Genomic DNA, 131,292 nt, shown 5'->3' on the forward strand with positions numbered 1-131,292 from the left:
CTAATATACTTTTCTAATGTACAGACATACTAAACATTTGATTAATTATTCTCTTCTAAGGGAGTAAATGTACGTTTCATTCTCATTTCATTCTCATTCTCATTTCAACAGTTTTCACTGTGGTTTCTTGAGTTTTCATAAGCTCAGCTATAATTAATGTTCTATGTCAAATAGATACACTTCTGGCATAACACATCGAGAGTCCCGGAGAAATCAGCGGTACAGTCATATCTTGCTCTGCCCGTGTCCCTGTTTGAGGCGAATTCCCAAACCTCCCCACACCCCTTCAACTGTAGCTTCTCTCCATCCCACTGCACACAGGCTACTTACTCCGTTCTTTTATTCCATTTTGTTTCTTTTTTTACTGCCTCTTCTTTACCCTCCGTGTTCAAAATGACGATTAGCTTGAAATACTTAAAAGTTCATCTTTTGGATTTTATTCCCACTTCCTCAAGGAGGAGCCAGTCGCGAATTGCCGTAACAGATTTTTTTACCGAAGGTGACCCCTCTCTTGAAATAAGGGTTCGAATCCAGCTCTGGCTGTTATTTTAACTTAAAAAGGTGAGGTTTATAATGTTTATGTGATCCACTCACGTGATGTTGTGCAATAACCTTTTATACCAAGGAAAATATATAAATATAAAGTGACAATGCTGATGGGTGTAATACTCAATTCCTGTCTTTGGAATTTGTTTCCCCCCCCTCAGATTTAAATACCCTTTAAAGCCTTAAAAGGGTATTCAAAGCCATTCCTTATAGCGGGATTACGATAAAGTCCACTGAATCCAGAGTGCATTGCCTGTATCTGTGACAAATGCTGTTCCAGCAGATAAACATAATTTTTCAGTTAAAAAGACTTTTCATAATTTTCATTTAATATTTGTTTTGTATAATTCCATAATTTGCTAATAAACAAAGGAATTTTAATTACTTTGAGGTCCTGACACTCGTTAGATATTTGATATTCGAATGCTTTGCGATCGTGAGCATAATCATTTATGATTCAGTGATTTTATACAGGGGCCTAAGAGATAAATAGGCCTAACAATTATTTCATTGATAAAACCACCTTCAACTGCACAAAGAGCATGACTCTCTTAAAGGTAATTTTATTTTGATCTTTTGATAATTTGAATCAAAATGTTCTTAGTTGATTGGTTATATTACACAAAGTGGTTCAAGATAAAAAGTTTAGTTTCTTGACATTTCAGTAAAATAATAATAAAAAGTAAAAATGAATATCATCAAGAAGAATACATTTCCTGCTTCAGTGTTCTTTGATGGTCACCTAACACCTCAACCCTACTCGATGATCAAAGGGGGTTAGGAACAACCATTTGGTTTCCTTCCACATCACATGCGTACAAAATAATGCATATTCGTCTGCCTGTCACCTCATCAGGGACGGGACCTGCCTTTTATTTCAGCATTTTACTTCAGGAGGTTTGGGGCATAAAAGCTAATTCTCATGCAACATGATTTTGTGATTGAAATGATACGCTTCATACTGTAATGAAGACTATTTTTGCTGTATTAATAAATTGTTATTGATCTGAATTTTGGACTTACTTCACAAAGGACCAAATTCCTACACATAGCAACACTGTAGTCATTGCTTTAATACAGACATAATTTATGAATTTCACTGATATTAACAGACACACATACACATCATGATACAGTACCCAATACACACACACATGAAGACACCCGTATACAATACAAACTCTTTAATTACTAGGTATGCAACATCTATGTAAAAAAAACTGTGCGGCAACAGCACAAACATACACTTAAACAAAGGGACTGAAACGAATACTGTATATAAACCTGTCCCAAAAAAAAGCATTTTACAATGTTCCAATGTTCAATGTTGGGGGGGTGGGGGCTTGGAAGAACTGTGTGTATCTGTGTGTGTGCGTGTGTGTACATGTGCATGTCTGTGTGTACGTGTGCGTGTGTGCTTGCGTGCGTGCGTGCGAGTGCGTGCGTACATGCATGCATGCGTGCATGGGTGTATGCGTGTGTGTGTGTACATGCGCGTGTCTGTGTGTGCATACGCGTGTGCTTCATTTTCCTCTCTCAGCTGATCAAGATAATTGATCTTTGTTTTGCCTTTTCATAAAAGGCAGTGGTCTGAAACTCACTCAAGGTCATCTCCCTTTCCATGCCTTGTGTTTGGTTTTGGGAAAATACCTTAGCTGGGCAGTATATGTACTTGCCATGCACAACCAGGGAGTGGAGGCGGAGGGGGAGAAGTTGTTGCTGGCTGTATTACTGCTACAAAACAAAAAGTATGGGGTTACTGACTTAAAACACTAAATTAACAAAGTATCTAAGAGCTGACACAATAACACTCAACAATCACTTCAGTTGTGTTTACGGAGTGAGGCTCGCCTTCATCCAGTCGTGTCTCTGGCTCATGTGTGGCAGGGGCTGGAGGATGTAAAAGAGGACATATTGTCAGAGACAGAGAGATGTGGCGCTGTTGTAGCAACTCCACTGTGAACATTGAGACAAAGGGTCATCAGTCAAACTATTGTATTGTAATTTCCACAATTGTAGTATATTATCACAACGGAAGTAAGAAATAAAAAGTAAATATAATGAATGATGGCTCTTCACAGAGTATTTACTATTGGGTAAGATTCAATGCCATACTTTGCACTACTGCTTCAGTGAGCTCCACGAACACACGCAGAAGTTCCACTGGGACTGGAATGGGGGCCTTCACAGGCGCTGAAGGTACATCAGTACCCTCTGTTCTTGACACAGTGGCTGTGGGCTGATTTTTGGAGGCTGTACATGGTGCAGGAGAAGCTATTCAGGCAAAAGAAATCAATGTTAGGATCTAATTTCAGCATAAACAAGTAAAATGATGTAATGGTTATGAATATATTTACCACGCAAGGAGGAGGCAATCACATATACAGGACTGCCTCTGGACACTGCTGTTGTGGGACCACTCAGCTCTGAAGGAAAAAGTCACATTGGAAAGAGTCAAGCTCACATTCTGATAACATTTTTATCCCTTTTTATAAATGCTATATTTCAGAGATTACAATTGTAAACTCGCCAATCCATTAAAAGATGTTTGACACTGCAAGGTTCTCTCTTAATAGAAGACAAGAGAAAGTAAAGAACACAGCCAGAACACGGCCAAAAAAACAAACCAAGGTAATAAAATATTTGTTATGAGAGGATCACCATACCTGTCTGTAGACTTAGTTGGTGCTCTGGTGACTGCAGCAGGTGCTGAAGCTGAAGAAATAGACAAGACTTTGCTCAGAGGACATGCAAATCATAATTGTTCATGAGAAATAACCATATTTGACAGGTAAAAACATCTTTTGTACAAAAGGATTATTAAAATTTTAACAAAAGTCAGAGCAGCTTAGACCACACAAGCTGAACTTGTAAATGTGTGATATTTGTATGTATGTACTATTACACCTGTAGGATGAAACAGGTGTACAAAAAGTGCCAATAATAATAACAACAACAATAATAATAATAATAATAATCGCTACCCCGTCGTAGTAATCTAACTTCGTAGTAACGTTACACCCACAGCTGCTGTGAACAGCGTCCCTAGATACCGTAAAAGTTAACTTTACAAATGACTCCCACTACTAGCTACCCAGCTAGCTACCAAATACCCATCGACATTATTCAAAAGTAGCTTTTCTTAAACGTCGTGACACTTTCCATTTGCGCGACGAAAGTTTCACAATAAATTACGTTCACAATAAATTAACGTCGTGTTGCTATCGGAGGAGGTAACTTACCTTAGTAAGTAGACTGACTGACGACAGGATAAAAAGCGGGGATCCAGACGATTTAAGTGGCGATCCTTTCGTCCTGACGATCGAAATGGTCAAAAGAAATCGGTTCGGTCGGTTTAAAAATATAAACGCGAATAAAATATCAATAAAATCCGATCAAGCTCGTCTCTCTCTCTCTCTCTCTCTCTCTCTCTCTCTCTCTCTCTCTCTCTCTCTCTCTCTCTCTCTCTCTCTCTCTCCCTCTCTCTCTCTCGTAGCGGTTCAGAGGGACTTCCCGTCTTCTCAATCCGATCAAGCTCGTCTCTCTCTCTCTCTCTCTCTCTCTCTCTCTCTCTCTCTCTCTCTCTCTCTCTCTCTCTCTCGTTCTCCTAGCGGTTCAGAGGGACTTCCCGTCTTCTCATTGGCCGCCGCGAAAAACGGGTCCAACGGGTGGCGTTGGTTGTCACACGGGTTGGTTGTCACACTGCTTATATCTCGCTCCATTTTGGTATCAAAATGTTCAGTTTTGGGTTTAACCCAAATGGTCATTGAATGAAAAAGCCACACATCATTGAAATGAGACATATTTCTCAGGTAAAAAAGTTCAATTACAACTCGTTGATGTTTTTCTTTATATAGGTTTTTCTTTAGTTATGCTACAACATGTGGTCGCTATTCTACAATTCTAGCAAAAGTGCACTGTTGGGTTGTCACATTTACTTCCTAATTTTTCATGTCAGATCTATAGCCTAAAATAAATGTCTATCCCAACACATTTTAAATGTTATCTGGTTATGTCCATCATGGACTTTGGATGGGACCGTTGTGGGCCCAGGGCTGATGACGTCCCCTGGATGATGTCCCCTGGTTCTGTTCTTGAGGGCGCATAGAGAGGCAGTCGAGAGGCTACAACACCATCGGTCCTTGAACAGAACTGTGTTGGAGAAACTTCAGGCCTTCTATTGTGTTCGGATCAAATCTTTTCAACTTAAGATATGTAATGAATACTGTCAATTTTTTTAGATTGGAAAAGGCTTCATGATATCCTCAAAAACAGCTAGATGAACACAACAAAAAGTGCTGTGATGTTATGGGTCAGATATGAGCCAGCAGATAATATTGGTTGTTGATAATATAAGTTGTGTAAGTAGTTCTGTGGATCAAATTTGACTCAAACAAAGATTAATCTTTGAGTCTAGACACCCACCCCTCTGGATTTGTACTCCCAATCCCTCTGGCATCCCTCCCCCCACGGGAACTAAAATGAGAAGAAGAGGGCCATTGAGGTGGAATGTTTCTCTCTGAACCCATACTGATCGTATAGAATATTATTTTCATTAAAATAGCAAGCGGTAATGAACTAGTTTTTCTAATACTTTGAACTGTAGCAACGTGAGCAAATATGTGTCGTAGGGCATGAACACCAGTAAGATAAGAGAATCAGAAACATTTGTTTCAAATATCATCACAAGCTTGCAGAAAAACAGGAGCCCACCTAACCACGAAGGAGGGGGCCGCACTGGATTGACCCCAGAGCGTAGAATTGTTTCTCTTGGTGTAGGGGCGACGTGGGGGCGAAGTGGCTCCGGCAGTAAGAACAGTCGTCTGGCAGTCGGAGGGTTGCTGGTTCGATCCCCGCCTGGGCTGTGTCGAGGTGTCCCTTGAGCAAGACACCTAACCCCCAAATGCTCCTGACGAGCTGGTCGGGGCCTTGCATGGCAGCCAATCGCCGTCGGTGTGTGTATGAATGGGTGAATGAGAAGCATCAATTGTACAGCACTTTGGATAAAGGCGCTATATAAATGCCTGCCATTTACCATTTACCATTTGGTGTATGTGTTGGCTGCTGACTGGAGGGAGACAGGGACTGTCCCACTCTCCCCAGCAACAGAATGTGTATATAAGCTGTAATTAAGTATAAGGTGTTATGCCGGGGGGAACAGAGGAACCAGTAGCAGACAGGGGTGCAGAGAAATGGCAGGTTTTAATATCAAAAGGGGCAGACAGAGCAGAGTCGAAAAACATGCCAGGGTCCAGAGCACCAAAACCAGGGGGTCCATCCAAAAAGGCAGAGGTACAAAAATCCAAAAAGCAAAGAAGAGTCCAGGGAAGCAGGCAGGGGTCAAAACCAGAAAACCAAATAAACTAGGGCAAGGACTCAGGAACAAGGGCAAGGGCAAGGGCAAGGGCAAGGGCAAGGGCAACAAGGAGGCTAGAACTGGGGGACAGAATCAAGGGCTCGGGAACAGAAACAGGACAAGACGAACTGGCAGCGTGCAACTGAGAAGGACAGGTATAAATACACAGGGGAATGAGACAAACTAGGCGGGGCATGGGAGTGAGGGCGGTCTAACAAATAAACGTCAGGTGAGACACATGAAATGGCAATGGGACAATAACGAGGGGGGAAACAAAAACGCGGACTGGAATCACAAAGACACACATGTAATACAAACGGCTCCGGACTAGGGAGTAGACAATTTGCAGAGAATCAGGAGATGCAGAGATACAGAGAGACAGGTCCGAATACTTCGCTGAAACTAAGCAAGTAATCAGTGATAGAATAGGGAGGTGGAGTTACAGAACAGAATTGAAACTGGAGATGCATTAGTAAGTTAGTTAAGTGATTAAAATGACAAATACCCAAAACTAGTGAATGTTAGTTTGTTAGTTTGACAAACATATTAGTGTGTTAGTATAATTAGTACTGTACAAATTCTATGTTAGTTGGGAATAGTATATTAGTGCTATGTACAAACATGAAATGGAGAGAAAGCAGGAAGTAAGGAATGTAAGATTGGAAGGAAGACTGAACCCTGGAACTACCATAAACACCCGAATAGTGGGGCACGCAGACAAGGGAGTGACTGGGCTAGTAAACATTCAGACTCAGACATCACAGGGGAAGACGAGTGCAAAGACTAATGAATATAAACAGAACACCAGACATGAATATGAAAAATAATAAATTACAAGAATGATGATAATAAACAATGATACACTAACACACAGAACACAGGAACATAACAATAAGGCATTGTTCTCCGCTTTGGAAGTGCCGGACCTGATATGCATATTGTATAAAGCTGTTAAACTCTCACTTGTGCAGAGCTGTTATTGTGTTGCAGATTTGTATCCAACACTACCTCTTGCAGAGAGAGACTCTCTCTCTCACTTGGGAAATTGTTCTTCTAGCTGTTTGTCTTGGTCTGTACAATCCTCTGTGGGATGGTTTTCCTCCCCTGCCTTTGACTCTGACTCCAACTCCTGTGTTTCCCTGTTTGTTTTCTCCTGAGGAGTCTCAGGAGCTCAACTGAAGAATGTCTTCTCTCTGTCTCTTTCACTCTCTCATGACACATGCACACATGTCACTCTCTCTCTGCCCTGTGACACACACACACTCTCTGTCTGTGACACACACACACATACACACACACTGCCTGTACACAAGCACACTCTCTCTCTCTCTCTCTCTCTCTCTCTCTCTACCCTGTGATACACACACACACACACACACACACACACACACACACACTGCCTGAGGCACAATCATTCACACACACAATTAAAAAAAATAAATAATTTTTTACAATGTAGTTATGACAAAAGTTACAACTTGTACGCTACAAAAATATACATGCTGGACTACACAACAAAGAATATATCCCTCCGTATATTCTAAATATTTAAGCAAGCCATTGACCAGATAAAATATTGTAATTAATAACAAACGTACAGATGTAAGTATATACAGAAATGAATAAAATATTGAATAAATACTTCAATAAATAATACAGATGTATTAAAAAGGGGAACATTTAAAAACGTTTTCCCCCTTGGAAAATTAACGTTAATTAACAAATTAATTTACTTACAAACTTTTAAGATTTTTATTTATTAACCTTTATTTATACAGGGTAAGTTCACTGAGCACGCATGCTCTTTTGCAGCAATGCCCTGTTAATGCCACCTCGAGTAGCCTAATTGCATGCCTTAATTTACCTTATTTCTGTGTACATACATTTATTTTAATGTATTGGCGCATAATTGTATTTATCAATGCATTTATTTCTATGAACCTTCAGCAAACTTAGGTTTTTGATTGGATTAAAATATTGTAAACTTTGCGTTTGGATGGCACTAAGTTTTGATCTTCACCTGATCTTCAGACAGCGTCTCCTTGCCTGGTCACAATTACAAAGCAGCTACTAATCTGGACCTTTAGAAGTATCCCCAAAAACAATACCTGTAACTTTAATCTTCACTCACAAATTCATCATCGTACCACTGTGTTTCCAGACAGGGACAGGAAATGACATTCTCCAGCTCGCCCAGCAGATCAGGTTTCAGAGACAAACCCCCTTCACACTGCTCCCTTTGTGCTTCAGCTGGGTCTGCGGGCAGATGGGACAACTGGGGGGAGGTGGGGCAACTGGGGCGAGGTGGGGCAACAGTTGCCTACAGACATGCCTCTGAATTAAGTCACAACTTCTTGGTCCTCCATATAAAAGTTTTTCTTCTGTTTTTAAGTGAAAGTGTGGCCAATAGTGGCCTGTTATGTAGTGGTTAAGGTACATGACTGGGACCCGCAAGGTCGGTGGTTCGATCCCTGGTGTAGCCACAATAAGATCCGCACAGCCATTGGGCCCTTGAGCAAGGCCCTTAACCCTGCATTGCTCCAGGGGAGGACTGTCTCCTGCTTAGTCTAATCTGTATGTCGCTCTGGATAAGAGCGTCTGCCAAAATCGCATTCATGCAATGAAATGAAATGAAAGCATCTCCCGGCTCCAGTCATTAAAGCATAACATTACCCTATAGTGACCTATACAGCAGATATGGCTGTCAATCATGTCTCTCATGAATGTTCCGTATATGATCACAGTATGTAAAACCTGATAAATGACTGTACTGCTGTTGTTGTCGTTGTCGTTGTCGTTGTTGTTGTTGTTGTTGTTATTGTTGAAGCAGCAATGTAAGTAGTGGTTGTGTTGCATTCACAGTAGAGTGGATTGTGGACACGGCTTCAGGGGAAGGGAGTATTTAGCCACAGGCCTCCTCCTGTGCCTGGCTAACAGCAGCAGCTGCATGACCACATGCTGCCCCGCTGGCTCTTCTATTTCTGATGGCCATTTAAGTTTTAAAGAGCTTTGTGCAACAGCTGTCAAAACCATACTCCGTTCTCCAGCTTTAGCTTGCAGCTTTCCTCGCGTTTCCACTTTCCCTGTTCGTATGAAGAAGACGATCTTGTCGTGGGACCAATCTTTTCTATCCAGGTTTCCTTCACAGCTCCTCCAGGATGGGTGCCTTTATTGCTAAATTATTACTCCCAACCGTCAGCAGTCTGGCGCTCCTGCTGGATGTCAGTGTGGCCACCAAACGAGGCTTTCACATGGAGGCGATGGTCTACTTCTTTACCATGTTTTTCACTGTGGTAAGAGCCCCATTAGCTTGTATGTGTTTATGGATAGGCTCTGGACTCTTGAAGAGAAAGACATAAATTTGCATGAGCTGACATCTGAATTAAAATGTGTGATTAGACTGCAGAAAATTGTACTGAAATGTTCTGTATGTATTATGTACAGTTTTTCTTTATAAACACCCGAGACAACAGAAAGAATGACAATTTCAATGTTTTTTGACATTTCTTGGATGACAAAAATATATTTTTATGGTAGAAATATTTGGAAAAACATTTTTATTGAATTTATTGTAGTGTACATTTCAGTAGATATAATATATGGTTCTTGATGTTAAGACCAGAGGCTGTTCCCTACAGGCAAAAAAATTGAAAAAAAAAAGAATTGCCTTTTGAAGTCTCTGGAGGATGTACCATTATTGCACAGCACATGTTTATTGGCTTTCTGTGGTTAATTGTAAGCACTTTTTAAATAATTACTGTAACTGAGAATGTAAATTAAGTGTATTATGATACTGAACTATGTAAATATAGGGATCTTTGAACAAACAGAATCTGTTTCATTCCAGATATACCATGCATGTGATGGACCTGGACTGTCTATCCTATGTTTCATGAAGTATGATATTCTTGAATACTTCACCGTCTTTGGAACAGCAATCTCCATATGGGTCACCCTACTAGGTTTGTTAAATGACTATAAAAACAGGAATATTGTCATTTTGCCACTTTTTAAAATTCTGTAAATTATGTCCTTGCTGTTTTCCAGAACATCGTTCAGAGTGTGTTTTGTGTTTGCTTATTCCCAGCCCTAGGAGACTTTGACGAACCCAAGCGTTCTAGCCTCACTATGTTTGGGGTTCTGACTACTGCTGTGAGAATCTACCAGGACCGATGGGGATATGGCGTTTATTCTGGGCCGATTGGAACGGCTGTGCTGATGATTACTGTAAAATGGGTTAGTTTATCCAGGCACTTTAACATTTGATTACATTGTAATAAAAGGGAATCGCTGCATTTGTCCATCTGCATTTGTCCATCAGCATTTGAACACCATTTTGTGTATGTGCACGTTGCTGGTTTATCAACAGCTGAAGAAGATGAAGGAAAAGAAAGGACTATATCCAGAGAAAAGTGTTTACACACAGCAGGTGGGACCAGGCTGCTGCTTTGGTGCACTGGCGTTGATGTTGCGATTCTTCTTTGAGGTATTAACTCCCTTTGTCATAACTTGCTCTTATTTATTTTCAAGTGTTTTTTTAAGGATTATATTGCCAATGAATTAGGGAACTGCTGCACCCTAGTGTAGATTGATAAATGGCATTTTTATACATTTTATACCCAGCACTCACCAAATAGTAATTACAGCTGTGTTTATACATAGTCCCCCCATTTCAGGGCACCATAATGTTTGGGATACAGCAATGTTATGTAAATGAAAGTAGTCATGTTCCTAATAAAGTGCTCGGTGAGTGTATGTGAAAAAGTGTTTGCCCCCTTCCTGATTTCTTATTTTTTTGCATGTTTGTCACACTTAAATGTTTCAGATCATCAAACAAATTTAAATATATTGAAAAAGTGATTGCCCCCCCCTGTTAAAACATAACTTAACTGTGGTTTATCAAACCTGAGTTCAATTTCTCTAGCCACACCCAGGCCTGATTACTGCCACACCTGTTCTCAATCAAGAAATTACTTAAATAGGACCTGCCTGACAAAGTGAAGTAGACCAAATGATCCTCAAAAGCTAGACATCATGCCGAGATCTAAAGAAATTCAGGAACAAATGAGAAAGAAAGTAATTGAGATCTATCAGTCTGGAAAAGGTTATAAAGCCATTACTAAAGCTTTGGGACTCCAGCGAACCACAGTGAGAGCCATTATCCACAAATGGCGAAAACATGGAACAGTGGTGAACCTTCCCAGGAGTGGCCGGCCGACCGAAATTACCCCAAGAGCGCAGCGACGACTCATCCAAGAGGTCACAAAAGACCCCACAACAACATCCAAAGAACTGCAGGCCTCACTTGCCTCAGTTAAGGTCAGTGTTCATGACTCCACCATAAGAAAGAGACTGGGCAAAAATGGCCTGCATGGCAGAGTTCCAAGACGAAAACCACTGCTGAGCAAAAACAACATTAAGGCTCGTCTCAATTTTGCCAGAAAACATCTTGATGTTCCCCAAGACTTTTGGGAAAATACTCTGTGGTCTGACGAGACAAAAGTTGAACTTTTTGGAAGGTGTGTGTCCCATTACATCTGGCGTAAAAGTAACACCGCATTTCAGAAAAAGAACATCATACCAACAGTAAAATATGGTGGTGGTAGTGTGATGGTCTGGGGCTGTTTTGCTGCTTCAGGACCTGGAAGACTTGCTGTGATAAATGGAACCATGAATTCTGCTGTCTACCAAAAAATCCTGAAGGAGAATGTCCGGCCATCTGTTCGTGACCTCAAGCTGAAACAAACTTGGGTTCTGCAGCAGGACAATGATCCAAAACACACCAAGACTTTGGAGTGGCCTAGTCAAAGTCCTGACCTGAATCCTATTGAGATGCTGTGGCATGACCTTAAAAAGGCGGTTCATGCTCAAAAACCCTCCAATGTGGCTGAATTACAACAATTCTGCAAAGATGAGTGGGCCAAAATTCCTCCACAGCGCTGTAAGAGACTCATTGCAAGTTGTCGCAAACGCTTGATTGCAGTTGCTGCTGCTAAGGGTGGCCCAACCAGTTATTAGGTTTAGGGGGCAATCACTTTTTCACACAGGGCCATGTAGGTTTGGATTTTTTTTCTCCCTTAATAATAAAAACCTTCATTTAAAAACTGCATTTTGTGTTTACTTGTGCTGTCTTTGACTAATATTTAAATTTGTTTGATGATCTGAAACATTTAAGTATGACAAACATGCAAAAAAATAAGAAATCAGGACACACCACACCACTGTAGATGTTAAAACATGATATAGATGATGAATGATGACACTGTCCCTCTGTCCCTTTGTCCCAATAGGAATGGGACTATGCCTATGTTCACAGCTTCTACCACCTATCCATGGCTGTGTCCATCATACTGCTGCTTCCCAAGAGAAACCGACACTGTGGGACCGGGGGCAACGCTGCAAAGCTCAACTGCTACACCCTTTGCTGCTGTGTATGATGCCCTTTTGCTCATGGAATTGTTGGGGTGATCCTCTTTTTTTGGGATGTGGAAACCTGTGAAAGGAGGTAGCCTCCAGGAATGAAAACTGTCTTTTTTGATGCTAGGTGCCCAGTGCTGCAGGGAAGGGAAAGCCTTGGACCACCTGGGCACGCCACTTCAAAAGGCCCATGCTGCGAGCCTGCAGCCCTGGCCTCCCATTACACCGAAACCCTGCACCTGCTACGTAACCCGAATAACCGGACGAAGGGGAATACAAGCCTGGATAATGGGAATATATTAAAATGCCAACCTTAGGAGACTACCTGCAGATAACTTCAGATACAGTCGCTGAAATGCAAGAAATGGGGACACCAGGACACCATATGTGGGTGGAAAAGTTGCGAAGACATAGCACGAGTAATACAACCTTGTGAAATGGTTCAATGGTGAGGTAGCAAGGTACCTAAGGTAGCTTAGATAACTCTAAGTCGATAGGCAACAGCAGTAGACGTCTTAAAACGTAATACCTAATAAAGTGCTCACTGAGTATATATTATTTTGTACCATACTTATGAACTGTAAAAAAATTTCAGACTGAACTAATTACTCTCCAGTGGCCGATGTCTTTTCTGAGCTATACAGAAGAGGATATAGGATTGATTTCATTCCAATTTGGTCGGCATGGTTTTACGTCACACTGCACGCACCTGTTCACGGGCACACCCGCGCATTAACGAGTATGAGGCCGTGATGGACTCATTTACTGATACGCTGAAAGGGGTTGAGAGAGAGAGTTCCCTGCACAGATCGCCTCTCAGCCAAGAGACCGGTGATTACATGAATCCACATTCAGTGTCAGCCTATTGTTAAGTTTGATGGTGGTTTTATTATCACTGTACTGCATATGTTGCTTTTAAGATGCTATTATGCTGATAAGATTCCACCATATTATTATTTTGACCGCATTGTTATTTTAATATTGGTATTAATAGCCTAATGTTATTAAAAATGTTCTTAGTTGTAATATTTCTGTCTTTGCATGATGATGGTACTGTTGATGATGAAGACTAATCACGTGAAAAAATAAATAGGCCAACATAAATAAATAATGAGAAGAGCTTAATATATTTTATTTGCTCTTTATTTTTTAGACAATATGATGATGAAGATGATAAACTTGTCAATTACACACATTAAAACTTTATTAAAATATAATAGTAGCCTACATTAGACTAATCAACAGATTTTATGGTTTTCTTTTTGCGTTTTATCCATGGATTATTTATCGACTACCTTCGTAGCACAATGCGCTCAGTAAGCGTGAAGATTATTATACATAATTTTATATACTAGTTATTTCGATGTATTTCCTTTTATTTGCAGGCTACTCATGGAATGTTATGTTTGATTATAATGAAGCTAGCTAGCGTCCAATGTTTCTGTTCACTTTTCATGGCTTTGGGGCTGCTACTTGGTGGTAGAGTATTAGTAATTTATCCGATCTTTGTATTTGTTCCAGTGAACTTTTGTATGTACTATTGTACACCGGTTTGGATAAAAGCGTCGGGCAACTGTATGTAATGTATTCCCAATGAGCCAGTTATGAACCAGGTATTAAACATCAGCTTGTTGTGAATTACAAGACATCATTGAGTTTTTATTATCGCAAGTCCACACGGCCGAGCCGTGAGAACTGCTTACCGCGAAAAATCTCAGCCTTCAGTGTGTACGATTTCTGGTTCGATCCCACCTTAATAATTTTCATGAAAGTTTCACATGTAGCATACATTTTTTAAATTTTTGTTAGGAATTCATCATCCAATATGATATTCAATTCTGTGACAGGATATAGCCTTGCATGTACAGCCGACATTTTAAGCCTACCAGACACCATCAGAAAACATACTTTATTTAATATGGGCTCCTATATTCATTTTAACATGTTGGGCAGAGATAGCCTAATTACATTATAAGCAAATCTTTGAAGTAGTCCTACATATATCTCAATGGCCTACGACATGCTGTAGATCATAAATTCTCAGATAGAGTGTACTCATAGAATGTAACTCATTCATTGTCCAGGACATAAGACACTTTGCAATTTGTTCACATTATTTATTTTAACCTTCAATTAACCAAGGACGACCAAGCGAGTATGTCTAATGCTCTTTTCCAGCAGTGCTATGGGATACTTAACAATGCGCAAATCATGTCAATACAAAATACAGAGAAAGAAGGACCACAATGACACAATGACAAGATAAAGGGAAGAAGTTGACAATAACGGAAAGGAAAACACATTGAATTTAGCAGATTTTTTTTTTATTAACTGTGAGATTAATATGTTTTTTGGGGGGGTTTTGTATTCACATCTGAAAAATGTAGCTTCCCATAACTGATTTTTTTTATTTTAGATCAATCTATCCATCTATGTATCCATGTGTCTTGCACTTTCGTAGCTAGCCAGGTGAGTTTTACTGTCTATCAGTCAACTGCAAGAACGATATATACTGCATGTGTAAATTATAAGTAAGCCAGCAAATAGCCTACCATTCTAAAACCAAGTTAGCTATCTAACTAGCTAACCTGAGCCACGTTGAATAGATTAAAGGCTAGCTAGCTTGTTTTGCTTCACTAGTTTTAAGCATTCTAGCTAGATAGATAGCTAATTAACTTAATGTGTAGTCAAGTAAATAGTAGCTAGCAAGCTAATGTGCACATTCCTCAAATTCTTCCGGGTACCCCCGTTTTTGTCACTGGAGAATGAGAGCCTCTAATTTGGACCTGCAACTTCCGAGAACAGCGCAGTGGCGAGGAGCCCTTTATGCGTGGTTATTTGCATTACTGTCATCTTTCTATTTGCTGTCTAGCTCTTCCCCTCTGACCTCTCTCATTAACAACGCGCTTCTGCCCAAATGCTTCTGGTCTGCATGCTCTTATGCATTTTGTTCTTGCCACATGATTGGCTGATTAAATGTTTGCATGTTTGCTGGTGTGCAGGTCTACCTAATAAAGTGATCTCTGAGTGCAGCTGACAGGTGGCATTTTTTTTTAGCCCCCATTAAATTAATGTTATTTGGCTAGTTTTTGGCTAACGGAGAGCGTGCTACGCAAACTTGATGTAGGAGTGCCTTGAGCCTGACTGAATTTATTGCATAATTCATGATGAGAAACTTGGGCGGCATGGATGATTCAGTGGGTAGCACTGCCGCCTCACAGCAAGAAGGTCCTTGGTTCGAATCCCTGTCGGCCGGGGCCTCTCTGTGTGGAGTTTGCATGTTCTCCCCGTGTTTGCGTGGGTTTCCTCCGGGTACTCCGGTTTCCTCCCACAGTCCTAAGACATGCAGGTTAGGCTGATTGGAGAGTCTAAATTGGCCATAGGTATGAGTGTGTGAGTGAACGGTGTGTGTGCCCTGCGATGGACTGGCAACCTGTCCTGAGTGTATTCCTTCTTTTTCGCCCAATGTATGCTGGGATAGGCTCCAGCCCCCCTGCGACCCTGTTCATTAAGGATAATGAATGAATCAATGAATTATGAGAAACTCATCGGCTATGGGTCTGAAAAAAGTGAACTCTCCCTTTAAAGCTCCATATTGCCCTCCCACTGAGGAGTGAGTCTCCTAGAACCCTCACATTCCTATTGGCTACGTTCACTTGGGGTGTGTTCAACAGAAACAACTGTGTAACATGGAAAGCTTTCAAACTGAATAGTTTTAAACTCCTCAGAATTGCATTATGTGGAAAATACATGTTAAGCATTGCAGTATGTAGCAATGAAACTTGTTCTTGTTCACCAGCAAGCTAGAGATAGGGGAAGTTTCCTGCCAAACCATTAGAATCGAGCTTTACATCATTGTATCTTGCCAGCTTGATTCTGGGAAGCGATGTAACATAATCGGTAGACAATTTAGTTTTTTATATTACAAAAGAAAAACATGTTTTTTTGGTTTTTAAAAAAAACTTTTTACAGGGTTTTTTTGTCGTCTGTGCGTTCCCATTGCATTCAATAGAAATATTTTCCTTTGTAGTCCCCGGGAAAGTACCCATTGGTATTTGCTGGTTTACTCATAATTTTCACATGTCATTATAGCAATTATACCAATATGTAAGAAAGGGGACTGTACCGATCCGCAGGTCTGTCAGTCTAACTTGTATCACAAGTAAAATACTGGAATCTTCTAATTAACCTGAAAATAATAACATTCTAAGGGATAGCCAGCATGGTTTTTGAAATGGTAGATCATGCCTGACAAACCTTTTGGCATTCTTTGAGGCTACCAAGTCTTTTGATGATAGCAGGGCTTATCTATGAGAGGCCGTTTAGGCCATAAATCATACTTCCTCTTATATACACCATCATACTCTCACACACACTATCATACTTTTTCACACACACCATCATACTCTCTCACACACACTATCATACTCTCTCACACACACCATCATACTCTCACACACACTATCATACTCTCTCACACACTCTATCATACTCATACTCTCTCACACACACTATCATACTCATACTCTCTCACACACACTATCATAGTCTCTCACACACTATCATACTCTCTCACACACTATCATAGTCTCTCACACACACTATCATAGTCTCTCACACACTATCATACTCTCTCACACACACTATCATAGTCTCTCACACACACTGTCATACTCATACTCTCTCACACACACTATTATAGTCTCTCACACACACTATTATAGTCTCTCACACACACTATCATAGACTCTCACACACTATCATACTCTCACACACACTATCATAGACTCTCACACACTATCATACTCTCTCACACACACTATCATACTCTCTCACACACACTATCATAGTCTCTCACACACTATCTTAGTCTCTTGAATACACTATCAAACTCTCTCACACATACTAGTATAGTAAACTGTGTGGAGTAGATATCAGATATCTACAGTCCAATTGTTACTAGTCATACATTTATGTGGCCGTTTTAACATTTAATAGCTAAAATTTCAGATACTGTAAGCACAATACATTTGTACAAATCTGAAATAGCATTTTTACTAGTCATAATATGAATTGTGGATAAAATTATATTATGAATATCAGCAGAGAGGACATTTCCTCCTGTAAGATCATGGCTTTTCCTTTTTGTGCTCTGGAGTACCTTATTTGGTTGAACCTGGGCAGGGCTTGTGCAAACTGGAGTTGGTAACCCCTGGTTACCGTCCTATCGACCCACCGTGGAAATCCAGACATGCGCCACTGCTATGCTCTGTCCTGCAGTGAGGCATGTGCAGAGCGTGTGCAGTGAAGGTAGGTTTGGCTGCCATGGTGCTCACCCCCACTGTGGCGGCTGGAATGAGCATCAGGGTGCCCCCTTGTGGTGCTGGGCGAGGCTGGGTCACTGCGGCTGTGTGAGAGACTATGATAGTGTGTGTGAGAGAGTATGATGGTGTGTGTGAGAGACTATAATAGTGTGTGAGAGACTATGATAGTGTGTGTGAGACACTATGATAGTGTGTTTGAAAGAGTATGATGGTGTATGTGAGAGAGTATGAGTGTGATAGTGTGTGAGAAACTGATTTGTGTATGTGAGAGACTATGATAGTGTGTGAGAAACTATGATTTGTGTGTGTGAGAGACTATGATAGTGTGTGTGAGAGAGTATGATGGTGTATGTGAGAAAGTATGAGTATGATGGTGTATGTGAGAAAGTATGATAGTGTGTGTGCGAGAGTATGATGGTGTGTGTGAGAGACTATGATGGTGTGTGAGAGACTATGATAGTGTGTGTGAGAGATTATGATAGTGTGTGTGAGACTATGATAGTGTGTGTGAGAGACTATGATGGTGTGAGAGGAAGTTTGAACGGCCTCTCATACTTATCATATTGTATATCTAGAAAAGCATTTGGTACCACATGACAAACCCATTATCAAAATGAGGACGGTAGGAATTATAGGAGCCATTTAGAAGTGGGTTTGTAAATTGGCTACGGAAAAGGACACAAAAAGTAGCTGGTTGGTGCTTTGCATGGTGTGCTGGTTGGTGCTGCCAATCACCATTGGTGTGTGTATGAATGGATGAATGAGAAGCATCAATTGTGCAGCTAGACCCGCTTTCAGCAACTGAATGGAAAGGTCGGTAACTAGACTAATAGCCTAAGGATAACGACTGCTCACAACAGCTGAATACGTGCTCAGGGTCACCAGAACAACGGGACAACTAGCATTTCACCCTACCTCACCTCAGTAGGCTACTTTAGCAAATATAAATCAATATTTGCATCAGTTTGCAATAGACTGTTCTCCCTTGACAGCACAAAAGCAATGGCAGCAAGAGCCAGTCACATCTTCTCAAGGAACTGACTTGTCATATTTGCATTTACACTTGAATAAGGTCCACAAAACGTGATGTGAGGGTGATCACTCTATAAACGCTCTATTAAGGGCGCCCAGCCACTGTGCTGTTCTGGAAACTGCCAGTTCCAAATTAGCAGCACATATACTCCCTTAGGGACATAACCAGGGTACCTGGAGGTATTCAAGGAATGTGCATATTAGCTAGTGAGGAACTATTTACTTTGACTACACGTTAAGTTAATTAGTTATCTATTTAGCTGGAAGGCTTACCCTGCTGAAAAAAACAGATATGGCTGGTGGCTGGTTGGCCAGTTCCATTGCAACACTTGCTAAAACCATGAGCCATATGTGAATCTCAGGACTACAAAGTTGTTTATTTTTTATTTTTTAATAGCATAGTTGTATTCACATTAATCAACAATTTCAGTTTCCACATCAATGTAAATGCACCATAGTTAGCTAGTGAGTTCATTTTCATCTTTAGTCCCTAATCTGCATGTCTTTTGACTGTGGGAGGAAGCCAGAGTACCCGGAGGAAACTCATGGGGAAACGGAAAGGCCTGGGCAGGGCTTGAACCCACGTTTTTGTGAGTGTGGGAGCTACTGATCCCCACCAAACAGTCTTTCCCTTTCTCTGTAAGACAGAATGTTGGACTATTAGTGATGATCTGAAGCATTTAACAGCTTTTTTACTAAAACTGTCCCAGACCCTGTTTTATCAGCATCAATTCTTTAACAAAATATCCCAGCTTTATTTTATAACATGAATTCAATTTAATTGAGCAATGAAGTCTTTCTTTTCTTCTGGGTGCCTTCTGATGCAAAGGGACATCTGAGGTTTGAAGGTACAGTAGTGTGCAGTGATGATTATACACTTATCAAGATAAATCAAAGATAAATCAAAAACCAAGTACTATTCAAATATTTATTTAATGTAAAATCGGTTCATGCAGATGGAAATAAGTAAGCAGAGAACTCCTTCTGCCATGCCATCGTGCTTAACGTTCAAACCCTACTCAAAGTTCATGTTACCTTAAATACTGGAACAACTGACCATCAGAAGTAATTTTGCAGAATAATGTTGCTTTTTTTGTTCTCATTGCCTACAACAGTATTGTTCAATACATTTTCACCAAAAATATATTAGGACCCCTTTTAGACAAACGTGGTTGTGTATAATCATCCCTGCACACTACTGTATGTTGTGTTGATGGCCATCTCCAGTATACTTTTCTACCACTTCACTGGCCAACTGGAAAACCAGAATTCATTATTCATGGTTCCTCAACAGCACAACCAATATTGACTCAAAAACAGTCAGATTCCATAGCAACAGCTGGTGGGCTCAGAGCAGGACATTCTCAGGGTTAGGACATTCACCCAGCAGCCAGTTAATCAACAGAATCAGTCTAGCCTAGTTATTGTTCTTTTCTGAAATATCTTCAGCATGCAGGGTGAGTATATTGTATCAGTATATAATTAGATCATATTGGCAGATTATATGTGTATGTGTCTGTTCATCTGCATAATTGAGTTTGATATAAAGCCTGCATCATCATTTGATTACTGCTAATGCTTTGTGCTCATTAACTCAATTGAAAAGACCATGTAACTTAAACATGTTATGTAATGAAACATAATAATAAAAAACGTTATAATTTATGGGACAAAAGCTTGTAATTTCGGTGTCAAAATGTAATAAAGTAATTACTGTAAACATATAAACATTCTGTTACTTAACTATAACTCCTCTTTTTTTAAACAAAGAAGTGTTTATGGTGGTACTAAATGGTCTGTGGTGTAAACGATAAATGTGATTAATATGTAATTACAATGTTTCATTATTATAATAATTAAATATTAAGATATTTCTGAAATAAATATGTATAAAATATTCTGAAATAATGACTTATTTCAGGGTATATGACAATAAACTGCAATGTAGGTAAAGGAGTAGGTATGTACAGATTTATTCTTAAAGGGGTATGTCAGTATCTTACATGTCATAAGACCCATAATATCATTCAGTTTCCACATGTTTGTTTGCAGTCTCCAAATGTACTTCTTGGAAAACTGCCTAGACATAGCTTAGGGATGCAGAATGCTAATCGTCGATTTGTGTTTTTGTCTGTGGCTCCATTTTGTTTCTTTCACCACCACAATAATCTGTATCCAATCAAAAACAGAAAATCTTTTCAGTGAGAAAAGAATCTTCCACTTCCACTGTGTTTGAGCTTCTGTAACTTTGATTAAGTAATACTTCAAGTAATTCTGACTCTTTGAACACAATCCCCAAAGGATTGTTTCAGAAGACACCAGGATTATGCCTGTAGTAAAAAGGGTTCGAGAATAGTAGGCATTTTATTTTGTTTATTTCATTTTCAAGCTTGTGTTTTGAGGGGTGATACTTAAGGGGTTATAGCTTGCATATACAGAACTTCCACAAATTGTAAACAGTTTAGTTCTCCTAACAGCGAGACTGCTGAATGATCTTGGAAATAACCAGTAAGCTGCATAATGGTAGGTTTAATGATCATTGCTTGTTTAAACAAACAGTAATTATGTCTTCACATGTACATTGATATTATATTTATTATGCCAATAAATTAATTCTATACATAATTTGCGTCAGTAGGCCCAACTGTAGCCCCTTTTTTAACTACTTAATTAACATGAAAAGATTGTTGAAATTGCTTTATGCCATTCTTTTAGACTCTCCAATCAGCCTAACCTGCATGTCCCCGCATGAGAATTTAACCACATATACATTTAGACAATTTTCTGGTCAAAATAAAATACACATTTTCCGGTAAAAAAAGAAAAAAATCTATCTAGATTAGAAAAATAGAAAAAAATATTTTATTAAAAATTGTCAAAGATTTCTTGTTTATGGTGTTACCTGACAGACAATATCTCTTTAATAATAAGCAGGAAGAACTTCTAAACTACTCTCTGTCGTAAGTGATTGTACAAAGAAGCGGGAATTCTGACAGGTTTGACCTACCAGGCACTCATACCTTTTGTCTAATTCAACAAAACTTTTTGTTTATGGTGTTACTTGTTTATAACATTGAGTATAGCTTTTGGATGTAAAATAATAATGAATGGTGGATATTGTATGTTCCCACATGTCTTCTTGCTAATTACCTCAAATGGCTGCTTGTTGGTTTTGAATAAATTATCATATTTGTGTGCAGTTGTCTTTAGTGTTACTGTCTTTGGTGTTATCACGTTTCACGGTAACACCACAGAACTGTCTGTGGTGTTACGTCTCACACCACTTCACAATAGAGATTGTAAGGGTTTATACAGCATACTAGTATACTAGTACTAGTATACTAGTATACATTGTGCATTAGTGATCTGCAGTGGGTTGGTAGCATTTTCTCCTGGATTAGTTAAGTATCATTTGTTTGTTTGCTGTTTCTAATTCAGTTTAGTTGTCATTATAGTGTTCTGCTGTGTATTTGTTTGTTTGTTGGCTAATACAAGTGGTGTTTATTTAGATTACAGTGAAACTGGGTTGGGTGTTTGTTTCTCTCAGGTGAGCTAGGCTATTAAGTTAGGCTATTGTTTTCACTGGCTGGCAGGCCACAGCTTTTGTTGTAGGAGGAGCCAATAGTTTGCACCCTGCTTAGGGTATAATTACTGGCACACCTGAACTCACTTCAGTGTGCATTAGTGTTCTGCAGTTGGTTGGTAGCATTTTCTGTATTCAGCGTCAGTATTATTTAAGCAGTTGTGTAGCGCACCAGCGGCAGCTGTGTGCGGCAGCCTCGGCTACTTGCCTCGGCATACAAAGTCGCAGGCGTACAAAGTCGGGGGTGTCTATCTACGGGTGTCCATCCAGGCTGTCTGAGAGCCTGATGAGTGTTTTTGTTTTCGCTGCCTGCCCTCATTTCACTATGTAGTATTCCTCTTGTCCTCCCTAGTTCCCTCCATGTGTTTCCTTCCCATCCCTGTCCTCTCTCCTCTCCCCAGGTCCCAGTCAGGTAGGAGGTTCGCCTCCCGCCAACATGGGCAGAATATCTCAAACCTCATCTTCCCTCCCAGATCCGCTGGTATTGATCTCTGTGTGGCTGGTGGCCTCTGGAACAGCCAGTACGCCGTCCAGAAAGCAGACTTCATATCTGCCTATGCCTCCCACCTCAACCTTGACTTTCTTGCTTTAACTGAAACGTGGCTCTCACCAGAGAACACAGTCACCCCGGCTGCCCTTTCCTCTGCCTTCTCTTTTTCCCCACACACCCAGAACCTCTGGCAGAGGAGGTGGCACAGGTCTCCTAATCTCATCCTCATGGAGATCTAGTGTCTTTTCTTCATCCTTCACCATCTCCTCTTTTGAATTTCATGCGGTTTCTGTTACTTTGCCGTGCAAACTGTTTATTATTGTGGTTTATCGCCCCCCGGGTCCTCTGGGGAGCTTCTTGGATGAGATGGACATCCTTCTTAGCTCCTCACCAGTCAATGATACCCCCCTGATCCTTCTGGGTGACTTCAACTTCAACTCAGAGTCCACCCAGTCTACTTTTCTCTCCCTCCTTTCTTCTTTTGACCTTACCCTCATTCTTTCCCCTCTCACCCACAAAGCAGGCAACCTTCTTGACCTCATCTTCACAAGGAGCTGCACAACAACCAACCTCTCTGTAACACCACTCCATATATCTGACCACTCCTTTATCTCTTTTTCTCTTCCACTCTCATCTAACACCCATCCATCTCTCCCACCATCCACTGTCACCTGTCGGCGGAACCTACGCCACCTGTCTTCCTCCACCCTCTCATCTACAATCCTCTCCTCCCTACCATTCTCTCGACTGTCTCCCGATGATGCTGCTACAACTCTCATGTCCTCCCTCTCATCTTCCTTTGACTCTCTGTGTCCCCTCACCACCAAACTAGCTCGGGCCTCCGCCCCCAGTCCTTGGCTTTCTGATGCTCTACGAGCTGTCCGAACAGAACTGCGGGCAGCGGAGAGAAAATGGAAAAGGTCCTGTCTCCCCAGTGATATGGCTTCCTTCCATGCCCTCTTATCATCTTTCCATTCCTCTGTCTCTCGAGCTAAATCTTCCTTATTTCACTCTAAAATTAACGCGGCCGCCTCTAATCCCCACAAAATGTTTTCAACCTTCTCCTCTCTTCTGGCCCCCCCTCCCCCCCCACCCCCCTCATCACTCACACCTGATGACTTTGTCTCCTTCTTTGAAAAGAAGGTTGATGCCATTCGCAATTCCTTCTCACAACCCTCTCCCCCTGCAGACCCTCCTACCTTCCCCAACTCCCTAGCCTCCATTTCTCCCCTCTCTGACACCGACACATTGAAACTCCTTACATCCCACCGCCCGACCACCTATCCTCTTGACCCCATCCCCTCTCCCCTCCTCCAATCTATGTCCGATGACATTCTCCCTTTTCTCTCCTCTCTAATCAATGCCTCCCTCTCTTCCAGCACCATGCCCTCTTCCCTGAAGAGGGCCAGAGTCACTCCCCTGCTCAAAAAACCTACTCTTAACCCCTCTGCCCTGAACAACTACCGGCCTGTCTCTCTTCTTCCCTTTCTCGCTAAAACTCTGGAACGGGCGGTCTGCTCCCAACTGTCCACTTATCTTCTCCAGAACAATCTCCATGACCCCAACCAGTCTGGCTTCAAGAGTGGCCACTCCACTGAGACAGCCCTGCTCGCGGTCACTGAGGCACTCCACTCTGCTCAAGCCAAATCCCTCTCCTCTGTCCTCATCTTCCTCGACCTGTCGGCCGCCTTCGATACAGTCAACCATGAGATTCTGCTCTCATTGCTGTCTGGGATGGGTGTCACAGGGTCTGCACTCGCGTGGTTTTCCTCCTACCTCTCTGGTCGCTCCTACCAGGTGACTTGGAGGGGTTCAGTCTCCGACCCTCACCCCCTACAAACTGGAGTCCCGCAGGGCTCAGTTCTTAGGCCTCTCCTCTTCTCGCTATACACCATGTCTCTTGGTTCTGTTATCTTTTCCCACGGCTTTTCTTATCATTCTTACGCTGATGACACCCAACTCTTTATTTCCTTCCCCCCCGACACCCAAGTCACCACTCAGATCTCTGCCTGCTTGGCTGATATCTCTGCGTGTATGACTTCCCACCACCTGAAGCTCAACCTTGCCAAAACTGAGCTTCTCTACATCCCTGCTAAGTCCTCTCCGTCAATTGACCTCTCACTGACTGTTGAGGACTTTGTAGTTTCCTCCTCCCGTACGGCAAAGAATCTTGGGGTGATGCTTGATAACTGCCTCACCCTGGCTCCACAAGTATCCTCCACTGCCAGAACCTGCAGGTTCTTTCTGTATAATATACGTCGTATCCGTCATCTCCTGACGGAGAAAGCCACCCAGCTCCTAGTCCAGGCACTCGTCATTTCCCACCTGGATTACTGCAACTCCCTCCTAGCCGGTCTCCCAGCTGGCCATCCAGCTGGTCCAGAATGCTGCAAAAAAGTTTTTTGCACTTCTGATGACGACTATGTTTAGAACAGCATTCCATTTGTATTTTCCTAGTTCTGGATGTGATGCTTTGATTTATGGTAGAACCTATGCACTTGTAAGTCACTTTGGATTAAAAGCATCTGCCAAATGACAAAAATGTAAATGTAAATTGTAAATTGCACTTCAGGGAACAAAATGATCATATCAAATGATATTGTACCATAAGTGAAGGTAAGACCACAGACATTAATGATTTTTAATGTGTTTTAAAAAGCAGATTTATTTATTTATCAGATTTGTTAAAGAATAGTGGTAAAACGTTGCCAAATGAAAGACAATTCATTTTTAAGACAAATCGCTCATATTTTTATACATTATGGTTTCACCTTGTAGTAATCATAGCACTTTTTATATGCAGTCCCTCCATTTCAATGTTTGAGACAAATTAACATAATGTCAAATAAAAGAGCCATGTTTTGTATTTGGTTGCATATCCTTTGCATGCCATGACTTCCAAATATCTGTGTCCTATCAACATCACCTTGATGTTGTCTTGATATTTTACTTTCCGGTTGTCCTAAAAGCGATACTAACACTTTTCATTTGAATGGATCTGTATGGGAATTGGGGAGTGGGACTAGATTCAACTGTAGATTATGCTGATATGGTATGGAACACATTTGTTGGCTAAATGGCTTTAAATCATCAAGAGTCCAAGGTATGAAATAAGCCTAAACCATCCTGCTGCTGCCAGATATCCATCCATCCATCCATCCATCCATTATCTTAACCCGCTTATCCTGAACAGGGTCGCAGGGGGGCTGGAGCCTATCCCAGCATACATTGGGCGATATGCAGTAGATATTACAAGATATTACAAATATTCAGGAGAAACAATTATTGTAGTATCTACTGCATACCTAACAGCAGCACAATCTGTTAGAGACATGATCATTGAAAAAATAATAGGAATTGAAATCATTAGTATATGTATACATTTCTGTGGCAACCAATCTAGGGTATGTGCATTCATGACCATTATCATACAGTACTGTCTTGATGCCATTTCTCCATTCTACTGAATTATCTTTTTACCATCCTCCATCCATTTCAACTGAGATCTTACATATGTACCATTGGCTTTCTTAACATAAATATCATCCAATTTGCACTGTAAAATGACAATCTTGTGTCTGTCATCTTCTGTCAAATCTAGCTTACTGCAATACATATTCATTCCCTTACTCAATTAAAGCTCAACTTGTCCTTTGCCTTAACATAAATCTTTACTAAAGATTATGGACAATTCCTATATCTCTTTTACTCAGTTTTACAAAATTTTTTGTTTAAGTTTGAAAAACGTTATCTGTCACTGACCTGTGAGTATGTGTGTAATGTGTAGTTTTTTTTCCCTTCACTTCTGCAGCTTTCCTTGGGATAATGTTGGTGTGTGGATACTTTGAAATGGTGGGCGGTGAAGGTTGTGTGCCGGCATCTGACTACATCTGTAAGGTCCTGCCACAGAGTAAGTATCTATAAAATGTGTTTTCTGGATGTTATTCTTTATATATTGTATAAATATTGTACAGTACCCCTGCATACTTTTTTTTGAAAGACCTGAGGCAGATTAATCAAAGCCTTGCTGAGCCTCAGAGGCCTTATAAAGCAGTGGTCCCCGACCCCAGTGTGGAGACTCGGTGCCGGACCGCGGAAGCGTTGCTACCTGGTTGCAAGACCATTCCTGGAAAAAAGAAACAGGATTTTCCCACTGCACCATTCTCATACCTACTGTAGGTGTGTGTGCCCTGGGATGTACTGGTGACCGGTCCAGGGTATATTCCCGCTTATTCAGAGATGAGAGGGTTAAGATAATGGATGGATGGATGGATGGCTATCCATAACAGTCGAATCTTAACTCCCATCAATCGACTTTGTTCTGATTTTATTTGTGTTTTTGTGTTTTAGGCTTCCCCCCTGGCTTGTCCTCAATTGTGCTGTTAGTTCATTTGAGGGAAATAAATTCCAGTACGTTCCGTAGTGAGACATTGGAGTCTGTGAGCAGTCTAACAATACCCAATGCTGGAATTACTACAGTCTCCCCAGGTGCATTCCAGTCATTCTGCCAGCTAAAGAAGCTCAGTTTGTATCAAAATAGTATCTCCCAAATCAGTGCATCGTGGTTCTGCCAGGCTGCCAACCTGGAAAACCTCACCCTATTCCAGAACAACATAGAAATTTTGGAGGAGCAGAGTCTAAATGGCCTTTCAGGTCTCATTGGCCTGAACTTGGCCGACAACAAGATTCGCACCATTGCCCTCAGAAGCTTTTCCACACAGAAAAGGCTTGCTCATTTGGACCTGTCTGGAAACAAGCTGATCCGTTTGAGCCCGGAGACATTCCTCCGACTGCACTCGACCCGCATGCGACTGGAGGGGAATCCATGGGACTGTTCCTGTGAAGTGAGAGACTTTGGACTTTTCCTTGCAGGTAATTGCTTTCTTTTCAGGTTTGCTTTCCAGTTATCAATGTCTGGTATTTAAAATACACTGTAACTTTTCACACTGGAAATGATTACTTTTATTTACACAATTATGTAAAAGCCAGGGCAGCGTATGTACACAATTTACAATTCATAAATGCAACCGAATATGGTAATTTCATTGAAATTGCTGACATTTTTTCTTCTTCATTTCTTGTGAGACTATAAGAACAGAGCTACAAAATGAGGTATCAATTGTTGTCCACTTTGCGTGTTAAAGTACGTGTGTCTGAGAGATGTGGTTTCGAGAAATCAGCCTTCAGGTTTTGTGAGAGATTTTTCACCTGGAGGACACCTCGATGTGAAAACGCTCAGCCACTTGTGGGGAGGGGTCTGGGTGACTGGGGACAGGATAGTCTTGGTGCAAAATGGAGGTGAGAGCTTCAGGTTGGAGGCATAATTCAGCAAGTCAAAGGGCTGTGACAATAGTGACAATTAATCACACATATTTGGGAAATTGTAAAAAGGTGCATTTTTTTTCTATTGAAATCTTTATAAATTTTCCACAATTTGTTGCACAACTATGTACATCCAGGGAATGACATACCAGAGACAGAGTACAAGCATATACAGTATCTCATACAATACTGATGCATTCTACCTTACATACATGTGTTATCTTGTTAATAATCAGTGAAAATAAAAACAGAAGGTTACATACAGTTTCCATCAATTCATATTGGTACAAAATCTTCTCTTTTGTCAATTTGTAAATTTACTGAGAAAGTGATCTTTTCCATCACATACATTTCTATTACAATATCTAGCCAGTTATCACTATTAGGCCTTTCAGGAAGCAACCATTTCCATGTCACTGCCTTTTTACTTGCTAAAAGTATGCCCATTAGATATTTATTTTTACTCATGAAACCAAAGGATATATTCCCCAAGTATAGAGTTTTGCTTTCAAAGGGATAATCACCATTTCCATGTTAAATACAGCATACAGTATACGCAGTTAGTGGTATAAATATAACAGTTGTACAGAGTTAAAAATATTTGTACTCCACCAAAGAGTGATAACTCTATGAGTTATACAATAAAGTTGGCTACACTAACATTGTTGTTAAGAACATTTGGATTTGATTAGATTGAACTGAAGAATGACATCAGACATCTTACAAGGTACATACACATTCCCACGAGAAAATGAACAGATTAATACTAATATAAACACTGCAGTTAAACACATTTAGGATAAGTCTGTCTGTCAAGCTGTCTATACTACAGGAGCATCTCAATTTTCCATAACTTTATTCAAACTTTCATATATTCTAGATTAATTACACATAAAGTGAAATATTTCACTCCTTTTTTGTTTTAATTTTGCATAAATGAACATACTTTTCAGAAGGTCGACATTTCTGTAATGTTCTAATATTTTGAGATACTGGATTATTCATGAGCTGTAAGCCGTAATCATCGAGATTAAAACAAAAAAAGGCTTTAAATATTTCATTTTATGTGTAATGAATCAAGGAAATATGAATTAAAGGACGGAAAAAAAATGAACTTTTCCCACGATGTTCTCATTTTTTGAGATGCACCTGCATACTGTGCTATACTCTGTCCTCAGGTATGATTAATGCCTCGCTGCTTGAAAATGAGATGGAGGTGACTTGTGAGACCCCTGCCCAGCTGAGAGGTCACCCTGTATGGAATGTGTCTGATTGCACCCCCCCATCGACCTCAAATAAAGACATATTCTTACTAATTGCCCTCGCAGTCATAGGATTCCTGGGTAAGCATTATTTTATCACATAACACCTTTTAATAAAAACCAACTCCACATCATAATGCAAGAAAACAGCCATGGTTTTAAATATCATACTTCCAGGACAGGCCAGTTGGATTCCTACAGACAACTTGCACAATAGTGCAACGCTGCAAATCATTTTGATTTGCTATTCACCGAGCATCGTTCTTTCACCGCTGTATTGGAATACCTTTGTTTTTATCTTGTTGCTATGACAGACTACAGATTTTTGTGTTCACGCAAGTATGTTCCACAAGCTATCAGCAGCTATTTTTATTCTTCTTCTTCAACTGTGTAGTACATCCTTTACATCACGTACAAGATTATGTTGTTAAGAAGATAGCTATCACCACAAAATGTTTGTATATATCCTCCAGTTCATGCTCCCAGATAGTCGCAATTGTCCAATGTGTCACAACGCTAGTTGTAGATGAGACTGGGCTGGGGTGCTGGCCAAACTAGTCGATAATGGTGAAGCTCCATATTTGATTTAGATGTGTTGTTTTCCTCCTGTTACTATTCAAACAGGAACCAATACTTTTATTTGCGCCTTAGTTGAGCAGTCTCATGGTGTCATGGCCACTAGGGGGCTTGTGCAAAGGGGTTAAAATGACCACCCAACCATGTAATCAACCATGTAATCAGCTGCTCTGATTAGTTAATTCAGCAGAGCCTGTGGCTGTCCTGGACCAGGGTTACAGACCCCAGTTCTTGGCTTACAGTCATGGGGTTACAGTGCACATTCTCAACTTCTATTGAAAATTTTTATTGAACATTATTTGAAATTAAACATGTTTAAACATGGCCTGCCCCCATTTTATGGCATCATAATGTTTGGTACATAGTAATGTTATGCATGTAAATGAAAGTGGTACTTTGTTGCATATCCTTTGCATGCAATGACTACTTGACGTCTGTGACCGAAAGACATCACCACATGTTTATTGATGCCCTGCCAGGCCTGGACTCCAGCCAACTTCAGCTCTTGCTTGTTTTGCTTGTTCCCTTAAGTTTTCTCTTTAGCGTATGAAATTCATGTTCAATTGGATTCAAATTGGGTGAATCACTTGGCCAATCAAGAATTTGAACGGTTTTGGCCTTTGAAAAACTCTTTTGTTACTTTAGCAGCATGCTTGCGATCATGGCCTTGCTTTGGGATTAACTGTCATTCAATGAGTTTGGTTGAGCAGATAAGAGGCTTCAGTACACTTCAGAATTAATTCTGATGCTGCTACTAGTGGTTAAATTATCAATTAATGCATGCCCAAACCACAATACCCCCACCTGTGTTTCCCAGATGACAAATATACCTGTTCAGGGTATAATTACTGGCACAGCTGAACTCACTTCAGTGTGCATTAGTGTTCTCCAGTGGGTTTGTAGCATTTTCTGTGATTCAGTGTCAGCTAGTTATTTAAGCAGTTGTGTAGCGCACCAGCGGCAGCTGGGTGCGGCAGCCTCGGCTACTTGCCTCGTCGTACGAAGTCGCAGGCGTACAAAGTCGAGGGTGTCTATCTACGGGTGTCCATCCAGGCTGTCTGAGAGCCCGATGTTTGATTTTGTTTTTGCTGCTTGCCCTCATTTCACTGCATAGTTCCCTCTCCATGTGTTTCCTTCCCATTCCTGTCCTCTTTCCTCTCCCCAGGTCCTTCTCCCCCTGCTGACCCTCCTACCTTCCCCAACTCCCTATCCTCCTTTTCTTCCCTCAATATTTATTTACCTGTTATTTTGCTCCTTGATCCTTCTCTCTCCTTCACTATTGTATTTTCTCCACTTAAGCTACACTTTCGGCACTGCGTGCAGAGAGCTGACCGCAAGAGGTAAAGGGAGAGCAGTTAGGAAAAAAACCTACGTCGCTGCTCTTGGAGAACATTTTGTGGGGGCTGATGCTTGGGGGCCTTTGCAATGTGTAATCTATTTTACCGTAATGATGGACTCATGCATTATCATTTTTTCTTTCGTTTGAGCAACAATTGTGAATGGCATCACTGGCATTATTATGACCTTCCCTTGGTTTTTTGGATTAAAAAAAGCTACTGTTATTATTTATTCATTATAGCCTAGAATGTTTAAGGACATTATAATTTTTTTTAAACTATGCCTACATTTAAAAATCAAACTTTAAATGGAATAGAAAAGTGCTTACAAGTATAGTTAAAACAAGTATTGCTTAATAGGTTCAATTTATTCGGAAAGAACAAATTAATTGTAAATATTTGTACATCCTTTTTTAAAAATGTAAAATAATTGAAACATTTCTATTTAATTCCTATTCTTGCATGTGGAGTACTAAAGTAAACATATTTTTTTTCCCAGGGGCCCTCTGTATCCTACTGTGTGTTGCCTGTTCACTTTACAAGAAGAACCAAAAGACCAAGAAGGTGGAGCCGGACCCAGAAAGACCTGGTAAGAACATGATCATGGAGGAAAAAGGAACTCAAAAGAAATTTCAAATCTGGGCCTGTGGACAGGGTACAAGGCCACTGAGGGATAGCAGGATAAGGGGCAGAGCACAGTCTGCTGGTGCTCAGCTTTCCACATGCGAGTTCTCTCGCCAAAGCTTTAAAACAGAGAACGAAGGATGCCTAGATCAGACAGGACGCTATATCAGCATGCCGGAGGTGGACAACACTCAACAACAGGAAACAGGAAGACCGAGCATGCCTGTACACCGTGCTGAAAATCTACCTTATCTCAGCATTGGCGCCAACGCAGCCGACCGCAGTCCTGGGTGCACAGAGGATCACTGCGGCGATAACCCGGGTCACAACCTTAGAAAAGAGATCAGGAGGATATCAACATGGCCAATCACTTTAAATCAGTGGAAAAAACAACATACTAGTGAAGACAAATCCCTCAGCCTCTTCCTCTCTACTACTGAGGACAGGGGCAAGATGATATGTGACGTAGATGAATGTATGGACGGTTTTAAACAGGAAGATTCGTCCTTGGAGAGCCCCCCAAGAGATAATGTCGAAGGAGTACTTCCAATGACAGACAGAGAGTTCACTGCTGAGGAAGACAGCAGGTCTGCCACACAAGAAGGTGACACAGTCCTACTTTGTTTGAATGAAGAACCACAAAGTCATACTTGGCCATACGAGATCAGCACTAGAAAGTCTCATGTTCCAGGTCAGACATGGAATCAAACTGAACCACATGATGAACATGATGAACCTTATAGCCCGTCACTGAAGCTTGGTAGGGAATGGGAAATGGAAAGAGAGGCACGAGCGACTTGTGGAATGGCCCAGCAGGAGGGATGTGGCTTTAGCACTGGCGGTTCCTGGGCTAACAATCCTGGGAGCTCTCCACACGATGCACAGGATGAGAACCTTCTACAGGGCAATGAGTATGCCTTCATTGACTTGTTGCATGAGGTGGTCCAAAACCAAGGCCGTTGGACTCGGGATCGATGGAAACGGACCAATCTGAACAAGCACGGGATTAAAAACCCCAAACTGAACTAATCTGGAGTTAAGTACTAAACAATTAAGCTTGATTAACTTAATTTGTCAATTTGAGAAGGTAACATGTTTAGAATGCTTTCATAATGTAAGATTTCAATGTGTTGGAATATCTAAGGAAGTAGTTACTCATGAAACAATTCATTCATTTAAATCATGCACAATCATACACAAAATTCAGATATGAGACTGGTAACTGGAACTGCACAATATAAAATTGACTATATTACTAACTTGTTAATGGGTGCCTAGATCAATCTTAATAAATTTTAATCTGCAAACATTTAGTCGTCTATTCTTATTTCAATACAGGTTGTGTTGGAAGTTAGGCTACTAGTGGGTACATGGACTTAGCAAGTAGTCTTGGGTAATGTGATACTGAAAGGGGAACCATTTTTTACTTAATGAACAATAAAACACAGCCAAGCACTTCCGTTTAGAAAACGCAACTAATGAAACCTCAGTTGTTGATGGTAGTCGACGTGTAACCTATACGCTAGTTGTGGTGTTGAAGTAATCAAACGGAAAGAAGTAGACCTACAATTGTATTTGGGTGAGCAAGTATCATTCATCCTTCTTCATCAGCTGCGAGAGCTGGATTAATTTTTGTCAAAAAGAAAGATGGCACCCTCCACCCATCCATCGACTACCGGGGGTTAAACAGACAGAAAAACAGAACCTCTACCTCTCATCTCCTCTACCTTCACCACCCTAGAAAGTTGTAAAGTCTTTGCTAAATTGGATTTATGCTGTAGGGTCCTCACATGGGCCAGCAAATAATGAAGGGATTTTACACTCTAGTGAGGATTTGAAAGGTATATGTCCCAGTCCTCAGACGGGGTGAACAATTTGTGTGGGATACGTGCCTACATTTTATGTGCTGATTGCAAGGACTGATACATATTTCCGGCTAATAATCCTCATGTATGGCGCCAATTACGCAGTTAAGCACTTTAACTGCAATGTCTCATAAAATTACTATGATCTGAAATATCTAACAACAAATTTATAATTAAAATTACCACTATAAATAACTAATAGATAAATAGATAATCTGAAGGTTGGAAGACTGATTTGACTCGGCTCTCATGTTCATGTTTAATAAAATTAATGCATTAAGCAGACGTATAAACACAGAACATAATCGGGGTGAGGAACTTAGGTAGGATATGGTAGGTGTGTGTGCATGAGTAGCGGTTCACGTACACCAGTTTCCACTCACTAAAGGCCACTTTAAGTTACCGCGAGGTAAACTGGGTGTGTCCATGAGGCCTAGTGGTGCACTGTGGAGAACTCGGCCCCTGTCTCAGTGTTGGGAGCAGGGCAAGACAGTTGCAGAAACCGTGGGCAAAAAAGGGTGAAGAAAAGAGGCAAAGAGGGCTGAAGAGGTAAAATAGGCCGGACAATGCTTGTCCTAGCTCATATACTACCTCACATTTGGCAGACGCTCTTATCCAGAGCGACGTACAATGAAGTGCAAAGTGCATACCCATCACGGGTACAAGTGTGCTGAAAGACCCTCGAAGGAAGTACAGTTAAGTGGTACCTGCACAACAAAGATAAGGACTAGAAGGACTAGAGCCTATATGATAAATCTGACAATGGATTATATCTAAAACTATTTTTGTACAGCGCAATACAATAGAATGATAAACACTTATGTAGGAACAATAAACAGCCTACATAGCCAAACAAAACAAGTGAAAATATTATACTAGTGAACAAGTTATTACAGAAGTAATGACAAACTATTGAGAACTGAAAAACAACAACTACCAAACAGTTAAGAGATTACAGGGAGTTAGGGAGGGGGGGAGAGAGGTGCATCTTGAATAGGGCTGTGTATTGGCATGAAGCTGGCGATACGATACGTATCCCGATATAGGGGTGACGATACAATATATTGCGATATATTGCGATATATTGCGATACTGTAGGCAAGGCGATATTGCGATTTCGATTCTGCAATGCGAGATTCAAACCGTGTGCAAAGCATTGTATGTGGGTCATCTCTGCAACTCGTGCCGCGACAGTCATGTTAGAAGCATTGTCTGTAACAACTACGGGATCTTTTAAATCCAGTCCCCATTCGATCACCACCTCCCTCAGTACTGCTGCAATATTTCCCCCCGTGTGGTTTACAGGCATTGCTCGCGTTTGGAGGACGTGAGAGTCCAGCTTCCAGTCATCGGTAATGTGATGCGCTGTGATGGTTACATACGACTCCGTAGCCCTCGAGGTCCAGCCGTCGCATGTCAACGCGACCCTCTCTGCTGAGCTGAGAGAGCCCTGCACCCCAGCCTTCACTTCTGTGTACAACCTGGGCAATGCGATGTCAGTCATGTATTGTCGAGAGGGGATAGCGTACCGTGGCTCCGGGGTCGTAATCATGTTTCGGAAACCCTCGTTCTCCACAACACTAAGAGGGCGGAGGTCTTTGCAAATAAACTGAATTATAGACAGCGTTATTTTGGTCGCACGAGTTGAGGTCGGTGGTAACTTTGCTGCGTAAACTTGACCCAGAGTTGGCTGGGAAGAATCCACTCGTTTCGCGTTAGCTGGAAACGTTAGCTGGACATCAGCATGGTGTTTGGCTAAGTGTGCTCGTAGATTCGTTGTGTTGCCACAATATTTCGCTCTAGCATGGCACAGTTTGCAAATGGCATGGCTTTTGTCAACCTCTTTGCTGCCTTCTTTCTCCTCGTGGAACCCAAAATGAGTCCACACGTCAGCTTTGAATGCTGCGGGAGCCGGTTTGATTTGCTAGTTTCAAACAGTCACGACGAGGCCTGTGCGCTCGCGAGATCTTAAAAAAGCATAGTCTAATGGCTAACCAAAATGCCATCAGTAGCGGCCACACTAAATATTATGAAAAAAAAAAATATATATATATAGATATATTTTTTTATTTTTTATTAATAAAATATCGATATTGGACTTTAGAGGATCGATTTAAAATCACGGCACGAAGTATCGCGATATTGAGGTGAATCGATTTTTTCTAACAACCCTAATCTTGAAGAGGTGCGTCTTCAGTCTGTGCTTGAAAGTGGTCAGAGTCTCTGCTGTTCTGACCTCCACGGGGAGGTCATTCCACCACCGTGGGGCCAGAACAGACAGTAGTCGGGAGGTGGGAGTGCGGAGAGGGGGAGGCACCAGGCGTCCTGTGGTGGCTGAATGAAGAGGTCTGGCAGGCGTGTAGGGTCTGATGCTCTTTTGGAGGTAAGGTGGGGCTTAACTAACTTAACTAACAGATTTGCCAACTTCGACCTCACGTTCATCAGGAATTGTGGATTTGTTGCCGACTCTCTCATCACACTCCACCAAATTTACCTTCACCTGCGGTCCCACCACCAGTTCCTCATTCTGCAATCTTAATGATCGATTCACGTCTGCACCAGTGCTTATCCTATCAAAAAATATTTGTACTTTTTTCCCTTTTTTTAACGCACTGCTATTGCTATAACAATTTAACTTCACTTTAAATTACTGAACTAATATTTAGTTGCATAACCATCGTTTTTGATAACTGCTGCGCATCTACGTTGCATGAAGTCAACCAACTTCTGGCACCTAGAAACAGGTATTTCAGCCCAGGATGACAAACTACATTCCACAGTTCCTGTGAATTTTTGGGTTTTGCTTCAGAAACTGCATTTTTAATGCCACCCCACAAGTTTTCAATGGGGTTGAGGCCGGGGGATTGAGCTGGCCACACTCCATTACTGCAATCCGTTTCGTGTGGAACCAAGATGTTGCTCGCTTACTTGCTCGATGTTTGCGATCGTTGTCTTGTTGAAACACCCATTTCAGGGGCATTTCCTCTTCGGCATATGGCAACAATCTCTTCAAGTATTTTGATGTATTGAAACTGATCCATGATCCCTGGTATACAAACCCAACACCATACCATGATTTTTGCGCCACCATACTTCACAGCGTACTGTGGCTTGAATTCAGTACCCGCCCAGGGGTCATCTGATGTACTGTCAACGACCACTAGACCCAAAAAGAACAATTTTACTCTCATCAGTCCACAGAATGTTACAGCATTTCTCTTTGGACAATGTGTGAAACATTTGCTTCCCTTCTCCCTGAATAAAGGACAATTAATGACACCCATTTTTTTTTTTTTTTCCACAGAATGAATGAATTCGCTAATTAAACTCAATGCTGCTATTATTTTGAATATGCCCCTTTCAATGAATGAGTCAATAACTCAATCATTGAAAGGGTACTTTTCTATTACACTACTACATCTACAAGTAAATTACTTGCCATGCAGAAATATCACTACCAATAACAGTGGTTCATCAGGTTACTGATGTTGTACTGCTATTTTCTTGAACACTGCTGTATCTAGCTTCTAATAGAAATATGCCCAGTATTATTATCAAAGGCTAAAGCCCGATTCCTGCTTGAACTGGCAGCTTCTGTATGGAGGGGCCCTGCAGAATAGCACATACCTTCTAAATAGAGAGGTGCTATGCCATTAAATCATTTAAAAACCGTAGATAAGATAATTAAAAAATCTATTGTAAAAGATACAGGGAGCCGGTGCAGGGTTCCTCATTTCAGACGGGTCTAAGAACAAGAACGAGATACAAAATACACCAGGGATTACATTGTAGTGTGAGAATAGCCACAAACAATTAAAAACAGAAATAAATACAATAATTAAAAGTGAAAGAACAAATGCAATGTATTCATTTCATTTTTCCTGCTTGTGGGATTTACACCAAAGACAAACAGAACATGATCCACAGAAACTGTGGCTTTTGAGTAGGCTGATTGCATGTGAAAGTCTGGGCTGCTACTTAGACCAGGGCTGAGCAGGTGGGTGTTGAGAGGGACAGAGTCCCGAAATTACCAGAGGGGTCAGGATTGTCTCAAAAATACAAAATTGCCAGAAGGCCAGAAGAGAGCAGAGAGCAGAGAGCAGAGAGCAGAGAGTAGAGTAGAGAGTAGAGAGTAGAGAGTAGAGAGTAGAGAGTAGAGAGTAGAGAGTAGAGAGTAGAGAGTAGAGAGCAGAGAGCAGAGAGCAGAGAGCAGAGAGCAGAGAGCAGAGAGCAGGGAGCAGGGAGCAGGGAGCAGGGAACAGGGAACAGGGAACAGAAACGCCATATTCGGCATAATTGTTGTGTATTGCCTATTAATAAAGCTAGAACAAAAAAGCTAGTTTGTTGCTTCTAGCCATAGTTTGGGTGCAGGAGCGCTGAAGATCTCAGATGAGCAATCTCAGGACGCATAGGGGGGCTTGCACTAAGTGGTTCCTACTCTGCCAGGAATTGGGTATAAATGTTGTTTCGCACAAACTAAATACCTTTTCCATCTTTCTTGTAGTATGGTCCCCAACACATAAGCTAAATCAATGTGCTTAAAATGCAAATTACAGTGACATTGAACAGGTTAAGTTGGTAAAAATCCCCTTCACGGTAAATTATTAAAACCTTTACATAACCATTAACTTCAAGGGGGAATGAATGATGGAACTTAAAACAACAGCTATGCTTTATTCAAAAACATGACATAGTACTTAATTAAATCATTTGAAGTAAACAGAAATTATACAGGTGTAAACCTGTAAGTGGCAAAACTGCATAATACAATGAACCTAACAGAACACAAACGCATCTTCAACATTTTATCAAAAAAGAACATCACAATGACAACATCTTTCCTCACATGTCTCAAATTATTACACCAAAAAAACCAAGAATTTACAACTGCTCAGTTTCACTGCTTAATATAATCAAGACTCTGATAAAGGGGCTGCCATTACACAAGAGCACAAAAGACAGATTATTGCAGTGCAGTAAAAAGTGCTGAATCCTGATCACAAGTTTGTCTTGAAGAGATTATTAAGGGGGAATAAGTGACAAGATTTGAGGTGTTCATTCCTGCCATTCCTGAATATCGTTTACAGGAATAATTGATTTCCACCACTCAAATACGATATGAACATTAGTCATCCGCTGGAGCGTCTGTCCTGCAGGCACTTGTTCTTTGTTGAGTAGCAATTCCACTGAACTCACCAGCCTCTGCCCCCTTTCCATCCGTCCTGAGCAGCCCCTCCTGCTGACAACACAAACACAAGCAGGAAAGTCACTGAAGCACTAGACTAGATTTTATCGTGAAGCTAAAAAGCAGCGAAACTAATTGGCCACATTGTAATTGGTGAAATGACTGTAAGAAGTTACAAAAAATACCAATCTAACTGAATTAGATTGTTGTTTTTGTAATTGTAAAATAAAATTAATTGTAATCCATAGTTTTTTTTTATTGCAAACCACAGTATATAATTATCCATCCATAGTTTTATTATCATCATTATCAGATGGCTATCACCCCCATATAAATAAAGTGTACAGGGTGATAAAGTGAAATTTAATTGAAAAAAAGAAAATGTTCACCTTGGGCATTCCTTCACAAAGCGGAAAACCAACATCTTCTGAGTGGAATGCACTGTCCTCATCCTCCCTGTGCGGAGGAACAGTGGCCAGGAAGGCAGGTAAGGAGAAGCAGGAGAGGAAACGGGCTTTCAGGAGCAGGTAGGCCGGGTTACTGCTCAAACGCTCCGCAACCAGCCGGCGGATCCCTGTCTCTGCCGCTCCGTCTCCGGAACTTTCTCCACCGGAAGACAGTAGTGACGAAGCACACCTTTCCAGGTGGCTTTTGCATTTGAGGAGAGCCATGAGTGTGCTAAGACTGCTGACAAAGGGAGGCAGGTATGGCAGGGTAACATCTAACGGAGGGAGCTTGACCCCCCCTTTCCCTCTCATCCATTCTGCCACGTGAGATGCGTCCTCTGCAGATATAAGGCCTGGGTCAATACTCAAAGTTTGTTCAGGTCTAGGGCTGACAGACAAAGCAGGTTTAGTGGCAGGACTGAAAACCTGCTGGGACAGGGATGCAGGTTTTGTAGGAGCGGTCGCGGGGTTAACCGAAGCGTTAGCAGTGGTGTGCGGAGCTTGCGGCCGACACACTTGGAGGGTGGGTAGCGCTTGGGAATAAGTGAGGGCAGGGGCGTACCCGGGCGTGACCTGGGAAAGCACGCCAGCCGATTCAGCCACAGACGCGCCCGCACTCACTGCAGCGCGAACAGGCGTTACAGAGCCGCCGGGAGCCGTGAACGAAACGTCTATATTGTGGCAAGCGACATTGGCATGCGTGCCCGGAGACGCGGACAGGGCGGGGGCCAGACTGAAGACTGTCCGCTCCCCTACGGCGGAGGGGGAGGGAAGGCCAGCTGGGACGCACACACCGGGCCCGATCTGCAACACGCTTGAGGGAGACTGCGCGCCCAGCGGCCTGTTAATATAGAATGTAAGAGAATTATCCGGCTTTGGCTTCAGACGTCGAAAGCGAGACCCGGTCGATGATGAGTTGATTTCGACAGGCGGGGCTTGGGGGGCAATTGGGATCCCCAGGCCGGTCACTGGCAGCAAGCCGTGGGGGGTCAAAATCCAAGAAATGTGGGATTGGGGAGGGAGCGGCACCTGGGAGATATTCTGAGCTTGCTTGTTATTCTGTGACTTCCCAGGCAATTTAGCTTTTGGGGCAGCCTTGGGTTTCGGAGTACGTTTCTGCGAGCGGGCGGTCTTTGGCGTGCTAAGGGCGTCCTTTCCCTTCGCAGCGGTTGGAAGTTGGTCAGGAGCGGACACGATTGGAGCCGCGATCCCCTGCAGAAGCGGTTGTGTCGTTACCGCGGGCGGTGAAATCATCATGATGAGGCCACTCTTCTTCTGATCCTGCGCCTCATTCCCACGCTCCTGCTCACGCTTCTCAGCCAGCATCTCGGCCACTCTGCGTTTACGGGGGGGGGCGGACGGAAGGCTCTTTCTGACTGCTGGAAGAAGCCAGTCAAGAATAAGTGATCAGCGTAACACAAATAAAACAACGACTGATGCTGTTGAACTTACACAAGAGACACATTTACTGTAAATGTATAAAGGTCAATGAAAGGTTCAATTATTAGAATGACCAAAGATTTCATTACATTACATTACAGGTACTTAGCAGACGCTCTTATCCGGAGCGACATACAATGAAGTGCAAATCGAACCCAGGGACAAGTGCGATGAAGACCCTAGAGGAAAGTACGGTTCAAAGTCCAAGGGTTCAAACAGATACAATTAGAACCCTTGAAGAATACATCAACTTACCAACTAGCATACCACGGTTGGCAGCAAGAATTCCCCGAGTACAACAATACAACAATTTCACCCTTACCCATGCCTAAATCATTGTAATTTTGCTTGTTGACAAGAAGTATGTCAGTGATAAAACAAAGAAGTGATCGAGAAAAGCACTGCACAAGTATACATTTCAGTCTATTTTTCTCCATTCTTCCATCATTTCAAGTGTCTGAGGGAGTTACATAAACAGAAACGATACAATGGAACCTGCTTGTGTACAATGAAGCATGATTTTAACGTGTTTGACACATTGGCTGATGCATTCTCTCTCATTCCATTAGTGACCAAGTCAATCTGGTCCACCTTTTTGAGAACGCATAGCGCTGAGCAGCAGAACTTAAATAAATAAAATCATAATTTTCGTTTTTTTGTTCACTTTGCCTAATATTAGATTTTGTCAAAATATCTGAAACAACTCAGTATGACAAATATGCAATAATAGAGGAAATCAGGAAGGGGAAATAATTTTTGTAGGTTTTTAAGTTTAATAATTATATTGAGGATAATTATATTGAGTATATTTTAATAGCCAAAGTAAAATTGCAGTGCTTCGCCCATTTCTGTTTTGTCATTCTGGCAGATAATGGCATGCAAATACACAGTAAAACAAATACCATCGACTTTATGAATACGAAGACAAAAGTGAACAGTGAACTCACCTGGTCTCCGAGGAATGCGGATCTCCTGGAAAAGGGAAAAGCTGTTTCACAAACATTGCACATTGTTTTTGGTTTGCGACTTCATCCTTCATTTTAATTTTGTGTCAGCAGCTTAATTAGGCGCTCGTAATTGTGGGGAGACATTTGACCATTCAGCCGATGCCACAAATGGCTATAGGGCAGATTGGTGGGGCTAGGTTGATTAGTGCCTGGTGCAATATTCTGTACACTTAGTACACTTAGTACACTTAGTACACTTAGTACACTTAGTACACTTAGTACACTTAGTGAGCAATTTATTAGGTAGACCTGTACACCATTTTTTAATGCAAATAAAATTGATTTATTGATGCTTGATAAGATGCAAACACAGTATTCACAAAAACTCCCATAATTTCTCATGGAAAAAACAGAACTAGCACAGCTAGATGAAACATCATCACAAAAGACATTAATCTTCTCTCCCTTACTGTTTGGTTGGCTTGCTGCTGTCACTGTGAAGATTTCTAATTAGATTTGGGGTATTTACTGGCACATACCAGTGGCAAACCTGGTTATGTTATCAAAACTTCATTTAGCTAGCTCACATACTGTATGTTGCCAGCTAGACAGATACGGCCCAAAACTTTCAGTCAAAATGGCATTCTATTCAACACCAATATTGTGCATGCCCTGACTGGATCTAGAAACCACCATCGATCTATGCCTCTTACCTACCCAACCAATACGATTATAGGGAATCAGTAATGGATTTGATATGTAAAATGGCCAGTTAGATATAAATTTCCTGCAAATCCTTATTGGCTGGACTTATTGGCAGAATTATTGCAGCGCAAAAGGGCTACATAGAGTCACTATATTATACACACATTGGGCCTCATTTATCAAACGTGAGCCAAACAAAAAGTTTCCCGATGTCAGTTTTTCGTAGGAGCCAAACGAACTTTGCGTGTGGTCTCAGCTGTGCGGAAATGAAAGCACATGGTTGTAAAATGTGGTTTGAGCTTATTAGTCCATTAATTTAAAATCCATGTTGAGTGCCAAAATTATTTGAATATACCAATTGGATATTATAATTATTAATATCATCTAAAAACTCAACATTGAAATGGGATTAATTCATGCTTAAAGGTACAACAGGTAAGATTTTTGTGTAACAATATTGTTACATGACCATTGTAAATTCTTCCCTGCCATTGAAAAAGGCTCACTGTACTTAAATTTGGATTTCGAAATACAGTTGACGGGCCGGCACTCTGTGCCAAAACATCATATAGCTGTACAATAATTCAAGCTCATTGGTTGAAAATTGGTTCTAATTGCCACAGTGTTTCAATTGGTGTTTCAACTTCAGTGCGTTCATGGAGAAGGGGGTGGGATAAACAGTGTTGTGGTTTGAGCGTGTTTGCTGCTGCAATTCCTCTCTCGATCGTTAGAAATTATCTATTGCACCTTAAAGTGGAGTTGAATATAAATTCTAAATAAATAAATAAATAAAAAATAATTTTGCCATGAATAGGGCGTAGACTACAAGTCGTTGCTTAGTCCGTGGATAATATGGCTGGCCTCTCCTCTCCTTTCTCACCCGCTTTATTATAAGACCTGGGTAAGTGGTTTAGACTCACCGCACTCCTTCGTGCCTCAATGACCTTCTTGCAGCCCTCAGCATCAATGGATAGAATCTGTTTCAAGACAGAAGGTATAAGCGTCTTTCATCCCGCTGCATCGGAGCTAGGTACGAGTGAATAATTATGTCACTGAAGGAAAAGGCGCGTTTACACACGCAAAAGATGTAATTCCACTCACATTCAGAAAGAGGGAAAAAACGGGAGTACTTTTGAGTCCTGTCGCCTCGGATTTCTCTCTGACCATATCCGCTGCAAAAACAAAAATCAGTTACGAAGCGAATTTCATTAGGAACAACTTGATTCACGGCACTGTAAATACTAAATACTAAAATAGCATTAAATAAAAACTTGGGTGGGTGTGTGTGTGTGTGTGTGTGTGTGTGTGTTCGGACACAACCGGAAGAAGGGCATCTACTGGAAAGATAGCTGTGTTTGCATTAATGTATCGGTCAGACCATACCTTTGCAACGCTCGTTGTTTTTGCAGGCGACAGGCAGAATCAGGTTCCCCATCCAGGGAGTGATGGCGAGCAGAACCTCGTCGTTCTGCGTGGTGCAGGAGGTGCTGCACACGTGATGGGCGACGCTGGCTCTGGGACGCCATGAGGGATGAGTGACGCTGCCTGGCCCCTCACGGGCCACAGTGCCCTTCTTTCTGCTCTTCTCATTAGCCTTCCTCCGGGGCAACCGGGAGAGCTTACACCTCTTAAAAAAAGGAAGAACAATAAGCTGGGGTCAGAAGACAACAAATAAATAAATAAAAAATAAAATTCTGTAGATATCATTGCAGTCAAATTGTGCTGTGGTGAGCCGCTACATGTTTAGTAGCTCTGTGTCCACTTGCTGCTTATATTTTTTATGGGGAGTTATTTGCCTAGTATGCTATGATGGCCGGTGATTGTACCTCTTCCACCTGGAGTTCTAGAGAGGCCACTCCCGTGCTTAGATTTTGTCCTTTTTTTAGATACAATTTTACAATTACTTGCTTTCAGATGTTAGGGCCACTTTTTGCACCTTAAATGTCTGCTCGAGGAGTTGTTTGCGCTAGACAGAGCATGTTATTACTAGGCCTTCGACTGGCTAGATCATTTGGTGACGGAAGATGTACTAAATGTCGTGCAAAGAAAAGGAGACAAGCAGTATTTAACTTCTTCAAAGGGAAAGCGAGATTGCTGGCTAATAAGACCGAGATCCTGGAGAAAGCGGTAAGAGAAAAGGCGGAGGGCTTCTCATCTACGTTAACAACAGACAGTGCAGTCCTGGGCTTAATAATGTAAAAGAGAAGATTTATCAACTGGACACTGAGCTCCCAGCGTGGAAAAAAACCTTCCACTTTCAGTGCCTGAGCTTCTGTAACTTTGGTGTAGTAATACTTGGGAGTAATTCTGTCTCATGGACAACAAACCCAAAAGGGTTTCCTTTCAGAAGACACCAGGATCATGCCTGGTGTCAAAAGGGTTCAAGAATACCATTGTATTTTGGGGATGTCATTTTCAAGCTTGGGTTGAGAAAAGGGGTGATACTTATTGGGTTAAACTCTTTTCACAGTAAAAATGAAAATTTTATAAGCATTGCTTAAAAATGTAAATGTATCTTTTATTTATGTGTATTCAAGGCACGTACTGCAATAGGAATGCTATCAGACTGCTATGGTCAATATAAAGTAAAATGATGTTGTCACAGCTTAACCGTTTTCCAGGTCGCCCCAGCAGCACATACTTTACCTGTGCATTGTATGTGTATTTGTATGTATGCTGTAAGTATTTATGCAAATAAACACAAATAACAATGAAGAAGAACAATACAAGAGACTGACAAAACAATTTCCCCTCAGCTTCATGATTCACAGGGATGAACACAAAGAAGCTGAAATTGGTTTCATAGTTTAGGGACTTGTTTGTTCACCCAGCATAAATTGTTAAAACATGAACACGATATGAGATTACCTGTTTCATTTGAGAGCCTCCATTCCAACGCAGGAGATTCCTCACCTCGCTGAGTGACACTGTGATCATATCACTTTCAGAATGTTGATCCTGATGAAAAAAAAGCATAAAGTTTTGCTTAAAATGATTAAATTGGTCACTCCATACATAACATGGGGCACACGCATAACAATGGTCACATGCACAGTCACGGAAATCAGCACATCAATAATTAATATGCGTCGTCACTCCAAGATGAAAACAAGGGTGTTCAATGTTTTGTGTAATTCTCAAAATGCTCTATGATGAGCGCTGGGGATGGTACCTCTTTCATCTGCTGTTCTAGAGAGGCCGCTCCCGTGCGGGTGTGTAAGGGGCAGCCGAAGCGGTCGAGAGCGGTCCACCGCGCGCCAGGGGCAGAGGCCAGGGAGCGCCAGCGGCTCCCTGAACACGGACGTCCGAGAGCGGCTCGGCTCAGGGGCGGCTTGTTACCCGCCGGGGCGGCCGGGGCGGCCCGGACAGCCCGTAGGCCCAGGTGGGGGAACATGCCAGACTTTTTGGGGATCCACTTCTCCATGCTGGGTAGAATGTACTCTTCCCTCAGCTCCATTTCCAGGTTGGACTCCTGATCGTCATCCAGATCCTTTAACTCTTCATCGCTGGAAAGACAAAGTGCCGCCTCCTCTGAGCTCGTCATGGCGTCCTCTTCCTCGTCCTCCCTTTTCACCGTCTCAGGCTTTTTCCTCTTCTTTTCCCTCTTTTTTGGAGGTTCTTTTTTAATCCATCTTTTGGCCATACGCTGTCAATTGGAAAAAATAAAATAAAATAAAATAATAAAATAATAAAATAAAATTAAAACCTCAACTCATACGAGACAACGCTCTACGAACGAGTCGGTTGTGAGGAAATGGCGGCCTGACAGGGTGGTGCTATGGCTCGTCATGAAGTGGGACGTTCTTGTTAGGAAGTTAATATGAAAATAATCACCACCCACGTGGCATGTTTCGGCCAATCATTTGTCGAAATGCCACATTTGGTCAGTTGTTTTTCAGTGGCGTGGTATAAAGCCAAATAGTCACTCTCTATTCATTATAAATGCAATTGCAATTTTTAGCACATTAAACAAAATGGCTAAGAAGCACCCAGTACCTGCAAAAGTTAAATTACCGTTAACGCGAATCAATCAGAATAGATACATTTAAAAACATTAAGTATATACACTCAGTGCTTTATTAGGTACAAATATTTTAATCAGCCAATCATGAGGCAGCAACTTCATGCATAAAGCATGCATACATGGTAAAGAGGTTTGGTTCATGCTCATGTCAAAAATAAAAGTGATTTAAGTCAATCATTGACTTTGGAATGATTTTTGGTACCAGACTGTTTTTCAGACACAACAGACTCAAGAGTTTACAGCGAATCGTACGAAAAACAAATAAACAACTACCGAAAACATCCAGTATTCAAAAGTTAAAATTGGCAGCGGTGAATATAACTCGAACACTGGAGCATGAGCACTTACCGGATATCCTGTCATTATCTTCCATTTTTGCAAGCATTGACAGTCAATCCTGTTCGGCATCTCTGACGCAATTTTGGCCCATCGGCCTATCAATCAGGGCATGCACAAGAGTGAAATATATAAGATCATGGGCGTGCTGACATTATTACAGATAATACATTTCAATGAAATTTGACCTTCATGTGTTATATGTACAAAAGTTATACAACAAGCATTTGCACATTTTCCCATGACAATAACATAAGAACAATAGAACTTTGTTATGATAAAAATGGTCAGTTTCAGATCATTATGTCTTGATATTTCATCTAGAACTATGTCTTGGGACAAGATTTATAAACATAACAACATGCTTAATGTGGATTCAAAACCTTAGGGGTTCAAAAACTTTAAATACATTTTCAATTAATTGAATTAATTGTGTTCCAAAGGATTGGGTTCTCAAGAGTTTGGTACCAGGTGTCAATCACAAGTCAATCACAGCACAAGCTATGAGCAATAGCTTCTTTGGAACCCATCTCGTGTCCACAAGGAAGAACAGCAATGCCAAAACAAAGCATGACAAACCAATCCAAACCACAGAAGAACAAACCAAAGCGTGACCCGCCTCGCTAGCTGCTCATGCTGGAAGCAATAAGTCTTACGTCGGACCAGAAATGACAACAAATATATTCATGTTTATGCATTAAATTATTTAATTGAAAACCAAATACTTTCCCATCAATAAATACTGAACTGGGAATCCAATTACTTTTTCCAAATAGTATTTACGGCCTTTTAAAAATACATAAAAATTCCAATGCAATACAATCTGTTGTATACAATCTGCTGAAGGGGGGTATCCCAGATAGCATCTCTGTACCATCTGAGAACTGCTAGGGGCTACGGTTTGAATCAAGGGCAGCCTACACTGGCCATTTTAAGCAACCCATGCACAACCCATGAGTGTGGCGTGTGAGCTCTTGCACTTGTCACAAGTAAGGTCAATGTCAGGGAATACTCTGGCTAATTTTGTGTTTAAAACATGGGTACGGTGTAAACGGTCAATTCACCTGCTCCGTACTTCCCCACCAACATTATCAGCATGGCCTCCTCCTCCGGGCTCCATCGGCCCTTTTTCACGTCCTCGGTCAGGCAGTCCAGGTATCTGCAAAACCACCACACTCCTGGCCACTTACGCTTTGCCACAAGGCAAATGCTTTGCCCTCCTCAAATGTTCAGGTTTTAAAAAAATGTTTTACTAGGATTGTATTTAAATACAGTAAATCCCCAGAGCTACTCATCCCAGTGATAGAGCCCAGTATATGTTTGTGTTGGTCAACTCTCCCATGTAAAACAGCCATTTAGGAAGAAAGAATTAATTAATTAAAAACCCCAATCTCAATGCTATTTTGCAAGTCTAAGACAATGACAATGCGCTCATTGGTCGAGGAACGTTGCACCATTACTGTGTTATGGATAAATGATAAAATTGCAGCAAACTCGTTTTAATAAGTCAAATGGATCCCCATGCAAACCCCTCATTCAGTCAGTGCACTTTATAATTTCATGGCTGTAAATAAACTCAAAATTTAAATTTCGTCTGACCACAGCACCTTCGTTCAACCATACTTTAAAATACCACATGAGACCAAAATTGAATCGTTTTGTGAGATACAGCATCAGCATGTTTGGTGTCGAAACAGAAATACAGGTCTGGGGCACTGGTTAAAATCAATGGTATAATCGTATAATCCATTAAGTATCAGGCCATTTTGGCTGACAATCTGGTTGTCTCTAATACAGGCAGAGACTTGGCTGTAGGTGGATTTTCCAGCAAGACAATAAAGGGGTCTGAATACTTTCTGAAACCAAGTCTAATTACTCATTTAATTCTATTCTTAATGAAGAAAATACTTATTTCGTTTTTAGTTTGTTTGGACAGAAACAGTAAAAATTGTGAAAAGTCCATGCGATTTTATTTTTTAGGTTATATCACCCAGTCCTGCCAATATGGATAGAAGAAATGTTTCTTTGGTTATCTAGTTTGGGAGTGATTAGCCAAAATGTAAAATGGCTTATTACAGTGCCTCCCTGTGGTCAATTTAAATGTGACATTTGCGGTGTTGGGAGCTCTAGACACAGGAGCTGAAACCATCCTTTGTAAAAACATTTTTCCACCTCAAGAACACACCATGAAACCAGCCCAAATAATAATCTTTTTCAGCATATGCCATGACACTCCCACTATGCACTCCCAGCCAAGGCTGGTGACAATATATTGTTTTTCAAAAACAACATGGTGGCTCAGTGAAACCATCCTTTTCCGGGTGACACTACCCGCCATGGCTGGCAATGGCACAATGACAATTTGATTTGAAGCCGTGGGTTACAGAACTGCACAAAAGGAGAGGGATTTATGCAACAACAGTCTCATAATCAGTTCCATTAACAGAAGCGGGCAGGTTTCATCTCTCCCACCACTGCGCCTCGTCACTGCGTACCTCTCCCTGCACTGAGCATCGGTCCTGCCCGGCACCTCGGTCCGTATTTTCCACCAGTCACGGACACCATACTTTGCCACTGCCTTCAGCAACATCTGCACACCAAAATAAATTATACCGTTGGTTCATTTTTAACAATAATTAATTTGAAGTAAGACATTTGAATTTGAAGGGAACCCGAGAAACAGAAAACACATTCTTTGAACGACCATTTATTTAATGACATTTTTATTCTTAAATCTGAACTCTGAAATACCCCCCTTGAAAAAGTAATTGCCCTCTGGTTGCACTACCTTTAGAGGCAATAATGGTATCCAAAAATCAGTCTTCCACACCGTCATGGATGAATTTTAGTCCACTTGTTAAATCATTGAATTTATTTCAATAATTTAACTAAACCCTCAGATCATTGTCTTGCAGCATAACCCAAGTGCACTTCAGCTTCAGCTCACACACAGATGACCAGACAGTCTGCTGAAGACTTTTCTGGTACGAAGCAGAAATAAAGTTTCCTTCAATAATGGAATGTCATCCAGGTGTGTTGTGTTTAATCAGGTCCCCTTTGACTGATATTTCTGTCTAAAGACCTCAAACCATTCAGTTCAACAAAAAATTGGGTGGTCCGGTACAAAAGGTGATATGTCCCAGGAAATAAAAGCTGAAATTCGGATCGGTCGTCTCATGTACATCTTTTAACCTCAATTGCCTGTGTCGAGCATAAAAACAAATAAAACCTTGCCATTCCAATACTTTTGGAGGGGACTGTAGGTTAACACGTATTAATGAATTAAAATGAGTTCAAATCTAAAAGCGCGAGATCGGAGAGCGTGAGATCGATTGCAGATAGAACTCCCCCCCACCTCATCCTCAACCTTGGTCCAAGGGCCTTTCCGAAGGCTGGGCTCCAAAACCTGAGTCCAGCGATAGACCAACTGGGCAGCTTCCCGGCCCTCCATGAAGTAAGAAACTGCGGAGCAGAGAGGACACACGAGAACACCTTTTATTTCATTCAACTGGTAGGAGACTGCTGAAACAAAATGTGACAGAACTAAATAGTCATCTATAGCGCAGCAAGCCCATTAAGGGGCACGGGGTCAGACGCAATTTTGTTTCACGCCGCATTGCTCACGTACAAAGTAAAGCGCGAGGTTCAAAATGGCCGGACTTAATTAATAGGTGTGTCTTGAACGTAACATGACCTAAAACCAGAATTTCATCTTCCATTCCCTTTAAAGTCAATTGTGTTTGCCCCTAGGTCAGATATTATGACGACAGATTTAGCAAGACATAGAACAGACGGGTTTACCTCTGAGGAAAAAAAGCCTGCTAAAATGGTCTGAATTGTACATTTGTTTCCTATGTCTGATTTCTTAAACGTTTAGCTCTCTTTAGAATTGTTTTGTTCAATTATGGAATGGTGAGCACATGTTGTTTGACACACAGTAGACATTGTACATGGCTGTAGCATGTTGTCGGGAATCTGTGCTGATGCACCTTGATGGAGAGCAGGCTGATGTTAGCATTAGGGCTGATCAATTTCATTTCCTGTCTTTTGAGGTATTCAGCAAATGGAAACAAACATTGAACTTAAAAACAAAAGGGTTTTTTTTTGTGATTCATTTATACAGATAATGCACGCTCTTTTCAGCAACGCCCTCTTAATGCCCTTCTTGCTGTGAGGCGCCGCCCGATGTTATGGTATTAATATTACCAGTATTAATCGTTATGGTATTAATATTACCAGTATTAATCGTCAGGCAGTTTGCCAGGGCAGTAACGTGTCGCCATGTACACAAGTGTTCAAAAGCTTGGAATCACCTGTTTTTTCTGCTTTTTTGTCTGCTTAATGTCCAACACAACCATGACTTTTGAGAATGTTACAATGTACGCAACGCCACAAAGAATATACAGGTCTGCGGGCTTATTGTCATGTTCCATTTGATTATGCACACATCTTGAACACAGTTCCAGCAGCCAACTACAAACTACTCTCTATCAGGCTGCAGTGCATGTTTTGATAATTGACACAATATTACAACCATTATTATGCAATTTCATTTTAAAGCATAAAGAGCAAACGGACAAATTAATCTAAATACTATATAAACATCACAAAATAGTTATTTTTAGTGCAATACATTTTTGATAACAAAATTGCATATACAGAAATAACTTTTTTCATTCATGCATTCAGCAAGCCTCACTCTGGGTGTATGGGATGAAGTTCCCAATACGCATCTTCTCCACCAGCTCTCTCAGGACCTGGTCCTCTTCTTTGGACCAGAGCTTTTTCTTGAAGCCTTTGTGGATATAACGCTGGTGGGTCTGGAGGCACATGAAGGCGGTTCTGTTCGTCTGAGGGGACACAGGAGAGAGTGAGACTGTAAAGATAAACAACCTTACATTTCTTTGAAAACACCAGAGAACTGAACACATCGGGAATTAAGGTTGTTCTTAACACAACTTTTACTAAATAAAATACTTTTTCAGTTTATTTATATTGTAGCATTGTATTTGATCATATGGCCGTTTTTCAAGACACATGATCGTTGAAATGCATTGTGATTCCTAGGCCTTTCAATGGGATTTCTATAGGTCGCCTTAGTCCATAATGGGTTGAAAATGATTTGCATGCTTCTAGCTTCCATCCAGCAGCCGATCTTGTCCTGGTCCTTTTTATATCAAAAGCGGAACTTTCCATGGAGGCTTTTTAGCAACAACTGCTCAACTCACTCCCTTGTCAAATTTTTGTAAATAAAAAGCTAAATCTCAATTAGTAGCGTTACTCATTCGCATGTCTTTGCACTCGTCACTTTGTATTAATCTTATACTTCCAACCCTGTTCGGTTGACTAGACATTCTTTGAGCTTCGGATGTCTGAGGTATTACTGTAGCTTGTAGCCAAATCATTCAGTAATCATTCAGGCAAAAAAAAATCTAAAAAAGTGTTAGTTACTTATATTAATTCTTTCTATTGTATACATATCAAGTTAATTATAAGGTATTATTGTTAAGCATAGTAATTTATTGTTTGGTTGTAGTGTCATCAAAATAAAGAAAGCATTTTATTTCATCATTCTTTGTGGTTGGATTTAGCTTTTAATAGACCCACTACACATTTTTTGTCACAAAACCTCAAAGTAATGCAATGGAAATGTGATGCTTGGGCCGCCTATGTTTTTGTCTGGGAATGCTTACCCCAAGTCCCTCTGCAATTTTATCCCATTTGCAATAGTTCATATTCTCCACAATGCCCTTGAGCTTCTCAATCTCATCTTCTTTCCAAGATGACTTATTAACACTGGGATGCAGGTAGTTCTCCCAGAACTTCTGAATGTCATCAGCACTACGTGTACCCTCAAACTGCAGAAAAGGGAAAAAATAGTTTTTAATAGTTTCAATATATTGTCATGATAAAGTTGACATTTTTTAAACTGCCTGAGAAGGCAATACAATTCTCTATATAATCACAGTCCACAGTTGTGTCAAGTAAGAATGCCCAAAGGCTAATAACCCAATAACCTGCCCCCCAAGTCCCTAGTTTAAATAATCCTGTGCTCCCCTAAGCATACGCTGACCCAGAGCAAGGGTTCCCCTCCGGTTCAGGTGCAGCCTGTCATGCTTGTACAGCTCACCCCGTCCCAAAAGAAGTCCCAATGCCCCATAAACCTGTACCCCTCTCTCCTACAAAAATGTCATAGCTACGTTTTAAACCTCTAGATAAAGTTCTGCTTCCCTCTGCTTGCACGTGGTACAGGTAGAATTCCGGGGAAGACTACTGTGGAGGTTCTGCTCCTAATCTTTTCTGCTAACAACCCGCTATGTAGACTATGCTGTCTACACCCACTCTCAGAGACAGGGGCTGGGTCCAACTTCTGCAAGGGCTGGAATCGGTTGGACACCACCACCTGTAGAGATACCGCCCCTGTGTAGTGTGCATGTCCTTTCCTTCGTGGCGCCCTACTGTCACCCAACTCTCTGGTCCTGCCTGGTCTGAAGTCTGCCCCCCTCCTGGCCGTGGCCTGCACACTAGTTCCCTAAAGGACATACTATGTACTTCCCGGAACTCTTCCAGTTCAGAGCTACGCAATCAGCACTCGAGCCAGCCCTCCAGATTAAGAATCCTGCTCACATGGAAACACAAAAACTATACTAAAAAGAATAAAAAATAAAATAAAATAATAAAACGACAGTTAAAAAAAAAATACAATTAAAATAAAAAGCGTGAGGTGGCTCCAAACAGTTAGCAGCCCAAACAGTTAGCAGCACTGTTCAACCAAGGACAGTAGACAAGCAAGTGTCTTCAATCGTGTGCTATACTTTACATTGAAGTACCTTAAAACTAGCACAACAATCAATGAACAAAGAGGGCCTGTACAGGAACTTACGTCAATATTTGAAATTTTCTCCCAGTCATGGTCGTCATGCCGATTCCCCATCAGCTGCTCCTCACTCAATGAGCTGTGAAGACAGAGTGAGTGAGTGAGTGAGTGATGTTACAGCAGAGAAAATGCAACCATAACTCAAATAATTATCCTCTCCCTATCCTCTTCCGTTTTTACAGAAATATGCAGTTGTGAGATATCATACCATAAACAAAGTGCATGTCATAAGCATATTCTCTGCGTGCCTACTAAAAAAAACACTGCAGTCCACAGACAGATTTTTATTACAAATGCTTTAATGCTCGCAACTTAAAATTAAATTCAAATATTCATAACACCATTACATTTGAAAGGTCAGTACATAATATTCTCAAGCTGAATATATTCTTTAGAGATCAGAATGGTATAGTTACCTGATGTCATCAATCTCCCTCTCTATTTGATTGATTTGTTTCTGAAGAATTTGTTTTTCCATGTCTTCTGCTTTTCCCATTTTTTCATTCAGGTATTCCAATCTTTAAAAACAAAAGCAAACACACACCAACACATAAAACACAGAGCCTGGGCTGCTAGGTGGCTCACCATGTTAAGTTACTCTTTCAGGGCCCCACAGAGACTGCACACGTAGGCTGGTGGCTACGATAACTTTGCCATTTCACAAAAAGCTTGTGTACATAAACCAGTGGTGATACGGTTTTACCAATTCCCTATTGAGATATAACAATAATAAAAACACTAATAACTGCTCTCCCAATTGAGATATAACAATAATACTTAAAAAAGTGCCACAATGTGCCAATTGTGTCGCCCAGGACACTGCTGGTTAGAACCAAACATTTTTTCATTCTCTGGAGAGCCTTGCTGGACAATCAGGTGTCTGCATAGGAAGCTGCCTTTGGAGCTGCCAGCCCCAGTAGGTATTGAGCTATGAGGTATTCCAATGTAATGTGAATTATAAACAAGCAAAACAAGAGTTCTGTATCAAGCTTGATGTTAACAGGCAGAAATGTACCATGTTTTTTTTATTTTTATAATTTGACGACTTACTTGAAAAGCTTAGGCTGCAGCAACCGCTTCATGGTGTCACTTACAATGGAGCTGACCAGCAGAGTCTTCTGCCAGCCCTCCCCTGACAATCAACACAAGAATGAGCATTACAAACCTTTTGACAAACCCCCCAGTTTACAGACGCCCCCCTCCTCCTTCTATTGCATCATAGAGCAGGGGTCTCCAACCCTGGTCCTGGAGAGCTACACGGTCTGCTGGTTTTCATTGTTACTCTGCACTTAACTGTAATCAACTGCTCTAATTGATTAATTAACTCGCCTCACCTGGTTCCCTGGGTCTCAGCAGGGTGCTGATTTTAAGGTGAAAACAAAAACCAGCAGACCCAGTAGCTCTCCAGGACCAGGGTTGGAGTGCCCTGTCATAGAGTATGAGTTCAGGGTATCTGACACTTGCGTTTCAGATGCAGTACAAAAATAAAAAAGGCCACGTCCAGAAGTGGCCAAAGGAGTTTTTAGAATAAGTAGGCAAGGTATTGGGCGCGCGCGCGCGCGCACGCGCGCGCACGCACGCACGCACGCACGCACGTCATAGTAATAGCAATAGGAAAGATAAAAAAATAATCAAAACCGGAAGTAGCCATCTGGCTAGCTTCTCTATTTTGAGCAGAACATAATCAACATACGCAACCATAGCAACATGCTGGAACATGAAACAGTAGCCACCTTAACAGCCTGAAGTAGTTAGTGCCGGCAAAAAAAGTTAATATTTTGAAGCAAATTGCCAAAAAACATTACAGACCCCTGCTTATATTTTAATCTTTGGTAAAATACCATGGTATACGTGATATAATCCAACCAACACTGTGTCATGTCCCTTTGCTGATCATGTTACTGAAGCTTAATTTGCGTTGTCCCATGAATGTCCTATTCTCGGAAATGATGTGACCACTACACTCATTTACAGTATGTTGTGGTTATGAGGTGCATGGCAGTTCCATTATTTAGACCATGTCAAATAAAGTGATATTTGTTGCGCATCATTTTTTTCTTTTGAGTGTTCCATTTGGCCTGTGGTGTATAAGGCCGCTGGCAATGGTTAGTCTGAATTTTTCCCCACAATTTTTCTGTACCTCCCAATCATCCATACATCAACAAATAATGGATCGCCCAGTGATTTTATAAATTCACGACACATGAACCAATACCAAAAATAAATAATAAGCTATATTTTCATCATGGACTGGGAATGGTCTTATATCAGAAGGTTGCATTATATTTAAGTGACCTGACCTATGTCTTGTATCTTGCTGTAATTGTGCGTTATGTAATCATGTACAAAGAGCCATTTTTGATGGGGTGACCCAAAAAAAAAAACATTCAATCATTCCACTCTTTCATCCAATAAAAATCTTCTAAAGCAGTCTAAACATGACATAAATACTGTGCACATTTCCCTCAGACAGCCACAAGGCTATCTTTCCATTACAACTTAACTTACATCTTCTTATCTTCATCTCATCATAAGTTCTTGTCCCCATGTTCATCTTGTCTCTAGTCTCTGGATTGGCAGGAGGACCCTGAGAGAACAATTGTCAAAAGTGGTCAGGGATCCATTACTTTTAAATCTTAAATCATTAATGTATTTCCAGGTTACATAAACCAAACTAGAATGTATGTCACTGAAGATCACTGAAATTGACGTAGGATTAGATGCCATGCATTTTAAAATATGGCAGGTGGTATTTATTTCTTGTTAAATATGAAAGATTCTACAGCTCCTGGAGCATCTGTTAAGATAGACGTCATCATTATGAACACCAGTATGGACCAAGATATTTGAATAAGAAAACAATGCACCCCCCCCCTCCTTATGCGGTTACTACATTTCCATTTTCATTTACAATTTTTACTTTTGAATTCAATTCTTTTCAGATCATCTGCTTATAGAAGTACACGCATCATATAATGAGTTACAGTACAGAAAACCTGCTGCTGATAGCAGATTCATTACAATGTACCGTACAATTCAGTCTGTTCACTTTCATACTTGAACAGCATTTTCATGACTGCATTAGAGCATAAACTTTACTGCTTGACTGCATAAACTTCAAATTTCTGTACTTACCAGTCCTGTGACTTTGTCCTTGAAGTATGGCTTCATGAAGTTTCCCAGAAAAAGCTTCAGGGCGGGTAGTCCAGAGGTTGTAGCTTGTGGGGTTGGGCCAGACACCTGCACCATGACCTCCCGCTGAAGGGACAGGAGAACATTCATGTAATCGTTTGCAATAAAGCACAATATGAATGGGAATGTTATACTTCAAGGCATGCATAGCTACTTATGTGGCTTACACAATCCCTCAAAACATGAGGCACCTAATTAAGCCAAATCTAACTGCTTGTTAAAATACTGAGATAGCAATTATGGTTGGTACGAAAACCAACATACCTGTACACAGGACCGAGTTTGGAAACCACTGCTCTAGAGAGCTTCTAAACAGTGTTTGACATTTGCAGAATAGAAAATAGCTTGATAAATTAGTGTAACACATAAAACTGCCTTGTGTCGAAAAACGAAGCCAAATTTATTTCACATAAATAACATTACAATCCTGAAAGCACAATTTCAACATTACATTAGCCTATTGCACATTAGTGCTAATCTTCTCCTGTTGAAAAAGGGGTTGACCATTGTTTGTTCTCCTTCTATTCATGTCAAATAAAAGGACAATATGAGGTTGCCTTTACGTAATTTGACTGATTAAAAACTACCTAAAATTTGGGGGAGAAAAGCATGTTATAATCCATCTTGATCTATCTTGAAGTAAAATCTCCAGAAATATTTTTTTCATTTCATCAAGTGCCCGTCACAAATGGCTGTAGCCAATAATAATGGGGAAAGTGTAGGTCGGTGTTTCACTTGTCTTTGGGAGCAACCAGACCCATTTTTATTTACATGATTTATACGACGTGGTCTAGCTAGCGAATGTAACGTTAAAGTTAGCTATCAGCACCCCTTAACGTCGTAGCTAACGTTAGCTAGCCAACATCATTAACATAAATAAGCAGTGCAAACCAGCTAGCTAGTGTTATTGGAAACCGCATTACTGTAACGTTACCACCAAAACTAGTTAGCTAGCTAGTTAGCAGGCAAGGTCGGATATAATGTTTCATGTTTGTAAAGTTATTATCCCAGTGTTTTCCTGTACGGCCGCCGATGAGCATCTGGTGTTTATTAGCTGCCAACAACGTTTGAGAAGGACATGAACATGGTTTTGTTTTTTGCCTTTACTCCCCATGTTTCTGACCCTTTGAAACATGTTGGGTGTCTCTGGTCAGCTGTCATTGACTGTGCCAAGCACTTGTCAAAACTGAGACTGCCCTGTAAATGGAATCTAGGATCTGGGTTATCCTCTGTTTTAAGAAACAGAAAAAGCCCAATCCACTGTGTGCCAGATTTGGCAGTACAGTCCAAAACACAACACGATTTCGGCATACTTAACTGGCCAACTGTTTCTACGCCGCTCTGATTCAGTCGATTTTGAAGTAGCGTTACTTCGTTCCGCGGCTGAGTGGCCATCCGGAAGTATCTTAGCGACCTCACTTTCTCATTTCATCCATTTACAGCTGAAATAGCGTATAACAACGTGATTTACCCGACTGCTGGGACCGCTTCACCAACATCAGTTGAACACTAGCTACCTAGTTCCACGAGATGTAAAAGTTAGTCCGGAGCACCAATACTATATGCAAAAACCCTTCTTTTTTTTTAACTTTGAATATGTATTGTCCCACTGGGGTCCCATAGCTGCTGGATGTGTTCCAGGCCTGCAGAGTGGTAATGCACGAGGGACGAGCGTGACGCTCTGACCTGCTGCTCCTTATTCTCAGACAGCAGGCGCTCCAGCTCGGTCAGCTTCTCCTCCAGCACGTCCTGGTACACCAAGTTCATCTGCAGGCAGGTCTCTGCGTCCGGGGGCAGGCTGAAGGCCTCGTCGTCACTGTCCTCCCCACTCTGTCAGGAACACAGAGGGCACGCACCCTCCACAAATTCAGCATTAACCCAGCGAAGGTACTGAACACAGCAGATAATTTGTTAAGATTGTGATTCAGACCAACTACCTAACAAAGAGATCATTCCGAGCACAAGCAGATACTCACACTTTCCATGATGCTTTCTGTGCCATTTTCATCATCTGTTTAAAAAACAAAAACAATTTCACTTGTGGAAATAATGCACAGATATACTCATTTCACACCAGTTTTTTTTTAAAGAGTATATTACTATTATGATTTTTTTATTTTTTATTTTATAATTTCCTGTCTTTTTAGGCTTTCAGCAAATGCAAAAATTGCACTCAAAACTTTCTTGTGATTCATATAAATTTGTATTGATATATACACTGAATTGATTCAAATGATTGATTGCTCACAGCCTTTTATTTCTGCTTCAGTACATACACAGTACACTTATTGCTCTATGACACTGTGAAGTAACAACCCTTATTGTTCCCATTTTAAAAAAGTGCCATATTCGACACTTTTTCACAAAGGTGAAGTGCATTTTTGTCGCAATACCAATTCAATGCGTTTGCATTCTGTCCACTGGTGGTGTCAGGTGCGACAAACCAGCCTGGTATTTGAATATGAAGTGTTTACAGTGTTAAAAAGCGTATAACAATCTTTAAGACTAGGTTTGATATGTTGCTCAAACCTAATCTAATGTCAGATGACATTGTTGGTTGTCTCCAGGAAGTCTTCTTTCGCCAAAATACACTACTGCCAAATTATCTTCTGAGGAAACAAAGCTCAATGTGACACAAATAAATACTTAATTTTGAATGGAGCCCTGGTATTGGAGTGCTAAAAAAAACAAAAAAAACTTTTGCGAACACCAATCACCACAAATGGCACCAAATCAAACCAAAGCTGAATAATTAAGGAATTAAGGAAACAGCAATCTGCATGGCAGATTTACATAAAGATTTCAACTTCTCAAAGCATATAGACGTATGGCATGTGGCATGTGTTGGTTTACCTGGTGATAGTATTTCCTCGTCCACGCCACGCACATCTTGGCTAAGAGAAAGCTCCAGCTCTGTGATCTCTTTTTGGATCTGCCTGCGCTTGGCTGCAAGGTCCTCCTGTGGTCAAAGGCAGTGGTATTTACACTTTCTCCCCCACAGTATCCTACAGCCACTGCATGTTGTAATGAAGGAGATTGTAGATTGTAGAAATTGCACAGGAAAATATAGGTGAAATGACTAAATAAAAATTATGTATCAATGCCATTTGCAATATGGCCACCAATATGACATTTGGGAGGGGAGTTTTTCCACAGGAAAACAAATTGCCTACATTTACATTTTAGTCATTTGGCAGACGCTTTTAATCCAAAGCGACTTACAAGTGCATAGGATCACAAGGATCACAAGACACAAAGCAGTAATGCAAGGTTGTTGAATATCAATGACAAATGAAAAAAAACAAAAAAAAAAAACACTGAAATACATCCAAATTGATCTTTGCTTTGTAGAAGACTAGCTACCCCCCTGATTAAAATGAGCTCTAAACCAACTCTATAGTGAGTGCATAGTATATTTACTGCATTCAGGTCATACGAGAGTTACCGAAATGACCACCTTCTGACTGGGAAAAACATTCACGTTGTAATTCTGAGTAGGAAATACGGGATGTTTCTGATGGCTCATCTGACCGATGCCATGCCCCACTCATACCCCTGGTCTGCTTTGTCTTGTTCTCCTCACGCAGATGGTGGAGGGTTGTCAATGCTAATTTGAGGGGTTCTCTGCAGCTTGTTGCCTGGCAATTTAGCCCTGGAGGACCGAAGCGGTGACCTCTCTCTCCCTCATCACACGGACATATTGGTCTGTGCAGTTTTTGCTTTTCTGTTCTGCAATACCCCACAGCATAACACACTCATCCAGAACGTGCATCGACACTCATTCTGTATATTTTGGGGGTTTTTGTGCCGATTGAAAGTAAAGTTTGCCAATGTGTTGGAACGCACGGTTCAGTACATTGGGTCAAGCATAATAAATTAACATTTTTCTTGAGGGCTTAGATTGTATCCTGGAGTTAATGTTTCTTTTAACACCTTCAGGCAAGCCCCCTAACGGAGTGCTCCTGTACCAAAACTATAACTTCAAGAGCTATGTGTTCTAGCTTCGTAAGCGATACACGACAAGTAAATCGAACACAGAGTTTCTAAGTGCCACCATAGTTTTGCCAGTTAACAAGCACCTCCTGCCCAGTCACATCGGCAACCAGTGTGACACATAGGGCAGTAGCATCTATCTGGGAGTATAATCTCAACAATACATACAACCATTTCACTACCAAAAATGTGCATTCCATCATCGCAACAAAAATGCCAAAAGTAGCCCAAAGGTATTCCAATGCAACGGTGAAATGCACTGTTTGCTGAATGGCAAAATGCTGAATAGCACGCTTTGGATTTTAAAGTAGTCACGCTTGACTGCCATATGGGGTAAATGGTTAGCTAATGAAACATAATACCCTTCAAAATGTGTATCTTTTATCTGCACACAATTTCATACTTATTTCACACACAGCCACCATTTTCAGTTTCCTAACAATAATGTGTGAAGACTTCCAAGATGGAGCAATGGGAAGTCTTCAGGTCGTTTCTCTTTCCCCCATGATGTGAATGAGGCAGTAGCCCCAAACTGACAGACATGCTCCAGGGAGCTGCTTTACTACAGGGGACTACAAGGGGTGGGCGCTTACAGTCAGACAATGGCTGTCACAGGTTGCCACTCTGACTGAATACGAACACAGGGCTAGGGTTTTCTACTTTCAGAGAAGGTAACATGACTTGCTAACAAGCCAGGCACAAGAGAAAGAAAACCAATTGCAGAATTAAATGACAACAAAACAACAGTCACCCAAGTTACGGTTTCTGTGTTCATTTTAAATTTGATGTGGGGTCAGCTGCTAATTTGTCAGCTAATGTTAAGAAGATGTAAAAGTGTTTGTGCCGTAAGAAATGTGCACATTCATGCTGGCTAAATGACAAGATATGACTAATATACCCAATACAAAAGTAAGTGCACTAGGCTATGTGCTATGTTTTAATGTGTGGCTACATCAAAAATGACATAAAATTGGCTAGCTAACTAACTTTTGTATACATTATATTAATCCCTGAGGCGATTACTTAATCAATAGTAATAAAATTAAACCACTAACTTTATTACCACCAAAGCCGTAACTTTGGCGACAGCCATTTTGTCATTTTATTTCTACGTCAGCCTACTTTGCCTGGCACTTGACGTCTTTTGCTATTGCATAACATAAGGTAATGGTCAAAACAGGCCATTCAGCCCAGCAATGCTCGCCTTTTCCGACCACTAAAGTGTACCTACTGCTTAGTTTACCTAAAAGCTAAATCGTATCTAACACCACATCAAGCCTGGTCTTGAAACCGCCACTGTTTCTCCCTCCACTACATGTACTGGCAAGCTATTCCACACATTGACCACTCCATGGGTGAAAAAAATACTTCCTAATATTTGTACAGAATTTCTCCTTTGCCAATTTCCATTTGTGCCCTCTCGTTCCGCTAACCGAACTCACCCTGAAGAATCCCCTATAATTCACTTTGTTAATCCCTTTAATGAATTTAAATTTAAGCCTCAGTCAAATCCCCCTAACTCTCCCTCGTAACTGTTATCTTTTATACATGGAATCAATCTGGTTGCCCTTCTCTGAACCTTTTCTAGTGGCTCGATATCTTTCTTATACTGTGGTCCCCAGAACTGGACACAGGACTCCAAGTGTGGTCTAACATGAGTATTGTATAATTAATTTCACATTTAAAAAATCAATGTGAAAATAAATCAGATCTGCAGTTTGCTGCAGTTGCACACTGGGCTCACGTGGAGCAGCTCCAGAGGGAGGGACTTGGCAGGGTTAGTAGATGGCTGCACAATAAAGCGCCTCGGAATCACAGTCACGGGCATGAGGCGAGACGGCTTGAAGAAGGCCGCCGAGGGACGGGGTGTGGGCGGTGTATCTAATAGTAGCTCTAAATGAATCAGACGGGGTACAATTGGCTACCAAATTGGGAGAAAAAGGGAAAAAAAAAAAATCGGATAAAAATATATAAATAAATAAATAAATAAATAAATAAATAAATCAGATCTGAGCAATACATTGGAACTGAGCACAAATGGCCTGCAGAGGAAACATAGCCTTGGGTTTACTTACCTTACCTGGCAAATCTCTTTGTTATGTCATAGAATATATCCTTAACCCAACTGTAGCATTTGCTACATTGTGAGTGACAGATTATAGCACACAGTTTGAAATCAAACCAGACTCACCATGCTTACTGCCGGCTTCTCGTTTTCCTCAGGTCCTGCACCTGTGTAGGTAAACCGGAAATTAAGATCTGGGGATTATTGAAAAACGCACATTAAGCATTACAATTTCCAGAAATTCCAAAAATGTGGAATTCATACGAAAAATAAATAGTGGGCTCAGTTAGCCCCTTCTCCGAGATGCCAAATCTGGCAACCCTTGGACATTTACGCAGTGTTCTATTTTAAGGCTTTAAAACTCCAGATCTGAACATCAAGACTTGAAAAATTGTTTCAATGAAACAAGACACTTGTACCATTTACTGATTAATATTATTGACTAATTTAATTTAGTTTATCTTATACACCTAAATTCTGAAAATGAATTGCTAAAAATACAAACCAATGTCAATGAAAATGAGGGCCCCAAATGTGTAAGAGGTAAACCAATTTTAATGTTTCTAAATATTGCATTAATTACAAAAAAAATATCTTAAAAAAGTGTGTACACTCTAAAGCAAACAGTAACATTGATGAACGGTCATTGGATTTATTAAACAACTTAATCCATTCTAATTGTATGGACATCCTCGTTACATGACGTGTAAAAAGTGAGCCGCGACCTGTTTCAGGTTTGTGTGTGGAACGCAGGCAGAACGTTGAAAGGACTAGCGTTTCTCTTATGCTGTCATTCGAGGGAACGGTGACGGGTCAAATTTCCACCAGTTGAGAGGATTTGTATCAAACGGAGAAACTAGCTATGCCTAATCTGAAAATGTAACCGTTTAATTAATACAATGAATTGTCAAACCTTCTTATCATCGATTAGTTATTAGCCTAACATCCCAAATTTCAAATGAAGAAGTATGCTTAGTGATATGAGCAATAACTTGGTTTATGTTTACGTCTGCGTGCCGGCTATGAGACTATCTTAACCGTATACATTCAGCGAGCTTAATCGTTATTTTATGTATGTACCACAAAGTTGTACACACATTTAGCGACACACAACATAACCTAGCGAACCGACAAAAAGTCATATAGACCAGCAATTTCACAACGGCATCTTACAGCATGTTCTCACCGACAAACATTAGCTAGTTTGTATATTTAAAAAAATATAACGTAAACATTATAACGAGCTAGAGAATTAATTTAGCTACCGGGTAGCTAACCATGTCTTTCACACATGCATTTGTGCATGCCACGGTTTTAATACGTACTTAGCTAGATCTCTCCAAAGTTAGCCAAATAACTTCTGCAGACACCCACCTTACTGTGAAACTTCATTAGCAGTGTGAAGTTAGCTTAGCACCAATTAGAATAGAACTTCCGGCTCAAGTTTTAAGAAGATTTTCAAAATAAAAGCATGTTTATTTTGTCCATACATCTCAAAAACTAGATTTTTTTCCAAATCGATACACCAAATCCATATTATTTTAAATCAGTCCAATTTATTGTATAATTGTGTAATTGTGTACTTTTATGTTATATGTATAACTCACTATTCATTAACTCACATATTTAACCCTAATTCTAAAAATTAAAAAAGACTCAATTTAAAGGCTATATGAAAAATGTAGTCTTGAATAGTCTTGAATAAATAAAATGTTCAGAAACAGATTTAACTTTTTTGTATATGTGGCAAGGGTACCATAAGTGGAGGTGCTTAAAAAAACTACACCTGTAGAGAAGTAAGTCACAGTTGAACCTGAATACTGAAAAAATTAGGATTGTGCAAATTCAATATGGGATTACATCGAGGGAAATAGCCTGACACATTTTTAGTTTGATGTCGAGTAAAACAAGTGAAACAAATTGACCTACAAATCTGATTCCAGCCTTTATTTTGAAGGTTTCACAATTTGTTCAACGGAAGTTGTTTCCTTATCTCAAGCTCGTAAGAGTCTCACTGGCTGAAATTAGCAAATGCACTAGAAGCAAAAAAGGATATCGTTTTGTCTGTAAAAAAATAAACTATAAAAAAACACAATTGGCCTTTGGGGTGAGTTTGAACACATTTTAAATGGTTGCCGACTTGTCTGACAATGTGATGTAAAAAAAGGCCCAGCTTGCTAGTTGCAATACCATCCTCAACGTTCGCGAGGACGTAGCATCAATTAGCTTGCGAACAAAAATATATTTACCGTAGGCTACGCTTGAAAATTTTCAATGAGTAGGCCTTCTCCCCGTCTGTACGTAGCTTGCGAGTTTGTCAGGAGCACAATATTTGTCAATGATCTGATGATGTCGGGTGTGCTGTTTTGCGGGAAAAAGCGCTGAAAATACGTCCGGGGAGAGTGAGGCTGAAGTTTGCTCTTGAGTCCATTGCCGGTCCAAGTGTGCGGCCAGTTGAGGACCCGGTGGGTGTGTGCGCGCGTATATTCTGAAAAATACGGTAGTGATCGGCTGTGCGTTAAACTACTTTGAACATAGCACCTTTGGTATCAGACCACCCAATGTTTAGGTGAGCAAAAGTATTGGAAGAGAGTATTTAAGTGAATGATGGTAAATAACACTTAATATTTGGTAGCATATCCGTTGCTTGCAATAACTGTATCAAAGCTGCAACCCATTGACATCACCAACTTCTTCTTTTGTGATGCTTTTCCAGGGTTTTACTGCAGCCTCTTTCAGTTGTTAGTTTTGGGGGGCTTTTCCCTGCTCAATTGGGTTAAGGACTGGTGATTGATTTGGCCAGTCTAAAATCTTTCACTTTTTCTCCCTAATGAATTCCTTTGTTGTGTTGGCAGTGTGTTTTGGGTCATTGTCTTGTTGCATGATAAAGGTCCTTCCAATGAGTTTGGACGCATTTCTCCATAAGTTGGCAGACCAAATTTTAGTAGATTTCTGAATTCATTCTGCTGCTACCATCATGAGTTACATCATCAATAAAGATTAGTGAACCCACTCCAGAAGCAGCCATGCAAGCCCAAGCCATGACACCTCCTTCACCGTGCTTCAAAGATGAACTTGTATGTTTTGGCTCATGAGCAGATCCCTTCTTTCTCCACACTTTGGCCTTTCCATCACTTTGGTAGAAGTTAATCTTTTTCTCATCTGTCCATAAAACTTTGTTCCAGAACTTTTGCGGCTCATCTCTGTACTTATTTGCAAATTGTAATCTCACCTTCCGATTGTTACTACTGATGAGTGGTTTGCATCTCGTGGTCTAGCCTCTATATTGCTGCTCTCTAAGTGTTCTTCGAACGATTGAGATACCTTCACGTCTGCCCTGTGGAGATTGTTTCTGATGTCACTAACTGATGTTAGCTCTCACAATGTTTCTGTCATCAACTGCTGTTGTTTTCCTTGGTTTTCCTGTTCGAAGTCTGTTGCTCAGTACGCCAGCGGTTTCTTTTATTTTCTGGACATTCCAAGTTGTTGTACAAGCTATCACCAATGCTTGTGCTATGGCTCTGATCGATTTCCCTATTCTAAGCTTAAAAATGGCTTTTCTCCTGAAGACTTGGTCTTCATGTTGGTTTATCATTTCTAACACAAATGCAGTCTTCACAGGCTAAAACCAAGGGTAGGCATTCAGAACTATTTATTGTTTAATGAATCAATCTGACAGGACACTGGGCAACACCTGTCAGCCACATGATCCAATACATTTGCTCACCTAAAAATTGGGTGGTTTGATACAATGGGTGATATGTTTTAAGATATTGTCTTCAGTGTATAACAAAAAAAAGGAATTGACCTGGCTGTTCCAACACTTTTGGAGGGGACTGTATCTGAAGCTCCTGCCCAGTCACATAGCTGTATTCTTAGAGAAAAATAAAAGACCCGTATTGTAAAAACTACGGACCAATTTCTTTAATACATTCTGATGCTAAGCCATGTACAAAGGTCAATATCTGAAGACAATATCTGAAGACTTCTGCATGTGGTTCATTCTGCCAGAGATGCCACACACCATACTCGATGCTTTCACTTGATACTGAAGGCTACCAAAGGATACCAAAGGCTTTTGATCATCTCTAATCTTGGGGAGGTTTTTTTATTTTTCATGTTTTCATGTGTACATGTAAATTTTTGGCTCTGAATTTACTGTCTTGGGAATTTGTGGGAGGGACAAAGTGAGGTTTCAGATCTTGCAGAACAGTCTATAGGCCAGTGGTTTCCAAGCTCAATCTGCTGGATGTTCATTAATATGCTTTTATTTCCTGGTAGTTTTATTTAGATTTGTTAAACAACTTAGAATTTTTGAACAAAACAACTTTTGTGTCAGACCACCCAATTTTTAGGTGAGCAAAAGTATTGGAACATGTGATTGACAGTTGTTTCTTGTTACCCAGATGTGTCCTGTTATATTGATCGGTTAAACGGTAAAGTTCTGAATGTCTACTCTTGGTTTTAGCCTTGGGTTTTGCCTGTGAAAAAAAAAACTTTACGTTCTACGAAATAGTGAGGATGACTATTTTAAAGTCTCAGTCCTCTCGTGGGCACCATTTATGTAGAAGAAGCAGTGTATACCGCAAATCGCAATGAGTCTCATAACTTACTATTATCTGAAATATCCAACCACAAATGTAGTATTTGAATTAATAATTGTGTTATTAATATTATTATAAAATACTCTTATATTAAACTGATAATTTGGTAGGATTGAAAGAGCTCTCTACTGAACTAAACTTTGAAACTTGAATCCTTTGGGTCAGCTATACAGTGGGAGCAATAATTATTTGGATTAACGTATTTCATGCAAAAATATGATAATAAATTTATAAAATTTATATGATGTTGTTATTGTGGATTATTTTGTGATATTCTGTCTCTCAATGTCAAAATGTACCTATGATTCAAATTCTACACAGTTCCATTCTTTGTAAGTGGGCAAACCTACAAAATCAGCAAGGGATCAAATAATTATTGCTCCCACTGTACAACTTTGTATTGTAATTTTTTTCATATTCTATGTATAATAAAAGTTGTATCACGCAGCGTGCACCAATCGGTTTTTGTGTGCTTCTTTTCAGGGCAAACAAAGACGCTACAAAGAAAAGTATGTTGGGCTCCATCAAGCTGCCTATTGCAGTGAAAACTGAGATCAATGTGATGCTTCTCATCATGACTGCTCTGGCACTGGTGACAAGAATGTGTGGAATTAATTTCCCCAAAGCCGTTGTGTAAGATCTACCTCACTCACTGTCATAACGTGTTGTATTTCTCAATCTGTTTAACAGATTGCATTTCCAGGTTTTAAACATGAAACCAGTTTCCACAAAAGTGGGCAAAACAAGTGATTAATCTAATCTGTTTATGATGTGTTGCAGGTTTGATGAAGTGTACTATGGCCAGTTCGTATCACTTTACATGAAGCAGGTGTTCTTCATTGATGAGAGTGGGCCACCATTTGGTCACATGATCCTAGCATTTGGAGGTGAGAGCCCATTACACACTTTGGATAAAGGCGCTATATAAATGCCAACCACTTACCATTTAATTTTGGTTAAGGTCATAAGAAAGGCTTCTTTCTGCCATGTAGGTCTTTGTGGTTTAAAGTATGTGTCTGCTACTCTTTATGAGCTGTGTCGTCCATTCCCATTTCACTGTCTATTTGCAGTGATGTGTGGGTTCTTCTCACCATTTCTCAAGGCAAATTTAAATTTGCAGAATGGTTTCCTGTTTAACTCTGTAGCATTTTGAGTTAAGGTTTAAACACAGATTTAAACCAGGGCTGCCCAAATTTTGGCACCCCACTGGAAGTGTTCCTCTGCATGTGGCGAGTCATCCCAAAATGCAACGCGGTCGCCCCCTACTGTCAGGACCTCACAAGCACTTTTTCCCGGCCAGCGGCAGGCAAATTAACCTGGAAAGCTCTGTATATATAGAGACGGGTGATATGATCTTCGTCCCCCATGACTATAACCCATCTGATAAATGTGTTTTATTTAGCTTACCTGGGAGGATTTGATGGAAACTTTGTCTGGAACAGAATTGGAGCAGGTATGAGACAACGGCAGTATATTCACGTGTGCACTGTGGATACAGACTTGGTCCCACTGTCACTGTTCATGAGACCTTGCACAGTATGCATGTTCCCACTGTGTAGCTTTCACCATTTCCTTTCAGAATACACCTGTAATGTTCCAGTCTGGAGTCTGAGGGTGATACCAGCTCTGGCGGGGGCACTCTGTGTGCCCCTTGGCTACCTCCTGATGGTGGAGCTGAGATGTTCCCATTTCACTGCACTTGGGGCTTCCCTGCTCCTCCTCCTGGGTGAGGCTCAGATTTGGCTTTTTCTGTCCTCTCAAATATTCATTCTCAAACCTGGATGGAAACACTGTTTTCACGAATCGATTCATGTTTTTACCTGAAATTAATGAACCACTTCTGTGGATAATTTTACATTTTACTCATTACTGTCAAGTTAAAGCCTTTGACATGTTTGTTTTACTTACAGAAAACTCCTTGATTGCCCAGTCTCGATTCATGTTGCTGGAATCGGTCCTCATCTTCTTTTTACTTCTGGCAGTTATGTCCTATCTGAGATTTCACAATGCTCAGAGCTCAAGGTAAGCATAGATGATGTCTCATTCATGTTACTGGAGAGAGAGAGAGATGTAATATATTTCCTAATATATCTAACTGCATGGCAAAACAGCATTATTCATGTAACTGCCTTAGTCTGAATCTGGACTTATCAGTCACCCTATGCAGATGCACCCCTTCAGTAGTGTGGTGGACAAGGAGACTTAATGTAAATGAGCGCTTTATACATAATCATTACTGTTCATTTGCTGTGACCCTTGTCAGGCATGGGCAGGCATGGTTTCTTGGATGCAAAAAATGTCTTTCACTGTCCAAACTGGGCAATTATGTTCTGTTGGATTTTTATATTTGAAAAAAATAAATAAAATTGGTTTCCTATTTAAGACCAAAAAGTTGCGATCTGTGCTTTGTTAAGGTCTGCAGTTTGAATACCTTTTTTCACATGCAAATCTCAGGTGACAAAGGTCGAGAGTCAATCAGAAGAAAACCTTGGTTGCAACAACCCTTTAATTCTGGCTACCCCAATGGTAGAGAAATTGTACTTAAAGGTTCAATAGGTAAGATTTTTGTGTTAAAACATTGTTACAAGACCATTTTAAATCCCTTCCTATCATTGAAAAAGTCTCACTGACATGTTGACTCATCCTTTGCCTGTGTTTATAGTCTAGGGTTTCAAAATATACAGTTTACGGCCTGACACTCTGTACCAAAACATTGCATAACTGTACAATAATTAGAGCTCATTGGTTCTAATTGCTACTGCCAATGGCGTTTATACGTCAGCGTGTTCACAGAGAAGGGGGAGGGATAAACAGTGTTGTGGTTTGAAGGTGTTTGTTGCTGCTATTCTTCTCTCTACCGTTAGAAGTCTGAAATTACCTATTGTACCTTTAAACTGTGACATTCTCAATAATGATTTGTGTTAGACTGGAGTTGCTCGTAAGACTACACAGATTTGTAACTAAGAAATAAAGAGCTAAACTTTGTCTTTCACCATCGAGTTCGATTAGAATGTACAGCAACTAACCGGATTTTATTTAAGAAGAAAACAGAAGAATCTTTCAATTCTTAATGGCTTGTTTCAATATTTTTTTTGTTTTTGTTTCAATGTTATTTATTTGGTGCTCAGACTGGTACTCTAATTTTACTGTGATAATCTTTATTTATACAGTATTGTGCAAGTAAGAATGCTTTCAAAAATATAAATGTTAATTGCTTATTTTTATCAATTAACAAAATGCAAACTGAGTGAACAGAAGAAAAATGTAAATCAAATCAATATTTGGTGTGACCACCCCTTGCCTTCAAACCAGCATAAATTTTTCTAGGTACAATATATTCAGACTAAGGCAGTTACATGAATAAGTTATGCTGTTTTGCCATCCAGTTAGATATATTAGGAAATATATTACATCTCTCTCTCCCTGTCCCTCCCTACCTCCCTGTAAACCTTCATTGTTGTCTTTCTGTGATTTACTTGTCTATCAGGATGTTTAGTTTGGCTAGGTAAGCAGTGTTTAGCTAGGTAAGCGGTTTGTTCATACATTTGCGTGTTGCGGTATTACGAAAAAAAAAAAAAAGATCAAATAGGCCCTGGTCATTATCTTTGTTGTGCAGGTAGCAGTTGAAATTGTACTTCCCTCTAGGGTCTTTCAGCGCACTTGGTTATGGGTATACACTTTGCACTTTGTTGTACGTCGCTCTGGATAAGAGCGCCTGCCAAATACCATTAATGTAATGTAATGTAGGTGCACTTGCACAAAGTCAGGGATTTTGTAGGCATATAGTCAGCCAATTATACCAAATAGGAGCTAATGATCATCAATTTAATATGTAGGTTGAAAAACTATCATTAACTGAAACAGAAACACCTGTGTAGGAGGGTTAAAACTGGGTGAGGAACAGCCAAACTCTGCTTCCAAGGTGAGGTTGCTGAAGATAGTTTAATGTCAGTTATACACCATGGCAAGAATGAGCACTCTACCAGGCAGAAATTTCAAGGCAGACAGGGGTTTCCAGATGTGCTGTCCAAGCTCTGTTGAAGAAGCACAAAGAAACGGGCAATGTTGAGGACCATAGACGCAGTGGTTGGCCAAGGAAACTTAGTGCAGCAGATGAAGGACACATCATACTTACTTCCCTTTGCAATTGGAAGATGTCCAGCAGTGCCATCAGTTCAGAATTGCCAGAAACCAGTGGGCCCCAGGTACACCCATCTACTGTGCGGAGAAGTCTGGTCAGAAGTGGTCTTCATGGAAGGCCAAAAAGCCTTACCTCCGACGTGGAAACAAGGCCAAGCGACTCAACTATGCACAAAAACACTGGAACTGGGGTTGAAATATTTGGCTGTATCAGAAGGAAGTTTGCTCGCCGAAGGGCTGGAGAGTGGCACAATAATGAGTGTCTGCAGGCAACAGTGAAGCATGGTGGAGGTTCCTTGCAAGTTTGGGGCTGCATTTCTGCAAATGGAGTTGGGCATGTGGTCAGAATTAATGGTCTCCTCAATGCTGAGAAGTACATGCAGATACTTATCCATCATGGAATACCATCAGGGAGGCATGTGACTGGCCCCAAATTTATTCTGCAGCAGGACAACGACCTCAGACATACAGCCAATATCAGTTAGAACTATCTTCAGCATAAAGAAGAACAAGGAGTCCTGGAAGTGATGGTATGGCCCCCACAGAGTCCTGATCTCAACATCATCGAGTCATGAATTACATGAAGAGACCGAAGCATTTGAGGCTGCCTAAATCCACAGAAGAACTGTGGCTAGTTCTCCAAGATGTTTGGAACAACCTACCTGCCGAGTTCCTTCAAAAACTGTGTGCAAGTATACCTAGAATAATTGCAAAGGGTGGTTACACCAAGTATTAATTTGATTTAGATTTTTCTTCTGTTCATTCACTTCTTCTGTTCATGAATTTTGTTAATTGATAAAAATAAACTATTAACATTTCTATTTTTGAAATCATTCTTATTTTACAGCATATTTCACACCTGCCTAAAACTTTTGCCCAGTACTATATATGGTCAACCTGAATTTACTCTGTCTTGAATCTTGAATCTTCTCTGTCTGACCCGGGAAGCAGTTATGTACTGATACAAGGTTATCCATTTGGGAGGATGGTTTCAGTTAAGAATAATATGTACCACTAGCTACGATATCGTTTTTGTTTATTTATTTTCTCTTCGAGCGTACAGTGTACAGTGCTCTGTATTTCCGAATGGCAATGCTCTGATCGCTCTGAACTTCTGTAAGAGCAGACAGAGTACAACATTTCCTGATTTCAGTCATACTTTGCAGCTAGCCAGTTAAAATGACTTATGTTAGAGTTGAGTGCCACAGACTGTTTGCTCTGAAAAGTTAGTTCGCTTAGCCAGCTACAATTTTTCTTCCGTCTCGCTAACTGGCTAGCTGTAATTACAGCTTGATAGCTTGCATGTCAAACATAAAAGTTCTTGAGTGCAAAGCGCAATTGAAACTGTGATCCTTGAGTTACTTATGGTCTCCCTCACAACCTTCATTAACATCTGGTGTGATATCATGCACTTGCATCCTCTTCCTAGCAAGTTTGCATCCATTCCACATCTTTTTTTGCCCTTACAGTCCTCATGTTTAACCGTTTATGTATGTTTTTGTACCCATTAACCAAATTGTGATGGTCAATTATCACTGTCTTTTGAATGAACAGTTCTTTGGCTTTTCCTGATGGTTGACAAAGGGATTTTGCATGCTGGTTACCTCATTTTAAACTCTAGTGAAACAGGAAGTGATGGAATGACACAGACTAGATCATTTAGACTGAGATTAACTAAATTTAAGTAAAATTCTATTGCAAATTTCACTTTTCTTGATTTCATTTTCAATAATTTTGTGTTAAAATTACTAAACAAAAACCATTGAAACATGAGAGTAAATGTATTGAAATAAAAGTGTATATAGTTTTCCAATATGTTTGAACATAAATCCATCCTTTATCCATGTTGTTTATTATATTCAGTCTTTTTATTAAGGGTGCCACTGATTCTGTAGCCCACTATATCATTTGTTTTGGTCTCAAGTAACTGACCTCTGCTTTTCCCTCTTTTGGCTTCTCAGCTCACCACACAAATGGGCGTGGTTAGTGCTCTCTGGGACATCTTGTGCGTGTGCAGTAGGGTGAGTTAATTTTATGGATACTTCAGCTTCTCTACTGAAAGATGTGAGGATTGGGTCTCTGTTTTGATTCACAGACCGTGTGGCATTCACACAGATCTAAAATGGACACGGTTACTACATATTCATTTGCAGTGTTAACTCGTAATAAAACATGCAGCACTGAAGGCCTCTTACATTTGTGGTTAAAGAACGCAAATTTCCGACTTGCGTTCTGAAGTATGTTTTTAGGGGAGTTCGCACTTCCGAGAACATAAGGACAGAGAATGCAGTTATATCTTTGTAGAATAAGCAATAATTAATCTCTTTTCACAGCGGCTTTGCTTTATTCTGTGACATACCTCAGGCATGCAAGTATACATGACAAAATCACTTTTCAGGAGGAATGAAGCATTATTTCAATGAGCTGTAAGGGTACCAACAAATTTGACCATGTCTGTATGTATATACATATTCAAATTATTTTTACTTTTACAACGTGGCAGCTATTACAACGTGAATAGCCTGCCTAAACTGCATCCCCCACCCCCCACCCCCGGCCCAGCCAGCCACAAGCTTAACTGAAGAATTTGCTGTGGGAAACACCGAACCTATTTATTGTTTAAGCAATCAATCTAACAGGACACATCTGGGCAACAAGACACAACTGTCAGTCACATGCTCTAATACTTTTGCTCACCTAAAAAGTGGGAGGTCTGATACAAAAGGTGATAGGTAAGTTGTCTAGATGGAAAAAAAACCCAGGAAATAAAAGCTGAAATTCAAATCGGTCATTTCATATATATATGTTTTGACCTCAAACTCGATTGTCTTCAGTGTATACGAAAAAAGGAATTGACCTTGCTGTTCCAATACTTTTGGAGGGGACTGTATATGGGATTATACATGGGATTGTTTTTCTCATGTTGTGTTCATGAGTATTTGTGCTATGATCTTCCCCATTGCCTGTGTTGATAGTATTTCAGCTTTTCTGTCAATGTAAAAATGGAATGCATCCATCTTTATTTAAGATGCATTAGTTGCTATGCATTAGGGCGGCCTGTAGCGTAGTGGTTAAGGTACATGACTGGGACACCCAAGGTCGGTGGTTCTAATCCCCGTGTAGACACGATAAGATCCACACAGCCGTTGGGCCCTTGAGCAAGGCCCTTAACCCTGCATTGCTCCAGGGGAGGATTGTCTCCTGCTTAGTCTAAGCAATTGTGCGTTGCTCTGGATAAGAGCATCTGCCAAATGCCATTAATGTAATGTAATGTAAGTTGCTAAATGGAATGTTCATTTATAATTCATTTCAGTTCATTTATAATCAATAACCGCCATTTGCAATGAATGTGTGCTTTGTTGAAAGCAATTCAGGCAATCCGTAACTCTGACATTCATATCTCTGCTGATATTTTTTATCTGCTTCCTACAGAGTGAAGTACATGGGACTCTTCACCTACATTCTGCTTTTGTGTCTGGCAGCCTACCACACATGGCAACTTATTGGAGACAGAACACAAAGTAGTGTGAGTTCCTGGCCACTGGGAACGTAAAGGCTTATGTCTACTGTCCTGTGCCCTTTGGCTATAAAATAACTTAATAATCTGGCTGTGTGCCATTGTTAATGTTTTTCAGAAAGTGTTCAATGGTAAGAAATATATTATGTTTGGTCAACATAGAAAACTGCTTCCTTGTGGGCAAAGGTATCTATTGACGTTGGTTTCATGTCATTTCCCACATAACAAAATCATCGCAGTGGTTTTGCTGCAAATTCAAATAATTTAGCAGTAATAATATTAAATATGCAGTGACTGCATGCAGCAATTCATGTGGCCAAGCGCTCATGACCATGATTGACTTATTTGTAATTACCAAAGTCATTGTTTTAAACCCTTAAGTCTCACTAAGGTTTTTTTTTTTTTTTGCATTCATTCCTTTTTTTCAACCTGGAATCATTGTTCTCTATAATCTATTTTAACATGCCATTGCTTTAGCGACAACAGTTCCTTATTTTGTAAGTGTGTGGGGACCTCACCTTCTCTGCATTTTGGAAATCCACATACTACAAGAAATAAAGTAATGTCAGTGTCCTTTTCACAACAAGTGTCCAGCGGGCCAAATGCATAATAGTTTCTTATTCTAGAACTCTGAGAAACGTTGATAGAACGTTGATTGTTTACTTAGAATTTCTCTGGAGGAATCATTATTGTCCGTTTTGCTGTTACATACTTCAACAAAAATAATTGTACATAGAAATGCTATTATCTACGTTTTGCATAGGCTCTCTTGAACATGATGAGCTCACTGTCTCTGAACTTAGTTGCAGAGAAAATGCGTTACCTCCATCCATGTGTAAGAAAATTCAGCTCATTAGCTCATCAAAGAACCGACTGTGGGCATGTTATTGAAGTGATGACTAAAAAGTATTTTAGCTAATATCATTATTTCCAACGGTATATAATTTGTTAGGCTTGCATAAAACAACACAGCATTTTTTCACCTGCGTAACAAAACTAGCATTTTCAATACACGCAGAGTCTGTTCTTGAGATTTCATGCCAAAAAAGGTTAATGTTTCTGAGGAAATACCTTTGACTCCATAATAGAGGGCATATTCAGTGACGTGACCCCAATTCATATGGGTGAGGAATTAAATACATTCTCTAAATATTAGATTATTATTGAGTATGCTTATGAATAAGGAGCCAGCCAGCCAGACTTTTGAATAAATAGCATGTGTTTGACTTGTTGATGGGGGTTGGGTATTGGACAAAAACTTCAGTCAATGGACCTCAATGAATATATTACTATACAAGATTGTTTTATTGTGATTATTGTACCTATTTATCTCGACCTGTTGCTGTCTGAGGATCGCTGCAAGGAGGGGGAATTTGGGACAGAGAGGTAGGGGAGGGTGACAGGCGGGGGGAAGTGCAGGCCTTTTCTTTCAGGATAAAAAGTATTGGATACTTTAGTAAGCAAAATGCAACATTTTACACCTCATAAGACCCATAATATAATTTAGTTTCCATGTGTCCTTTTGGAGTCTCGACATGTCTTTTTTTTGGAAAACTACTGAGACGTTGATGAGAAAAAACAATACAGAATGCTCATTTTTGAAAGGGGATTTGCTGACTTGGCTCCATTGTGTTTCATAGCACACCAGCAACAGCTACAATAATCTTGATCCAGTCATACAGAAAATCTCTTAAGTGAGAAAAAAAAACCTCTAAAGGCCGGTACCTTTCAGAAGAGACCAGGATTATGCCTGCAGTCAAAAGAGCTCAAGAATAGTAACTATTTTATTTTGGGTATATCAAGAAAAGGAGTGATACTTAAGGGGTTAATGTCAACTTTTGGCATGCTTCAAAGTTCAGTAAAATAGATGGCAATCATATAGTATCATCATTATTATTAAGAAACTATCTCTGGTGTCTGTAAGCAGTGTTACACGAAATAAGACCTGGGGGTTTATTACAAAGCAGGATTACTGGGTTAGTTGGATAAATCCACCGCCTTTCTGTGGCATTAAAACCACCCAAAAAAGAAGCCTTTGAACAATATGGGTTAAGAAACCATTTAGGCCAGTGATCAAAGTAATCTTTATTACAATCGTTAAATTATTATCTTTATTTTTGTGATTTTTATTATCTGTTATTATCTGAGGCTAGGAGTGGGAATCCAGTACACTCATCATGGAATTGATCTTTGGTGTTTGTGTCCCCACAGGTGAGCGTGCTGGTGCAGGTGCTGGCCCGTTGTCTGGCTCTCCTGGTGTTACCTGTGCTGCTGTACCTTGGATTTTTCTATGCTCACCTGAGCCTCCTGTACCGCAGTGGACCGCATGACCAGATGATGAGCAGCGCCTTTCAAGCCAGTCTGCAGGTCATACTGACGCACCCCTGCATGCCACTCCCACAGTCTTCAAGGTCTTACTTTCTTGAAGTACTCTGTTTTATAATTTAGAGTTTTGGGCTTTTTTAAATTATATTTCATAAGCCGCACTGTAGCAATTTCACGTAATTTTCATTCAGTTTTTACAGTTCCTGCAAATTTTTTAATCACTCTAAGTCTCCCATTTTCTTTTGTCTATTAAAGGGGGCCTGAACTGAAAAATAAACCAGCTAAAATTGCGGAGAATGGTAATAATTTGATAAAATGTAAAATGACTTTTTTTGTTTCTTGTATTTAAAAAGTGTAGGCCTTTGTTTACAAACACAATCAAGCAAAACGCTTTGGGATAGTTGTCTTACAGGCTCAGCATACATCAATACTCAAATTTGGCACAGGCCAAATCGCTGCAGTGTGCACAGGCTAGCCAGTTGAGCTACTGTAGTTAAAATGTTCACACAGCCTCATTCTCCGCCCCCCAAGGGTCAACAATGTTGCATCATTGGTTGCATTTTGGCCTGCTGGTTTTCTTGTAAACTTCCTGTTTATATCTATGAGTGTAGATTTCTATATAACTGGTAGCGACATGTCCCTATCAATGTGATTGGCTGAGCTGGGTGGACCTGCCATTTGCTGTCTTGAATATAGCAGATTACTTCCAGTCGTCATCATACTTTAGTTCTCTCTAAGTATAGACTACTTACTTTCTCAAATTAAAACTTGGGCCACAAATGGGTAACGTTACCTCAATAACTACACGCTGCGCTCTTGGCGGAGTTGCCGCTCGGAAAAAGCGGACGAGGGATACTATTAGCTGAACGACCACTCATTCACATAATTTACCAATGGCCAAGATGTTTTACTTGTGAACAAAAAGTCGTATGGCCAAGCCATAGTTGAATTAAAAGTAGCGGGGCGAAGGCTACTCACAGTATTCCATGACCTCGCTCAAAACGAACTGCGGCCATATTGTACGTATACACAGTGCACCACCAAGCTAAAATACTAACCTCCGTCAAGGCATGCAGACAAAATCATAAATGTAGCTGAGGTGGCTGATTAATCTTACAACACATTTATTACAGCCACAGAGCTGTTTAGGATCTCTCTCTCTGCTAATGTTAACGTAAACTAGCGAATGCTAGCTAACGTTAACCAGCCAACTAATGTCAAGTAACTAGCATGTGCTACACTTTAGGCTACACTTTTTGTATGGACAGTGATATACTGTACAGTAGGATTAAACTTAAATCCTGAGGTGTTGAGCTTCATTAAACAAGCAGACTCAAGCAGTCCCAGTGTGTACACAGACATTTGCTCCAAGCTCCATGTTCGGCAGCAGTCCATCAGCCTTTGTGCATCTGCGAAAAATAAATTAGTTTGAAGTATATTGAGCCCATTAGGTCCTTTCTGAAGGGGTGCCAAATGCCTGCTGTATCTAGGTTTGGGGATACATTTTGATTCACATTCAACTGATTGCTGCCATTTTAAATGAGGGGGCGTCTAGGTAAGTACAGTTGATGCTCAGTTGTTAGAGAGATGAACTCCACCTCAGCGTGCCCTCCCTTTTTTATGACAGGGGGAAAGCTAACAGGGGTAGTGGCAGAAATAGCTAAAAGGTGCCAGGAAAGAGAATCAAACCCCCAGCTGCATGGGAGGACTCACATATGGCTTGAGTCAGCCACCCACCAGACTATTTATCGATTTACAGAATACTTGCTACTGAGCTACTTACGACTTCTAAAATACTGTCACATCTCTACCATAATGTTAAAATGACACTTTTTTTTTCAATGCCGGAGAAAAAAGATAGGAGTGATCTCACATGGGATTTTACCTTGTGTTGTACACAGGGTGGCCTGGCAAGGGTCACACAAGGCCAGCCTCTGGAGGTGGCGTTTGGCTCCCAGGTGACATTGCGCAGCAAATCAAGCAAACCTGTCCCATGTTGGCTGCACTCCCATAAGGCCAACTACCCCATCAGGTCAGAGAAAATGCCCAGAATCTGCACAACCTTCGGTCCTCATTTTCAAATGTGATGTCTTAGTCTTAGCCTAACAACTTTCTCATGATATGAAGGTATGAAAATGGCCGTGGCAGTTCCCATCAACAGCAAGTCACCTGCTACCCCTTTAAAGATGTTAATAACTGGTGGATTGTCAAAGATCCAGGCAGGTAAGTACTCCTGTTGCAAGGGCAATCAGGTTAGTGGCTCAGCTATGTGTGAAGTGGTAGCTTGGCGAAACTATTAATAAGAATTATCAGTGTTTATGTTTATATACAACTAAAATCTTGGAGACCCTGAAAATGAATATTAAATTAAAAGATGCAAACTTGTTTTTCCCTTTGAATCACATAAAAGTCATGTTTCTTTGCTATTTTTATTTTGATTCTTTAGGCATAGCAAACATATTACTCCATTTCTTTTTACAATTTGTATTGATCAAAGCCAGTTCCAGCAAACTTAACTTGATTTAATGAGCATCCTGATTATGTTTTTTAATTCTAACAGAGGAAACAAGGGTTGGGTCTTGAGGCGATCACATGAGATCAACACAATTGTACTGCTTGTTCTAAATGATAAAGTTAGAGGAACTGACTGAAGTAAGCTTAAGCATCTTGATATTGAAATGTCCTACAATCCTGAGGCAAGTTCACAGCAAATGTATGTAATTTGTAGTCCTGTTTCACAGATCTCACACAATTATGTTTGTATTCCAGACAGGACTTGGTGGTTAGTAAACCACCCCGGCTTGTTAGACACGGCGACATTGTACAGCTGCTGCATGGCATGACATCACGGTTCCTAAATACGTAAGGCATTGCTTACCATTTTCACAATTAGGAAAAATTGCACATTGACTGTTTTTCATTTAGTTAACACCAAGTATACAGTGGGCTACAGAATTGTTGGCACCCTTGATAAATATGTGCTAAAAGTGCTGTAAACGAAAAAATAATACAGTTATTGACGTAAGCTTTATTTCCGACATTCCTAAAAATGACATAGTTAAAATAAAATGGTTACTACTCTTGAACCCTTTTGACTACGGGCACAACCATGGACTCTTCTGAATGGTAACCCGTGGGAGTTTGTTTGCCAAAAGCCAGAATTACGGATTAATATTACGAAAACAAAGTTACTGATGTTCAAACACCATGGAAGTGTAAGCTTTTTTTCTGACTGAAAATATGTTTTCTATTTGAGTGGATACAGATGCTCATGGCTGTTGTCTGGTGGGCTTAGAAACACTTAGTCTAACTTAATTAATTACATGTCTCACACAAACTCACCAACAGCTATAGTTTCACTGGATGCAGAAAGGGCATTTGATAAAGTAAATTGAGAATTTTGACTTTCTACACTGAAGAAATTTGGTTTCGGTGAATCATTTATCGACTGGGTAGGAATTTTCTACCACGATCAACACCAATGACCACGATCAACACCAATGGACTAATATCACAATGCTTCACTATGCAGAGGTACTAGGCAAGGATGCCCGCTCTCTCCATCTTTATTCACAATATTCATTGAACCACTCTGTCAAAAAGAAACATCGCAGGAATCCGAACAAAAAAGAATACACCATGAGATCAGCCTTTAAGCAAACGACATTCTACTTTACCTACAAAATCCTTCCTCTTCATTACCTGAAACCATCCGCCTCATCGACAGTTTCTCTAAAGTCTCAGACTACACTATCAGCTGGTCTAGATCCACCATTCTCCCACTCAGCCCAATTAGCTGGGATGTGGCAGCTCAAACGCCACCCCTCTCTCTACGCACTGGTAATATCACATATTTAGGCATAAACATTTCCCCTAGGCTGTCAGAGTTAGTCCAACTCAACTTCAACCTACTTCTCAAAACAGTAGAGGACAACCTTCACCATTGGATGAATCTACCAATATCCCTCATAGACAGAATTGCAACAGTCAAAATGACCATACTACCCATGATAAACTACCTATTCTCAATGATCCTATTGATCAAGCCCCCACCCTTTTGGTTCAAGTCCCTAGAATCCATCACCTCAAAATTCTAATGGAAAAACAAGTCACCTAGAATCAAACTAGCTTTACAACAATCCAAAACACAAGAAGCCTGGTGGAAATTTTACCAAATAAATAACACCAGAATCTGACTGACCAAACACACTCCCATCTGGAACAATCCTGATTTCCTCATTTGGTCCAGAGGTACGGCATTGGGGAGAATCACTTTTTCAAATTCCTCCAAATCCCTATTCAGACCAAAATCAACCTTAAATCATCTAACTTAGATCTTCCCCCACTAACATCAGACCTGATCAACATCACTACTAGAAAAAACTACTGTCCCAAATCTACAAGATAATTTCCATGTCTGATTTATCAATATCCATCCCTTCAAAAAAATGGGAATAAGACCTACAAATGACTCCCAGTGCTGACTTCCAATCTATCTATCAACACAAACATGCAACTCACTCAATACAAGATTATTCATAGAGTACACTACACGGGGGAAAGGATGTTTAAAATGGGTTCTATAGGCTCTGATATTTGTCCACACTGCACACAGAAACCACGGACAGCTATATGCATGCCACATGGGACTGCAAACTATTCTGGCGGGACATCACTGACAACCTCTCCCTTTTTTTTGGCTGCCACATCCCACTCCCCCCTCCAGTCTGCTTACTTTGAGACATATCCAACATGAATTTAAACAACACATCCAGCAGAATACTCTCCATAGCCCTAATCATCGCCAAGAAAACTATCCTCATGAATTGAAATGAAGGAACACAATCAATATTACACTTTGTAAAAAATCTACTTATCGAATACATATCAATGGAAAAACGCATCTGCCTCCATTAAAAAACAAACCTCTGAATGGAATCCGTTCATCGATAAATTTGTAACATCTGATTTCACCCATTACAGTTTTTTTTGTTTTTTTTACATTTATTTGCCTATTTTCTGCCTGTACACCATCCATAATAAGTATTATTGAATTTCCTTTTTTTCTTCTTTTTTTCTTTTTCTCTCTGGGTGTTTATTGGTTTGTTATATTTTGTTTGTTTGGTTCTGTCTTCTGTCTTTTAACACCATGTCTAACACTTGTGTTGCACTTTATTGAACAATAAAAAAAGAAACACAATGGAACTACAGCAAAGATTCTGGACACATCTCTTTCAAATTTGATGACAATATCACCAAAATTGAGCATTCTGCATTGCTAAGCTATTTCTAGGCAGGTTTCCTAAAAGGACATTTAGAGACTCCAAAAGGACACAAACTAAATGATATTATGGGTTGTGCATGAGGTGTAAAATACGATAGATTGTATCCTACATTATAAAACGATTTTCCTCCTCAGAACTATTCACACATTGTTTCACATTAGACTTATTCATCACAAAATACTTTTTTTGTTGTAAAACATCAACCTTCCAGGGCCTAAGTCTGAAGAACTGTTTTTCCAGTGCGTAACAGTTAGGGGGAGAAGCGAGCACACTTCTTCCAGGAGCATTTAGTATACAATATATAGTATTTTACACCTCATAAGACCCATAATATCATTTGGTTACCAAGTGCCCTTTTGCAGTTTCCAAATGACCTGATTGGAAACCCGCCTAGCTTAGAGAAAAACTATGCAAAATGCTGACTTTTGGTGATATTTTTTTATCAGATTTGAAACTGGATTTGCCAGCATTGTGGCTGTGGCTCCATTGTGTTTCTAAGCCCATGGGGCACAGTCACGAACATATGTATCCACTGAAAAAATAAAATGTTTTAGGTGAGAGAACTTCCAGTGTGTTTGAGCAACCCAAGGGTTACCTTTCAGAAGAGATCAAGATTATACCTATAGTCGAAAGGTTTCAAGAAAAGTGACCATTTTATGTTTGAATTTTGTGTTAAAAATGGTGTGACTAAAAGGGTTCATTTTCTATGCTCACCCTCTTTTCAGCCATGATGTTGCAGCTCCCATGAGCCCTCACTCACAGGAAGTGTCTGGGTATATTGACTTCAATGTATCAATGCCAGCCCAGAACCTGTGGAAAGTGGTGAGAGACTTTAGAGATTTAATTTTAGTTTTGTTTCTGACAATGTCCTGTCAAGTATGCATTATACTAACCAAAAAGTGTTCACACCATGAATGTCTTCATCATTTAAAAAATATTATAGTGTATTTTTTATTATTGATTAATGTTTGTCATCATTGAACTGTATTATAATTATTAAGTCTATGATATATGTCAAATCACTATTGCTAAGCATGAATTAATTTTCTGTAAGAAATTATTTTGTATAGAGCAGCAGGTGATTACATTTTTAAAAATGATTGGGTTCAAGAGTACAGCGCTCCCAAAACAAAACCTCACAACCTCACAAAAAAAATTTAAGGGTGCAATTTAAAGATTTTAAGTAATTTGTGCACATACAATTGCACAGTGCGCACGCTCTTGTCTGTTACATATAGGGCCGTGCACATCCAAAGCTGACGATGTATAATAATAACAATATACATAATAATATTAATAATAATATACATAATAAATACTATACTATAATGTAGAACACCAGACCAAGGTGGAGGATTGAAATGTCAACTCCCAAAAAAGAGAAGAAAAAAAAGTTACACTCTTTTCAGAAATACATATTACGTATTGCGTATTACTGCATTGAATTATTAGCATTGTGAAATATATTTGATATTGTTTTATTCACATTGGCTGTAAAAGACGTTCGTTTTTTCTGGGGCGGGGGTTGATGCACCGCTTAGCCTATAGGAGCACTGTGCTAGCGTACCCAGGGGAGTATCCTGGCTGATAGTGGCAGGGTTTGCTCTGATTAATGCCTTTCACAACTGAGTGTTCAAATCCCCTTGCAACAAAAGATTGTGCTCTAAGATTGTACATACTTGCGGTCATGTTCATGATTCATGTGTACATTCATCTCCTACGGGTTTGTGACTATCGCATTGCATTGCAAAATAAAGCTATTTAAGTCTCTTTGATTACCTCTGAAGTTATGAAGTAGAAGATGGTTTCAAAGGGGTTAATTAACAATATAGTGTCTCCACTATATTGGCACTGTATGGGGGGTTTGTTGGTCACAATAGACTTGATAGGGGCTGTCAAAAAACTGTGCTGTAATTGTGCAGCGATAGAGGAGTGCTGGTGCCTGATGTCAGATGTTTTCAATGACTCTGCATTTGTAAGGTTCGATTTACATAACGTCTTCATTGGTCGTTACCCAGAATGTTAATTCACCTTGAATTGTACACTGACACCATTGTTGTCAGTTTATATGTAAACACAGAAATAAATCATTTTGTGTTTAAATGTAAAGAATGTCTTCAGAGGACCTAAAGTTATATTCCGTTTGTTCGCCAGGAAATAGTGAACAGGGAGTCAAACAAAGAGGTGTGGAAGACCATTCTGTCAGAGGTGCAGCTGGTACATGTGAACACTTCTGCTATGCTGAAGGTACGTACGTTTAACCAGACCAATTTGATTAATCAGGCTATGAATGACTTTTCCAAAATCTTAATGGAAACAAGGTACATTGTTACAGATTTTTGACCAAAACCAAGTGGAACCATATGTATGACATATTTTGTATTGTTTTCTTTCGTTTAATGGACCCTTTTAATGTCCCATTAATGCCAATATAAAAATAAATGTTTTTGTATATAGTTAACAAGAATCTTAACCTTGGAGGCTTAATACACTATATAGGGCAGAGGTGTCCAATCTTATCCTAAAAGGGCCGGCGTGGGTGCAGGTTTTTGTTAATCGTGGTCTTTAATCAAGACCTTGATGAGTAGAATCAGCTGTCTTAGTCCTGTGCTAAAACAACAACCTGCACACACACCGGCCCTTTCTGGATAAGATTGGACACCCCTGATATAGGGTTAACAGAACAATGAAAAACATGAAAATAGTAAACATGTTGTCCCAATGTCTGATCTACATTCATAGTATGTAATACAAATGCTTCCACAAAAAAAAGTTCTTCATATGACATCATCATCTCCCCTTTAAACGTTTCATAAGTTTCAGTTTTTGGAGCATGGATTCGTTTCTTGGACAAAGTGAAAAGATCAATGAATTAAACTTAACTGACAAAATCATTACAAATCATCACAAATTGTTCCCACAAAGACAGACACACAACAAGACCTATTACCTCAAATGAGGAAGTTAGCGTTTGAGCACCTATCGACTGGGGTGTTAATACGACTTTGCTTACGCTATTAACATTACACTAATTGCGAATTCCTTAATTAGTACACTGCAATGATAAGGCTTCTTGGTTTGCAACCTAACTTTCCTAGCGGCTGTTTTGTATGCAGTCGTTAAAGGGCTGCAATGTGTGCCTCGGTGGCGTGCGGCTAGAGCATCGGACCTTGATGCAGGCATCAGTCCAATGCAGTTTCATACCGAGGACCAGGGTTTGCCAAAGTCAGGTGCGGCGGGCTCACACGGAGCGGTATAGTTGGCACTCTGCGGGTAGGGGGAGGGACTCGGCAGGGTCTGTAGGATTGGCACATACAATAGAGCCCTGATTGCACTCGCCTCGGTGGTTATGGAGCTGTGAGTCGATGCGGCTTGCAGAAGGCGTGCTGTTCTATAGACAACCCGGCCCTCGATCTGAACTGGTCCATCCCCGCCCCATTACCTTTCAAGACACAAAATGAGCCACCCACATAACTCATAGTATTCACTGACTCACTGAGTGCACCCATTTTTATTATTTTGATATTATTTCACTTACCCCCAAAGTGGTACGTAGGACTGTTGTGATGGTATCCTCGCCTCACTGTGCTTGCTGTACTGGATTTGACAAATGATAAAAATGAGTCGCCATTTTGTAGACTGTCCAGCTAACCTTGAAAATAAGCGCTCTCTTTAAAATAACCTTTAAATAACATACACACAAACTGTCCTGTACACTCTGATGACATGAAATTAAACATGAAACCAATGGTGTAAAATTACCAGGGGATTGGTACTGGTACTTTGTTTGTAATAGTTCCTTAGCTTTGTATTCACTAACGCATTAAATTTGCTTCCCTATTGTTGTTCCACAGCTCAGTGGGTCATCCCTACCGGATTGGGGTTTCAGGCAGCTGGAGGTGGTTGGAGATAAGTCTTATACGGGCTATCAGCAAAGTGGCATATGGAATGTGGAGGAGCATCGCTATGGAACAAGTAAGAGATTTCATGCGTTGTTGACACGCCATCCTGTCGTTCCGTCTTTCTCAGCCCAAATTTTAAAATGTAGGAAAATAATGGGGCGCATTTATTTGCAGCACGACTCGATTAGTTTCTATAAAACACTAGTTATACACTTGTAACTTGGTAGTACTCTGATGAAATGAACATTTTTTTAAACGGATGATTTTTGCCGATTGGCTGTCCCAGTGGGATCCACCTCGCTATGAGGAAGCAAGGGAGCCTGCGGGACAACATTTCTTTGTTGTTGCAATCACATTTTTTTATTTAATGAAGAATGAATACAAAGCATTTCAGCAAAGTTCTTAACTCCCACCCCCCATGGCAACACCAACCGCACTGTGCAACCGCAGTGTGCAATTGACACACTGTGGTACACATAGCGAAATATGTAATCATTCACTCTCGTAATGTTTCTGTACTGTAAAGTATGTCAATTTGAGCTCAAGGGGATTTCAGAGAATGCCACAATATGCCTCACAGTAAGTTTGCTAGCTGACCTGGTACATTGCTGTTATATACAGTACTGTGCAGAAGTCTTAGGCCCCCTAGACTTTATTATATACGTATATATGTTAATTCATTGAATTATTTTGGAGAGAATCTTATCTGTACAGAACGTTATACAGGTGCCTAAGACTTTTGCACAGTACTGTACATCCGTCTATTTTCAAAGGGATACTTCCAAAAGGATAATGTATCCTCACAAACCACATCACTCGCATCCACAAACATGACAACTCAGTTTACTCCAATGGGCACAGATCTCGTTCCAACGGGAAGTGGCGGTTTTCAACATGAATATGTGGCCGGAGAATACAGTGTGATGCCCTAAGGAATGTTTTCAAGCACCTTATTGAGGTGGTGGGAACTCAAGATGTTTTGGAGGCAAAAGGGTTCTAAGTGAAGCTAGATTCTAACTGGTTCTAGATAGGGTTCTAACTGGTGTAAGAACCTCAATCACTGATTATTACTGATTATGAGTATGGTTGTCTGTTTTTCACTGTAGGCCAGGAACAGAAGGAGAGGGAGCTGGAGCTGCACTCACCCACACACTTTCACGTTCGGCGGAACCTCACTTTCATGGCCAAGTTCATGGAGCTACAGGTGAGCACTTTGCAATAGACACAGCTGTGAAATACAGCTCATTGTGCAAAACCTCTCAGACACAAGAATTCTTAACTTAAATGGCTACTTTGTTGAGAGTTTTACCAAGGAGGAGGTTACGAGTAGGCCAGAAGGCATACCCAATACTAAGAATGTCTTTGCCAATATTGAGAGAGGGGATAAAGAAATACTGGATAAATTACATTAACTAAAGACAAATAAGGCAGCAGGCCCTGAAGGGTACTCAAAGAGGTCAGTGAGATCATTTTTAAACCACTGGCAAGTATTTTTAGACAGTCTTTAGAAACTGGAGAAAAACCGGAAAAAAGTGTGAAGAAAAGTATAAACTGTATAAGATGTATAAAAAGGACAGTACTGAGAGTAATAAGGCTGAATATTGTTATATGCATGCTAAGGTTAAAAAAATGACTGAGGTTAGCCAAAGGCTATTTGAAAGGCTAATTGCACAAACTGCTAAATGTAATCCTCAGCATTTCTTTCAATACTGGAGTAGGAAACGGAGTTAAAGTGCATTATGAATAACAAAGGAGAACTATTGTATAAGAATAAATATATTGCTCATACCTTAGGTGTACTAAAAGGCCGGAAGGCATATTCAATACCAATATTGAGATGGGGGGTAAATACTAGATGACTGAAAACAAGGCAATATAATACCAATACATAACAAACGGGACCGTACCAATCTCAGAAACTACAGGCCTGTCAGTCTAACTTGTATCACATGTAAAACAAGGAGTTTTAACAAGGAGAAAGGAGCCCCCTATTCACATCATTTTCCGAACTGTTGGAAAATATACGTTTATTTTACGATTTGCAGAAGTTCACAGTTTAGATATTTGCATAGATTAGGGGGATAGATTTGGATAGATTCGAAGGGACACCCAGGTACACTGCTTGAATTTACCTCTGTAGATCTTTAGCAGTTCTGCATATCAGTGTCAGATTTTCCCCTTAGCTTATATTACAAACCCACTATAATTTAGAAATAAAAGCCTTGAAATTGATTCTGATTTATTTTTCTGGCTATTTCAAGAACCTTGTTTTGCAACATTCACTTTCAAAGTCTGTATTCTGAAATTAGGCTGGTGTGGATGCTGAATGTTGGACAAGCCACCTTTTTTAGCTTTTTACCTTAGCAGCCAGCAGTGCCTGGGATAGTGGAAATCCATGGATGAAGGTGATTTAACTCTCATGTCTGTGTTTGTGGGGTTTTACATTTTGGTTTTGCAGTGGAAGATGCTAAGTGTGAAGAATGAAGTGTCTGAACACAAGTACAGCTCCTCTCCTATGGAATGGGTGGTGATGGACACCAACATTGCATACTGGCTCCACCCTTCCAACAATGTAAGTCTCATTTTTACATTTTCCTTACCTCTTTACCTACTTTTTCATCTGTTCATTTGCCTGTATTTTGACACTCTTCTTATACACTACTGATGAAGACTTTTCAATCAGTCTCATCTGTTATTCAATTATGTTTTGATTTCAGATAGAGTTTGATATTCTAGCTGGTGCCACTGAAAACTGAATAAATGAAAATTTACATCGGTCATCTTTTCTCATGAAGTGGTGCTTGCTTCAGAAGCAGTAACCAGCCTTCTGTATTGTCCTTATGCTGGAATTTACTCCATTGCTATTCACTCGAGAGGCTGGAATAATGCCGGAATAATGACTTTATTTTGCGTATTTTAGCTTGAGCTTGTTCAAATAATGTTTTTGGGTACCACAAAGAGACTTTTTACTTCATCCTGAGAAATATACTACATGGCCTACGCACTCTCCAACCTGATTTTGTGAGCAATAATTTTGGGATCTTTGTTTTATTCAGCTTTCTTATGATCTGGTTCTTTTGATGTTTTTGCAGAAACATGATCGCAATAGGCCTCACGGCCATTGATAGCTAGCTGTAATAATGCTAGCCAAGTTTGACTCAAACAGACAAACAATGTAAACACATCATTGAAACGATTCACATTGTAACATTGTAACAACCAGTTCCTTTTGAATCCTGCATGCCCTTTCAAACTCGTAACAAATTCAACAGAACTTAAGATTGCATACATTTTTTTTTTTTCATATGAACAGAAATGCAGCCTAATATAACCTCATAAAAGTTATATTTTTCCTTTACAAATATTCAGTAAAAACTATCCTCCATCAAAACAGTACAATTTATTTAAAAACATACATGTAATGGATAAATGTAGTGCATTACTACCCACCTCTCAGTGACCAGAGCAGGGAAAACTCCCTGGCTTGTAATAGGAAGAAACCTTGTGCAGAATCTGACTCACGTGGGAGCCCATCTGCCACTCTCTGGCACCAAATGGTTGAGAGAGGCTGACTAAATAATAAACAGAACTACACTATGCATATTGTTGCATCCCGTCTACAGTACATCAAGGAATAAAGACAAATTAAAATATGGTTCGGCAAAATAGAGAATTCCCCCTTTGATTTGTACCTGTAAATTCAAATGTATTTGCTGCGGAGATTTCTTCTCGGAAATTAGAATAACGCAGTTTAAGAAACAAAATTGAAAAATCCCTGGGCTTAAATGCAAGTCAAATTGTCTGTGCCACAAAGGCACAAGAAAATAATATTTGACAAGTTGTCGTAACCAAGTTTTCATTGTGATTTTCTCTTTCAGGCTCAGATCCACCTGATTGGGAATATTTTCACATGGACTGTAGCCACATTCGGCCTGGCAATATTTGCTGCTTTGTTCCTCTGGCATCTGCTAAGGCGGCAAAGGAAAATGGAGGACATTCCTGAAGGTACAAAGTGTAATCTCAAGTACAGATGTAGTATTGATTAACAAAGGCTTTTTAAAATGTTTAACCCGTACCTTAGATTTAGCTATTTGGAGTTGAGATCAAAATCTAAATATGTGAGAAAAAATATTATATCTAAATATTAGAGAAAACAGGATGCACCAGGCCACAACTTTCAAGTGCTGGTGCTATTTTATCCATTTGAAATTAAATCTGCAACTCAATAAAGTATGCAAAAACTTAACGGGTCTGAATACTTTGTGAAGCCACTGCTGTAAATTATAACCCTGTTAGTCACCAGGATTAATTATTAACGGAGAAGAATCCCCCAGCACAGTTCACACAGGTGTGGAATATTTCCTGTACTGAATACTGAAAAAGAGGATCATTTTTTCAGGAAATTGCATAAAAACATTTAACATATTCCCTTTCTCACTTTCATTCTCACACCTCTCTTCCACAAACCCAGTAACATGGAGGCAGTTGAGTCAGGTTGGTATAGTGTGTGGTGGGGGGTGGGCAGTGAATTACCTGCCCTTCTTCATCATGGAGAAGACTCTCTTTCTATACCACTACTTGCCAGCACTCATCTTCAAGATTCTGCTGCTGTCTGCTGTCCTAGAACATCTACACACACATATCCTGAGGTAAGTAACGTGATGTCTGAGCATTTGGGAACATGGGCCATACTGCAATCTTATTAAGAGAAAATCTTTTTCTTGTGGTCTTGCAGAGCTGTCTAACAGAAGTATGATATCAGCAGAATTTGGAAATATAAGCATTTGTCATTTTTGCTGCACGATGTGCAAATTATGTATCCATAATCCAAAGTGTTTTGATTGTCATCTGATTTTGCCAATGTCTCATACTGAATCTCTCAGGTTTACATTTAGTTCTCCGATTTTCTGATTCTTTCTCCCACGTTATCTCCTCCATGTTTGTCTCTCACTGCCCCCCTTTCCTTCTCCTCATTTGTGTCTCTCCCTCATCTTCCAAATAATACCAGATATCCCTCTCATCGTCGTGCCCTTGATGGAATCTTGATGGCAGGACTTTTCTCTGTATACCTGTCCTACCGAACCTTGAGTCCCCTAACCTATGGACAGCCAGAGCTGAGCTCTGAAGAGCTGGCTTCACTGCACTGGAAGGACACTTGGGACATTCTATTGCGTAAACACTGACCACACGCCTCCCAACATGGGGAGAGCACTGGAAACCGTTTGAGTCTGTAGCTTAGCTATGGATTGACATGTTAATTTGGACTGAAACTGTGATTTCTGCGGGGGGGGGAAATATATATATATTTATTGCAAGATTACACTAGATTCTTAGTGTTGTTAATGCCTATTTGAATGTTTTAAAACAGCTTTGGAAGTCGGTACTGAACAATATTACAAACATTCAGCGCACTGCGTATCCATGCAAATGTCCATTTATGACTGCAAACTTAAAGGTGGTCGCTATCATGCATCTTTCTTAAATTATTTTTTTGGTTTATGTCTTTTTTGTATTTTCTTTATTTCTGTAACATGATGGAAACAACCCTACAGTACTGTGCGAAAGTAGGTCTGAAAAAATAAACAAAAATCCTTACAGCTAAGATTCTGTAAAGAATAATGAAATTAAAGGTTTTCCGTATCGAAATTATACTATAAAGAGCAGTTAGTTGAAGACTAAATTGAATAAATATTTGGTGTTACCACTCTTCACCTTTAAAACTGCATAAATTCTCTAAGTGCACTGTCCTGCAGTTTTATAAAATAATTGGCTGGTTTGACTTTTGTGGTCTTGCTTGCTTCTGGATCCAGATAATCTTAATGTTATTTTAATATGTCATTTTATTTCACAATATTTATCTGTATTATTTTGGAGAATTCATGTTTGGAAATCTAAAATCTAGGACCAAATAGTACCCTCCATAACGTTTGGGACAAAGACCCTCCATAACGTTTGGAGGGTAAAAGACCCATCACAATTTATTTGCTTCTGTACTCCACAATGTGAGATTTGTAATTTTAAAAAGTGCACATTGTCAAACTGCAAAAGGTTAAAGTGCACATTGTCATATTTTTAAAAAGGGCATTTTTATACATTTTGATTTCACTATGTAGAAATCAGCCCCCCCCATTTCTGGGCACCATAATGTTTGGGACACAGCAATGTTATGTGCACCTATCAGCCACAACATTGATACCACTAACAGGTGAAGTGAATAACATTGATCATCTTATTACAATGGTACCTGTCAAGGAATGGGATATATTAGGCAGCAAGTGAATAGTCAGTTCTTAAAGTTGATGTTCTGAAAGCAGGAAAAATTGACTAGCGTAAGGATCTGAACGACTTTAACAAGGGCAAAATTGTGGTGATCGACTGGGTCAGAGCATCTCCAAAACGGCAGGCCTTGTAGGTTGTTCCCGGAATGCAGCAGTTGGTACCAAAAGTGGTTCAAGGAAGGACAACAGGTGGCCCAAGAGATGGCACCAGGATGCACTCTGGGAAGAAGGCAAGCTGGCGGAGGCAGTGTGATGCTCTGGGTAATGTTCTGCTGGGAAACTTTGGGTCCTGGCATGCATGTGGATGTTACTTTGACACATACCACCTACCTAAACATTGTTGCAGACCAAGTATACCCCTTCATGGCAACTCCAAGGTTACTTTGATTCCTTGGCAGGGCACTGCATCTGAATTGCTACGGGAAATATCCATCTATGCAAATGGATGTTATTTAAAATAATTTAAGCTGGTCTTGATAAGAGTTTCTGCCTTGAAAACACCGTTGGTGAATCTTATTTTTGTACCATTGTTTTACACTAAACATATTTCCAGATAGCTGTACAGTAATATTACAGTATGTAATATTATGGGTACAGCACAGCAACTTTTATGAAGAAAAATTACATTTTGATCTCCACAAAACATTTCATTTTAATTAAGACAATGTACTGGAATCCATTACGATACAAATTAAAATGGCCTCCCTCTACACAAGCCTGCTTGTCCATGAAAGTAGATGTAAATGGGTTCTTCATAGGGTCCATTCAGCAAACAGATAACACTGCCAGATTATCACTCCCAAGGTCAAAACGAGTCATTAAGGCTGATCCAAAAACAAGCTTTCGTGGCACCTGCAACAGCCCAGCTCACAATATTACTCATGCTTCACCATATTGTTAGCCCGTTTCACCCTCCAACAAATCACTACTATTTGTAACTTTCTGAGCAAAATCTGAGGGTCCAGAAATCATCTTGGTTGACTTGGCGAGTAATGACTGACAGAATTAATTTGAATAATCAGACTGTCCTAATAGAAAGGTGAAGGTAAAAACACCCTGTATAATAATAATAATAATAATAATAATAACAACAATGTCTTGCATTCATATAGCACTTATCCACAATTAAAGCACCCCCGGGAGATGCATGGCAGCCATTTTGCACCAAAACATTCACTCCGCTTCAGCTTCAGAGGTAGAGAGTGAGAAATCCTTTAGCCGATTAAACCATATGCGTGTGCTGGTCATTGACGGCGGGCTAAAGATGCACTGCGCCTTTTTTACGCTCCACGGAAGCCAAAAGAAGCTGCTGTCAGTGGAGCCTCTTGATGGGTATGGGAATGGTGAGGAAGTCGTCCGCCAGCACGACCTCCGTGCCCGTGTCCTGCAGCGCCTCCTCGGCCTGCCTCCTCAGCTCGGCCACGTCATCCTCCGCGCCCTCCGTGCCCAGGCTCAGGGGCTTGTAGCGCTGGCTGAAGTGGTGGAGCACCAGCTTACGCGCCCGGCAGGCCCGGGCCACGGCGGCGGCCATTTTGGGCGTGCTGTGCCCGTGCTCCACCGCGCGCTCCCTGTGCCCGTCCCCCAGCGTGGCCTCGTGAACCAGGACGTCCGCCCCCCGGCAGGCCTGCAGCGGGCCCTCGCCCACCAGAGCGCTGCAGTCTCCCAGTACGCACACCTTCCGCCCGGGGATGGCTTCCTCCAGCACCTCGTCTGGGGTCACCACCCGCCCACTCTCCAGTGTTACCGACTCTCCGCTCTTCAGTCGTCCATACACTGGCCCAGGCTTCACGCCTAAGAGAGACAAGAGGGTAATCTGGATTTAAAAAATTATTATTTATTTTTTCTTAAACCCTGACCCTGTGCATAATGAATTCAACAACTTCATCTGAACTTGTGTCTCAGGGTTTACTGTTTTAACCCTTTCAGTCCCAAGAGTGCGATATTGAACTCTCGACTTTACACCTTTTCAACTAATCAAAATGACTGCTAAACTATTGGATTGAGCCCCTATTAAAACCCTACTAAATTCTCTCAACCAAAGCCAAAACCCCTTGGGATTTGGGCGTAGCCACTTCATATTGGGCTTGGATACTGAAAGGGTTAAGCCAATCACATTTCACACATACTGCTGAAAACAAACAGTGTTCCCAGAATGAAAACAGGACATTTTCTGTGATGGCTAAGACAAGGTATCTATCTAAAAATGGAGGAGATGATTCACCCAGATCCCGCAACAACTGCGTGTTCAACCGCCCCGGCCGGTCTCGTTCCTGCACGGAGAACCCGAAAGACGGCAGGCGGTGAAACAGCCGGAACGCCACCACCACGAATCGCTCGTCCTCCAGGAGAGGGTAGCAGTCGCGGGCGACGTCCAGGGGGATGGTCCGACCGGGGCGCTCCTGCGGGTGCCAGCTCTCGGCGGCGGAAGCCTCCGGCGCATCAGCCGGCTGGCTTTCGGGGGGACACTGGTCCGCGGTGGGCTGGAGCTCGTGCACGGCGTAGGGGAAGAGCAGCTGGGAGCCGGACAGACTCAGGGCCACGCGCAGGAAGTGCCTGAGGCCCCGGGGGCCGTAGACGTCCACACAAGCGGGGGGCTGGGTGGGCGAGGGGCTGAGGTTCAGACTGATGGTGCACAGCAGCCCCGGAAGCCCAAAGAGGTGGTCGCCATGCAGGTGAGTGATGAACACCTTGCTGATCCGACCTGAAGGACAAACAAACGCAGCAGTAGAATGGTAAATGGTAAATGGTTGGCATTTATATAGCGCCTTTATCCAAAGCGCTGTACAATTGATGCTTCTCACTCACCCATTCATACACATATTCACACACCAACGGTGATTGGCTGCCATGCAAGGCTCCGACCAGCTCGTCAGGAGCAAATGGGGGTTAGGCGTCTTGCTCAGGGACACTTCGACACAGCGCGGGCGGGGACTGCCAGACGACTGCTCTTACTGCCTGAGCCATGTCGCCCCCAGAGTGTTTAGAGTGATGGTTACCACCCAAACACTCCTCAGGGGTGCGGTGCCATACTGCAGCTGTCTGCATCTACGGCACCAAACGCCACAGGGCCGACCACACACCCCCACACGTGTGTATGGATTTAAAATGCATGCACATAAAACAACATTGCATTCCCATGCAATTGGAAGAATGCAGCGTTAAAAGTTAGAAGTACAGGCAGGTGACAAATTCAAGAAACAACCTGAATAAATAAGTGGAGAAATATAATGGATGCAGATGGACCATTCCATGCCAACTCTGGAGGTTGCATTACAGTACCTCTTGGATTTTTATCTTTTTCTGTGTGATCGTAGACAATTATGAGATATAAATTCCCCATTTTGTTTTCCCGGTTGAGCCATTTAAAGTTTGCCAGATGTCACAATTAATTCTTTTAAATATACTGAATGCTTCTGTGCCCATTTATTTATCTCATTTCAATTTATTGTGAAGCACTTTAGTTGAGGTGGAGTGGAATGGCTCATATGCTTCTACATTACATTACATTACGTTACATGGCATTTAGCAGACGCTCTTATCCAGGGCGAATTAAGCAATTAACATCCTATCATACTGGAATGTATACAATTTGGGGCCCAGTGGCCCTGATTTTGCATCAAGATGGCAAGAGGAAAAGATGTAAGTGACTTTGAAAGAGAACACTACTATCCTGATGGGAGTGGCCTCTTCCAGGATGACCAATGCCCCCCGTCCACAGGACACTGTATGGTATGAGGAGTATGTGAATGATATGCGATGGCCTTCACAGTCACAACATTTATACCGATTTCAACACATGGAGGCGATTTTGGACCGACGTGTTCGATAGTCTGCGATGGACTGGCGACCTGTCCAGGGTGTATTCCTGCCTTTCGCCCAATGTATGCTGGGATAGGCTCCAGCCCCCCTGCGACCCTGTTCAGGATAAGCGGGTTCAGATAATGGATGGATGGATGGATGTGTTCAATAGCGCTCTCCACCATCATCAAAGCACCAAATTATTTGGATATATTTTGGAAGAATCGTGTTCCTTCCCCGCAAGCTGAGTTTGGCCAAGGTTCACTGAAGCCGTTCTGGCGGCTCGTTTTGGCCAAATAGCTTACTAAGACACTTTATGTAGCTTTTTCCTTTAACGTCACCCGTCTGTATAGCCTATTGTCAGAATCAGGGACAAGTATAACGCTACTTGTTTCTGGTCTGACTGAATTTTTATTTATATTTCTCATGAGCACAGATAGTTATGCACCATAACCAGCCCATACGACACAAAAAGACGGCGAGGAACGTAACTTACCGGCTTTCAGCTGGCTTTTCATGAGCTGTGTTTGCGTCCCTTCTCCGCAATCGAAGAGCCAGCAATCTCCCTCAGTCCGGAGAACTAGAGCTGAGGCTCCGCGATGTGGAGACGGGTATGCTGAACCCGTGCCCAGGAACGTTAGGTCCATAGACATGCTTCAACAAGCGATGTAACTTAGCTAGCTAGCTATGAATTTAGCGACACCATTATCAAATTACGCACATTGTCACACAACTTTCTGGTGAGCATTGCTCAAATTATTGGATAGCCTAATCGCTATCTTCCTTTGAAACCGATCCATACACGCATTTAGACCTTAGACACGTTGTCTTCCCGGTGAACTTCCCGGTGAACCCGGTGAAGCTGTCGTTCCTTCGCATGTTAGCAAGCAAATTATACCACCCCTGAGCCAGCCAGGCAGCTAATATCTATTTTACTGCATACTATACAATGTATTATTACGGTTTTAGTGATATCTGGACTAGTCAGTACCTAACTAAATAATTAGTAAAATAAATAATTACGCACATAATGTAAAACTACTCTCGTGCACAATTGTAGTGACAGATACTGTGTGTATACACTGCTACCACCTACTGCACAGGAGGTTACAATACAGCGGACAGTGGTTCCTTGAAAAGCATGATTCCATCTCAACGGCATAACCTCACTAGAACGACGTGGACTATGCCCTACATGACAAATTTTGTATCCCCCTGATTAAAAAAAAAAACTAGTGTGTGGTTTTAGGAGTCCAGATAAGAATAACACAAAGATATGTATTATCAGGGACCTATGCTTGGATTTGGGCACATGCCCCAGAATACTGTTATCAGGTCTGCATCAAATGACAAGTCGTTCGTCAAGTACAGAACAGCATACCCAATTGTGACATTTTTCTGAAGTATAATCTGATGTATTTCATTCATTCATTCATTCATCATCCTAACCCGCTTATCCTGAACAGGGTTGCAGGGGGGCTGGAGCCTATCCCAGCATACACATTGGACGAAAGGCAGGAATACACCCTGGACAGGTCGCCAGTCCATCACAGGGCACACACACCATTCACTCACACACTCATACGTATGGGCAATTTAGACTCTCCAATCAGTCTAACCTGCATGTCTTCAGACTGTGGGAGGAAACCGGAGTACTCGGAGGAAACCCACGCAAACACGGGGAGAACACGCAAAATCCACACAGAGAGGCCCCGGCCGACGGGGATTCGAACCCAGGACCTCCTTGCTGTGAGGTGGCAGTGCTACCCACTGCACCATCCACGCCGCCCTGATGGATTTTCTCTCGGCAATTATCTTGTATTATTTCAATAGTCAGTGCCTGTGACCGTGGAGCCGTTTATACTGAGGCTTTGCCATAAATGACTTACAGATCCACTGTGATGCAAAATGCCGAGTCCTCGAACTCTCTCTGCTTTGTAAAAACGAATGGCATTTATAAATTACTGAAACAAAAGTACACACTGCGCAATAAAAACAAATGGTCAGAAATAAATGTTTAAATGCGAAAGAGACCAGAGAGACAGGAAGTGTAAAACTAAAGTTTTAATTCACCGCACCTGTAACAGGGCATACGGAGGACTGGAACAACACAGTCACTGATGAGGGCGTTTATACGCCAAGGCAACAGTGCGTTACAAAAATAAGCTCCGGGTAGACATACACACGCCACACTGCCGCTGGTCGAAGGATTCAGGAGTCAGGGACAGTCGAAGGATTCAGGAGTCAGGGACAGGGAGGTTAAATACACCATAGATTTGTCAGGGCACTTAAGAGTAAAACTGGAGCGGGCAAAAATAAAAATCAACAAGACATCACAGCATATCCACTTGAACGATACAGCACAGTGGTCTTCTGAATGGGACATTTATCGAATAATGTTAAGCCCTTATGTCTCACAGGACTCAAACAAGTCAAGTGATTCGAATCTCGTCATATTGGTCCGTCCTACTGAGGTGGTGGCTACAGATCTGTGAATTTGTGCAGGAGGTCAATTCACTCTCTAACCACAAAACCACAGTGCTATGGTCCACATGCCACCAGGCAGGAGATAAATACATATGAGAAGCATATGAAGAACAGCAGGCATCCAAGAAAGAAAGGAGAGAAGGTAAATCCTGGCGCATCCATTTCATCACGTTTAACGCAGTGATGTATACTCACTATCCGCAAACATCAGATGTGAAGTAGGATATTTTTTAACTCATCACTCTTAACCCCCATGGATAATTAATTAAATAACATAATTTAAAAAAGTGCCATGAAGGACGAATTGAGCTATGTGAATGGCGACTTTGGATGCCGGCAAAGGAGATTCCGAAAGTACATGGGGGGAGTATTTGAAAGTGACAGAAACGGAAACAGGGTCCGTTCGAGTAGAATTGCAGCCTTCCTGAGCCCAGTGGGATGACAGTTAATAATAATAATGTTGTTGTTATAATAATAATAATAATAATAATAATAATAATAATAATATACGCTTTGTGTGACGGATATCTCTTTACCTTGTGCGCTTTGTGAACATTTATATAATCTATGTCAGTACTACATCAACTCAAAATAGCTGAAATATGGAACCGTCTACAAAAACAATTCGGTTATAAACAGCATAGGACTAGAAATGCACCGGACAAGCAAATACACATGGGATGTCACTCCTATAAAACCAGTGCATTTGTGTTCAGAGTGATGGGTCTTAAATGCTATACATTTACAACACTGCTCATAATAATGCTTCTGGGCTGGTCAATCATCCATTTGTGCAACGGAGAGGGCCCACGTGTCAAATCGATCACAGCACACTGGTCATAAGTATTCGCCATATCATTCAAGCTCTCGGTCTCATTGAAGCAGGGTGACATTTGCACAGGCTTGCACCATTCTTCAAATCTTAGCCCTGCTTATCGGCCGCGTCGGGCCTACATTTCATCCCTTTGGTGATAACGGAGCGCTTATCTGAGATGACTGCATGAATGTGGAACACTACCCACTTGCCATGGAGACTGAGCAGGTGAGTCCCCACTGTTTCGCATTGCTGTCTTTTGGAATACAGTCGGTCTTATTAACACAACCAATAAGCCTAATAATCTTGTCTCTGCACTTTTAGCCAGTTATTTCACAAGAGGTACAAGATGGAAATAAATATCTGAAGATACTTTGAACGCAAAATGTATATTAGTGAATTCAGTACTTCTACTCAAGCAATTGAAACATCTTTTCTATGTGATGTAATGTAATGCACTTATGTCTGGAGTGGTGCTAAGGGACGAGTGTCCTTCCCTTTAGATACGATTAAGGTCACATCCCTACAGTGAAACACTTCAATGAAAAACCCAAATGAGGCAAGACGGAGGTAATCTTGAGCATAACTTCAGGAGTGTTGGTAAATACGAAAGCTTGACACCGACAACACAAACTCGACATGAACTATGGCAACGAAATACAGAGGAGTGGTCACTGGCCTCTCAGGCCCTGGTTCTATGACTAACCCTAGCGAGTGGAGTATCGCCGCAATGGATCCTTCTCCTCTCATTCCCTTACACCCACCCAGTCATCCCCCTTTCCGCTTCTCCGCTTCTCCTCACCCCCCACCCCCCTCAGATGCTCTACTCGATTTGGGGGGGCGTGCGGGCGCCGGCGGGCCAGTCGTACACGTCGGGCAGGAAGGAGTCGTAATGGGTGTCCCACACGACGGACCTGACGTAGCTGAACTTGTCCAGGGGCTCCGGGTAGTGGAAAGCCATGCCTCTGGCGTACACAAACTCCACCACCTGCCGGAGGAGCCAAAGGGTGGGGTTACAACGGCAAAGCATTTCCCAGTTCATTTGTTTATTTGGCATGCACATTAACCCTTTCAGACCCAAGCCCAATATGAAGTGGTTCCACCCAAATCGTTAGGGGGTTTGGCTTTGGTTGAGAGGGTCTTAATAAAGGCTTAGTCAAAACAAAAACAATAGCAGTCATTTTGATTGGTTGAAAAGGTATAAGGTCGAGTGCCATGTGGGAGTTACGTTTGAGTGCCATGAAAGGGTTAATAACATTTCCGTAAATGAACCAGAGTTAGCCAGGGAGGCTAATCCTCGTCTATACTCCCTGGGCTGCACATTTTGGCTGTGAGAGGAACCCGGAACACCTGGAGGAAACCCACACGAACGCGGGGAGAACACACACACTCCACACCGGGTGGAGAACAAGGCTAGCACAGAAGAGGAAGGCTGGCACGCATACAGTATCAGTTCACAGTGCCTTTCCAGTGCTGACCTTCACTGCCATGTGGATGGACACCTCCCGGATGTTGGACAGAGGAGGGTACAGCCGTCCCTCGTTTAGCTCCTGTTCCGTCACCTGCCCTGCCAGTGTCTGAGTGCATCGAGAGAAACTGAGTAAGAGCAGTACTGCCTTGTGTATGCTGCACACACAGACACACGCATAGAAACACACGCATGCACAGACACACGCACGAACACGAACACGCACACGGAAGGCGAGCGATGACCGGACAGAGCACTGACCTTGGCGGCCTCCAGGAAGACGGTGTCACTGATGTGTCTGACACCACTGAGGATCACTGCCAGAGCCACCCCTGTAACACAAAACCACATCAGCCTCAGAACGCCTACACTCCAAATCAGCCTCAGAACGGCTACACTCCAAATCAGCCTCAGAACGGCTACACACCAAATCAGCCTCCGAACGGCTACACACCAAATCAGCCTCCGAACGGCTACACTCTAAATCAGCCTCCGAACGGCTACACTCCAAATCAGCCTCCGAACGGCTACACTCCAAATCAGCCTCCGAACGGCTACACTCCAAATCAGCCTCCGAACGGCTACACTCCAAATCAGCCTCAGAACGGCTACACTCCAAATCAGCCTCAGAACGGCTACACTCCAAATCAGCCTCAGAACGGCTACACTCCAAATCAGCCTCCGAACGGCTACACTCCAAATCAGCCTCAGAACACCTTACTCTAGTATACCATTTACTCTGGTAAAAGTGAGGAGTATCAGATGGGATCCAAGGCTACATTCATCTATCAAATGTTTACTTTATGAAGAACTGTTAACCCAGACTGGAAAGCACAGGTGAACAACAGGAGTCGTTGTAGTTCTTTTAGTGCTTTTTTTCCATGTGTCGGTTTTCTCGCATGTAATAATTTGGATAGCTCGGCTTTTCCTTACAGTTATACATGTGACAATTTTGGGACAGAAAGTGAATTATGCAACCTTTTCCTTCACATAAAAAAAAAGCAAACAACATCATACATGGCAGTTAAACAACCGAATGGGACTCTCTCACCTGGGAATATGTATGCATTGTTGCCTTGTCCAGGTGTGAAAGTGCGCCCGTCATCCAGGGTGACTGGTCCAAATGGGCTTCCGCTTGCAAACAGGCATCGTCCCTGGAGGCAAAGCACAACGCCCCAGGCTGGGATCAGCGTGTGGACGTGTCCCTGCACTGACAGGTCCGGTATGCAGAGGTATGGCTGTGCCGTTTGTGCACGTGTGTGTGCATGTGTGTTTGTTTACCTGTATGCATGTGTGGGTGTGCGTGGGAGAGTGAGTGAGTGAGTGTGTGTGTGTGTGTGTGTGTGTGTGATATATGTGCGTGAGTGCATGTGTGTGTTTACCTGTGTGTGTGTGTGTGAGAGTGTGATTGTGTGTGCATGTGCACATGTGTGTGTTTACCTGTGTGAGTGTGTGTTTACCTGTGTGAGTGTGTGTTTACCTGTGTGAGTGTGTGTGTTTACCTGTGTGAGTGTGTGTGTTTACCTGTGTGAGTGTGTGTTTACCTGTGTGAGTGTGTGTACTTACCTGTGTGAGTGTGTGTTTACCTGTGTGAGTGTGTGTGTTTACCTGTGTGAGTGTGTGTTTACCTGTGTGAGTGAGTGTGTTTACCTGTGTGAGTGTGTGTTTACCTGTGTGAGTGTGTGTTTACCTGTGTGAGTGTGTTTACCTGTGTGAGTGTGTGTGTTTACCTGTGTGAGTGAGTGTTTACCTGTGTGAGTGTGTGTTTACCTGTGTGAGTGTGTGTTTACCTGTGTGGGTGAGTGTGTTTCCCTGTGTGAGTGTGTGTGTTTACCTGTGTGAGTGTGTTTACCTGTGTGAGTGTGTGTGTTTACCTGTGTGAGTGAGTGTGTTTACCTGTGTGAGTGTATAGGCGTCTTCTGCAGTGCACTCGGCCTTGGTTGTTGGGTTACTCAGGGCGAAGATGATTGGTCGCTCGTTCAGCGTTCCCATGGCAGTGAGGACTTCCTTTGTGAAGAGTCTGCCAGCCCCAGACACACCTGTCAACAACCCAGAGAAAATGGTATGCTTAACATATCTGCTCATGGACAAAGAGTAGGAATGCTACAGGCAGAAAAGACATCTCAGATCCTTTATTGTACGTCACTCGTGATAAGAGTGTCTGCCAAATGGTATTAATACAATGTAATGGTGTGTTCAGAGATGATCTTCTTGCATAGTTATCACATAGATCTTCATACCACTGTTGTAATGTGTGGTTACTTGCGTTACTGTCACCTTCCTGTCAGCTTTCACCAGTTTCTGCCTGCAGAACTGCTGCTCACACTGGATGTTTTTTGTTTTTCACACCATTCTCTGAAAATTCTAGAGACTGTTGTGTGCGAAAATCCCAGGAGATACTCAAACCACCCTGTCTGGTACCAACAATGATTCCACAGTTAAAGTCACTTAGATCACATCTCTTCCCCATTCTGACATTCAGTCTGAACCTCTTGACCACGTCTGTATGCTTTTATGCATTTAGTTGCTGCCACACGATTGGTGGATTAAATATTTGCTTTAACAAGCTGGTGTACAGGTCTACCTAATAATGTGTGTAGTTGGTGGTATTTGTTTTGGTAGCTTCAGTTATGGTTACAAAAAAGAGAGTACATAAAAGACAGCGATATAGACACAAAAATCTAACGAACGTTCAGTACCGTCAATCAGCACCCAATCAATAGTCATAGTCTGTATGCTACATAATCCCTATGAAACACAGATGGGGAGGGAGGGGGGCACGACCCAGAATGGCAGACAGGGTTTCTCACCGATAATGGCGGTCGGTTTGATTACATTGACGGCGTCCAGAAAGCTCTGGACATCGCCCGGGCTGGGGTGCACAAAGGCCTCCTGGTTGCCATCCGGTGCCTGTTCTCGATCCTATGGACACGTGCGTGCACACACACGCGCACGCACACACAGGCAGTAAACACAAACAGACACAGAGAGGGGTCAGCTACAGGCTAAGGAGTCTGATTTATACTTTGTCGCACAACCCTTGCGACAAGTGTTGCATGACGAAAAAGTGTAGTACGACTTTCTCAGCGTTGCGCACCTGTAGAATTTTATGTCACGGAAAACATTGCACTTCGCTGCGCAATGTTTATTGGACGAGGTCAGCCAGATGGAACCCCTAAAGTCATTGCCATGGACACTCCAAAAACAAACGGCTGTCACACGGAGTTACACACGGAGACAACAGAACCCTCATCGCAAACAGTTTATACTTCATTCGTTCGTACGTTCAAGCCGCTTTCATTTCTGTTGCGAGACGCCTGTCACCAGGGTTGCGTGACGAAATATAAATATAAATACAGAGGCTTTGGTTCCGGGCTGAGGCTCACCTGCACCAGCAGGCCGTACTTGTCGAACATCCAGATCTTCCTCCTGGCCTCGGCCTGCGGCGTGCCCCCCTCCATCATTGCCATGACGATCAGGTTGGCGATGCCCAGGGCAGCCTGTGTGGAGAGAGTCACGCTGTGAGGAGGTGCATCGTGTCTCATTACATTACATTATTGGCATTTGGCAGACGCTCTTATCCAGAGCGACATACAAGTTGATTAGACTAAGCAGGAGACAATCCTCCCCTGGAGCAATGCAGGGTTAAGGGCCTTGCTCAAGGGCCCAACGGCTGTGTGGATCTTATAGTGGCTACACCGGGGATCGAACTACTGACCTTGCGGGTCCCAGTCATCTACCCTAACCACTACACTACAGGCCGCCCCATGTGTCTCATCGATACGAAAAAAAAAAAAACACCACAGTGACACACAAAGGCAGTATTGGACGAGGGCGTTCGGTGTATGACAGGCAAGGTTACAGGTATTGCACGCGTGTACATGGTATATAATGATAGACAGTGTTGCAGGGTGTCTGTACCAGGTACATAATGGCAGGGCTATGGGGATTCTGGATGTGTGTACAGGGTATAGAACAAAGCAGGGCTATAGGTAAATGGTGTGGGTACAGGGTACATAATGACAGATGGGGATACAGGGTGTGTGTACAGGGTCTATAATGAGAGACAGTGTCGCAGGGTGTCTGTACCAGGTACATAATGGCAGGGTTAAAGGGATTCAGGATGTGTGTACAGGGTATATAATGAGGCAGGGTTACAGGTACACGGTCTTTGTGCAGGGTATGTACTGGAACGGTGCGTGTACCTCTCCAGCTCCCAGGAAGAGGACTCTGTGTTCGCTGATGGGCTTCCCAATGGCTCGCTGTGCTGCTAACAGCCCAGCCAGAGCCACTGATGCAGTCCCTGAACACAAAGCAAACACAGGGCGGCACATTTCATCAGGCCAAACTGTGCACTCGGGTTAAGGAGATGCAATTACACTTCTAAGTATTTGTCTTTCTACCGCTGATGAATTTTCAACACATTTTTTTTGGAAGACAATGATAGAGCAATCCTACTTCCCATTTCTCTGCCAAAATACGTGGTTTTATTTCTAGTTCTTAAAAAAATTATGCATTTCACCAATCATCTTCTGAGTTCCCTGCAAGAAATAACTACAGTTTTGCAAAAATAACTATTTTGATGTAAAAGCTAGTTATATGGTTTTGTATATTTAGATGTCTTACATTTTCCCATCTGATCGTAAACACTGATCCAAGTGTTTAACATAACTTTCACTGTGAATTGTCTCCAGATTGGTGTGACACATTACATAATCTAAATGCAAAAATATTGGGACAGTAACACAGTTTATGTAGCTTTGGCGTTCTAAGGGTATTAACATCCATAGCAGGTGAGTCTGTAAGAATTACAGCCCTTTTAATGTTACAAACATTACATAATGTCACTACATAGTGCCCAACAGCTGTGTGGGTCTTATAGTGGCTACACCGGGGATTGAACCACCAACAGGCTAGCCCATATATCTGTGCAGGTGGCCTATGCGGCAGGTAGCAGTGCAGTCTCCAGCCTGCGCGTGACCTCTGACCTTGGATGTCGTCGTTGAAGGTGCAGTACTTCTCCCGGTACCGCCGCAGGAAGCGGAAGGCGTTGTGGTTCCCGAAGTCCTCGAACTGGATGAGCGTGCTCTGGCCGTACTTCTCCACCACGGCCTCCATGAACTCGTCGATGAGGTCGTCGTAGAGCTGCGAGCGGTCGCGCTTCTGGTACAGGCCCATGTAGAACGGGTCCTTCAGCAGCGTCTGTGGGGGAAGAGCGGGGGCCACCTCAGGGGATTCAGCATCACGTTAGATTCCATTGTTTTTCGTTTAGCAGTTTCTTTTGCCAGGGCGACTCACAGTGCAAGACGAACACATTCATCTGAGTAACTGCATACACCCTGACCACTTTATTAGGTATTTTACACTTATTGCCGTCCACTTCAAGGTTCGACTTGTGTATTCAGAGATGCTCTCCTGCATACCACTGTTGTAATGCATGGTAATACAGGGCCCTGTAGTGTAGTGGCTAAGGTGAATGACTGGGACACGCAAGGTTGGTGGCTCTAATCCCAGTGTAGCCACATTAAGATCCGCACAGCCGTTGGGCCCTTGAGCAAGGCCCTTAACCCTGCATTGCTCCAGGGGAGGATTGTCTCCTGCTTAGTCTAATCAACTGTACGTCGCTCTGGATAAGAGCGTCTGCTAAATGCCAATAATGTAATGTAATGTCATTTTAATTGATGTAGCCTTCCTGTCAACTTTGACCCTTCTCCTCTGACGTTTCTCATTAACAACACGTTTCTGCCCACAGAACTGCTGCTCACACGATGTTTTTTGTTTTTCACCTCATCCTCTGTAAACTCTAGAGACAACTAGACTCACTAGCTGTGCGTGAAAATCCCAGGAAATCCCAGGAGATCAACAGTTTCCGAGATACTCAAAAGATGTTTGGTCTGAACAACAACTGAACCAAGCAGGTGTACCGGTGTACAGGTCCACATAATAAGGTGGTCACTGAGTGTATAAAAAAACAACAATACCAGACCGGCAAACATTCCCACACCAAACGGATGTGCTACATCAGCATTACTGCAGCACTAATGGAAAGTTATCTCTGCTAACAAAGAGCCAAAATACTAATCCTGAATACATGTAGATAACATTCATACATAGTGAGCTGGAAAATTAAAAAAACATAGGGGAATGGACTCTGACTCTGGAATGGTCTGAGGGGGTGAAGAGGATATTTCATTACTGTTCCCAGCCGCAGCTGAACTCTTTCAGACTGGCAAGGACAACCGTTAATGCAGCCTGCAGCCTAGTGGCTAAGACACATGACTGGGACCTGAAAAGTTGGTGGTTCAAGCCTAGGTGTAGCCACGATAAGATGTGCACAGATGTTGGGCCCCTGAGCAAGGTCCTTAACCTATATTGCTCCAGGGGGTTTGTCCTCGGCTTAGTCTAATCAACTACAAGTCTCTGTAGATAAAAGCGTCAGCGAAATAACATGTAATGTAACTGTACAGCATCGTGCCCATTAGTCAGCATCTCAAGTCTACAGTGGCCCACTCTCTCAAGAGAGAGATCATTAACCACGTTCATCCGCACCAGACCTAACTGATTCAGACTATGCAGCTGCAGTCTACGGCACCATGGCCATTTGAATTGACAATACACCTCACTCCACCTGAGCTTAGCACGCCAATTACACATTTTAAATGATCTCCTTAACGTGCGCAAAGCCGCGGGCGCACGTAGGGCGCGATCACAGAGCGCATGGCAGAGGCTAGGTTGGCTAGGTAAGCAGTGTTTGGATGGTTAACTTTGGTCACTTTTGCTCTGTTTGTTTGTTTCTTTGTTAAAAAAAATAAAAAAAATACAAAATTGTCCTCATCTTTGTTGTACAGGTAGCAGTTGAAATTGTACTTCCCTCTAGGGTCTTTCAGCGAACTTATCCCTGGTTATGGGTATGCAATTTGTTGTTCGTCGCTCTGGATAAGAGCGTCTGCCAAATGCCAATAATGTAATGTAATGTAATGTAATGTAATGGAGCTGACCTCGTTGTCCGTGCCCACGTCGATGCACACGGGCAGCAGGCTCTCCGGCCGGATCCCGGCGCAGGCCGTGTACAGGCACAGCTTCCCCACGGGGATGCCCATCCCGTACACGCCCAAATCCCCCAGGCCCAGGATCCGCTCGCCGTCCGTCACCACCACCGCCTGCGTGTTAGCACGTTAGCACGTTAGCGTTCCGCTGCTCAGCTGAGGGAACTCTGTTCACGCTTAGACGCTAATGCTAATTCATGCTAATGTGAGTGGCACTGGAGAGGGCCAAATGTATATATTCCATTAGGTTTCTCAACCAATCAAAATGTAATTGTATAGCACATTTTATATAATTAAGTTCATTTTATGATATATGCAATTTACAAAAACGATTTGTCACAGTATACCTCACGGTTTACCCAGGCCAAAAAACCCTGAGAGCAAACCAGGCAATAAACACTTCACTTTAATGTTCAGAAGGAACGTTTGTGAAAACCCTAAATTCGTCTAGCGCGGTTTCTCAAAGTCAATTATCCCCAAGGATAATGTTATGTTTACATGCTCTGAAAGGGTAATCTAATATCATATTTACAAAATGCTATATTAATTTAATCAAATATTAATGCTATCCAATGGCAAGCTATTGAAAAACCATTACCTATGAATATTTATGTTCATTTGAGCAAATAAAGTGGTAATAATTAGATACAGAAATAATATGCTCAATTATGTTAGTTTAATTATACTAACACTAAAATATATCAAAGATCCAAGACTTTGAAGCCTTTACCTTTTTAATTGAAAGCAAAACAGGAAATTGAAAAGGGCTGATACCGTCCTACAAGTATGCAGACTATACAGCCAGCTAGCACAGCAGGAGGGAATAGCAAACAAATGCTCTGTGAACACAAATGTAGCTAGGCCTTATTAATGACAACAAGCATGTGTTCTATGAACCATTTACACATATTACATATCATAAAAATGAGGACAATGTTCATGGTTTACAGCCGAGTTTAGATCTGACCCACAAACAAATCTTTGTCTCTCAACACTGCATTGTCTGCTTGGCTTTCCACTCAATGACCCATTGCCAAATTCCCAATGTCCTACAAACTCAGTGGAGAGTGAAATGGCAGCTAAATGAAACATTTTAAAATGTGCATTCAGCCTGGCCATTGGGCTGTAACTGTAAGCCTGCTGGCTGGGGTGATGTGACCTCCAGAGGCTCCCCCGGACCCACCTTCACATTGCCCTCCGGCCAGTTGTCCAGTATGGAGCGGATGTGGCCTCGGTCCAGGATGGAGATGAACAGGCCCCTGCGGACGAAGCCAGGTTTGGGTCAGACACACACAAGCGTACGACTCCGAGCGGTTTGGGTCAGACACGCGCTAGCGTACCGCGCAGAGCGGTTTGGGTCAGACACGCGCTAGCGTACCGCGCAGAGCGGTTTGGGTCAGACACGCGCTAGCGTACCGCGCAGAGCGGTTTGGGTCAGACACGCGCTAGCGTACCGCGCAGAGCGGTTTGGGTCAGACACGCGCTAGCGTACCGCGCAGAGCGGTTTGGGTCAGACACGCGCTAGCGTACCGCACAGAGCGGTTTGGGTCAGACACGCGCTAGCGTACCGCGCAGAGCGGTTTGGGTCAGACACGCGCTAGCGTACCGCGCAGAGCGGTTTGGGTCAGACACGCGCTAGCGTACCGCACAGAGCGGTTTGGGTCAGACACGCGCTAGCGTACCGCGCAGAGCGGTTTGGGTCAGACACGCGCTAGCGTACCGCGCAGAGCGGTTTGGGTCAGACACGCGCTAGCGTACCGCGCAGAGCGGTTTGGGGTTGGGCCCGTAACACGGCGGGTCTCACTTGGGCCGGCGGAAGATGTGGCCGTACTGCGTGCAGGCCAGCCCCACGGTGGGGGTGTAGACGATGGGCATCAGCCTCTCGATGTCCTCCATCAGCACGCGGTAGAACAGCCGCTCGTTGCGCTCCTGGATCCCCATCAGGTAGATGTACCTGGAGACGCAGAGAGGGTCTGTCCATTCCCAGTGACTCAACTCATACTCCCATGGCCGAATACAGCAGAACATGTGCAAACATGCCAACACAAAATACACGCATGCAAACACGTATTTCGTGAGTCTGCAAATCCGGGCCCAGGACCGCCACAGGTTCTGCAGGTTTTTGTGGTTCCATTGACTTAACTGTGTAATCAGCTTTAATGAACTAATTTCGCCTGGCTACTTAATTGGGTTCTGAATTGGGTTCTGAATTGGATTCTGAATTGAAGGTGAAAACAAGAACCAGCAGAGCGTGTGGCTCTCCTAGACCCGGGCTGCAGACCCCCTAACATATACAAACACACCTGTCTTTATCTAGAGCAGGCAGCTGGCAGGAGCAATGAACTATTTTCAGCAATTATGTGACCGCAGAAGCTTTGCACATGCTTTCCCCCCCCCCCCCCCCACCGACCCCATTCAGAACCATACGGGCAGCTTGACATGGGTGTGCATTTCTACGGTGTTTTCCTACATAATGCCCCTATTCATAATACAACAGCAACACTATCTCATTTTCCAACCAGAGTAATACGCTATAATAGTCACACCCGTGTCACTGGGGTCACTGAAGGGACAAAATAGTGAGGTGCTTTGCCTACACTGTTACAGCTTGGAAAGTTATATTTTTATTTGTTTTATTTAGTGTTCATTAACTACTAAATAACGCTACCATGTACCAACTAGCCGGCTATCAACATTAACAGTGTTTATTTTTTGGCAAAGCACACCAACAATAAGCTTCTTTACTAAAACGCAGCTCTGAAATTGCATGGAAAGCATGAAATGAATGAAAATGTCGCTATGCATGTTACTACACTGACGACAACGCCACGATTCCACTGCCAATTCTACTGGAAGCGACGAACAATTAATTTTCCGACCCAGATTAAACTCAGCCCGCTGCCTACCACTCCTCATAGCACCGGAGGAATCCGCTACGCTTCATGCAAATGGACGTGAACAGACGCACGTCTCTTGACATGTTAGCATATTAACAAACGTCACGGTTTTACATTGCACCACTTGTAGCTGGAAATTTGAGCGGAGGACTGCATGAATGGGAAAACGGCTCACTATTTAGAGCTACTTTAAGAACAGAAAGTTGGCCTATATATAGCGAGAGCGTTATGTAATGGGAGCCTTTCCCTGGCGTGGTGTGGCCTCCGGCAGGGTCTCACTTCTCCAGAGGGTCCGTCATCTTCTCCAGATTCCTCTGGAAGCGCATGGCCTGGATGCCCTGGGTCTCCACCTTGGGAGGCAGCAGCCCGTGCAAGCCCAGGATCTGCCTCTCCTTCAGGGAGAAGGCCATGCCCTGGAGAGAGAGGTTAGTGTAATGATACTAAATTAAAGACTAAGATCTAAAATCCTTTGAAGCCTTTACCTTTTCGATCGGAAGAAAAACAGGAAAGTGAAAGGGGCCGATACCTTCATAAATGTATACAGAGTATACAGCCAGCTAGCAAGTCAGGAGGGAAGAGCAAACAAATCTCTGTGAACACTTATTTTGCTCGGCCTTATTATTAATGACAACAAAAATGTGTTGGGGGCTTGTGGGGGGGGGGGGGGGGGGTGAAGAGCTCAGGGACAGTTATTCGTCAGTGCTTAAGCATTGCTGATGCATTGCTGATGTATTGCTGTACAGTTCACCAATATTTGCACGTTATTTCCTGCCGTTCTGAATTTGGTTATTGATTTCCGATCTCAGACCGCACCATTAATGACATTTGCGATGAGGGAGGTCCGTGCGTGGAGGACAACCAGGGCCTTCAGAAGAACCTGGCCCAGCCAAGGCAACGCCACACTGGGGCTGGTTCTCCTCCGGGGACAGGCCGACGTGACGTCATGGTTAACAATGGCGTCCATCAAAACGGGAGAGTTGTGGCCAGGGTTGCACCGGTTACGGAGACCCATAAGATCACCCAGTTAATGGGTTGTTCCTCCCATAAATCAAGGAGTTACCCAGTGGTGATTGTTATAAATATTCCTTCTACTGCAAGCTTCCCTCGTCCTCATCAGGTCCATGTGAACGGGCTCACAGTGACCGTGTGAGCACGTGTGCCCCTTAAGGACTGTAGCACCCGCAGCTATGTGTGAAATCCAAACCAGCTCTTCCCTTTATTGGCGGACTCCAGGGCCGTCCTGGGTTGGGGGGGTGGAAGGAGGAGTGTGTCTCTCAGTACCAATAACAGGCATTTTTAGGAGGAACTCCCCTCTGGAGAAACCCAATAGGGGGAGAGAGCCTTGGGGGGGGGGGGTCTCGGTGTGTATAGGCCGTGCTACACTGGGGAATGCTAGGGGCTTTTTTCTGCATGGGCCTCCAGTGAAATACGAGCTGCTAAACACACATGGAACACGTTTCTTTAGGAGTGTGGAGGCACCATGACAGGGGGTCTAAACAGGGAAGCTGAGAAAGAAGCTTTCATCCCCAAGTATACTGTGGATACACCATTAGTTACTGTTGCAATGTGCACCACTATTTACATATGGTCCAGCACAGTCATTCTTAACTGAATGCTGGCTGTCAGGTCTAATAGGATTGGCTCAGAAACATTTGAGAGGGCCAAATATGACCAATCGCACCTGAGGGAAATCACGTTACCCATGACTATAGATTTTTGTGTGGCACTCGCATCAAAAGCAGACGTTTCTACTGTAACGCGTGAATCATTTGCAGCACACATGTTGGGGGAGTGGCGTTTACACTGCACAGTCATTGTGAATAGACTCAAAGGTCTGACCAGAAATGCGAAGCAGAGGAATACATGTTTATGAGAAATGTGTTATCATTGGAACAACTGCTGAAAATAACTATTTATCAGCCATTTACATAACAGTTGCTGAGGCGTGTAACAGACCTAGGTCAAATGCGTGATTGTTTTTGATTCAAACACAGCACTTTTCCACTCCTTCCTGGTGTATTGGAAACCTATGAAATGTGCAAACCCCGCCTTCTGGTCCTCTTGGTTGGCTCAATTGCACCATGCAAGATCAACCGACCACAGAAAGGGTATAAAGCATGTAAACCAAGGTACTTTATACCTTTTTTGTGGTCATTTTTCTCAAATGTTACAGCCAAGCCTCAACTCGGACTGATGCTGCGAGGGTCAGATGCGAGTGATCCCAGGTCGGGTCAGGAGGGTCCAGTTGTCTCCACATAGCCTCTCGCACTGCCCATTCACCTCCAGTATTCACATGTTCACAGTGTGGGATGAGGAGTTGCCATTCACTTCCTGTATTCATATGTTCACAGTGTGGGATGAGGAGCTGCCATTCACCTCCAGTATTCACATGTTCACAGTGTGGGATGAGGAGCTGCCATTCACCTCCTGTATTCACATGTTCACAGTGTGGGATGAGGAGCGAGACCCAGGGAGGCAGCGTGGCTTCATGGCGGGAGGGTGGGTAATAAAGCGATTCTGCCAGAGTGAGGCATTGTGAGGGAACGTTACGAGGTGCCCCGCCGAGGCAAAGGTCTTTTGAGCGACGGGGGCGGCAGCCGTCCTCCAGAATGTCAAGGTCCAGAGTTCCGCCATCCATCCGGCACGAAGGATGAGAGTCACAGGGCTCCCAGAGTTCCACAGTTCACACCACTTCGCTCTCCTTGAGTCAAGGACGACGTGTCGCTGCTGCACCGAATGGAGCAGAGTTCAGAGCAGCACTGCTCGACTCCACGTCCTGCGGCCCGCAGTGTCTGCAGGGATTTGCTCCTACTGTGTGCTACACCACCTGATTTCACTAACTCGCTTATTATCTAAACCAAGCTGGTAAAATAATGCGTGAAATCAGGGGGTGTAGCACACAGTAGGAGCAAATCCCTGCAGACACTGCGGCCCTCAGGATGTGGAGTTGAGCAGCGCTGGTCCAGAGGGTGTGGACCAGGAGTTCTCAACCTGCATGTGCTGTACATGTGTAAATTGTATAGTGGTTTATTGTTTTTAATTATATACCTTTAAAATCTACTGTGGGATGATTTACCCTTAAGGCAACATTATGCGAAAAATTACTGCAACTTAAAAACAGATGGGATATATTCACAATCCAGGACTCTGAATCAGCGAGATCAGCTAATTATTTCATGTCCGTCAAGTAGACATATGGCAATTGATTCCTTTAAAAAGAGGCAAACTGATTCAACTGAAGATTCAGTTATAGACTGTGAAAGTGTCGACACCATGAGTTCCAAAACAAAGCAAATGGAACCGAGCCAAAAACCTGCAGAGTGACAATAAGCGGACAGAATTTTTTTTTTGGAAGAACATAGAATAGAAAATAGAATAAAATGCACAGGTCCAAGAACTCTGATTGTAGATGTCATGCAGGCTCCGAGAACTTTCAGGAGAACACTGTTTAACCCTTTCGTGTAAGCTAACGAATGTGTGATTAGAAGGCCCTTAACCAAACCTGGGCAGCTGGGCAGCTGGGAAGGCCCTTAACTGAAGCTGGGAAGCTGGGAAGCTGGAAAGGCCCTTAACCGAAGCTGGGAAGCTGGGAAGGCCCTTAACCGAAGCTGGGAAGCTGGGAAGCTGGGAAGGCCCTTAACCGAAGCTGGGAAGCTGGGAAGCTGGGAAGGCCCTTAACCGAAGCTGGGAAGCTGGGAAGCTGGAAAGGCCCTTACCTTGTTGGTGCGAGGGTTGAGCATCAGCGGTTTCCCTTTCTCCTTGGTGTGCGCCCAGCGGCAGGAGCTGAGGCACGGCCGCGCTAGCCCACGCAGTCTGGACAACATGGCTCACCGCAGCGGGACCTTGGGTCAAGAGGTCAAGAGGTCATGCCAATGCCATAAGACGCCGCAGTATTACCTCGTAGGTGAGGTATGTGAGCAGAAGTCATGCAGTGTAGCTTACATCCGAGATCAGCAGCTCTCAATCACTGACCATGGTGGGCAGCGGTGTGAACATATGGGTTAAAGAACCCTGTTCTAGTAAGTACATGGGTGTGTATAAACTGAATTTTGCCAAAACGCACCAGTTTAGATAATATAAAACATAGGCCATGTTACTTAAAGGAAGACGGCGCCCTATTGCACAACACGATCCCATTCAAAAATGCGCTTTCCAGCAGATATGTGCGAAATATTTCATTTGACAGATGGTCTGGGGCTGTGATGTCGACCATGTTGATAAGAGCCCCTGAAGATCTGTGCAATCCTCTTTAAAATAGGATGAGCAAACGAGGGAAACCAATCAGACAGAGGTTAGGAATTACAATCCCCCTCCTTCCCCCCCCATTGTTTATTCAGTTAGAATCTAACCCCATTTCACAGCAATGCCAAAGGGTAATGCCAAGACATACAGGAAGTGACTGCTGCTTCTGTGATGGGGGCGGGGGGTAGAGTCGGTAAACAGCAAACAGGCACCAAAATGCTAGCTCATCTACATGTACAATCCACTTCAGTGTGGATCTCTCTTGTGAAATCAACACACTATTAATATGACCCTCCCAGATATTATACACTCACCAAGCACTTTATTAGGTATTTATTCAACTTATTTTTTAGACTTCTACTGCTGAGGCTTATCCACTTACAGTTATGATGCGTTGTGTGTTCAGAGATACTCTTCTGCATGTACTGTTGTAATGTGTGGTTATTTGCGTTACTGTCACCTTCCTGTCAGCTTTGACCAGTCTGGCCATTCTCATCTGACGTCTCTCATTAACAAGGCGTTTCTGTCTGCAGAACTGCTGCTCACAGGATTTTTTGGTTTGTTTCTTTGCAAACTCTAGAGACTAGAGTGCGTGAAAATCCTAGGAGATCAGTTATTTCTGAGATACTCAAACCACCCTGTCTGCCACCAACAATCATTCCATGGTCAAAGTCACTTAAATCACATTTAATTAACTGAAACTCCTGACCCGTATCTACATGATTGTATACACTGCACTGCTGCCACAAAATTGGCTGATTAGATAATCGCATTAATAAGTAAGTGTCATAATAAAGTGCTTGGTGAGTGTAAGTTGGCACAATTGTAAAGGCTATGGGCCTAAACATAAAATAAATTAAAGTAAAAAAAGAAACAGAGCTCTCCTTTTTGGAGCACTTGCTCCTGAAAATTGTTGCCTGAAAAATAATTTAGGAGCACATCTAATTTGGATGCCTTAGTGTGATCCTATATTTTTCACTAACATTTTAATATTTATCACATTTGCGCATAAAGTCCTGTCACAGATGTGATTAACGTAGTGCTGACGGTGTACGCCTGGTGCTAACACAAACTCCCTTTTAAAACCCTGTACATTTTAATTTGTTAAAGTACAGTCACAATGAAACACTAAAGTCATTGAGTGTGTAGCTCACCAAGAATGCTGAGCATAATTCAATTTCTTGTCACATGCAGCCATTGAGTGACAAATTTCCCAGATGTGCTCCATTAGAGAAAATAACTTCCTCTTTCTTTTTGAATGTCAGCCATTTAAAAATCTAATACAGTAGTACAAAATATTGATACTAAGATGTGGGGGGGGAAAAAAAGAAACAAAATAATAATTCTGTATCGACAAAAAAAATGTTCTAAGGACTAGCGAACCTACTGCTCAAAAATGACCTCTTTGAATGCAGCAAGTGTAGTGCTTTTAAAGAGGAACTGCTACAGCCACTTTCAATCTGAGGCATGCCCCGTCAGAAAAATGTCCTTTTAAACATCTCAATAGCTCCAATATTAAAATGAGAAATGTGATTAGGCTAATCTGATGAATCTTGATAAGAGCAACATAAGTATAATGTCAAACTATGACAGATTCTAAACATCTGGTAAACCTGCATGTTCTTCAATATTCAAATCAATCAATATAAATGGTAAATGGTTGGCATTTATTTCGCGCCTTTATCCAAAGATGCTTCTCATTCACCCGTTTATACACACTCACTCACACACCAATGGCGACTGGCTGCCATGCAAGGCACCAACCAGCATTTGGGGGTTAGGTGTCTCGCTTAGGGACACTTCGACACACCCAGGGCGGGATCAAACCGGCAACCCTTCGACTGCCAGACAACTGCTCTTACCACCTGAGCCAATGTATTGATTGATAGTATATCAATCAATATACTGAAGCACATACAACAGCTTTCCAGGACCATATTCTTCAGGTTAAGCTCAAGTTCAACACTTGCACATGCTTGTTTGACGTCCCCCTCCTCAAACTCCCCACCCTTCCACCGAAAGATCCGATTCACTCACGTATATGTCCTATCACGGAAGTTAGCTAGTGCCGCTCTAACTTCCAGATCGCCCAGGAAGTGGCACAGACAGCACCTGCCCTGCAATCCTTTGACTCCAGCAGCCCCACGCATCCCTTTCAGTGTCGCTGTTCGGGTAGCAAAGCGTGACCCCCTTGGCACCCGTCTCAGCACTGTAATCCGAGCTGGGACATAGCAGAGGCGCTCAGGACACTTAGGGTCACAGATTTCAGTCCTGGTTTTAAGTTCTGATTCTGACCCCAGTGGGTTCCGAGTAACGTAATGCCACCTCAGCTACAAGATCTATGAGAATTTTACCTACCAACAGATAACCTAAGACAACTTCAGAAATCTCACGTCAAAGTGAACTGAAGAGGCTGCAGGTAAGTCCAACAGAGAATAATGGGAATGGCCTACTTCACATGGCACCCACTACGCAGTGTTCTGGCAACATGGACTTTCACTTTTGGTGCCAGGTTTTACTATCAAGGAATTTCCGCCTGTTCCTAACAGCCGCTACAAGGGTGAATGTACAGGCTACCACAGAAGGAAAAACACAATGCCCTTGTGACATTCCCTATGAGAAGACTGTAAGAGGCTCTAAAACCTCAAACATAAATAGGTATAGTAAGATGTACAAGGGTGTCTCCCCCTTTAAATTCTGTGTTTGTATTGTCAGAATTTGTATTGTCCGTTTGTATTTGATAGTCCAAAGAGCAGGGACATAGATTATAGCTTGGCTCACACAATGGCAATGTATTGTTAATGTATGAATTAATAACTCTGTCAAACATTAGTTAAACATTAGTCATACCTAATCAGCAGGTTTGGCTGACTCACACATCAATGGGGTAGCTAAACCTTTCTAGGACCATATTCGCTCATTATAACACTTAAAATCGGCCAAATAGCATCAGCATCTTCAAAACTCTATTCAAATGTCAATTGTTTATCTATGTCATTTCAATTTGTTAGCTACGCAGCTTGAGAATTTTGAGAACAAACGTTTGCTATCTCAGCACGGAACTATGTGTATTAGTGTCGCATGATCAGAGGCTTTTCGCCTTTAGCAAGCTTCCAAGCTTAAAAACAAGGTGACAGCAGTTTATTTCAGGGAAGTGACATTTCTAAAGTTCAAGTCCTGGTTATTCATATTTTTTCAAGCATACACAGAGGAAGCGGGATAAAAACATATTTAGCTCCAACCAGACCTTACGTTAGCCAGGGCAGCAATACATAGCTGAGCATTTTTAAATGAGCTTCCTACACTATCAACTTCACTAGCTACGCAATACGTGTAATGTTGTATATATTGTCAAAACAATTTAATGTTGTAACGTGATATGAATTGGATAGCCGCAGAGATCTACAGCGTTCCCATGTTATGAGAATTTGCTCCTATATTAGGAGCTCATCTAAATGGGATGCATTAGTGCGCTCCTATTTTTTTTACGAGCATGTGATGAATGGAAATGCAAAATGGAATGGTACTCAGTGATCTGATAATGTATTTGGCTTTGTTTGGCTTTTTTGCCAGAAGTCACAAGAATAAAAGGAAACGAAACTGCTACTCTACTTATTGCTTGCTGGTCGTTTTGACGCCACAGCTGAAGCACTTGCCAGCAAACTGTCAAACGGCTAAGTTAGCTACGGCCTGTCGTAAGCACACAGCAAACCGACGTCGATGGAAGGTGATTTTTCATGAGTAAGAAATACTGACGTTAGCTTCTGTTGTTTGGTCTGCGATTTCTAGGATTAATTTCCGCGGTTAACTTACGGCTCAAATAACAAACGAACAAACTAGCCTAACAGTTAGCCACCAGCGTCACCGCGGTCTTAATATCAAGCTCCATCATGAAAATACCTGAACGTCTTGCTCGCTAGAGCAAACAAAGCCACCCCGTAGTGTAATTTATTATAACGTTAAGCACTGCATAAAGATGTAATGAAATCACCAAGCCAGCTGACTAACATTCGCTAGTATATAGTATGTTCATGTTTATGTTCGTTCTTCGTTATCAAATTACCTTTTGCTGGTCAGAACAGAATAGCCAGTCAGCTCTATTTGAAGACTGTCCGCAAGCCATCTGACTTACGACGTTGCAGAAAGACATTTGGTAAATTCTTGTCAGTTTCCAAGACATCAATGCAATCATATGTGTTACTACGCAAGTTAGACAACCAATACGATAACTTGGTTAGCATTATCGTTACTCACTTAAGGTCCTAAATGAAGCATCTGAGTCATCTCTGATCATGCATCGGAACGCAAGTAGCTGAACTAGCTAACCGTTAGTGGCTGTTTAGTCTACATTTACTTACCTCTGTTGTTTGGTGTAGCAACAAATAGTGTATTTTTTCTTATCACTTGGAACACAGATTATGTGCTCATTACTAGTAGCTTCTATTTTATTCTAGCTGCGATGGTTAGGCAACCGGCCATAGAGAAATATACTTACTGGCTATTCAGCCAGCTGTCTCGTGTCTTCTTCAGCGAGAAGAGAGGAGGACGAGCCGCTTATGTCAAACTAGGGGTCCGTATACTAAACCAATCAGAACGCGTCATCAGCAGCAAAGCGTTTTTCATTTACCGTATATGTGTCATATGATGGGACTATATTATTATTATTATTATTATTTATCCATCCATCCATTATCTTAACCCGCTTATCCTGAACAGGGTCACAGGGGGGCTATCCCAGCATACATTGGGTGAAAGGCAGGAATACACCCTGGACAGGTCGCCAGTCCATCGCAGGGCACACACACCATTCCCTCACACACTCATACTTATGGGCAATTTAGACTCTCCAATCAGCCTAACCTGCATGTCTTTGGACTGTGGGAGGAAACCGGAGTACCCGGAGGAAACCCACGCAGACACGGGGAGAACATGCAAACTCCGCACAGAGAGGCCCCGGCCGACGGGGATTCGAACTCAGGACCTCCTTGCTGTGAGGCGGCAGTGCTACCCACTGCACCATCCGTGCCATTATTATTATTATTATTATTATTATTATTATTATTATTATTATTATTATTATTATTATTAATGTGTCGCGAAGAAACCGAATGCCACAGCTACGCAGACTGCATGTGCTAATACTGATATGCTGCTACAAATAATTGTGGGAGGTAGTTTCTGAGTGAAAATGGGACCATCTGGTCCCGGCAAGCTCGAGTGAATACTTAGTACACATATTACGGTAATGGACGGCGACACGCAACAGCAAAGTAGTTCGAACAGAAGAGAAGTCCTCCGTAGATCAGTTTTGTGCAGTGGATAGATTATGTGGACACGAGTAGGTGAAGCGATGATATTGTCAGTAGCTCCGTTAATCAGATCACAAATGGGCTGATGTACTGTACATAACCAATATTATTTTTATTTTGTATAATTCCACATAAGTCAATTTTATGGTTCATTATAATCTTGTATTACCAGTGTTTTGGGAAACCGTGCCATCTCTAGTTGAAATCACAGACGCACACATACGAGTTTTGGCAAACAAAAGAAGGCGACTATTCACATCAACACACGTCGTGCACCCGTGAAGCAAGTCTGACTACCTCTTGACTTTGTAATTCCTACACGAATCACCAAATATGGTTGTAAATATCCTCTAAAGCTTACACTCTAGATTTTAACTTCATATTCATTGTTTAATTTCAAAACAATGTGCTGGAGTACGGAGTCAAAAGAACATAAATTGTAGTTGTACCACGGTAGCTACCAAATACGTGTTAACTGCATTGTATGCTTTTTCTAACAATTTTCAGAATATGTATACTGTGCATTTCTCAGTCCCTTGCTGAATAACAGGAAGCATCACATAATTCGGTCGACTTGTCGCTTACTCTTCGAAGTTTGAGTTTCCGAAATCACACGTTCCTATCTTGTTTTCCCTTTACCCTAGCAGGTGCATGGTATTTCAGCAAGCACAATCAACATTTCTTTCACACCAGCAACAAATTCACACCACAATAATTTAATTGGGGTCGATAATTCGCGGTCATTGCAACCACTCGAAAAGCGTGTCAAGGCTATCAAGAACATAGATACGGGTTAAAGTTATTAAAAAGAAAAAGAAAAAAGAAAAGAAAAAAAGCGAAGATGCATAAAACTTTTAAAATTTAATTTATACATTTTCCAAATACGCGTAGCCCTACGTAACGAATATTCGCGTTTGAACTCACATACTGCCGGATAATTGCATCATTTGGTTTAGTTGGTCTCTCAGAGAAGCTACCTGCTAGTTTAAACAATGCACTAATTATCCAACTAATACACTTTTTGTGGGAAGTCCAAACGTTTGCGCTGGATTAATAATGTTGCATACTTCGCGGTGAAGTACGTATTCGGACCACTAGGGTGCAGGATAGAATAAGACATTTTTCCGCTTCTCCAGAGTCACTCATTCTCTGCCTTTGTCCTCTCGTGGTGGAATGCGGTGCTGACAGGTATATGGACAGACTGGCTCAAGCTGACAGTAACTCAAGTAACCGTCAGAGCATCTCTGAACACATTGAACCTTGAAGTAGATGGGCTACAGCAGCAGTGGACCAAAAAGTACAAAAAAAAGTCTAATAAATACCTAATAAAGTTGTCACTATTATTGACACCCTTGATAAATATGCACAAAACATTCTCCAAAATACATTAAACAGTGTGCTTTATTAATTATTCAATGGGAAAAAAAATGTCCCCCAAAAAATAGGCTACACAATTAATGGTACCCCTGGTTTAATACTTTGTGCAAAAACCCCTGGCAAAGATGGCAGTCTTTTCCTACAATTTGTGATATGGTTAGATAACACATTTGTAGGGATTTTCGACCACTTTTCAGACTCACTGATATCCGTGGGGGGTTGAGACTGAGATGGCCGTTGCAGAACACGGTTGTTATGTTTACTTAACTTCTGTGTGGATCATGATGTATGCTTGGAGTCATTGTCCAGCTGAACAATCTACTCATGATCAAGACTCAGCTTCCTAGCTGAGGCAACCCAATTTTCTGCCAAGATTTCCTAGTATTTTGTTGAATTCATTGTGCCATTGATCTTTAATAGTGCCCCTGGACTACTGGTAAAACATCTCCAAAACATCAATGACGTGCCGCCATATGTGACAGTAGGTATAAGGTGCTTCTCTGCCTCAGATTCTTAATAGTTATCATGTCTGAGATGATTCAGTGTTTTCTCAAGCAACCTAATAATAATTGCCATGCTCCTGAATCTATATTATGAAACAAAACTGTACACATACTGCTGCAGACTGTGTGTCCTATACTCACCTTCCCCCGGTGTGCTCATGAATGACGGAGCCAAAATGGCAGCATGTTCCAAGGGTAACTGTTAGGACACTGTCAGAGGAGAAATGATGTGATGCAAAATAAAAGTCTGGCAACCAGCCTCTGCCTTTCGACCCCTGCCAAAAGACGCAGGGGGTTCAATCCCTGCAACAATAGTGCAGAGAGAAGCAGTCATTGCAAGAACTCTCCCCTCAAAGTTGTCGGTCACCTTTTTTGTTCTTAATCAGCAAAACAGGAACAGAATACAGAGGCTACATTGAATTGAGCAATGCAGTCTCTTGTCTTAACCAAACACGACTGTCTTAGCAGAAAAATCAAGAAACAAGAGACAATGAATAATAAAATGTTTTTAAAAACTTCACAAATGCAGGGACTGCTTACAGTATGTTCAGGGATGGCTGGAGCTATCATTGGGTGTAGAAACAGGGAGCCTACAAGAACACAATTGGTGTCACAGCTTTTAAAGAAAACCGAATGGAAGATACGTCCAAATGTACTTTGAGAATAACCTGATACACTTTGTGTTCGATTATTGATACTCAATTTGTCATTTATTGGTGGCAATAAATATGTGTAAAACTTAATGCTTACATATTGTCTGATTTCTCGTGGTGCAACAATTTCAGTCAATGACCAGGCCGTAAGTCTGACACAGTAGAACATATTTCAGTGTCTTTTTTTTGCCTGGGAGCTAATACGTTGTGTGCAGCATGTAGTGTTTGGTTGTGCCTGGGAACTAAGACGTTGTGCGCTGCATGTAGTATTTTTTGTACTAAAAAACCTTTAAAAATGTAAGTGTGATTAAGATCTTTGTCAATATACACTTACTCAAATCAGACTGATAACAGCATTTGAACAGCAAATGCTTTGTTAGCATTCACTACGTTACTGTGCTTGTAACAAATGGAAAGATCAAATCATTTCTTACTGAATTGTTCTCAGCTGAAATGTACTCCTCTACATAATGCATAGCAAGCATGAATACACGCACTAAATAGCTTATAGACAAGGTTTCACTCCCATAAATATTACATTGCGTACTACATTTCATGGGTCTATCGTCATGCAGTTGTGACAATAAGCCTGAATAAGCTTACTCAGCATTGATGTCCCGAAGGCCTGCGCATTTCAACAAAGGATAAATTCTCTATGCCACAAGTGAGACTGAAATGTAAAATTTGCTCCATGTTATTTTGCTTACAAATATCACATTGCTAAACAATTAGCACACCAGTAGCTAACTCCAGTCAAATAGAGCTGACAAGATGATGTCATATCTCTGTCTGCAATTAATCTCAGGATTTATAAGCATAGTGTTTGTTTAGTTGTGTGCTGCATGTAGTGTTTGGTTGTGCCTGGGATCTAATACGTTGTGTGCAGCATGTAGTGTTTGATTGTGCCTGGGAACTAAGACGTTGTGTCCAGCATGTCATTTCTAGTTTAGCTTGTGGCTTGGATGCTATCTTTCAGAGCCCAAGCAGTCCACCGACTCAGTGTTATCAGTTCTCTGTGCTGACCTGCTGATTCTTCTGTGACCAATAATCGGCGTCTCAATCTTTTGTCGCCGAATGAAGATAGCCGTGTTCGGACTAGTCACATATGTAATATACAGCGTCTACACAAAACCTTGGACGTAATCAATACAACCTTCAATTACATAGTTTCTCAAGTCAACTTTATTATTGTTATAAAGCACACACAAAAACAAACTAGAAAAAACCTGTCTCACCATCAGATACTCAAGAGCATGTGAGAGAGAGTCGATAGAATAATCATAGTGATAAGAGTATTTTACAATCTTAAATTACATACAGTATTGTTGGTGAACGTGTTCAGCAATAACTGAAATGCTAAAAATATAATTAGCATTAGTAATCAGGCAAGTCGTCAAGACATTGTTTCCAAGAACTCAACCGAACTCAACTGAAGCTATCCATTTGGAACAGACAGTCCATTATTAATTGTATGGTTTGAGAAATAAATCCATTCTGCCCTCAAAGAAGAAACCCTGAATCAGTTTCAGGGTCAGTTAATAAATATTAGTTCAAATCAAGACTAGGGCTGGGATCCTCAAAACTGGCACCTGCAGTTCACAAGGTGAAGGCAAGTTCTGATCACTGGAGAATATCCCATAAACCCACATTTTCTAGAATGTATTATACTGGCCATAAAACAACCTGACTCTGAGGAATGTGTTATAAATTTGAAAATAGGATTTGCTTAAAAAAATCACTGTCCTACAGAAACTGCATTTAGAACAACCCCTTAAACATCAAGCTGGCCTAACCGTGGAAACAGTCGCTTATGAGTCAGAAAACTCCTCAACCAGTCATTTGGCAAGTTAAGTAACTGGTATTTGTACATGCCTTACATTCAGATTTGACTTTTCTCCATCTTACATATACTCACTAAAGGTCATCCGTTTACAGTACCTTGCGAGTATGCCCTTTCCATCAATGCTTTCACAACACAGACCTGCATTCATGCACATTCCTTCATCGAGTGAGGACAGCGGCTTCAGTGACAAATGCCTCCTTGTACCAAGCCAGCCACACCCACAGGGCCAGCTTTAGAGGGAGACACCTCTTTGTGCTCAAGCTGGTGTCTGAGTTGGTCTGCTGATATCCGTGGCCATGGCGCCCAGCCCAAATCTATGCCACACCAGTCCTACACATCATTACAGCAGCATCTAGAGGAGGAGTGTTGCTGAGAGAATATTCCAGATCCCGGCCCACCCTACCAGTGCTCTTTGTGGCAGCCCTGGGCTTGGACCATCTCCGGGGCCGATTTGGGAGGCGCCCGAGACGGGCAGCGCTCTGGGATTCGAGGGACGCCGTTGATGTCGGCCAGCCTGGCCCCTTCCATGCTGCCGCCCAGCTTGAGGGCGCGGGAGATTAGCACGTCCAAGCCGAACTGGGACTCCACCTCTGCGGGGGGGACGGCCCCCGCCGGGGCGGGGCTGCGGCGGAAGCAACCGGAAGAGGCGGGTAGCGGTGAGACGGCGGGAGAGAGGGCCGGCAGAGGGGAGGAAGGGGAGGAGGGCAGCAGGGAAGGAGGAGAAGAAGACGGAGGGGGGCTCGTCCGGCTTTCTTCGTCCGTCAGCTCGGGGGCGGGGAGCAGCACGGGAGGGGGGCTGAAGGAGAGCGCTCCTGGAAAATCGGTGGGAGAGAGGGGCAGGGGCGGCGAGCTCGGGGAGGGCAGGGGCTCTGGGGGCGGGCTTGGCGAGTGGAGGCGGGACTGCGTGCTCTCCACCCACCGGGAGATCTCCAGGAAGAGGTCGCCGGAAGCCTCCGTGGGCAGGTCCTCCACGTCGCCCTCTACAGGCCCGGGCAGGCTGCTGCGCTTCCAGCTGGACAGGTCCAGAATGAGCTTGGGCTCGGAGTAGTGCTGCGGCTTGCCCTCCCGCCACGCCATCTTGTCCAGGTAGGAGGGCGAGCCCACCTTGTAGTCGCAGGAGCGGCCGCAGTCCAGCTCGGAGCAGAGCCCGTAGGCGCGGTCCAGGGACGAGTGAGAGTGCTCCAGGAAGCGCTCCGCCGAGCTGCTGTGGGAGTACTTACGTGGGTCCACCTGCACCTCCTCCAACAGGGAGGCGGGGCCGGCGCGAGGGTCCCTCTGGACCTCCTCTTCCCCTCCTCCCTCGCCCCCGTCCGAGACCGCCGCCGCACACCCACAGCGGCCCGGCTCCTGCCAGCAGAGGTCCGAGGACAGGCTGGTGTCGTACCTGCAGAGAGGACCAATGGGATGGGACCCATGGGAGTTTCGACTTCGCTTTGATTTAATTTCAGTTGTGCAGCTAATACTTTTATCTTATTCTAAGCTTGGGTCAAGCGGTCAACTGGAACAGTCATCTGGAAGTGGAATTGTCAACTGGATCTATACCTATCAACCGGAAATTGTTTTGGTTCCTCTGACTTCTGGTAACACTTAATTTGAAGTGATGCCTTATAAAATTATAGATGCACCATAATGCATGTGCTGTATAAGTGTTACCTACCACATTATGGCCATTGTCACAAGAATACAAGTACACATTATAACCACATCATGTCCTATGCACGCCATTGCATGTTTCATAACAGCAGTTCTTATAAATCAGTCAAAACGTTTTTGAATTATGATTAGCTTTATTTCGGGCTTTATTTAGAGCCTATAAAAGTGTCATGAAGACCAGCTTCAAGTGTTACCTAAATTTATTTCTGTCTGCCACTTTTTGCATTATATTTTTGGTCTACGATGATATGAATTAACTATTGATTAACTTCGTTTTACACCAGGGATTAGCAAATCAATCCCTGAGTGTCACAGAGCCTGTGGGTTTTTTAATCTGTTTTTACTTTTAAAAACAGCGATTCACTCATGAAGCAAAGTGAGGTAACTGCGCAATCAGAACTGATCAATTATATGCTTACAATGAGATCCCAGTGGCCTTCCAGGTGACTGGCTAGGATTGGCTCTGTTCAGGCAATCTGCTATTTGTGTGGCTCTCATTACCTGTCCCAGTGTAGGATTCGGCAACATAACCTGTCCTGCTATTTAGTGTGTGAGGTGAGGCTACGTTAACAGACCCAATGGCGATATGTTAGCCACAGCTATCCTACCTGTCTCAATGTGGATGTGTTAGCCATAGCTACACCACCTGTGCCAATGTGGATGTTAGCCATAGCTACACCACCTGTCCCAATGTGGATATGTTAGCCATAGCTACACCACCTGTCCCAATGTGGATATGTTAGCCACAGCTACATTACCTGTCCCAATGTGGATATGTTAGCCACAGCTAGCCTACCTGTCCCAATGTGGATGTTAGCCACAGCTAGCCTACCTGTCCCAATGTGGATGTTAGCCACAGCTATCCTACCTGTCCCAATGTGGATATGTTAGCCATAGCTACACCACCTGTGCCAATGTGGATATGTTAGCCATAGCTACCCTACCTGTCCCAATGTGGATATGTTAGCCACAGCTACACCACCTGTCCCAATGCGGATATGTTAGCCACAGCTACATTACCTGTCCCAATGTGGATATGTTAGCCACAGCTACCCTACCTGTCCCAATGTGGATATGTTAGCCACAGCTACCCTACCTGTCCCAATGTGGATATGTTAGCCACAGCTACACCACCTGTCCCAATGCGGATATGTTAGCCACAGCTACACCACCTGTCCCAATGTGGATATGTTAGCCACAGCTACACCACCTGTCCCAATGTGGATATGTTAGCCACAGCTACATTACCTGTCCCAATGTGGATATGTTAGCCACAGCTACATTACCTGTCCCAATGTGGATATGTTAGCCACAGCTACACCACCTGTCCCAATGTGGATATGTTAGCCACAGCTACACCACCTGTCCTAATGTGGATATGTTAGCCACAGCTACCCTACCTGTCCCAATGTGGATATGTTAGCCACAGCTACCCTACCTGTCCCAATGTGGATATGTTAGCCACAGCGACCCTACCTGTCTCAATGTGGATATGTTAGCCACAGCGACCCTACCTGTCCCAATGTGGATATGTTAGCCACAGCGACCCTACCTGTCCCAATGTGGATATGTTAGCCACAGCGACCCTACCTGTCCCAATGTGGATATGTTAGCCACAGCGACCCTACCTGTCCCACTGCGGTGTGTGGCTCTCGTAGCTGTCCCAGGGCGGGGCCTGACTGTGGCCGTGCTCTGTGGCGAGGCTGTCGTCCAGCTCGTCTTCGATGTGGAAGGGCTGCAGACAGACAGGCTCGTCCTGAGGACATGAGTACTGCCGCAGAAACCGGTGGCACAGAGCAGCCTCCGCCGTCAGCCGGTCCATCGGGTTAAAGGTCAGGATCTGCTCCAGGAAGTCAATTGCTAAAGGGGGAAGAGAGGAATGCGGAATTATACCCAATCCTAAAAAAGTTTTTTTATTCATGATACTGATTAATTTCTCTGAGTATATGTATATGCATCTGCATATGTATTTGCACATGTATTTGAGCCCTGTAACATTAAAAGCTGGTTTCATCTTAAGCTTATCTCCATTAAAAATGTTGTTCAGTCTCGGATTAGGGTAAATCTATGTCTGCAAAACCAGCCCTGTAATTGTTATTATAAGGTACCATTTAAAAATATATACATTATAATAACCTATTATGTTAAGAGTTTATGACTGCTTTTATGTTTGGGGTCAAATTGACCCCAACAGTTTAAATGAAAACAAAATTATTGCAAAAGAAGAAAAGTTGACACTGTGTGTCGCCTTATTTTCTCCCAAATGACTAGCCTTTTATCCATAAATAAGGTTCCGTGAGAAACATCTCATTTTAGAGCCTGAGGTACAGGAAGTGAATCATCCATAAAAAGGCACCAGAATCATCCATAAAACATCTGAGATTAAAATATAAAATGGTTGTATTTTTTCTGATATTTTATACAGTTACAGGGGGTCAAAATAAGCCCTTACAACACATGCAAAAGTTGGTACAGGGCATGTTTGCTATTTAAGCGGCGGCCTGTAGCATAGTGGTTAAGGTAAATGACTGGGACCTGCAAGGTCGGTGGTTCTAATCCCGGTGTAGCCACAATAAGAACCGCACAGCCGTTGGGCCCTTGAGCAAGGCCCTTAACCCTGCATTGCTCCAGGAGAGAATTGTCTCCTGCTTGTCTAATAAACTGTACGTCGCTCTGGATAAGAGCGTCTGCCAAATGCCAATAATGTAATGTAATCCCCCCAAAATATAACATTTTAAAAAATCATACAGTATCAAGATGAAAAAAAAGGTTACCTGGTTTTTAAAAGATTATTATCAAATTCAAACCCAAACATAATCGACCACGGGTGGGTTTAAGCAGGAACTCTGTATCCAGCATGCTGCACACAATCTCACTCTGACTGATCAGCCCCAAACTCCATCCAGCTTCTCACCGTCTACCTCCACCTCAGGCAGGCGGGCCCTCAGCGACCTCCTGACCTCCCACCCCTGGCTGACGTAGGAAGGCATGACCCTCAGCAGCTCCTGGCGGTCCTCCTCCCTCAGGACCGGCACCGCCTCCAGGATCAGCTGCATCTGCTCCAGCTCGTGGGCCCCTGCGGACCAGAGGCCAGGAGCACTCAGCAAACTGAGCCCGGGCGGCCGCGGACAGGGCAGAGCACCGGACAGGGAAGTTTCAGCGACTCTCGGATGAAAAGGAAGTAAACTCCAGCTGTAAAATCCAGCTATGCCAGCTTGACCATCCTGAAAATTGAGCAGGTCATAAAGCTGGTCTAGCTGGGTATGAGCTGGTAAACCTGCATGACCAAGCTGGTCATAAAGCTGGTCTAGCTGGGTATGAGCTGGTCAACCAGCATGACCAAGCTGGTCATAAAGCTGGTCTAGCTGGGTATGAGCTGGTCATCCAGCATGACCAAGCTGGTCATAAAGCTGGTCTAGCTGGGTATGAGCTGGTCAACCAGCATGACCAAGCTGGTCATAAAGCTGGTCTAGCTTAGTATGAGCTGGTCAACCAGCATGGCCAAGCTGGTCATAAAGCTGGTCTAGCTGGGTATGAGCTGGTTAACAAGCTAGTGCTGGTAGGTTGTCTGAGGCAATAGCAGGTCAACCAGCTACTGCTGTTTCAAAACATAGTTTGAGCTGGTTTGAGCTGGTTTGAGCTGGTCAAACTGGCTTTTTCAAAACCTAGAATGAGCTGTTTTTTTCAGCAGGGAAGATGTCACTATGAAATGAACAGGGTTGTTGGCGAGGAGCCAGAGTAAAATGGATGTGCAGAAATTCACAAAACTCAAAGCGTTATGCTAGAACATTTGCACATGGGACTCCTTAGAGAATATAGACAGCTGCTAATTGCTGTTGAAAATGGGGGCAGTGTGGTACATTATATAAAAACACAGATAATGGTAAACACGGTAAGCCTGGTACAAGCTGTAGTTCAAACCTCCCTGAAACAGTAATGTTTGTTTGTACTCGATTTTGGTTTCCCTAGAGACCTCAAACATGCTGTTATTCAAGGATCGTTCATGCTGATGTTCTAAAATGGAAGATACAAATTTGGCACAAATTGTTGCTAAAAAGCATCAAACCAACCTCTATGTTCATATTCCCTTAACATGATTTTTAGACACTGAATATGCTGTGAAATTTTACAACCACACTTTATGTAAGTAAAATCATGTATCTTTACATCTTTACATCAAGTATGATGTTAATTGGCAACTTATCAG

The 131,292-nt window shown here is 42.0% G+C and overlaps 6 protein-coding genes across 13 annotated transcripts in view; 2 read left to right on the top strand and 4 right to left on the bottom strand.

Annotated features, from left to right (window-relative positions):
* The first annotated feature begins 9,060 nt into the window (after window positions 1-9,060).
* Window positions 9,061-12,339, top strand: mymk (myomaker, myoblast fusion factor). Its single transcript, XM_061259338.1, has 5 exons — window positions 9,061-9,195; window positions 9,750-9,864; window positions 9,990-10,138; window positions 10,272-10,388; window positions 12,193-12,339. The coding sequence occupies exons 1-5, from the start codon at window positions 9,061-9,063 to the stop codon at window positions 12,337-12,339; spliced, it is 663 nt and encodes a 220-aa protein (XP_061115322.1).
* Window positions 12,340-38,388: 26,049 nt separating this feature from the next.
* Window positions 38,389-65,381, bottom strand: LOC133140580 (snRNA-activating protein complex subunit 4-like). 4 transcript variants are annotated; one of them, XM_061260611.1, is made up of 24 exons: window positions 65,194-65,381; window positions 63,071-63,111; window positions 59,740-59,845; window positions 58,863-58,897; window positions 58,573-58,716; window positions 56,830-56,952; window positions 56,203-56,281; window positions 54,745-54,826; window positions 54,111-54,212; window positions 53,701-53,773; window positions 52,511-52,675; window positions 51,517-51,667; window positions 50,173-50,279; window positions 49,313-49,407; window positions 47,882-47,976; window positions 46,830-46,915; window positions 45,630-46,103; window positions 45,326-45,415; window positions 43,841-44,084; window positions 43,559-43,629; window positions 43,378-43,434; window positions 41,753-41,777; window positions 39,309-40,744; window positions 38,389-38,970 (listed from the first exon to the last, which is right to left on the bottom strand). In XM_061260611.1, exons 2-24 carry the CDS (start codon window positions 63,071-63,073, stop codon window positions 38,860-38,862), a joined length of 3,954 nt encoding a protein of 1,317 aa, XP_061116595.1. In that variant the 5' UTR covers window positions 63,074-63,111; window positions 65,194-65,381; the 3' UTR covers window positions 38,389-38,859. The 4 variants fall into 4 exon arrangements, with proteins under 4 accessions (XP_061116595.1, XP_061116591.1, XP_061116594.1 ...); XM_061260607.1 differs by having other exon boundaries at window positions 38,389-38,973; XM_061260610.1 differs by lacking the exon at window positions 65,194-65,381 and adding an exon at window positions 64,319-64,354 and having other exon boundaries at window positions 38,389-38,973.
* On the top strand, window positions 64,917-92,293 carry pomt1 (protein-O-mannosyltransferase 1). The gene is made up of 20 exons (XM_061260612.1): window positions 64,917-65,051; window positions 68,032-68,181; window positions 68,329-68,435; window positions 68,951-69,001; window positions 69,128-69,274; window positions 69,459-69,570; window positions 73,650-73,709; window positions 75,121-75,214; window positions 77,417-77,572; window positions 79,432-79,562; window positions 79,658-79,753; window positions 80,300-80,392; window positions 83,541-83,637; window positions 84,970-85,062; window positions 86,670-86,790; window positions 87,824-87,921; window positions 89,176-89,289; window positions 90,596-90,722; window positions 91,189-91,366; window positions 91,726-92,293. Exons 2-20 carry the CDS (start codon window positions 68,060-68,062, stop codon window positions 91,898-91,900), a joined length of 2,172 nt encoding a protein of 723 aa, XP_061116596.1. The 5' UTR covers window positions 64,917-65,051; window positions 68,032-68,059; the 3' UTR covers window positions 91,901-92,293.
* A 1,097-nt stretch (window positions 92,294-93,390) lies between these two features.
* elac1 (elaC ribonuclease Z 1) lies at window positions 93,391-97,834 on the bottom strand. Its single transcript, XM_061261337.1, has 3 exons — window positions 97,290-97,834; window positions 95,217-95,696; window positions 93,391-94,786 (listed from the first exon to the last, which is right to left on the bottom strand). Exons 1-3 carry the CDS (start codon window positions 97,444-97,446, stop codon window positions 94,308-94,310), a joined length of 1,116 nt encoding a protein of 371 aa, XP_061117321.1. The 5' UTR covers window positions 97,447-97,834; the 3' UTR covers window positions 93,391-94,307.
* Window positions 97,835-98,842: 1,008 nt separating this feature from the next.
* me2 (malic enzyme 2, NAD(+)-dependent, mitochondrial) lies at window positions 98,843-121,662 on the bottom strand. Of its 4 annotated transcripts, none has more exons than XM_061260970.1 (15): window positions 121,642-121,662; window positions 115,222-115,347; window positions 111,785-111,918; window positions 110,413-110,562; window positions 109,792-109,867; window positions 108,561-108,722; window positions 106,551-106,764; window positions 105,768-105,865; window positions 104,949-105,062; window positions 104,373-104,484; window positions 103,459-103,601; window positions 102,614-102,716; window positions 101,824-101,894; window positions 101,573-101,671; window positions 98,843-101,082 (listed from the first exon to the last, which is right to left on the bottom strand). In XM_061260970.1, the coding sequence occupies exons 2-15, from the start codon at window positions 115,327-115,329 to the stop codon at window positions 100,918-100,920; spliced, it is 1,749 nt and encodes a 582-aa protein (XP_061116954.1). In that variant the 5' UTR covers window positions 115,330-115,347; window positions 121,642-121,662; the 3' UTR covers window positions 98,843-100,917. The 4 variants fall into 4 exon arrangements, with proteins under 4 accessions (XP_061116954.1, XP_061116952.1, XP_061116951.1 ...); XM_061260968.1 differs by lacking the exon at window positions 121,642-121,662 and adding an exon at window positions 120,243-120,332; XM_061260967.1 differs by lacking the exon at window positions 121,642-121,662 and adding an exon at window positions 120,106-120,296.
* Window positions 121,663-124,753: 3,091 nt separating this feature from the next.
* Window positions 124,754-131,292, bottom strand: part of mapk4 (mitogen-activated protein kinase 4) — a 17,192-nt gene continuing 10,653 nt past the window's right edge. For both annotated transcript variants that reach the window (XM_061261855.1, XM_061261856.1), the window contains exons 4-6: window positions 130,000-130,161; window positions 128,714-128,945; window positions 124,754-126,816 (exon numbers count right to left, since the gene is read on the bottom strand). In XM_061261855.1, the coding sequence (XP_061117839.1) occupies window positions 125,832-126,816; window positions 128,714-128,945; window positions 130,000-130,161 (1,379 nt within the window). In that variant the 3' untranslated portion in view covers window positions 124,754-125,831. The remainder of the gene's footprint in view (window positions 126,817-128,713; window positions 128,946-129,999; window positions 130,162-131,292) is intronic.

Source organism: Conger conger, chromosome 11 (assembly GCF_963514075.1).
Source record: "Conger conger chromosome 11, fConCon1.1, whole genome shotgun sequence".
In the NCBI taxonomy this organism is placed as follows: domain Eukaryota; kingdom Metazoa; phylum Chordata; class Actinopteri; order Anguilliformes; family Congridae; genus Conger; species Conger conger.

What these genes read in the sequence shown, in the direction of transcription:
- mymk (XM_061259338.1), top strand. Translation starts at nt 9,061, where the DNA reads ATGGGTGCCTTTATTGCTAAATTATTACTCCCAACCGTCAGCAGTCTG. An exon ending in TTACCATGTTTTTCACTGTG is followed by an intron (nt 9,196 to 9,749) that starts GTAAGAGCCCCA and finishes GTTTCATTCCAG; the next exon opens with ATATACCATGCATGTGATGG. An exon ending in TGATGATTACTGTAAAATGG is followed by an intron (nt 10,139 to 10,271) that starts GTTAGTTTATCC and finishes GTTTATCAACAG; the next exon opens with CTGAAGAAGATGAAGGAAAA.
- LOC133140580 (XM_061260607.1), bottom strand. An exon ending in CTGCAGCCTAAGCTTTTCAA is followed by an intron (nt 54,213 to 54,744) that starts GTAAGTCGTCAA and finishes TTGTTTTTAAAG; the next exon opens with ATTGGAATACCTGAATGAAA. An exon ending in GATGCTCAGTGCAGGGAGAG is followed by an intron (nt 47,977 to 49,312) that starts GTACGCAGTGAC and finishes GTGGTTTTGCAG; the next exon opens with ATACCTGGACTGCCTGACCG.
- me2 (XM_061260970.1), bottom strand. Translation starts at nt 115,329, where the DNA reads ATGTTGTCCAGACTGCGTGGGCTAGCGCGGCCGTGCCTCAGCTCCTGC. An exon ending in ATGACGGACCCTCTGGAGAA is followed by an intron (nt 110,563 to 111,784) that starts GTGAGACCCTGC and finishes CTGCGTCTCCAG; the next exon opens with GTACATCTACCTGATGGGGA. An exon ending in CAAACCGACCGCCATTATCG is followed by an intron (nt 103,602 to 104,372) that starts GTGAGAAACCCT and finishes GGTTGTTGACAG; the next exon opens with GTGTGTCTGGGGCTGGCAGA.
- elac1 (XM_061261337.1), bottom strand. Translation starts at nt 97,446, where the DNA reads ATGTCTATGGACCTAACGTTCCTGGGCACGGGTTCAGCATACCCGTCT. An exon ending in GAAAAGCCAGCTGAAAGCCG is followed by an intron (nt 95,697 to 97,289) that starts GTAAGTTACGTT and finishes TTTGTCCTTCAG; the next exon opens with GTCGGATCAGCAAGGTGTTC. An exon ending in GCAGTTGTTGCGGGATCTGG is followed by an intron (nt 94,787 to 95,216) that starts GTGAATCATCTC and finishes TGTCTCTCTTAG; the next exon opens with GCGTGAAGCCTGGGCCAGTG.
- pomt1 (XM_061260612.1), top strand. Translation starts at nt 68,060, where the DNA reads ATGTTGGGCTCCATCAAGCTGCCTATTGCAGTGAAAACTGAGATCAAT. An exon ending in CATGATCCTAGCATTTGGAG is followed by an intron (nt 68,436 to 68,950) that starts GTGAGAGCCCAT and finishes TGTTTTATTTAG; the next exon opens with CTTACCTGGGAGGATTTGAT. An exon ending in CACAATGCTCAGAGCTCAAG is followed by an intron (nt 69,571 to 73,649) that starts GTAAGCATAGAT and finishes TTGGCTTCTCAG; the next exon opens with CTCACCACACAAATGGGCGT.